At 37.7% G+C, this 121,896-nt stretch overlaps 5 protein-coding genes, 1 long non-coding RNA gene and 1 pseudogene across 14 annotated transcripts in view; 2 read left to right on the top strand and 5 right to left on the bottom strand.

The window, feature by feature from the left end:
* Window positions 1-5,990: 5,990 nt before the first annotated feature.
* On the bottom strand, window positions 5,991-6,403 carry LOC306989722. The gene is made up of 3 exons (XR_013795702.1): window positions 6,309-6,403; window positions 6,100-6,160; window positions 5,991-6,017 (listed from the first exon to the last, which is right to left on the bottom strand). It is a non-coding gene; the product is annotated as an uncharacterized lncRNA (long non-coding RNA).
* A 3,831-nt stretch (window positions 6,404-10,234) lies between these two features.
* On the bottom strand, window positions 10,235-77,139 carry LOC306989708 (uncharacterized protein). Of its 4 annotated transcripts, none has more exons than XM_079595632.1 (16): window positions 28,895-28,956; window positions 28,663-28,723; window positions 28,554-28,580; window positions 19,680-20,081; window positions 19,142-19,528; window positions 18,995-19,066; window positions 18,056-18,448; window positions 17,524-17,907; window positions 17,363-17,440; window positions 16,653-16,727; window positions 16,384-16,568; window positions 13,626-13,765; window positions 12,962-13,207; window positions 12,665-12,827; window positions 12,428-12,530; window positions 10,235-12,322 (listed from the first exon to the last, which is right to left on the bottom strand). In XM_079595632.1, the coding sequence occupies exons 2-16, from the start codon at window positions 28,706-28,708 to the stop codon at window positions 12,219-12,221; spliced, it is 2,805 nt and encodes a 934-aa protein (XP_079451758.1). In that variant the 5' UTR covers window positions 28,709-28,723; window positions 28,895-28,956; the 3' UTR covers window positions 10,235-12,218. The 4 variants fall into 4 exon arrangements, with proteins under 4 accessions (XP_079451758.1, XP_079451755.1, XP_079451757.1 ...); XM_079595629.1 differs by having other exon boundaries at window positions 17,363-17,443; window positions 28,895-28,943; XM_079595631.1 differs by lacking the exons at window positions 28,663-28,723; window positions 28,895-28,956 and adding an exon at window positions 77,082-77,139 and having other exon boundaries at window positions 17,363-17,443.
* LOC306989706 (uncharacterized protein) lies at window positions 32,029-49,045 on the bottom strand. Of its 2 annotated transcripts, XM_079595627.1 has the most exons (16): window positions 48,904-49,045; window positions 47,720-47,797; window positions 46,475-46,526; window positions 44,994-45,407; window positions 39,720-40,106; window positions 39,561-39,632; window positions 38,933-39,319; window positions 38,391-38,774; window positions 38,219-38,308; window positions 35,738-35,854; window positions 35,473-35,657; window positions 34,940-35,079; window positions 34,297-34,542; window positions 33,995-34,157; window positions 32,417-32,519; window positions 32,029-32,322 (listed from the first exon to the last, which is right to left on the bottom strand). In XM_079595627.1, the coding sequence occupies exons 3-16, from the start codon at window positions 46,509-46,511 to the stop codon at window positions 32,219-32,221; spliced, it is 2,829 nt and encodes a 942-aa protein (XP_079451753.1). In that variant the 5' UTR covers window positions 46,512-46,526; window positions 47,720-47,797; window positions 48,904-49,045; the 3' UTR covers window positions 32,029-32,218. The 2 variants fall into 2 exon arrangements, with proteins under 2 accessions (XP_079451753.1, XP_079451754.1); XM_079595628.1 differs by lacking the exon at window positions 47,720-47,797 and having other exon boundaries at window positions 48,904-49,032.
* On the bottom strand, window positions 62,059-92,761 carry LOC306989705 (uncharacterized protein). 2 transcript variants are annotated; one of them, XM_079595626.1, is made up of 24 exons: window positions 91,822-92,761; window positions 91,656-91,731; window positions 91,507-91,530; window positions 89,532-89,921; window positions 89,371-89,442; window positions 88,713-89,105; window positions 88,226-88,615; window positions 88,045-88,134; window positions 87,573-87,706; window positions 87,201-87,479; window positions 86,888-86,983; window positions 86,626-86,776; window positions 73,551-73,940; window positions 73,393-73,464; window positions 67,661-68,059; window positions 67,112-67,498; window positions 66,670-66,918; window positions 64,659-64,775; window positions 64,398-64,582; window positions 63,654-63,817; window positions 63,227-63,472; window positions 62,924-63,086; window positions 62,563-62,665; window positions 62,059-62,468 (listed from the first exon to the last, which is right to left on the bottom strand). In XM_079595626.1, the coding sequence occupies exons 2-24, from the start codon at window positions 91,729-91,731 to the stop codon at window positions 62,365-62,367; spliced, it is 4,674 nt and encodes a 1,557-aa protein (XP_079451752.1). In that variant the 5' UTR covers window positions 91,822-92,761; the 3' UTR covers window positions 62,059-62,364. The 2 variants fall into 2 exon arrangements, with proteins under 2 accessions (XP_079451752.1, XP_079451751.1); XM_079595625.1 differs by having other exon boundaries at window positions 91,656-92,761.
* A 2,936-nt stretch (window positions 92,762-95,697) lies between these two features.
* Window positions 95,698-102,904, bottom strand: LOC306989712 (annotated as a pseudogene). The gene is made up of 10 exons (XR_013800725.1): window positions 101,939-102,904; window positions 101,799-101,825; window positions 100,922-101,329; window positions 99,955-100,327; window positions 99,802-99,873; window positions 99,317-99,709; window positions 98,790-99,191; window positions 98,666-98,698; window positions 95,927-96,031; window positions 95,698-95,830 (listed from the first exon to the last, which is right to left on the bottom strand). The product of XR_013800725.1 is annotated as an uncharacterized misc_RNA (transcript).
* Window positions 102,905-105,706: 2,802 nt separating this feature from the next.
* Window positions 105,707-121,583, top strand: hid1b (HID1 domain containing b). Of its 2 annotated transcripts, none has more exons than XR_013795699.1 (19): window positions 105,707-105,907; window positions 106,697-106,846; window positions 107,730-107,900; window positions 108,332-108,445; window positions 109,285-109,391; window positions 109,793-109,906; window positions 109,981-110,233; window positions 111,540-111,596; window positions 111,743-111,883; window positions 112,260-112,350; window positions 114,316-114,467; window positions 114,725-114,803; window positions 114,887-115,051; window positions 116,672-116,914; window positions 117,791-117,939; window positions 118,028-118,108; window positions 118,264-118,355; window positions 119,360-119,553; window positions 120,709-121,180. XR_013795699.1 is itself a non-coding variant. In XM_079595633.1 (19 exons), the coding sequence occupies exons 1-19, from the start codon at window positions 105,842-105,844 to the stop codon at window positions 120,770-120,772; spliced, it is 2,448 nt and encodes an 815-aa protein (XP_079451759.1). In that variant the 5' UTR covers window positions 105,707-105,841; the 3' UTR covers window positions 120,773-121,583. The 2 variants fall into 2 exon arrangements, 1 of the variants encoding a protein (XP_079451759.1); XM_079595633.1 differs by having other exon boundaries at window positions 119,395-119,553; window positions 120,709-121,583.
* A 156-nt stretch (window positions 121,584-121,739) lies between these two features.
* The window catches only part of ush1gb (Usher syndrome 1Gb (autosomal recessive)), a 10,336-nt gene continuing 10,179 nt past the window's right edge, over window positions 121,740-121,896 (top strand). The window contains exon 1 of one of the 2 annotated variants that reach the window (XM_079595646.1): window positions 121,740-121,896. This exon is cut by the window's right edge and continues 119 nt beyond it. In XM_079595646.1, coding sequence (XP_079451772.1) covers window positions 121,852-121,896 — 45 coding nt within the window. In that variant the 5' untranslated portion in view covers window positions 121,740-121,851. The other variant, XR_013795700.1, reaches the window with a different exon arrangement.

Genomic DNA, 121,896 nt, shown 5'->3' with positions numbered 1-121,896 from the left:
TGGTTAAGCCCATAACAGAAAAAGTCTATGAGAGCACAATCTGGCAGTTTAGAAGCATTAGCAATGTCCAGAAAAATAGGAATGTGCTCTTCAAGGGTGCGGTTACCTTGGCGCATGCAGACTAGCTCAACTGCTGGATCCATATTTGGCGAAGTTTTCTGTCATGAACTGCTCCAAGACAGGAAGGTGGAGAATCCAAATGCAGTTTATTTAAGGGGTAGTCCAAATAACAGGCAAGATGTCAAACACAGGTAGGCAGTCCAAACAAAGAAACAAACAAAACAGGCAGGGGTCAGAGGCAAAAGAGTAATCCACGGAACAGGCAAGAAATCCAAAAAACCAAGAGACATGAAAACCAGGAGAAACGCTCGGAAATGCAGTGTGACAACATACAAAACTTCGCAGTGAGTGATGGGGTGAACCAGGCTTATATGGGGTGAACTAAACAAGAAGATGAGATACAGGTGAATGTGATAATGAGTGCTGATGAGTCCAGGCAGAGAATGATGGGAGATGTAGTCTGTGAGTGAACATGAAAGTCTGGTGTGGAGTGCCCTCTGGTGGCTCTCAAGGGCACTCCAGCTGGTGACCGTTACAGCAACACTGACTCTCAATCACCAATTTCTTATCTTAATTATTACTGAAACCAAATGATTATAAAACTCAGACAATAAAGCCACGTTTCTAACTCATCAAACATAATTACCTATTGGGTTATTCTTGCTGCATTTTCATGTCCCCATCATATATGATTTAATATAGACCTAATGGAAAATACTGGGAGAAAAATGCACATTCAGAAATATTCTAGGTTACTTTATTTTATTATTCTTTCATTTTTATTTTTTTTCCTGTGAATATTGTTTTAATTGTAAATCAATTTGAACCCTAACCCTAACCAGTTTGTGTCACTCTAAAACACTACATCCTGTTTAAACAAATTACTTTGGTAATATCAACAATTTGAATTATTTAAATAAACATGAAATTGTCTTTGTTTTTGTAGCACAAGATGTATATAAATAATATAATTGATTATGTTGGGGGAGGGGGGGTTGTAGACAACTAATTGTTAATTCTACATGAGATAAGAAAACAGTAAAAAAAAATGGTATGTCATCAGTGCCACATTCAATAAAATGTCATTAAACAATATACATGTAAAATGTTGTGGTACTAAACTAAAAGTGTGTCAGGACACTCATCAGAGGAACAAGTATCAGCATCAGAGAACCACACAGACAAGAAGCCTCAGATACCTTCACTTGTTCTGGGACCCACTTATCTGTGAACAGGGAATATAATGCAATGCAGTGAAATATAATGTATTCATGACAGAGATCATCAGAAATCTTTGTTTACAAATAATTAAAATAAATGAGACGTTCACCTGTGTTCCCTTCAGACAACACCAGAGGACCCATGGATATGGAAGCACTGTCATGGAAGTCCAGAGACCTGTGTTCACTGTGGTGTGGTTGTGTGTTTACTGGGGAACTTTCCCTGGGATTTCTTACTGCCTTTGACTCCTTTCTCCTCCATCGGTAAGCCTCAGCATTTATTATTACAGCGTTTGTTATTTTGTTTTGTTTTTTTTCTGTGTTCTCTTCCCCGAGAGATGGTTTTACAGTGTTTTAAATTATTGAAATAAAAGTAGTTTCTTCAAATTTGAACCCGTCTTTGGCTGTATTGTACGTTTACCTGTGTGTCCTTAATTGTATTAATTTCAATAAGGGAGTAAAATCATTCCCTGGGTGGCGTAGTCGGTGTTTTGTCTGTTCATGTTTCGAATGCCACACCTGCATATACTGTCACATGTTGATCTAAATAATAATGTTGTGTATATGACATATACACCAGAGGGTTTTCCAGAGAGCTTATGATAAAGATGAGATGGATGGCATTTTCACTGTTATTCTGATGATACTCAGCTCTATATTTCTTCACGCCCTGACGAAACTTACCAATTCACAAAATTAATGGAAAACAGATTCTAATTATTGGACAAAAAAACTTCACGTAACCTAGAATACTGTCTAACACTTGATGGCTGCTCTGTTAAATCTTCTTCGTCGGTTAGGAACCTGTGTGTGCTCTTTAAAACCAATCTTTCATTTAAAAGTCATGTGTCTAGTATCTGTAAAACCGCATTTTTCCATCTTAAGAATATATCTAAATAACATCATATGCTCTCAATGACAAATGCGGAACGATTAGTTAATGCGTTCAAGACATCAAGGCTAGATTATTGTAATGCTCTACTGGGTGGTTGCCCTGCACGCTTAACAAACAAACTACAGCTAGTTCAAAACACAGCAGCTCGAGTTCTTACCAGAACCAGGAAGTATGACCATATTAGCCCCGTTCTGTCAACACTGCATTGGCTCCCTATTAAACATTGTATACATTTTAAAATATTGCTGATTACTTACAAAGCTATAAATGGTTTAGCTCCGCAGTACTTGAGCGAGCTCTTAACGCATTATTCTGGCCAGTTGATAATACCTGGAATATCAAAATCGACTGCTGGCGGTAGATCCTTTTCCTATTTAGCACCAAAACTTTGGAACAGTCTTCCTAACATTGTCCGGGAAGCAGACACACTCTGTCAGTTCAAATCTAGACTAAAAACACATCTTTGGCCTAGCATACACATAACATATTACAGACTTCTATAATTCAATGTTAGGCTGCATAGATTAGGTCAGCCGGGACCGGGAACACTTCCCATAAATCCTGATGTACTTGTTACATCATAAGAAGGATGGCGTCTACGCTAATATTAGTCTCTCTGTTTATCCCAAGGATTACCGCAGTTCGCCGGATCCAGGCCGTATCTAGATCTGATGAAGGACCTGCGCCTGGACACGACGACAACGCAGTCCTGAAATGTCCACTAGTCTCTCCCCTGTGAAAGCCTCCTTCCCTTCACCTCTGTGCAGATAAAACATTGGCGGGATAATTCCGGTTCATGTGGCTATGCCGAAGCGATAAATACTTTTGTATTATACATTTTTAAGGCCAGACAAGTAGTTTGTTGAGGGTTGGTTAGTAAATAAGGACTACAACTGCGCACATATATATTCAAACGCTCATACCTATAGTCTATAGACTAAACACGTAATACGCATGTGCACGCAGAGTTTGCACAGAGATAACTTTTTTCCCCAATATTTTTCAAGGCTTGCATCTTGGAACCTATTTCATGGTTTGCATTCTCGAGCCATCGGGCACTATTTTGTGCAAATGAGCGGCCGGAGCGCATTAAGGGTTTTCTGTTTTCTGTTAAAATGGTGTCGTGTTAGCGGCCCCTAAGTTAATAACTAATGATTGTTGCGACAGAAGCGAATCAATCAAAACTAACTTTAGCTGGCCAAAAAAAATCTCTGTTACTTTAATTTCCTGTTATCACTGTAAAGCTGTTCTGAAACAATCTATATAGTTAAAAGCGCTATATAAATGAAGGTAACTTTAGTAAGAAGAAGATACTCAGCAATTGTGTTGACTTATGAATTTACACATGGTTTGTCTTAGTGAAGTTCACAACGTAATTTTGGGAGGAGTGAACCCATCTAATCTTTCAATTAACCACCGGAGCATATAAGCAGCCTCTCATGTTATCTAAAGAGGAACGACCAAATGTTATCTTTTGACAATGATCCTGCCTAATTTGCAAAAACAAAACAAGTGGCGGATTGAGAACAAGTCCATCAGGCAGTGCCGGCCTGTGAGGTTGTGGGGCCCTATAGGCGAGATAATTAAAATTGGCCCCATGCACTGGTGTAAAAAAAACTATCATTGTGTAAGGCAGGAAGCTTACGCTGCTATTTTGAACCAATAATTGGAACAAGATGCAGTTGAAGGATGACGTGTATATTTCAAATATGCATCTGACTCCAATATAATTAATCTAACTCTATTAAAGCTGTTGTTATTCTTTAACCTCTTATTCTTTAAAGGCAAATGACTTTCTTAGAACTGATAGGAAACGGATTTAACTTTAACGTTTAGATAACGAAAGTTATTAAAAAAAAATGTGTCCCGCATTTCATGTCACTGCCGAAACAGTGTGTGTTTTAGTCCGAGACTGTTTATAACCACAACCCTACATTTTGGATCAATGTGTCCCTCTCTCTCATAGCCTCTCTTTTTCATTATAGATAGGTACCATCATGTGAGGGAAATGTGTTCAAAAGTCTGAAAATCTGTGTGTAACTTTAAGGAACGTCACAACCAAACACCTTTTTTCTGCAATTAAGCAAACTTTTTTTGACCGAAACAGTCATGACCGAAACATGTCATCATTGTTTTGGTAGTGACAAAAGGGTACACATAATAATTTATTTGGGGGAAATAAACAACATTTTGGTACAGTTAGGCAAATCATTAGCATATAGTATATAGTATGTTTTAGTGGTGTTTTAGTATGTGAGTTAAAATTCTGTAATGTGATGTGGTCACTACCAAAACATTACTGTCACTACTGAAAATGTGATGTCACGGCCGAAACATTCATGTTTTGTCTAAAATAAAGTATATTAAATTATCAACTAATATGTTATTATAGTGTTTGGTTCAATGTTTATTCAAACTAATTAATCCTTAACTTTGAAATCAGTGTGATTAACTTTTACAAAGAATGATTGGATTCAAAATACAACTAATCTTATTTTAAATAGCAAAAATATAAAAAATATATATATGTTTATTGTTTATTTTGTTGGATTTTAGTTGGATTTGGTCAGAACTGTTTCAAAAAAAGATATCTGCATGATGTTGAATTTATATGACATGTAAAATAAAGACATGTTATGTTACATTGTGATGTAATGGTGTTTTTCTGGAAGGGACTAAATAACAATTAATTTTTATCAGCTGAAAGGCAGAATACAATTTTTATTAAGTTAGATAGACATTAGGCTATATAACAGTTTCAGGTTATGTTTAGTGTTGGTAACATGTCCCACATTGTCCCACATAAACTTATTATTGTCCCACATTTGGTTTGTTTGATGGTGGTCACTGGTCAAGGTCACCCTAGACCCAGGCGACCACAGTCTATTGGACGTGCTAACTACTATCAGGCTCAAGTATTTGCTCTGAGTCCAGATTTGAACCCTATAGCCTAGTGACTATTTGGTTTCACATTAAACTCAAACGAACTGGAAGACATTTTCAGCTGCACGTGAACTGTTTGACGTTGTTAACATTGAGGGAAACAAAAGTGACTCTTCCTGTAAAAACCTTTCTGCAAGTTGGGAAAAGCAATTCCATTCCAAGTTATTTGATCTACAGTGACCAGTGATTTGTGATTAAAAGAATCAACTTAAAACCATTAACAGATCACCAAAATTGTTATTTTATTTTTGCCCAGGAGAGTGTAATACATTTCAGCTCAAATTATTCATAATATATATTATATTATATAAACTCAAAATCAAAATGTTCTGCATGAGATTTTTTTAAATAGAATTTCTTGGTAAATAATGGCAGTGTTAACAAAGCACTTTAAAGTTTGCTCAAGTAACTAAAAATATTGCTTAATTTAGTAACTTAATTAAGCAAAAACCCACTATTGAAATCAAATAGAAATAGCATCTTAACGATAAGTTACAACTGCATGATGTAACCTTACATGTGGTTACGCTGTACAGATCTGATAAAGGATGTTTTACTCAGAAGGCCGGAATGTCCGCCCAATAGAGAAAGCTTGGTTCGACAAGCAAAAACAAAAACAAAATGGGGCGAAAAGGGATGCTTGGCACAGAACTTTAATAAAGAGTAGCCTATATTATGATTTAAAAAATTAGGCTACCTACAGAATGACATCCAAAAATGTGTAGCCTACGTTATAGACTGATAAAGTATGACAGACTCTTTCACTACATTAATTATTACTACATTTCTTTCATTTCTACATTTTTAATGGAAAACAAAGGATGGAAACAGGATAAATTAAAGATTAGATGAAGTAAAAATAATTATTGTACCTGTTGTTTGTCCAATGCTTATTTCACCTGTCAAAATACACAATATAGGCATAATTAATTATCGAGTATATATTCAGTCATTATACATGACAGATTATAAAACACTCACCATTAATCATCAGCAGCGACACACACAGTGAGATCAGAAACCTCATTGTGACGAACGGCACCTGCACACACACAACATACACACAGATGAAAAATATGTATTTCTTTTGTTACTTTTATTCTGTTTATTGTGCATATTTGTAAAAAAAAAAAAAAAAAAAAAAAAAAAAAAAAATTTATTAAAATAAATATGCAGAAAAATAACTTTACCTGCAGTAAAAGCAAACTCAGGGGGATTCGGAGATTCTCTCTTCAGAAGCATAAAACAGTGGTGATGAACTGCAGCTCTCGCAACTGTATTTTTTTATTAACAACTGGGTGGAGCGTTACTGTAAGCAGAACTGGTTTGTAATTTTTCATGTGAAGTGTGTGTGTATAAACAAATAGCCTACTTTACATATAGGGGAATGCTTTTTTACTTTCTCAGTTTGTGTAAACATACTTAGGGTTCAGAGTATTTATTTTTTCCCAAATTAATTTCACATGTCTAGTACAATTATGTGGTTTTGTTTCATTAATACGGTATATACTTTTTTCTTGATTCTTCCCGAAAAAATGGAAGTGAAATGTGACAACATGCCCCATAGGTGGGGCACATTGTAAAATGTGAGGGGCACATTTTATCATGATCATATGACAGCTTAAAATGCTATCTGATCTAATTAAAAAAATATACAAGATAAACAAAAATATTTTCTCAATAAAATACAATTATTAACCTTTTATATAAAATAATGGCATTTTTTAATAATTAAAAATAAAGTACATTTTGAGTTTGACACAAAACACAGCCATACAGGGGTGCGTTTCCCGAAAGCATCGTTAGCCAACTATGATCGCAAGTTCCGCCGTTATCAGCATAGTTCAACGATTTGGTGTTTCCCGAAACCATCGTTCCAACGAACGTTCGCAAACAGCATCGCAAACTTGTGTGGTTGCAACGACAGCTCTGGAGCTGTGGTTAGAAGCATAGTTTCTAGTTTACATGAGATATAGACTGAATAAATCCTTATCTTTAGCAAAATAAGCAAGCTGACATTCAGTACAACCCGTATTTTTTATTTAGAATACATACAAATGTAATTTACGTCTTTTAGTTTGTCAAGAGATTTAAAGCACCGTTTTTGAAGACTGCGCATGTGCGAACGTGCTCAACTATGTAAGAACGAGCCAAATATTGAGTCTGGTAATAAAGCAAAGTAACTGAGAAAAATTTGAAATGGTCTTCAGATGCCATATATGTAACTTATATGACGAAATCTAGCGTTAATTCGATCTCAAACAGATTAATTAAAAAAAGTTATTTGTCCACCACGTGCGAGACGTCATAAACCAACGTGGTTGAACGATACTTTACGACATTCGGTTTCGGGAAACACTCGTGACTAGCTAGTTGATTTCTCCAACGATGCATCGTACTATGGTAGTTAAGCAGTGAGCTATATAGAAACGCACCCCAGCATAGTTCAAAACATAATAATAATGAATCATTTCTGAATATTGACTCTCAGTCTGTATTCATCTTTTTCTCATGGTTTGTCAATAGAATTCATAAAAGTATCGAATATAATAGCATAGTTATAGGAGCATTGTAACACAGTGTAAGGCTACAACATGCCCGCCTGCGCAACTGGGATTTAAACCCGTCTTCTGCTGGTTAGATCAGCTTTAAAGAACGATCTCAACTGTTAAATAACAGATATAAGATTAAAATATAATCAGATTTGGTTATTTTTTACTTTTGATATGGTTAAATAAATGTTCAGTGATATCTTCCAAAGATGTTTTTGAATTTTGGTGCAATTGTTTTTCTATATTTGAAATGGCAACTAGTAAATACCAACACGATCTCATGAAAGTGCATATCTATACCACGAATGTTATTTCTCGTACCATTTATCTGCCAAAAATGTTTGTTTTTTGTGTGTGTGCATATGCTACGAACTGAAAACCCTTGGGTAGGATTAGGGGTGGGGAGTGCGTGCGTATTACACGCCATAAAGTGCATATCATATGCACGCAAAAACTATTTTTAGGCGTATAAATGGTACAAGAAATAACATTTGTGGTATAGATACACACTAATTTTCGCCATGCTAGCATGTGTGGAAGTATTTAAATGAAAAACAAGTGTGTTATAAGTAACCCCGCTCACCCCATCATGTAGAACCGGATTATTTCTCTCTGTGTTCTAGAAAGTGATTAATGGTGTGGAAATTTATGAAAAGGATTTATGGTGTTTGGCATTGAGCCAAACAAACAAAGAAACGCTCATGCATAGACCTGGTGGATACACATTCGTGTCCATTAAAATATGTGGAACAGTTGCATTACCACAAATTAATCATCTTTACCACAGGTGTCAAACCTTTAGCTTCAACCCCTAAGTAGGCTAACCACAGCAGATCCAGCTAGTCAAGTCCTTTAGAATTATTTGAAAACTACAGGTATGTGCGGTTTGAAGCAGAATTGAAACTGAACCGACACAGACTTAAGTTTCACCACTGCTTCAAACCACACATACCCATTGACTTCCATAGTATTTTTTTTTTCCTACTATGGAAGTCAATGGGTACAGACTACTGTTTGGTTTCTGACATTCTTCAAAATATCTTTCTTTGTGTTCAGCAGAAGAAATAAATTAATACAGGTTTGAAACAATTTGAGGGTGAGTAAATGATGACAGAATTTTAATTTTAAAGTGAACTATCCCTTTAAGTACAATTTGTTAGTACTCTTTCCACCACTGCAATTAAAGGATAATTCCGGTATTTAACACCTTGAGTCTATATTGTAGTTTGTTTTGGATGAACAAGAGTGGTGGACAACATTTTTTTGACAATGGTTCCTCTCTCGAGTTTTTGACTATAATAGAATTGGCCATGGACCCATTTAACATTGGAGTCAATGGGCATGTCCGAAAATGTCATTAAAACTGCCAATAATGTTTGTTTACAAAACTGTGCAACTCACCGAGTGATTAGTGATGTTAGTTGATGTTCCAGAAACAAAAAGTGTTGCGAAATACAGTTTCTGTCGTGTTTTATTCGTCATTTTGTAAAATCCCATTGAATTCTGTTGAAGGACTGAGTGCTCGTTAATATAAATGCGGTAACGGAAACGGAAAGGGGGCTGTTTACATGTGGTCGATGTAGTCTTTTTGCTCGCTTCCGTTTCTCATAAGGCTAGCGAGCAGAGCAACTGTGCTCCGGGAGAGTAAGCCAAATAAACAAACAAAACCTTGAAAATATTGAAAGACGTGACCACTGACCAGTGCAATATGAAGTTGAACTCGACTGTGACCGTGAGTGTCCCGCGAGACATAAACATCGGTTATCGCCATCAAGTGGTCGGGAGTGTGCTAACGCTTCAGATTCAAATATTGAGCGGAAGTTACACGGTTGTGAAGTGTCTGAAAAAACAGTTCCACTATAGCAAAATAAACGGATTGGAGTCATATATTGCGACGATATATTGTTTATAATCATCAACGAACACCACTAACCACTCAGTGAGTTTAACAGTTTTATAAACTAACATTATTGGCTTTTTAATGACATTTTCAGACATGCCCATTGACTCCAATGTTAAATGGGTCCATGGCCAATTCTATTATAGTCAAAAACTCGAGAGAGGAACCATTGTCAAAAAAATGTTGTCCACCACTCTTGTTCATCCAAAACAAACTACAATATAGACTCAAGGTGTTAAATACCGGAATTATCCTTTAAGTAATTATACGTTATAAAACACTCACCATTAATCATCAGCAGTGAGATCAGAAACCTCATTGTGACGAACGGCTCCTCCAAACACATTTACAACATATAAACACATGAAATATGTTTTTTACATTGATTCTGTTAAATTGTATATATATTTCTCTCATGATATTATCGGTGTATTTAATAACTGTGGGTGGATCATTATTGGAACTACAAGTAATTTCTCAACAATAGCTTAAGGCAGTATTTTATTTTTCATGTGACGTAAGATAGTATTTGTCATATTTGTCACAATGGACTGGTTGTTTCTTTGCATACACCTCTCATTTAAAGACATTCCACTCTGTGATTGAATGGATGAATGGAAATGGAATGACAATGAGAGCTTTTTTATTATTTCTTTTTAGCTTTATTTCCAAAACAGCTTTACAACAAAAAAACTAAAACAGTACCTTAAAACACTCGGTGAGTCATCAAATTGATGCTTAGTAATTTAGTAATTTGATTACATTTATGGATTTGGCAGGGTCACAGTCACCAGTTAAGAGTGCCCGTGATTGCCAGTAGAGGGCACTCAACCCCGGACTATTGTTATTCTTACCAGATTACATTTCCCATAACTCACTGCCCGAACTCATCATCCCTGATTACATCCACTTGTGTCCATTAACCATGTTAGCTCACCCTATAAAAGCTGGGTCAATTCGGTCACTCATTGCTAAGGGGCTGTTAACATCCTTTTCAACTAAAAACGTAAAACTGTGTATGTGCTTTGGCTGGTCGTTTACATGACAACTGCGTTTTGGGTGCCTGAAAACAAACTTTTGAAAATGTGAATCTCTTAAGACGATGACGTCATGCACATGTGTATTATGTGTTCAGTGTGTTTCATCGTCATCAAATGGTCTGGCTGCAGAATAGATGGTTTGAAGTGGGGATCGTTTTGACAATGCTGTCGTCTGTGTCCGGAAAAATCTAAGGAAAATCTTCTCTGTTTTAAGCAAATTGTTGTATCCTGGTTCTCCTGTATCTTGGTTTTCACGGTACTTTGGGATTCTCTGCCTGTTCTTCTGGATTTTTCTGTTAACCTACCTTGTTATTATTTGGACTGTTAGCTTGTGTATGACTTTTGCCTGTTTCTGGACTTCGATTGTGGATTACCCTTTCAATGAACTGTGTGCATCCTCAATCTTCGTGTCTCGGAGCAGTACGTAACTATGCTTACATGGTGACTTGCATTGCATTCAAGATACACTGCTTTCCCTGGGAATCAAATGCATGGACATGGCATAAGCTAGTGTCATGCTCTAATGTCTGAGCTATAGGAAGGATAATAATGTGTTAATTCTGTATTTTAATAAAGTGTTTGACCATTAATTAAGTATTGCATTAAAAGAGTCCATCCTAAAATCCCTGGGAGGAATGTATAGGCAGTAGTCAAGTAAGATGGAGTTTGTGAGGTGTGCAAACTTGCAAGATTACAACAGAACAAATATCAGTGCATTTTTATTGCACCTACAACTTAAACCCTAAATTAAACTCTAATGTCTTTTAAAACCACTTGGAAACAGCATGCTACAGTATAAGCAGATTAACATTAAGCAGACTAATAGGGAAACAGCAAAGAGAAATAGTGACAAATAATATTAATGGAATCTGATTTACAAAGACTGCTTAAGACCCCTTGCAATCACAATAGTATATTCTTTACTAAGTATAACCTAGTTTACATTCAGATTTACACACAGGCTGCAATATTCATGTGTTACTGACATATTTGAGAGTGTGCAACACTGACTCTCAATCACCAATTTCTTATCTTAATTATTACTGAAACCAAATGATTATAAAACTCAGACAATAAAGCCATGTTTCTAACTCATCAAACATAATTACCTATTGGGTTATTCTTGCTGCATTTTCATGTCCCCATCATATATGATTTAATATAGACCTAATGGAAAATACTGGGAGAAAAATGCACATTCAGAAATATTCTAGGTTACTTTATTTTATTTTATTATTCTTTCATTTTTATTTATTTTTCCTGTGAATATTGTTTTAATTGTAAATCAATTTGAACCCTAACCCTAACCAGTTTGTGTCACTCTAAAACACTACATCCTGTTTAAACAAATTACTTTGATAATATCAACAATTTGAATTATTTAAATAAACATGAAATTGTCTTTGTTTTTGTAGCACATCCTCTTGAGTAAAATAAGATGTATATAAATAATATAATTGATTATGTTGGGGGAGGGGGGTTGTAGACAACTAATTGTTAATTCTACATGAGATAAGAAAACAGTAAAAAAAATGGTATGTCATCAGTGCCACATTCAATAAAATGGCATTAAACAATAATATACATGTAAAAAGTTGTGGTACTAAACTAAAAGTGTGTCAGGACACTCATCAGAGGAACCAGTATCAGCATCAGAGAACCACACAGACAAGAAGCCTCAGATACCTTCACTTGTTCTGGGACCCACTTATCTGTGAACAGGGAATATAATGCAATGCAGTGAAATGTAATGTATTCATGACAGAGATCATCAGAAATCTTTGTTTACAAATAATTAAAATAAATGAGACGTTCACCTGTGTTCCCTTCAGACAACACCAGAGGACCCATGGATATGGAAGCACTGTCATGGAAGTCCAGAGACCTGCGCTCTCTCCGCTGGGGTCCAGAGTCACAGTCCTAACAGAGAAAATAGGAGAATCCAACTGTGTGAATCTCTTTAAATATCACTGAACAAACATGAAGAAAGGAATTGTATCCATTTATTATATATTGCACATAAAACGTTATCATGAGAGGTTTTGTAAACTCACCGTGGAGCAGCGATTGCTGGACAGAAGGCAAAGGTGAACAGCACAGTGCAGGTAGAGCTTGATGGAGTTTCCAGTGTAGATATTCATCCCGAAGGAGAAACGGCTGGATGTCGAGACGCCGTTCTGCAGCAGATCCACTGTGTCGTCATTTGGATTGGGACATCTGAGAATATCAATAATGACAATCAACAAATCGAATCTATGTTTCTACTCAACAAAAATGGAATCCTGTGCTTTTGTCTTTAAATCTAGACAGATAAATTATATCTGGCAATCCTAAAAAAATCCCAGCTTTACTCTGAAAGGATGAGATCCCAGCGGAGGCTGTAATCAGGATCGTTCACAGGTGTAGCCCAACACGTGTCCATCACCAGGGCAAACTGGCGGCTGTCGTCCCCCTCAACACGAACTTCCACATGCATCTGCTGGTCGAGCTCTGCATCCACACTACCAGTGAAGGGCCGGGTAAACTCATCATCCTCATATGGAATCATCCGGACCCGATATCTGCCTTCACCAGCGGGGAGAGTCTTGTGCACAATACTGATGAAATAAAAGAAAAAACATTTTGAAATACGCACTAGCTCTCTTTGGTAGTTTCATAAGAGTTGATCAGAGAAGAGGTGATGTCTGAATTGTATGTGATTTCTTTTAAATCAGATCATTTCAAGGAATATGGTTCATAAAAAAAACTGAATGATTTGTTAATGAGTCTGACTAATCTGCTTCTTAAACTCCTTACGCAAAGCTATGGCATAATTCAGATGACTTGTAAAAGAGTGCATTCTTGCATCTTTTTTGAAGCTTAAAAGTCTCCATGAGGACTAATTGCATTACAATGTTTTATTCTTCTACAAAACAAATAAAGACATTAAGGTGAGAAAATGTCCATATTTTAGTTGAACTATTGCTTTAATAAATAAGGCTGATAAAGAAGTCAAAATGTAAAATTGACTCGCACCTCTCCAGTGGGTTGATTTCCACATTCAATGAAAGTGTTGGTGTTTGAGGATAAACACAGCTGAAAGAAAGCTTCAGGATTTTATCTGACCTCGGTGTCCGCAGAATAAAGTTATCATAGATGAAGTGGGTGCCATTAGCCTGTGGACAATAAATATAACATTTTGTTATTTAGTCTAGATTAAATTCAAGGTATTTGAAAAACGTATTAAAGCAACATTATAAGCTACAAAAAGTTGCACCAGTCAAGTAAAATAATGGTAGGTGACATTAATGGTGGAGAATGTGGGCACAGGAGAAGCAGTCAAGCAACAGTGGACAACATCCGGTATGTGTATTTGTTTCTTTTCTCATTTGATTTTATTGCAGTTGTCGTTGCTAGGAAACACTGTTTTGTTTACTGTGTTTACCTTGGTGAATTTACGTGCTGAAGTCAAGTATGTTCTCTTGCCATGTTGCGTGTATTTTCAGTTTCGCTCTGTTTAATACAAAGCTGTGACCAGCTGAATTCAATAACAACATATCAGGCAAGTATATAATTGATTAGTATGCCATGGCAGCGGATGTGGCAGCCCTCCGGTGTGAAGACCGGAGTGTGTAAAGACCAGCGAGTCTGCCTGTGCGAGTCCACCAAGCAAGGACACAGACAAGGCACTTAATTATTGCTCTTTTTTCCTTCCTCTTATATACAACTTCTTTTTTTTTTCTTCTTTTTTTGTGACCTGTCTTCACTATGTGAATCTATTTCTAGTCATTCAGGTATCAACCTCTTGGCCCTGACTGAGACCTGGATCAGACCAGAGGACACTACCACACCTGCAGCCCTCTCCACTAACTTCACTTTTTCACACACCCCTTGACACACCCCTTGTCAATTGAAGCTCCAAATCCTCAGTACTCATGTTGCTGGATCTGTCTGCTGCTGTTGGCACAGATAACCACCAGATTTTCATGTCAACCCTCCTGATGAAGGGCATCTCAGGAACCACGCTTCAAAGGTTCAAGTCTTACCTCTTTAAGGTAGGTCCTTCAGGGTGTTGTGGAGGGGTGAGGTGAGGTGTCTAAGTCACAACATCTAGCTAATGGGGTGCCTCAGGGCTAAGTGCTTGGACCACTTCTCTTCTCCATCTACATGTCATAACTAGGATCTGTCATTCAGAAAAATGTTTATTCCAATGATGACACACAACTCATTCAAGCCAGATGATCCGATGGTAGTTGTTCACATCTTGGTCTGTCTGACAGACATGTCTTGCCTGATGAAGGACCAACACCTTTAACTCAACCTTGCGAAGACAGGCTACATGTGGTCTCAGCTAACTCAAAACGTCATAACAACTTCTCGATTCAGCTAGGTTAATCAACCATAACCATAATGTCCATTATTGTCCACAACCTTAGAGTTGTGATTGATAATCAGTTAAACTTCAGACCACAACTGCTCGGTCCTGCAGATTAGCCTTATACAACATCTATCGGAGCATGCAATACAACTCCTTGTCCAAGCTTTTGTTCTATCCAGACTGGACTATTGTAAAGTTGTATTGGCAGGTCTTCCAGCATGAACTGTCAAACCTCTGCAACTGATCCAGAATGCTGCAGCAAGAGTGGTTTTTAACAAGCCAAGACTAACGCATGACACACCTTTCCTCAATAAATTGAACAAAATTTCTCATTTGGAAGTCGTTTTGGACAATAGAGTCTGCTAAATCTTCTAAATGTAAATGAAAAAAAAACATTTCCAGTCTCTTTTGAGGCATGGTGTTTTTCACCCTTCCCCACTGAATCTCTCTGAGAATTTGGTAAGTTTCTAGGAAAGTCTGTTTGGGCCCTTCCTATGGTTGTTACAGATTGATTCTTCAGTACCCTTGCAGACTTCCCTACAGACTTCGCAAAGTCTCATAGACATTACCCAAATGGTCAGGTCAAGGTAAGTATGATCAAAGATGGCTGTACAAAATATTATTATTTTTTTGGTAGCAAACACTTAAGATGGGTTTGGTGCACACATGGATAAAAAAAGTACCCCATGTGTAAAATGAAATACTCTGCTGTATCTTTAATGCTGTGGGCCTAATTTTCTGCCAGATGTCCTGGACATCTTGTTCAGATACATGATATCATGGATTTGATCAAGTACCAACAGATAAAAAATCAAAACCTGACAACCTCTGCTAGAAATCTTATAATGGGCCATGTTTGAATCTTCCAACAGGACATTGATCCAAAAACAAACATCAAAACAAAAAAATAAAATGGGTCACTGAGCACAAAACCAAGCATCTGCATTGGCCATCCCAGTCCCTGACCTGAACCCTATAGAAAATGAGTGGGCTGAACTGAAGAGAAGAAGCGCCAACATGGATCTGGGAATCTGAAGGATCTGGAGAGATTCTACATGGAGGAATAGTATCTGATCTCTTGTCAGATGTTCTCCAAACTCATCAGGCATTATAGGAGAAAACTCAGAGCTGTTATCTTGGAAAAAGGAGGTTTAAAAAAAATGTATAAAAGGGTGCCAATAATTGTTCCCAACGTGTTTTGGAGAAAAACATTTATTTCATAATGTGATTTCCCCCTACTTTCAATTATTTTACTTCAATGAAATGTTAGATATTTGCAACAAAAAAAAAATATATAGTATATATATCAAAAGGATTAACAATGCAGATTTATTTTTTACAGCCATCTTTGATCATAAGGGGGCAAATAATTCTGACCAGCCTGTATTTGAATAGATCATACATAGTTAAACCTACCACAAGATTTGTACCACAGATGTGTTCATCGTTATCAAAGAGGAATTCCACTCTGCCATTCCGGACCGTTCCTTTGCAGCTGGGATCATTGAGGTGTAAGACATCAGCTGGAAAACCAGCCTCAAAGAGCTGACAGCGAGACACAGATATGGAGCCAGAGCTGCTTCCACAGGTTTCTGAGACATCTGAGAGAGAAATACAAATAAAGATTATTATTGATTGAAAAAAAAAAACGTATATTTCACATTTTGATGGGGAATGATACCAACCAAAAAAGTCAGAATTTGGTTGTGGTGTGTGATGGTCCTTTTTACACAAGAGCTCAGAATAGCGATCTCTTGCATCTAAGAGAAGCACAGATAGATGAAATTTAACACAAAGACACACTGAGTCATGTCCCAGTAGCATCTGAGAGAGATGAGATGAGATAAAACTGTATTAATCCCTAATTACAATGCTAGAAAGTTGCTTGCTTACTATTAACAGTGAAACCAAATTTATTTTACAATGAAAAAAAGAATGATAGATAGATAGATAGATAGATAGATAGATAGATAGATAGATAGATAGATAGATAGATAGATAGATAGATAGATAGATAGATAGATAGATAGATAGATAGATAGATAGATAGATAGATAGATAGATAGATAGATAGATAGATAGATAGATAGATAGATGTGCTTATTGTGTGAACCACCTATAAAAGACTCATGGGACTACCAGTTTGTTTGCCTCCTGTTTTTCTGTTTTCATCTGGGCAGACTTCAAACCCTCTAACAGATGTTACACTCTGTTACAAACTGTTACTGTACATTACCAAAGCATGTAAACCTATTATACGAGACCCCTAAAACAAACTCAGGAACATTTAAAATAGCATAATATGGGCCCTTTCAATTTTACTATGACTGTCTATACCTTTGTGTAATGGGTCAACAAAGGGAGGGTTTATAAAGGAGTCAAGACAATACTTTACCAGTGATTGGTGGAGTAATGGATTCTGTGGGTAAGATTGTTGTTGTAGACGCCAATGGGATGGACTGGTTTGTGTATTCTGCTATTAGGAACATTATATATCAACATCAATCTTTTTTTTTTATAAATTACTGAAATGCATACGAGTAAATGCTTCCCTACCTAAACAGTAAGCTCCGCAAAATATTGGCTTGACAAACTCATAAACATGGTAATTTCCTGGACAGGCTTTGACTCTTATAGGGTGGGATTTGTAAGTACAGCAGCCATTCCATGATGAGACACAGACCTGACGGGTGACCACTCCATCTTCCAGCTGTGGGTGAGGGCCGTTGAGCCACAGTGGGTCACTAGTGCCACAGGTGTACTGATTTACACATGATTCTGGCATCTGAGCTTTTTGTCCGTTGTTGAACAGCCTGTACCAGCCATTCCAGTCCACATTATTATCACACATGCCTAAGTTATGATGGTCAGTGGCTCTCCAAGGCTGATCCAGACTGGTATAGCTGTAGCAGGGGTCGACACTTGGGGTGGTGAAAGATACTATTAAGAAAAATATGAAAGAGAGCATTATATACTGAAGATTAAATGCATCCAAGTAGAAGATAAACTTTAACAGGTTTGCACGTAATCATGTGAAAATCTACAATACAATTCATGATAAACATGTCAAATAAAAAGATGTATATACCTGCACAATATACAGGATCTGGGATTGAAAGAGTTGGTCTGGTAAATTTGTAGACATAATAATTTCCAGGACAAGCTTTGACTTGGATTGGGTCGGATCTGTAGCGACTGCACTGATAATCACGGGAGCCGTAAATTTCACGAGTAACAACTCCATCTTCTAGCCGAGGATGAGAGCCACCAAGATACAGAGAACTATAACCTCCACATGACATGTAAGACACACACCACTCAGGCATCTGAGCACTTGATCCATTAATGAAGAGTCGATACCAGCCGTCCCATTCTACACGAGTGTCATCATGTCTAGTTACATATCCATTTGTATACCAGTAAATGATTGTGCCTCTCCAGTAGTTGTCGAGTATGCTGTAGTTATCGCATGGGTCATAATCTGTGTTAGTGAGAGATCAAAACAAGGACCTTTGTGAGGCCTAATTTTATAGTCAAATATATTAATAATCATAATGTATTTTTAACCATTTGTACTTTACATGACATGACTGTATGATACATAGTACAAGTTAATGCATAAAAGGTGCAATTTTAAACTGTAGAGCAGAGTCATTACAAAAAAATAAAATTATGGATATTTTTTTTATATTGTACTCATATATATTAAGTAATATTGCGCTTTATGCAATACAGATTGTTTTAAGGCAGGAAAATTATTCAATATTGCAAAAAATATATATTTTCAGACATTAATTTCAGCTGTAAAGCAGCTCTAGAAAAAAATAGTGTCATTGTTTATCTGAACTCAGTTCAGTGTCGATTCAGATCCGTTGCAAAGATCATAAATTATTAAATGTGTTCCTTTAATCTAAAGCAGTTCTGCAGAAAACAGCGATGTCATCGTCCAGCTCAGTCAGTTCTCATCCAATGGTGTCAGGGCAGTCAAATATAATATATGAAATTATATATACTATATACAACTTACTCAATGTGATGTTGGATCTAGAGATTATATCTTGACCCGTAGTGAAAAAGGCCTGTGAAATAGTGCTGACATCTATAAAGAAGGAAATTCAAACCATGAATGAAATCATTTTGAAAGCTTTTAAGGTCTCTGGGAAAATCACAGTACCTGTGCAGTATCCCGAACACCCAAATTGTGGATTCACAAGTTCATAGATATAGTAATTGCCTGGACACGCTTTCACTCGGATGGGTTTTGTCTTGTAATCACAGCAGCCTCCCAAATGATAACCACCACAGACCTCCCTGGTCACCACTCCATCCTCTATCTGAGGGTGAGGACCATTGAGCCACAGATTGACTTTTGTATTACAGGTGTATGAACTAACACAGGTCTCTGACATCCGGATGTCCATTCCATAGTAGAAAAGCCGGTACCAGCCATTCCAGGAGAAGGATTCATCACAGATGCTATCTCCGCTTTCATTGTTGGCTCTCCAGGGACGATCCAGAGACTCATAGTGGTAGCAGGGATCACTGATGCTTTGGAAAGCAACTGTCATGGACAAAAGAGATCTTTGTAAAATAATGTTAAAATGCTGACAATTTAGTTTTAGCCCTGACTACAGAGTAACTGGGATAGGCTCCAGCATCCTTGTTACCTTATATAGGACAAGCAAGCAGTTAATTTAGTTTTAAAATTGTACCTGCACAGTACATCGGCCCTGGAGCTGATATGATGGGTTTGACAAATTCATAGATGTAATAATCTCCTGGACAGGCTTTGACTCGGATGGAATTAGATCTGAAGCTGCCACAATCACCGTTCCAATAAGTTCCCACGACTTCACGGGTCACCACTCCATCCTCAAGTGTTGGATGAGAACCGTTGAGATGCAGTCCAGTTTCTCCACCACATCCCACATTACTCACACACCACTCAGACATCTGGGCACTTTCTCCATTCAGATACAGCCGATACCAGCCACTCCATTCAACAAGAGTGTCATCATATCCATAGTACTGATATCGCTTTTGCCGTATATCTCTCCAGGATTCATCAAGAGTGTTATAATCATAGCATGGATCAGAGCTGGAAGTTGTAGGTTCTGAGAGAATTAAGACACACAGACAGACAAGACTCATTCTCTGCACTACAAAAAGTGATTTTTTTTTCCTCTGTATTTTCCTTTTTCTTGCTGGTTTGTACAGTACCTGCATTTTGTGCAGTACAGCATTTAAAAAAAAAAACAATTGTAGAGCAAGTATATACTAAATATTAAAATCTCTAAAGTGTTTGAATACACCTTAAAAGAAAATGCTTATGATAAAGCGAAAGTAAGGAATTATTTTAGTTATTGTGTGTTTGCTGGAAAAACGTGATTATAGCCATCACATCTACTATCATCTTTAGATGTTTTTTAGGTTTTGCTGTTCCTGCTCTGACCAGCAGGTGAAGTCTGGTGTTACTGTTCTGCTGTCAATCATGTATCATACCACCTGTCATTCCGCCTATTTTACCTGTTGATCATTACCATTTCATTATCCTGCATATACACCAGAGGGTTTTCCAGAGAACTTATGATAAAGATGAGATGAATGGCATTCGTTTTCTCAGCTCTATATTTCTTCACGCCCTGACGAAACTTACCAATTCACAAAATTAACGGAATGCATAGCTGATATAAAAAACTGGATGACTAGATGCCTACTACTTAATTCTGAAAAAACTGAGATTCTAATTATTGGACAAAAAAACTTCCTCACGTAATAAGCTAGAGTACTGTCTAACACTTGATGGCTGCTCTGTTAAAGGAGAACTCCAGCGCAAAATGAACCTTTGGTCTAATTACACATTGTTACTTTGAAAAACAGACTCGATCAGTCGATCAACGAAACGCCGATCCAAATGCGCTGAACTGTGTAGAATCTCATATGGTTCAGCGCATTTAGATCGGCGTTTCGTTGATCGACTGATCGAGTCTGTTTTTCAAAGATGGCTTCTGCTTGCATACGTGAAGTTGACTGTATGTATAAAATATCTTCTTATTAAACTGTCTGGACACTGTCAAAGTTCTCAATGCTTCGGTTTGAAGGTAGGGACCCTCATTATGCTACCGTGTTAGTGTGGGGCTATTTTGAGCCTTGTTAGTGGTATTAACAAGCGATTTGTATTTGTCATTACTCTATGCCCCATATACTAGCGTTATACTAGCGTTATAGGCTAAACTGTTTTTAGAGATAAAACTATTTACATTCGATAATCATGAAAACAAATCTCAGATAACGGTTGAGTAGGTAACAATGTGTAATTAGACCAAAGGTTCATTTTGCGCTGGAGTTCTCCTTTAAGTCTTCGTCTTCGGGTGGAACCTGGGTGAGCTCTTTGAAACCGTCCTTCGGATGAGACGTTAAACCGAGGTCCAGACTCTCTGTGGTCATTAAAAATCCCAGGATGTCTTTCGAAAGAGTAGGGGTGTAACCCCGGCATCCTGGCCAAATTTGCCCCTTGGCCTCTGTCCATCATGGCCTCCTAATCATCCTCCTATATATACTAATTGGCTTCATCACTGTCTCCTCTCCACCAGTAAAGCTGGTGTGTGGTGGGCGTTCTGGCGCAATATGGCTGCCGTCGCATCATCCAGGTGATGCAGCACATTGGTGGTGGTTGAAGAGATTCCCCCCTTCTATGTAAAGCGCTTTGAGTGTCCAGAAAAGCGCTATATAAATGTAATGAATTATTATTATTATTAATCTTTCATTTGAAAGTCACGTGTCTAGTATCTGTAAAACCGCATTTTTCCATCTTGAAAAATATATCTAAATAACATCATATGCTCTCAATGAACAATTAGTTAATGCGTTCATGACCTCAAGGCTAGATTATTGTAATGCTCTACTGGGTGGTTGCCCTGCACGCTTAACAAACAAACTACAGCTGGTCCAAAACGCAGCAGCTCGAGTTCTTACCAGAACCAGGAAGTATGACCATATTAGCCCCGGTCTGTCAACACTGCATTGGCTGCCTATTAAACATCGTATACATTTTAAAATATTTCTGATTACTTACAAAGCACTAAATGGTTTAGCTCCGCAGTACTTGAGCGAGCTCTTAACGCATTATAGTCCTTCACGTCTATTGCGATCTCAAAATTATGGCCAGTTGATAATACCTGGAATATCAAAATCGACTGCTGGCGGTAGATCCTTTTCCTATTTAGCACCAAAACTTTGGAACAGTCTTCCTAACATTGTCCGGGAAGCAGACACACTCTGTCAGTTCAAATCTAGACTAAAAATACATCTCTTTGATCTAGCATACACATAACACATTATAGACTTCTATAATTCAATGTTCCCTCCACCTTCCCAACTCCACCAACATAATTTAGGCATATTGCTACCATACTCATCATCCAAGCACTAATAGTCCCACTGGGGGTACATCTAAGCTCGAGTTTAAGCTGCTTCCTTGAGCCCCTCCATTGCGGACAACAAGCCAAATATGATTAACCTTATTGCGGTATCTTATAGATTATATGGGATCGTGAAAAGCATATTAAAAACACCACAAAGACATATAAACAACATTAAAAAAAATGTAATGCTTTGGAGTAGATGAAAATATGCAGATTGTCTTGCTTCCCACAAATGAAAATTTGCTATCTAAAGAGGAACGACCAAATCTTATATTTTGACTATGCTTCTGCCTAATTTGCAAAAAAACAAAAGAACAAGTCCATCAGGCAGTGTCGGCCCGTGGGGTTGTAGGGGCCCTAGCCAAGATCATTAAAATTGGCCCCATGCACTGGTGTAAAAACTATCATAGTAACTTGACAAGAAAACGCATAAAATGACTGTCAAGAATTTGAACACAAGAACACATCAAATAATTTCAATATTATGTGTATTAAGTGTAAAACATTCAACATACATATTTATTTTAAATACGTAACAATCATTACACGCTATTTCATGGTTTGCATTCTCTAGCCACCAGGCACTGTTTTGTGCAAATGAGCGGCCAGAGAGCATTAAGGGTTTTCTGTTTTCTGTTAGAACGGTGTCGTGTTAGCGGCCCCTAAGTTAATAACTAATGATCTTTATGACGGGGGTGAATCAATAACTGTGGATAATAACTTTATTCTAGAGCTGCTGTAAAGCCAAAACAATCTCTGTTACTTTCATTTCCTATTAGCACTGTAAAGCTGCTTTGAAACAATCTATATTGTTAAAAGCGCTATGTAAATGAAGGTGACTTGACTAAGAAGAAAATACTCAGCAATGAATTTACACATGGTTTGTCTTGTGAAGTTCACAACGTAATTTTGGGAGGAGTGAACCCATCTAATCTTTCAATTAACCACCGGAGCATGTAAGCAGCCGCTCACCTTGTTCTGGCATCCGCTGTTTTAACATCCCTTCACCTCCCCAATTCCACCAACATCATTTAGGCATATTGCTGCCATTCTCATCATCAAAGCACCAGTAGTCCAGTAACACTTTATTTTGATGGTCCCTTTTGAACATTCTGCTAACTTGTGATGCTCCTCCAACAGACACTCTACTGACTATAAGTAACTTTGCAACTACATGCCAACTTATTCTAACCCTACCAGTCTACTAATGCTCTACTAACACTCTAATGATAGTTAGTAGACATGAAGGGGCAATGTTACTTATAGACAACAAACTGTGTTAAAGGGACCATCCAAATAAAGTGAAACCAGTAGTCCCACTCCATTGCGGACAGCAAGCCAAATATGATTAACCTTATTATCTTATAGATTATATGGGCACAGGAACTCGTGAAAAGCATATTAAAAACACCAAAGACATATAAACAACAACAACAACAACAACAACAAAAAAAAATTCACCACAAGGGGTCTTTAATGCTTTGGAGTAGATGAAAATACGCAGAATGTCTTGCTTCCCACAAATGAAAAGTTGTTATCTAAAGAGGAACGACCAAATCTTATCTTTTGACTATGCTCCTGCCTAATTTGCAAAAACACAAAAGAACAAGTCCATCAGGCAGGGCCGGCCCGTGGGGTTGTAGGGCCCCTAGGCAAGATCATTGCACTGTGCTCCATGCACTGGTGTAAAAACTATCATAGCAACTTGACAAGAAAACACTAGGGCTGTCAAAAGATTAATCGCATCCAAAATAAAAGTTTGTGTTTATATAATATATGTGTGTGTACTGTGTATAATTATTTATATATATAAAAACACACACAATCATGTATATATTTAAGAAAAATTGGTTATATTTATATGTAAAATATTTAAACACACTCTAAAAAACACTTGTTAAAGGAGAACCTGATTTGGGTTGTTCTGGGTGAATATACAGAACACATGCTGTGCTAACTTTACCCAGTAAATTGGGTTGTTTATTTAACCCCTGATTTTTTTTTTGTCGTTTAATTCCTTTTTAATGTTAATACTCTCATATTAATATTATAAGCAAATATATAGAGAGAGTGCAAGTGAGTTCTTTTTTCCCCCGACTAAATAGATAACGTACATACAACACAAATAAATAAAATACAAATAATATATGAAAAATACATGGCTAGAATTTTATTTTAAATTTCAGCAGTCAGAACACATATTTACTTTTATGGCTCTCGAAATATACCGTTTGGATGTCATTTCTACCACAACTTTACTTTAATCTCTGTATTATTATTTTGTTTCATCTAATTTAAAAAACATTGATGTGTTACGAGACGACTTGTTATTATGAGCGACTGCTGAGAACTCGAGGCAAAATCCAAATCCACAGTCAAGTTGCTATTACCGTAGAGATTAGAATAATTGTGATTTTCATATTTTTTACCACCTTTTCTGTCATGCAAAATGCATTAATACATTAAAGAGTGTAAGAATTGAGAAATTGGGCAGTCTGGTTGAGAAGCAACCACTCCCTGAGAAGACAAAGGACCTTTCTGGAAATGAACATTTGAACCTCAGAATACTTCTATTTCCCTCTTCCCCCACCCCCCCCTCTCTCTCTCTCTCTCTCTCTCTCTCTCTCTCTCTCTCTCTCTCCCTCTCTCTCTCTCTCCCTCTCTCCCCCCCCTCTCTCTCTCTCTCTCCCTCTCTCTCTCTCTCTCTCTCTCTCTCTCAAACATTTATGCAACTCTCTCTCTCTCTCCCTCTCTCTCCCTCTCTCCCTCTCTCCCTCTCTCCCTCTCTCTCTCTCTCTCTCTCTCTCCCCCCCTCTCTCTCTCTCTCTCTCTCTCTCTCCCCCCCCCTCTCTCTCTCTCTCCCTCTCTCCCTCTCTCTCTCTCTCTCTCCCTCTCAAACATTTATGCAACTCTCTCTCTCTCTCTCTCTCTCTCCCCCCCCCCCTCTCTCTCTCTCTCTCCCTCTCTCCCTCTCTCTCTCTCTCCCTCTCTCTCTCTCTCTCTCAAACATTTATGCAACTCTCTCTCTCTCTCTCTCTCATGCTGAGATCACCTGAAATTTACATAACATCTATATGTTTAAATGTGAACAATTATCATACAGTTTCATAAATGTTTGGTTTCATTTGAAATGTCTCAGTGCGACAAATGTCTAATTTCCAAAGAAGTAAACAAAAGGTACTGTAAGAGTTTAGAAATACCTTGCACACAGAAGGGTGTGACTGGAGGGCAAATGGTCTTCTGCTCTCAAAAGGTGTAACCTTTGTTTGTTTGTAAAAGAGAGTTCTGTCTATATAATGAAATGTAGCAAAAGGCTTGGGGGCGATTCTGTAACCCAGACCAACCTGTGATGCGAAGTGTAAGCAAAGCACTTCACATCATGTATTTTATAATGCCAAAGGATTTGCATCCTCTCTCTTTATGCCAGAGCATTTGATGTTTGTATCTATTATCTTTGAACTGATTATGCAATTGGCGTGCGTGATACATTAAATGCACCATATGAGATTCTACACAGTTCAGCGCACTTGGATCGGCGTTCGTAGATCGACTGATAGAGTCTGTTTTTCAAAGATGGCTTCTGCCTGTATACGCGAAGTTGACTGTATGTATAAAATATCTTCTTATTAAACTGTCTGGACACTGACAAAGTTCTCAATGCTTCGGTTTGCATGTAGGGACCCTCATTATGCTACCGTGTTAGTGTGGGGCTATTTTGAGCCTTGTTAGTGGTATTAACAAGCGATTTGTATTTGTCATTACTCTATGCCCAATATACTAGCGTTATGCTAGCGTTATAGGCTAAACTGTTTTTAGAGATACAACTATTTACATTTGATAATCATGAAAACAAATCTCAGATAACGGTTGACTAGGTAACAATGTGTAATTAGACCAAAGGTTCATTTTGCGCCGGAGTTCTCCTTTAATTTACTCAGCCACACGGAAAGACAGTAACATGCAGAGACCTGGCAGGAGTCAGGTCATCTTCTCTTTGCTTCCCACTATCCTGTTGCGCACACACATTCACACACACACCTCTTCTTACGCTCATTTGAGCACTTTCAAATTTAGTTTTAGCGTTTGTAGAACTTTTCAGAACTGCGCTAGTTAATCATGTGCTGGTTAGTATCTTTGAGTTAAGCTATCTCCGAAACAATCATGACCGAAACATGTCATCATTGTTTTGCCAGTGACAAAAGGGAACACATAATCATTTGTTTGGAGGAAATTTATGCAAATCATTAGTCTCAGTGCTTTTGAGTGTTTTAGTATGCGAGTTAAAATTCTGTAATGTGATCGCTACAAAAACATTACTGTCACTACTGAAAATGTGGCGTCACGACCGAAACATGCATGTTTTGTCGACTAAGATGTTATTATAGTGTTTGGTTCAATGTATATTCATAATGAATCCTTAACTTTGAAATTAGTATGATTAACTTAATGCCTTTTACAAAGAAAGATTGGATTCAAAATACAACAAATCATAAATTACACTTGAAATATTGTTAAAATTTTAATTGTTATTGATTTACCATGTAAACTTTTTTTTTTTAAATAGCAAAAAATATATTTACAAGGTAGGTGTAAACAAAATATTAATAGGTCAATATAAGCCTTCTTAAATTATTTATGATTGTGTTTCGGTAGTGACAAATTTGGGGAGAGAAATTGTATTACTGAAAATGCAATATGATAATTAACTACACAAATACTAGAAATGTGTGTCTTGGATATTACTTGGATATTATACAATTTGCATACATACAAAATGTGTGCAAAAATACACCTTTTTTGGTCCCACTTTATATTAAGTGGCCCTAATACCTGTGAACTTACATGGTAACTACATGTGTACATAGTATGTAACTACAGTGTAAGTACACATTGGTACATAGTATCTACAACTGTATTATTAGTGTAACTACACGTATGTAACAACCCACTTAATGGTATGTGTAAGTACAAATGTGTAACAGGACATTGGTAACAACACTTTTTTTACATTAGTAAGTACACATGTGTAACAGGAATTATGTAACTACATTTTGTAACAACAATATGTAGCCTATTACATGTAGCCTATCCACAGTCTTAGATACTGCAGTTACCAGTTTGGGTATAAATGTATTTAATTTCCAACAAGTGGACAGTTCCTATGGAATTATCATGTAACGACACTGATGTACACAACAATTACCTTAACAATTACACTTTATATTAAGTGGACAGTTCCTGAGGAGTTACCATGTAACACTAGTATGACAAGGTGAAACTTTAGTTGTAATTCAACATTAGTCCTGCCAGTCATAAATACATGTATTCCAACTGGTAACTGCAGTATCTAAAACTGCATGTGGAAGTGGAACAACAAATAGGCTACATATTGTTGTTACAAAATGTAGTTACACAATTACTGTTACACATGTGTACTTACTGAAGTGAAAAAATGTTGTTACCAATGTCCTGTTACACATTTGTACTTACACATACCATTCTGAGGGTTGTTACATATGTGTAGTTACGCAAATGTTACAGCTGTAGATACTATGTACCAATGTGTACTTACACTGTAGTTACATACTATGTACACATGTAGTTACCATGTAAGTTCACAGGTATTAGGGCCACTTAATATAAAGGACAAGGACAAATCGAAATGTTCTGCATGAGTTTTTTTCTATAGAGTTTCATGGTAAAGAATGGCAGTGTTAACATAGCATTTTAATGTTTGCTCAAATAACTGAAACATTGGCTTGTATGCAAAACATTACGTGTACTGTACAGATCTGATATAGGATGTTTTGCTCAGGTGGTCGAAATGTCTGCCCAATAGAGAAAGCTTGGTTTGCTCAGCAAAAACAAATGAAATATAGAGAACATTCGCCATGTAATGTCTGACATCACTCACAGAAAGTGTGAGAAGGGATGATTGGCACATATACATAACTTTAATTAAGAGTATATTATGATTAAAAAAATGAAGGCTACAGAATGACATCCAAAAATGTGTACGTTCTAGACAGATAAAGTATGACAGACTCTTTCACTACAACAATTATTCATACTACATTTCTTTAATTTCTACATTTTTAATGGAAAACAAAGGATGGAAAAAGGATGAATTGAAGATTAGATGACGTGAAAGAATTATTGTACCTGTTGTTTGTCCAATGCTTATTTCACCTGTCAAAATACACAATATAGGCATTATTAATTATTGAGTAAATATTCAGTCATTATACATGACAGATTATACAACACTCACCATTAATCAGCAGCAGCGACACACACAGTGAGATCAGAAACCTCATTGTGACGAACGGCTCCTGCACACACACAACAAAAAATATGTATTTCTTTTGTTACTGTTACTCTGTTTATTGTGCATATTTGTAAAAAATTCAATAAAAATTAATATCAATTTAGATCGATCAAATGCCAATGGCATTCAGGGGGATTCGATCAAATGAGGAGAAAATGCAGAGAAATAACCTTACCTGCAGCCAAACTCAACCAGAAGCACAAAACAGTAGTGCTGAACTACAGCTCTCGCAGCTGTATTTTTTATTAACAACTGGGTGGAGCGTTGTAAGCAGAACTGGTTTGTCATTTTTCATGTGAAGTGTGTAAACAAATAGCCTACTTTGCATATAGGGGCATATAGGCTTTTTTTACTTTCTCAGTTTGTGTAAACATACTTAGGGTTCAGGGTATTTATTTTTTCCCGCATTAATTTCATACGTCTAGTACAATTATGCGGTTTTGTTTCATTAATACGGTGTATACTTTTTTCTTGATTTGCCCCGAAAGAATGGAAGTGAAATGTGACAACATGACCCATAGTTGGGGTACATTGTAACATGACCATATGATAGCTTAAAATCTGATCTAATAAAAAATATACAAGATAAACGAAAATATTTTCTCAATAAAATACAATTATTAACATTTTTATATAAAATAATTGCATTTTTTAATAATTAAAAATAAACTAAATTTTGAGTTTGACAAACATGTTCAAAACATAATAATAATAAATCATTTCTGAACATTGACTGTCTTTATTCACCTTTTTCTCATGGTTTTGTTAGACTGGAAAACTGGAAGAACTGGAAGAGAGGGCTACAAAAATGCCGTTTTGACGCTCTTAAAGGGATAGTTCACTTTGAAATTAAATGTTGGTATGTTTTAGCTTACCTGAAGTGCATCCAAGATGTAGGTGTCACCTACGCAAGCGCCGTAGCGCGCCGGAAGGCTCCGGAAGTGGTCTCTCGGATGAGTTTGCGCGAGCTTACGTAAAATTTTTTTTTACACCGGTTTAAACATCCCGGATAAGCACAAACTAGTACCATTTCTATTAGCCGTCCTACAATCTCTGTTCTGTGCATAGGCTCTGGTGTAAACAATGAGTGACGTACATGCGCGAGAGAGATCACTTCCGGCGCTCTAAGGTCGCTTGCGCAGACTAAGTAAACAGATCAGATGGACGTTGTTGTGTAAAAGAGATAAAAACGATTTAAATACTGTTCGTTTTATCACACAAACCGCTTGTTTCGTGTCTTAGGCCATCAATGTGCACTTACGATGGGGAATTTTTTTATTTGGACTTTTCTCTGCATGCTTTTGGAGACAGTGCCTATATACCTGCATTATATGACTGACAGACAAGAACGGTTTGACCTAAAAATATCAAAATTGAAACTACTGCGGAGACAAAGACACCGACATCTTGGATGCACTTCAGGTAAGATAAAACACACCAAAATTTTATTTCAAAGTGAACTATCCCTTTAAATGTGACGTGACAGATCGCTGTAGCGCCTCAATCTTTTCTTCCATTTTAATAGAAATTATATCGAGAAAAACATGAATATCAGAAGGTATGTTGATAGATACAATTGACCTAAATCTGTATCATGACCATAGACTGTAAAAAGATCATGACTCATGTAATCTCTCAATCTGTTTCATCCGCGGAAAGACGTCAATAAACAGCAAGTGAACAATATCACTTTTGAATTTACCAGAGGAAAGTTATCCAGTGTTCACAATTCGCTTGTTAGGTAATAAAACGCTAGAGAAGAGCCTATTTGTTGTTAATTGTATGTTTTAATATATTTGCTGTGATTATGAAAACTACAAACATTTCAGCTTTAAATTGAGTGTAAATGTTGTATCTGTAAATAAATAGCAGTTGAATATAATATATCTATTATTAATTTGAACCTCTAATATTATAGTGTAGCCTACCAAATGAGAGGGTTCCCTGTATATGTCAGGGTTCTGCCCTGGCACTCTGTTTTGTCTTGGTTCATGTTTCTATGTTTGTCTTGTGTTTGAGCACATGGCTCTGTCTTGGTCCGTGTTTGCCATGTGCTCCTCTTCTTCCTGTTACCACGCTCCCTTGTTTAGTCCATGTCTCAAAACGTTTCAAAAATTCTGAATTAGAATTGGTAACTTCTTCTCTTAGCTGAGAGCAAATGATTATAAAAAGCAGACAATAAAGACCCTTAATCAGTTGTCAAACTTAATTACCTATTGGGTTATTCTTACTGCATTTTCATGTACCCATCATATAGGATTTAATTAGCCTGGCTAACGTCAGACCTCGTCTGATTGAGACGTGGTCTGGGAACCACGTTCATTTTCTCGTATTTGAGGAGTGGTTTACGAATGCCCAGAGCCGTTTATTGGGCGCTACGAATGTCTATCAAATGCGGCTATACGTAGCTCATAGCCAATCGTTTCCATTACACCAGATGCCGTATAGACCGCCAGAAATTCGACGAGGAAGACGACGATGGGAATACAGTTATTTGTTTTATTAGGAAAATACCATATACATAAAATGGTGGCTCAAGGTAAACCAAATTTTACACATTTTATAAATGACTTTACACTATGTACATCTTTTGGAACAAACAAAACAAAAACAAAAAAGCAATGAAAACATGTAATGCTTTGAAAGCACTGGAGTTTATGTAAAACATTTTATTTTATTTCTCTTCCTTACAGCTGATATTGTGAATATGTAATACCTCTTGTTCTTGTGGCATTTAATTTAAATAATTCAATTAAATAATTAAATATAAATTATATAAAAATATATATGCATTATATAAATGCAAATATTTCTCAAATATATACATGCATGTGTGTGTATTTATATATACAAAATGATTATACACAATACACACAAACATATATTATGTAAACACAAACTTTTATTTTGGCGATTAATCGCTTACAGCCCTACTTATAATTATAATCAAATTACTTTAATAATATCAACAATTCAAGAGATGGTTAGAAATATCCAAATGGACTTCAAGTTGATGTCTTCATGTAAGTGACATGCCCATCTCCAGCTGAAGTAGCCTATGACTAGTTTACTAGCTATTTTGTACCTTGTTCACTTTCTTCTGTTTTAGGTATATTATCTTGAGCTGCAACATAAGCATATTCATTTTAAAAAGATGAAGAACTGAGAGGAACCAGAGAACAGGAATTACCCTTTTTCATTATTTGAATAAACATGAATCTGATTGTCTTTGTTATTGTATTATTTGGGTATACAGTAGTACATATAAAAGCACAATATAAATGCCTCATTCATTGCAGCACAGAGTAAAATATGATGTATAATAAAAACTCATGTACATGATTCAATTATTTATTTTGTATGATTGTAGACAAAGGCTACATGAGATGAGAAAACAATAAGAAACCCAAAACCAGCGTGTCGTCACAATTCACAAATATTCAAATGTAATCAGATAATATCACATTTTTATTTATATACTAATTACTTATATACTAAACTAAAAGTGTGTGAGGACACTCATCAGAGGAACAAGTATCAGCATCAGAGAACCACACAGACAAGAAGCCTCAGATACCTTCACTTGTTCTGGGACCCACTTATCTGTGAAAAGGGGATATAATGCAATGCAGTGAAATGTAATGTATTTACATAGAAACCTTTATTTACAAATGATTAAAATAAATGAGATGTTCACCTGTGTTCCCCGCAGACAACACCAGAGGACCCATGGATATGGAAGCACTGTCATGGAAGTCCAGAGACCTGCGCTCTCTCCGCTGGTGTCCAGAGTCACAGTCCTAATAGAGAAAAGGGCAAAATCCAGCTGTGAATCTCTGTTAAATGTAGCTAAACAAACATGAAACAAAGGAAAGTCTCCAGCAGAGGGCAGAAAAAACAGGCAGCCTTACATACCAGTCTGATCTCATGAAATGTGTATCTATAGCACACATTGAGCCCTATCTTGCACCCAGCGCAATTGACTTTGTACACCGACGCATGTATCATTCCTATTTTGCACCCGCGCACAGCGGACTTTTCCCTCCACAGACGCACGTCGGTAAATTAGTGAATGAACTTGCGCTCGCGGGGGGCGGTTCAGCGCAAAGAGGAGGCGTTTTCCGGCGCAAAACTTCCATGGTGCTATTTTCCAGTTTTAGAAAGCAATTCCGCCACTGACCAGGAAAAAAACAGTCTAAAGACAGTCGCGTTGCGCGTTAGTCATATGGTATTTTAAGGGCGCGTGCTTGGCCATAATGTAGCGTGTTAACGCGCATCCACTTTGATTCTCTAATATAAACAGACGCAGCAGTTTTCATTTTTGCAAATCATACATTATTACAAGGAAAAATATTAACACACGAGGGAAATCATTGTTGTGTCCGTGAAGATGTGAAAAAAATCGATCTAGATAAAAAAAATAAAAAAAATAGATTAGGCCACACATTTACCCAAATTATTCGCCTGTTTAACCGAAGCTAATTTGGGTGGGTTTCTCCCATCATCCCCAATGTCACTTCTCTGAGTTTTACGGCCCTGACGAGAACGTCGGTCTCCTCGGCTGTGAACCGCTCCTGGCGTGCGCCGGCAAATCCGCCGTTATAATAGCAATGCGCCGTGGAACAATTCTCAATTCTTCTTAAAGGGAATGTGAGAGGACGCTCTGATTGGTTTATTTCACGTTACGCCCAAACCACACCTATGAATAATGAAGCGACTTCAGACCAACCCCTTTTAGATTTGCGCCGGGCACAAGAGGCATTTATCCCGCCGGGAAAATAGCAACAGCGCCGGGATCCGCCCACAAAGTTACTTGCGATTTGCGCTTTGACACTTGCGTTTCAGATCATTAAAATAGGGCTAGGGGTCTTTATCGTGCAATTTATACGCGAAAATTCGTTTTTACGTGCATATGATAGACAGTTTTCACATGCATATGATACACACTTTATTGCGTGTATACCCACGTACCCCACCCCACTAATCCTACCCAAACGTATAATACGCACATACCCTGATCATACCCAAGGGGTTTACAGTGCATACCGTATGAACGTAAAAACTATTTTTTGCGTATAAATTGCACGATAAACACAATGCGTGCTATAGATGCATTTAATGAGATCAGACACTGAAGAATTTGATCTTCAAATCTAATATAGAGCATTTGACGTTCCAAAATTTAACAGTCATTTTTATATATTAAAGTGATAAATTGCATTTATTTTCAATTACTCATAAAACATTATCATTATGCAAGGTTTTGTAAACTGACCATTGAGCAGCGATTGCTTGACAGAAGGCAAAGGTGAACAGCACAGTGCAGGTAAAGATTGACAGAGTTTGCAGTGTAGATATTCATCCCGAAGGAGAAATGGCTGGATGTCGAGACGCCGTTCTGCAGCAGATCCACTGTGTCGTCATTTGGATTGGGACACCTGAGAATATCAATAATGACAATCAACAAATCATATTATTTTCTTTGTTTCTACTCAACAAAAATGGAATCCTGTGCTTTTGTCTTGAAATCATGAGAGATAAAGTCTCTCAGGCAATCCTATAAAATCCCTGCTTTACTCTGAAAGGATGAGATCCCAGCGGAGGCTGTAATCAGGATCATTCACAGGTGTAGCCCAACACGTGTCCATCACCAGGGCAAACTGGCGGCTGTCGACCCCCTCAACACGAACTTCCACATGCATCTCCTGGTCGAGCTCTGCATCCACACTACCAGTGAAGGGCCGGGTAAACTCATCATCCTCATATGGAATCATCCGCACCTGATATCTGCCTTCACCAGCGGGAAGAGTCTTGTGCACAATACTGATCAAATATAAGAAGAAAAAAATATATATACAGCTCTGGAAAAAATTAAGAGACCACTGCAAAATGATCAGTTTCTCTTGTTTTGCTATTTAAAGATATGTGTTTGGGTAAAATTAACATTTTTGTTTTATTCTATAAACTACTGACAACATTTCTCCCAAATTTCAAAGAGCAATATTGTAATTTAGAGCATTTATTTGCAGAAAACGACAACTGGTCAAAATAACAAAAAAGATGCAGTGTTGTCAGACCTCGAATAATGGAAAGAAAATAAGTTCATATTTATTTTTAAACAACACAATACTAATGTACTAAAAACACAATACTAAAAAAAATCATATTTTAGTTGAACTACTCTTTTGAGCTGAAGTCAGAATTTGTATTTGACTCGCACCTCTCCAGTGGATTGATTTCCACATTCATGGAAAGTGTTTGTGTTTGAGGATAAACACAGCTGAAAGAAAGCTTCAGGATTTTCTCTGACTTCGTTGTCCCCAGAATAAAGTTATCATAGATGAAGTGGGTGCCATTGGCCTGTGGACAACAAATATAGCATTTTGTAATTTAGCATAAAAATAGATATTAAAGTAACATTAGACACAACTAAATACAAAAAGTTAAGTGAAATAATTACACATTAATGGTGGAGAATGTGGGCAAATGTTCCAGTGACTTTTGTGGCACGGTGTTGTGCATCCTTCCCCACTGAATCTCTTTCAGACTTTGAGAAGTCTTTAGCGAGGTTTGTTTGGGACCTTCCCTTGGTTGTTACAGATTGATACATACTTAATAATTGATACATTGCTACATACTTCTCAAAGTCTCATAGAGATTCGCCAGGAGGTCAAATAAAACTCTGATAGTTCTATCAGGCACTACAAATATTTGGATGATGTATTTGAAAAGATTATTCATAGTTAAACCTACCACAAGATTTGTACCACATATGTGTTCATCGTTATCAAAATGGAATTCCACTCTGCCATTCCGGACCGTTCCTTTGCAGCTGGGATCATTGAGGTGTAAGACATCAGCTGGAAAACCAGCCTCAAAGAGCTGACAGCGAGACACAGATATGGAGCCAGAGCTGCTTTCACAGGTTTCTGAGAAATCTGAGAGGGAAAAAAAGAGAGATTTAATGATTTTAAAAAAGACCTGTATATTTCACATTTAATTATGGAATGACACCAACCAAAAGAGTCAGAATGTGGTGTGTGATGGTCCTTTTTACACAAACAGCCATAAACGCCATTTTTTCCCCCAAACCATTCATCCTCAGAGCAGTTGACTTTAGAGTGATTTTTCACATCTAAGAGGAAAAGAACAGATAGATTAAATACAATGCAAATAATATTGTCTATCACATTAATCTGACATCACTAGCTTTAATCCAATTCGCTAACACAAACCGTTAGCATTTCACTAGCGCGTTAACCTGCCATCCGGGCTCACCGTCTTTTTTTCTCCCTCGCGCTAAGCAAGACTGAACTATGAAAACCTTTTCACAATATTCTAATTTTGAATTTGGGGTTTTCATAAGCTGTAAACCATAATCAAAATTATAACAAATAAAGGCTTGAAATATTTCACTTTGCATGTACTGAGTCTATATAATATATTAGTTTCATTTTTTAAGTTGAGTTAAAAATAAATGAACTTTTGCACGATATTCTAATTTTTTGAGTTTCACCTGTACTTAAAATGTGAATTCTTGATATTAAGAATGGATTGTAGTGGGAGCACTGGGGTGTGTCAGGTGTTACTGTGTGGCAATGGCAAATGGTTTACATGGCTCATGAGTCAGGTAGGAGGGCCCCTTAACAGAATTTTGCTTAGGGCCCCAGGGAGGTCAGGATCGGCTCTGCTGAGACTGCTCTCATTAGAGTTACAAATGATTTGCTCTTATCATCATATCGTGGTTGTATCTCTCTATTAGTGTTACTGGGTCTTAGTGCTACATTTGATTCTATCGACCACAACATTCTTTTGAATAGAAAATAATTTGAAAATGTTGGCATTAGTGAAATTGTATTGGCATGGTTCAAATCTTACTTATCTGATCGTTATCTGATCATTTGTAGCAGTAAACAAAGAGATGTGTTACTGATCACAAGTTCAGTATGGAGTACTGCAATGATCAGTACTAGGACCGTTGCTTTTTACCGTTGCAATACTTTAGTGAGCTCTTAACACATTGTAATTCTTTACGTTTATTGTGATCTCAAAATTATGGCGAGTTGATAATACTGCAGGCGGTAAATCCTTTTCCTATTTAGCACCTAAACTCTGGAACAGTCTTCCTAGCATTGTTCGAGAAGCAGACACACTCTGTATAAAAACACACCTCTTTATAACTGGCCTACACATAACACAATATAATTTTCTATAAGTTAAATGATTATTAGCCTGCATAAACTAGGTCAGCCGGAATCAGGAACACTTCCTATAACACTTGATGTACTTGTTACATCGTTTGAAGAATGTTATCTACACTAATATTAGTTTCTCTGTTTATCCCGAGGTTATCGTAGTCAGTTGGGTCCGGGCCATATCCAGATCAGATGGAGGACCTGCGCCTTGCCATGACCACAACTCAGCCCATGAACATCAGCAGATATTGTGCCAACTAGACTATCCCCTGTGAAGGCCTCATCGACATGACAGCCAGTGGCACAGATCCTCAACAAAACCCATCTCCATATCGGCGTGATGAATCCGGTCTTGAACCAGACGTAAATGGATTAAATATTTGGGATATTTAGGATCGGAATTTTGTTCCGATCCCAATCTGACTTCTTACCTGTAATGCTGCCTGAATCATAATTATACACTGTTTGTTGGTCAGCGGAGAACTGCCCCCTTGACTGAGCCTGGTTTCTCCCCCCCCCCCCCCCCCCCAAAAAAAGACTCCATTCTGTCACCTGATGGGATTTGGATTCCTTGTCATTGTCGCTTCTGGCTTGCTTAGTTGGAGACACTTAATATTCAAAATTGACATCATTTTATGAGAACTGAACTGGATGATGACATCACTGTTTTCTCTAGAGCGGCTGTATAGATAAATTAACTAAATTAATAACTAATGACTTTTACAACCGAAATTAATCAACACTGAACTTACAATGCTAGACAATGACACTATTTTCTTCTAGAGCTGCTGTACAGCTAAACAAACTTTGTTGCATATTTTTTTATTACTGTAAAGCTGCTTTGAAACAATCTGTATTGTAAAAAGCACTATATAAATAAATATAACTTGACTTGGCGTGGCCAATCAAAACGGACCGTCTAACCAACCAGAGCAGAGTACAGTAGATCCGCGAGTGGTTTAGAGAGACAGAATCTTCAAACAAACCATTTTCAGACTCTTTGAGAAATGAGGTGATGTGCGATGTATATTATGAGAAAATGAAAGGGTTGGTTTTGTTTTTTGCTTTTACTTTGGACGCATGTAAACTTGGTGATGGAGACTCCAAAACAGGAATCTTTAAATAAGCATAATAGGGGCACTTTAAGTAAATTGTGTGCTTTCTTTGAGCCTATTCAAAGCATTTTATCAGTGTACATACATGCTATTAAGAATGTTTTGTTATGTTTTGTTGACTTTTTCTACACCATTGTGTAATGGGTCAACAAAAGCAGGGTTTATAAAGAAGTCAAGACAATACTTTACCAGTGGTTGTGATTGGTGGAGTAATGGATTCTGTGGGTAAGATTGTCTCTGTTGTTGTAGATGCCAATGAGATGGACCGGTTTGAGGCATCTGGTAATAGGACCGTTTCATATCAACATCAATAATTTTCAAAAAAAATTACTTAAATGCATATGAGTAAATGCTCTCCTACCTAAACAGTAAGCTCCGCAAAACATTGGCTTGACAAACTCATACACATGGTAATTTCCTGGACAGGCTTTGACTCTTATAGGGTGGGATGTGTAGTTACAGCAGCCATTCCATGAGGAGACACAGACCTGACGGGTGACCACTCCATCTTCCAGCTGTGGGTGAGGGCCGTTGAGCCACAGTGGGTCACTAGTGCCACAGGTGTACTGATTTACACATGATTCTGGCATCTGAGCTTTTTGTCCGTTGTTGAACATCCTGTACCAGCCATTCCAGTCCACATTATAATCACACATGCCTAAGTTATTATGGTCAGTGGCTCTCCAAGGCTGATCCAGACTGGTATAGGTGTAGCAGGGGTCGACACTTGGGGTGGTGAAAGATACTATTATGAAAAAATTTGAAAGAGAGCATTGCATACTGAAGATTAAATGCATCCAAGTAGAAGATAAACTTTAACAGGTCTGCACAGGTAATTATCATATGAAAATCTACAAAATAATTAATGATAATTATGACAAATACAAAGATGAATGAATATACCTGCACAGTATACAGGAGATGGTATTGACAGAGTCGGTCTGGTAAATTTGTAGACATAATAATTTCCAGGACAAGCTTTGACTTGGATTGGGTTTGATTTGTAGCGACTGCACTGATCATGATAAGAGCTGTAAATTTCACGAGTAACAACTCCATCTTCTAGTCGAGGATGAGAGCCACCAAGATACAGAGAACTATAACCTCCACATGACATATAATAAAAACACCACTCAGGCATCTGAGCACTTGATCCATTAATGAAGAGTCGATACCAGCCGTCCCATTCTACACGAGTGTCATCGTGTCTATTTACATATCCATTTGTATACCAGTAAATGGGAGGGCTTCTCCAGGAGTTGTCGAGTATGTTGTAGTTATTGCAAGAGTCTGTGTTAGTGAGAGATCAAAACAAGGAACTTGAGGCCTAATTTCATCGTCAAATATGGTGATAAAAATATAGTAAGGTAGTTTAGCCATTTGTACTGTGCATGGCATGCCTGCGTAATATGATGAGATGCTACAAGTTCATGCATAAAAGGCTCCATTTTAAACTGTAATGCACAACCATTACAAAAAAAGTTAATGTTACTATTCATATATGTTATTATATTTACTGCATACAACTTACTCAAGGTGATGTTGGATCCAGTGATTATATCTGGACTCACAGTGAAAACAACCTGTGAAATAGTGCTGACATCTAAAAAGAAGGAAATTCAAAACATGATTGAAATAATTTTTAAAAGGTTTTAAATTCTTTGTTAATAGGTGGGGAAAAGCACAGTACCTGTACAGTATCCTGAACACCCAAATTGTGGATTCACAAGTTCATAGATATAGTAATTGCCTGGACACGCTTTCACTCTGATGGGGATTGTCTTGTAATCACAGCAGCCTCTCAAATAACCACCACAGACCTCCCTGGTCACCACTCCATCCTCTATCTGAGGGTGAGGACCATTGAGCCACAGATTGATATTTGTATTACAGGAGTATTCACTAACACAGGTCTCTGACATCCGGATGTCCATTCCATAGTAGAAAAGCCGGTACCAGCCATTCCAGGAGAAAGAGTCGTCACAAATGTTATCTCCACTTTCATTGTTGGCTCTCCAGGGACGATCCAGAGACTCATAGTTGTAGCAAGGATCACTGCTGATGCTTTGGAAAGCAACTGTCATGGACAAAAGGGATCTTTGTAAAAATACTGTTAAAATGCTGTATTTATATGGAAGACAATTTAGTTTTAGCCCTGACTATAGAGACACTGGGATAGGCTCCAGCATCCCCGTGGCCTTATATAGGACAAGAGGTTTGGAGAATTTAGTGTTATATCCTAAAACTACAATGATATTATTCTACAATTATATTACAATTATATTATGGCCTCTGTTACGCATGCAATTGTAAGACTGAAAATAATTCAAGACATTTCAAATGAACTGAGAAATGAAATACTGTTTTTGACCCCTTCTCCTCCAATGACCATTTGCCCAAAGACACAGTGGGGGTTCCCTGCTGTTTCTGATAACGATCAAGACCTGTAGGCCAAGATGTTTGTGTATGCACGGGGGAAGTGTAAATACCTGATAGGTCAGTTTTGTCTCACAATTTGGATTTTAGTCACATGGTCAAGAAGGATAAATTAGGTTGAAACTGTTGTTCTGCCCTTTTGCCTTTTCTGGAGCTCTGGCTCTCACCTTCTCTTGGGCTCTCTTCCTTCATCTCTCTCTCTCTCTCTCTTTATCTCTCTATTCTATCTCTAAGGTAACATTTACATGCTGGTTAAGATTATTTGGTTTAAGTTACCATCAATTCATTAATCTACTTTGTAACTATTTTAAGTGTAACCATCAACATATTTTGTCATTAAATCTTTCGATTACAGCTAGTGTGCTAGTTTTGATTTGGTCTTAACTTTTGTGCTACATAGTGCAATACAATACTATCACTCTCTTTAGTCTATAGCAACGCTCTCCCACGTATGAAGCTATTGTAACTGTACTTATTTTCCGTCATTGGTATAAGTGGCAGTGAGTGGAACAGACAAGAAATGTACAGCTTTAAACCATCTTGCTAATAACGTTTCTTTAGTCGCTCGGCAGTCTTGCAGTCTGAACCCCTGAAAGATTTCCACTCTTACAGATGGTGCCGAAACCCGGGATCCCTTGCAGTGTGTTTTCTGAAATTCACTTTGATCAGAATGAGAATAACTCATTTTTATAGTTGATTTTGTGATTGGATTATAGCTGATCTTCTGACAATGGGTAAGTCTGTTTTCCTTGTTTAATGGTATGATAAGAAGTCTCCATTTGCATGAATTGAATGAAACAGTATTTTGAATAGCTTTAATAGTCACATTACGGTATAATTTGTGAATATTCAGATCTCCTCGGGGATGGAAGGGAAAAATTCTGATAATAGTGATGTATTGTTTGCTTTATGGAGCAAAAAAGTTGAGCCTAGCATATGTAAACTCTCTAAAGAGTACATTGACGTTAAATGTCCAGAAGAAGAATTGCTCCGATGGTGGGACAATGTTGGAAAACATCAAAAGAAATCTAAACATGATGAAATTATTGAGGCTTTAAACTTCATTCGTTATACAAAGCTACACGAGTTAGCAACATGTGTAGTTCCTGCATTTAATAACATGGAATCTAAAAATGCAGAAAATGCACAAAAGTCTGAGGCAAAGATTCAAGATCTTAAAACACAGATAGATAAATTGCTATCTGAGCTGTTAGCCCTAAATAAAAAGTATAAAAATCACAAAGAGACCATTGCAGATCTCAAGGCTGAGCTAAATGCTAAAGAGCACATGTCTTTCAAAATGCTTAAAAGCGTTGAGACTAAAAAGAACGTTCACTTCTTGGAGGAGGTGACTTCTAGTGAATCTGAAACATTTAGTTCAGAAAATGCAAATGCCCAAGAAAGTGTTCATATTTCAGTTCTTAGGGTGATGGCACATGGTCATGAAAATCCTCAAACTCCAGGTGAACATAGCAAACTTCAAAATGGTAAAGAAACCAGGCTTTGCAGTTCCTGTCATAAAATAGGCCATCTAGAGGAAAAATGCTGGTCACTGGGTAGGGGAAGGCCTCCACCTTATATTCTGAAAAATAGCAAAACACTTTCTAAGAGCAAAAATCCGCAATCTGCACATACAGGTAAAACTCTTAGCGAGTTAACTGCTTTGTTCATGCAAGGCCTTCAGCTATTAACTTCACTTGCTAGTGGGTTGGTAGCCCAATAAGCAACAAGTTTTACATCCAAATTCCAACGATCCTGATTGTATTTTCAAATTTGTAATTGTGCAAAACACATAATGATCATAGAACACACTTTATAGTTGTTTGTGTACACTCTGCACATAGGCTAATTGATTTTATTATTTTAAAACACATAAATGCTTTACTGTAAGTGTTGTAAAAACACTTAGGTTTTAAATGTTGTAGATGCTAAGTGCAATCTAGACAATGTATTTTTGTGTTAAGTGGAATAATTGTTGCACTGAAATTGTAGAGCAATTTCATTTTGCATGTGTGACTATGTTGAGTTTGTTTGTCTCCTTATTGGAAACTCGGTTATCTTCCATATAACTGTAGTAAAACCATGTAAAGGAGCATAGAATTGCCATATGTGGCTACACAATTTGCATTAACCATGAAAATCCTTTCATAACAGGATTTAACTCTGAACTTTGCACTTTAGCATGCTCCTAACAAAGAACTTTAAGGGAAGGAGATGAGCCATGATCACACTTCACTCACAATTCTCATGCTGGCTCCCTGTTACAACAGGACCAAATTTGCATCACAATTGTAAAAACCCTCACCTTTGTTTTGAAGCATGATAAATTTACACATAGCTGCAGATAAATGCAGCCACATTTGATCTTCATACAAAGTCAAATCTGCATCTATATGATTCTGCCTCACAAACTTAATCCATACAAAATTATTTAAGTCTTTACATCTAGACTGAATTATAACTGTGAATTGCATTCAGCAATTGTTTGTTTTGTTTTTCTTTGGATTTATTTGATCACTTAAATAATATTTTGCCTCACCAGGTGAAATTCAAAATTTTATGTCATCATTCTTATTTTTACCCAAGTACAAATATTTGTAATGTATTAATGTAATGTTAATGTATTTGAAATATCTCTGAAACGTTTTTGATTGCTTATTTGTATTTTGTCCAATTGACTTGCAACAATGCTTGTGGACATTAGTTCAATTGAATCTCTGTGAATGGTTACACTGAATATTTTGCTGATAACTCTTCATGAAATGTTGTTTTAAACCAGCATTAGTTGTTTTGTTTTGATGCAATTTATTTACATGTTTCCAGAAACAGTGTAATAACTTGAAAAATCTTATTTTATCCTTCCTTGACCATCTTTTTAATTAAGTACACTTAAGGGCTTTTTTCCAGTGAGAAATTTTAATCTGACCATATCAATCATCTGACCAATGACAAATGCCATGTGTCTGCTTTTGCTGTTTTGTTGTGCTGTGTACTCTTTTAAATCACAGGATACCTGCAACCAAGTTCATATCCTGTGAATTCATCCTCAGAAAGAGGAATCAACGTTTGCTTCCAGATCCAGTGCCTGTTCTTGTGAAATTGTGAGGTGTTCGATGGATGATTTGCATATCTATGAAAGGTGCAACACCGTGTGATGGAACCTCCCTACTCATGCAGGGCCGAAATGAGAACAACAACTAAAGACTGACCAACCGCAACAAGCCTGGACGAAATGTCTGAAGATACAACTACACCCAACAGCAAAACATGTCTTTATGAACTGTGTCACCTTTGGACTCCAGGTGTGTGGCCAATGGTGCCAAGGGCCGATTTGTAAGACTGAAAATAATTCAAGACATTTCAAATGAACTGAGAAATTAAATACTGTTTTTGACCCCTTCTCCTCCAATGACCATTTGCCCAAAGACACAGTGGGGTTCCCTGCTGTTTCTGATAACGATCAAGACCTGTAGGCCAAGATGTTTGTGTATGCACGGGGGAAGTGTAAATACCTGATAGGTCAGTTTTGTCTCACAATTTGGATTTTAGTCACATGGTCAAGAAGGATAAATTAGGTTGAAACTGTTGTTCTGCCCTTTTGCCTTTTCTGGAGCTCTGGCTCTCACCTTCTCTTGGGCTCTCTTCCTTCATCTCTCTCTCTCTCTCTCTTTATCTCTCTATTCTATCTCTAAGGTAACATTTACATGCTGGTTAAGATTATTTGGTTTAAGTTACCATCAATTCATTAATCTACTTTGTAACTATTTTAAGTGTAACCATCAACATATTTTGTCATTAAATCTTTCGATTACAGCTAGTGTGCTAGTTTTGATTTGGTCTTAACTTTTGTGCTACATAGTGCAATACAATACTATCACTCTCTTTAGTCTATAGCAACGCTCTCCCACGTATGAAGCTATTGTAACTGTACTTATTTTCCGTCATTGGTATAAGTGGCAGTGAGTGGAACAGACAAGAAATGTACAGCTTTAAACCATCTTGCTAATAACGTTTCTTTAGTCGCTCGGCAGTCTTGCAGTCTGAACCCCTGAAAGATTTCCACTCTTACACAATCCAAGAGGCGATGTTTGTTTATCATAGCAGAAGCGTAACAAAATAATGCTTCATTAAAAATAAAGCGCAGATGATGAACGAATGAGAATGACAAGGAAGCACAAAAAATTTACGTACAGTACACAATAGTAGTTACAAACAAGAGTTTGTTGTTAGTTGCCAACGGCACTGCAGCTTCAGACACACAATGACACTCGAAGCCACTCAAAGCCAGCGAATCTAAGCAACATCCGCGTATGTTTTGTTTCTCACATTTGTTGTTGTGCCGGTCCGACTATCTTCCAAACAGAATTTTTCAAATACCGGTTACCCCACCTTTAAAGAGCTCAAGAATTTAAAGCGGCAGATGACATAACTGCTTCGCTTATAATAAACAAAGATATTGTGCATTGGTGTGGATGCTAAAATGGTTTTAGTTATAGCTATTGTGTGAACAGGCCTTTAAAAATCTCACCTGCACAGTACATAGGCCGGGGAGCTGATATGATGGGTTTGACAAATTCATAGACGTAATAATCTCCTGGACAGGCTTTGACTCGGATGGATGTGGATCTGTAGTCTCCACACTCACGGGAATACCCCCACAGCCACCTTGAATGAGTTCCCATGACTCCACGGGTCACCACTCCATCCTCAAGTGTTGGAAGAGAACCGTTGAGATGCAGTGCAGTTTCTCCACCACATCCAGCATTACTCACACACCACTCAGACATCTGGGCACTTTCTCCATTCAGATACAGCCGATACCAGCCACTCCATTCAACAAGAGTGTCATCATATTCATGGTAATGGCTTTGCCGTATGTCTCTCCAGGATTCATCAAGAGTGTTATAATCATAGCATGGATCAGAGCTGGAAGTTGTAGGTTCTGAGAGAATTAAGACAAAACAACAGACAGATGTGATGATACATTCTCATTCACTGCACTCCAAAAAGTGATTTTCTTCCTCAGTATTTTCCTTTTTCCCGCTGGGTTGTGCAAAAGCACCTCTACAGACGAGCGAGAGTATTCACACTGGAAGCGTTTGTGCAGCGTCACAGCAGCAGCTCAAAAGCGTGTTTTCTCTAAACGCCGACAGAAGAACCATTTCAAACAATGAAATATAAAAATAAATAATTCAGTATCAAAAAAAGATTTAAATTGTCGTTTGCGTTGCGGGTTATTAATTAATGTTAATTTTTTTTATTTTGCTTTATTAATAAAGTCACAAAAATAGGTGATTTTATTAATTAGAAATGTCCACCTTTTATGCATTTAAAATGTCTAAAATCAGCTACACAAGAGTGTGTCGTTCGTATCCAGGAGCTCCGAAGGATGAGTGTTGACAGTGCAGTGGAAGACGAGTGAAGACCAGGCCTGGGACATTTGCGTTTTGTCTATATGCGCCAGTCGGCTATGATGCACCACCCGCCGTTTGCTTTAGTTTTATTTATTTTAAAACTCCCGTTTACCAGTCCCCAATTCTTCCCTGCGCCTTGAACTTTGATACATTTATATTCAAACGCATTCTAAATAGCATATTCATAGCCGTATCTTTTTTTTATTTGACCTCAGATGCGTATTCTTCGTGTGAGTCACTGAAATGACTGCTCAAAACAACGAGGTGTGGGAGTATTTTGTGCCATTTCTAACTGGATAATTAGAATTCAGGACGTTCACGTAAGTGTGATAGCCGAAGCAAGCAAATGCCCATCAGGTTATTCACTTAAATTCACATGAATGAGCTTCAGAATCGGAATCAGAATGAGCTTTTTCAAAGGGATTATTTATTATTATTATTATGGGATTTGACTGTTTGATTTATAGATGCTAGTATGGATCATATATATATAGCCTACATGTCTTTACAGGGTGTCTTACTGTTAGACTAGTCGGTTACAAAACTTCCGTTTAAACGACTGTCAAATGCGCACATCCCTAATTAAAACACTCACCATTAATCAGCAGCAGTAATGATACACACAGTATCATTGTGACGAACGGCACCTGCATACACACGTACAACATACAGACACATGAAATGTTTCGGTAACACTTTACAGGTTCATTAGTTAATGTATCAACTAACATTAACTAAACATGAGAAATACATTTGTTACTGTATTTGTTAATGTTTGTTAACAGAAAGACAGCTGTTCAGTGTTTGTTCATGTTAGTTGAACTAATGTTAACAAGATTTTAATAAAGTATTAGTAAATGTTGAAATTAATATGAACAAATATTAATAAATGCTGTATACGTGCAGTTCATTATTAGTTCACGACTTGAGCTATAAAGTAAGTTTGGAACAAACATGGTTTTAATCTCATAAATGCCGTGTATTGATGGTGTGCTAAGCTAACATGCTAACGTTAGCTAGCTCAGGTGCACCTGCCATCTAACGTTAGCTGTTATTTTTATGAATTTTTCTAAATAGGAATGCTTACTGAACTGTTTCTTTATTCAAGAAAGGCATTTGATACAGTTTCAATGTGAAGTGAGAACTTTGATACAACAAATTAGGGGGTGAAACAGCGTGAATAGCCAGTCGTTAGCCATTATAATGCAAACAAAAGAAATGCATATTACCAGGGCCATAACCAGGCTGGAGATGTGTGAATGTGAGCAGGAGAGACTGACACTGAATGGGGCTCGTTTGCACCACAAAACAACAGAGACAATAGACTGAATAGATGCTTATAGATGACAATAAACACAAGTTTGCATTTTAAATTCTAATCAAATTAAAGTCATATGACATGATCTTGAAAAACATTTAACTAAATGCAGAGTTTTAGACTTATCACCTTCAAATTTTAAATATAACATGGTCAGACATGTGGCTTTAGCTGGAGTGCAATTCTAGATTGCTCCAGTGCCAACTTCAATTTAATTTTCATGAAGATGTTTCATAACTTACACAACTTTGAAGCTATTCATACAATTTTTTTTTCATTATGACAATAATTAATTCTACATTTCCAATAAAGTGCCAGGTGTCAGCTTTCAAATGAGACCATACTTGTGCTTTTAGTACAAAGGGTCCATGAACTGTATCTGTTTTAGTTTGGGTATGCCATTTCTGGGGATTTTTCAAAAGTGGCGTTGCAAGCTAACAGGTTAACTAATGTAGTTAAACTACATTAAAGCCACTAGCATTGTAAGTGATTTGATGGAGTGAAAAATACTCTGAAAATTACCTGAGTTCAGATCTGCAGTTTAAGATTCTGTCTTCAGCAGCTCAACACTCTCAATCTTACCAACTGCGTGGATCATTACTGGAAACAGAACCAGTTTTCATTTTTAAGGTGATTGTGAAATTGCTACTTTGCATTTAGAAAGGCAGTCTTTCTCTCTGTGTTTGAATATATCAAAGGTGGATCTAGATAATCATTTACAGTGTAACATTGAGGAGGCATGAGAACTATGGGTGTGGCTACAAAAGCAAAAGATTGTTTTATACCAATTCAATGTATATTTAACACATCTAGCAGATTGCAATAATTTACATTGTTACCATTATAAATACTCAGTTATGCAGGTGTTTTATTGTAGATGTTGAGGAATCGTGTGAGGTGATGAACAAGGGCAAGGATATCAAAACATCAGATGCTTTCAAATTTCCTTGTATTAGTCATTAAGAATTAAACTAAGAATTGAATGTCACTGCAACCCAGTTTTATCATAAACAGGGGTCAAATATCAAAGCTGGAGTCTTTAATCTTTCCAATGATACTCAGTTTGTCCAGATCAAGTAAGAGTGTGGTGTTTTAATGTGAGGTAAATGTTGAACAACAATAATAAAGTACAATACAAGTACAATAATAAAAAACAACGTAAAGGGGTTAAAGGGATAGTTCACTTTAAAATTAAAATTCTGTCATCATTTACTCACCCTCAAGTTGTTTCAAACCTGTATTAATTTATTTATTCTGCTGAACACAAAGAAAGATATTTTGAAGAATGTCAGTAACCAAACAGTAGTCTGTACCCATTGACTTCCATAGTAGGAAAAAAAAATACTATGGAAGTCAATGGGTACAGACTACCGTTTGGTTACTGACATTCTTCAAAATATCTTTCTTTGTGTTCAGCAGAATAAATAAATTAATACAGGTTTGAAACAACTTGAGGGTGAGTAAATGATGACAGAATTTTAATTTTAAAGTGAACTATCCCTTTAATAATGCAGATGCATCTTACTGCACAAAAGTCTGTAATGTTTGTTTATTCAAGCATGTTTGAAATAACAAACATCTAAATGCAAACACAGTCACGAAGATCATGATAACTGATCATATCTTCCTCTTTACTATATAAAGTTAATAGTAAATAAAGACAAATTAACATTAGAAGGTATGTTGAAAGATACAGTACAACTTACCGTAATCGAATAAGATGTGCCAAGACAACCTGTCTCACTTTCCTACTCTCACTTTTCCTTCTCACTCAGTCAGTTACACAGTCACCATCCCGTTCCCGACTGAAGTGTCATGTGTCCTCTATCAAACGTGTTCTTCTGAATCTGAGTACTGTTTTTTTAACTGACAGTTGGCATTGTGCTAGGGAATGTGTCTTTTCAAGTTAGCGTTGTCTTTTCAAAGTATGAGCTACCAAAATAAGCCAAAGAATACCATATCAGATATCATTTGTTGTTTAACATCTATATCTATCATTTGTTTACTTGTTTTGCTTTATCAAACCGTTTTTATGAAATTGAAATTGTTGTTTTTAAAATATAGTTTTGAGCAGTTACGCTGGTCAGAGTCCTTATTTCTTGTTTTTATAAAGATAAAAAAGCCTGCTGTGACACAAATGTGTTATTAAAATGAAATCCTCATTGGTTTGGTTTAATGAATTGTGAGTTTTCTTATAGGCCTATAGTTACAAATACACGTATAAAAAGGTTAAATGCCAGGTTAAAGAGATGTGCAGAGTGTGTCTGCTTCCCGGACAATGGTAGGAAGACTGTTCCAGAGTTTTGGTGCTAAATAGGAAAAGGATCTACCGCCAGCAGTCAATTTTGATATTCCAGGTATTATCAACTGGCCAGAATTTTGAGATCGCAGTAGACGTGAAGGACTATAATGCGTTAAGAGCTCGCTCAAGTACTGCGGAGCTAAACCATTCCGTGCTTTGTAAGTAATCAGAAATATTTTAAAATGTATACGATGTTTAATAGGCAGCCAATGCAGTGTTGACAGAACGGGGCTAATATGGTCATACTTCCTGGTTCTGGTTAGCCTGGGAAAACCCAGTTGTAACTGAGTAAGGGTCTGGCAAAGCTCCATAGACAATTCATTTCCACAGGGGCGTCACCAATGGACGTCGGATAGATCTAAAACCAATCAGAGCGATGAATGACATGACGTATGCAGAGCGACGGAGAAACATCTCGAGACTCTCAGCAATTTTCTGTTTGTGTTAACGAAAATGACTATTTTAAATCGCTTGAAACAGACGCAATAGCTGATTCGAACGAGTGATGTTGTGATGTTCCATGGCGGCATCCATCTCTGTAATGTACAAAATCTGCGTAACCGTCTCTGCTCTGTCGTCATCGTGTAAAGCCCGCCCCAACGTTTCTGATTGGTGCCGCGATTTCGACGGACTGGAAATGGGTTTCAATGGGCTCTTTGCCAGACCCACTTGCAGAGCAAATCTAAATTTGCCGGAAGTGGTCTGGGTTTTCCCAGGCTAGGTTCTGGTAAGAACTCGAGCTGCTGCGTTTTGGACCAGCTGTAGTTTGTTTGTTAAGCGTCCAGGGCCGAACCCAGGGTGTGCTCTTTGATAACAATCTTTCATTTGAAAGCCACGTTTCTACTATCTGTAAAACCGCATTCTTCCATCTTAAAAATATATCTAATTTACGACATATGCTTTCACTGAAAAATGTGGAGCAGTTAGTTAATGCATTCATGACATCAAGGCTAGATTATTGTAATGCTGCAGGTTCCGATGACAGAACATCCATGAAGTGTTAGGTTATTACGTGCAGAGGTTTTTGGTACAATAATTAAAACCTCTCTTGGTCAGAATTTTAGTAATAGGAAATTTCTAGCCATCCAATTTTTCAAATTTCCTATTTTTCCAATGCATTATTAGTTTTGTTAATTGGTATGTTTCGTCAGGTGAGTATCTTCAGTGAAAACTAACACCATGCTTCCTAACAGCACGATCATGCAGGAGTGCACGGCACAACATCGGGAAGATCAGGCACTTCGGCAGCACAACTTCTCATTTCTAGGCTGGACTTCCATCATGTGCATTTAAAACTCTACAAATGATCTAGAAAAAGAGAGGAACTTTACAGAACTTTCTCGTTCACTGTTCTTTGCTGGTGGGATGATATTCATAACCGTATCCAGACAGCCGATTCCCTGTGTCAGGGTTCTGCCCTGGCAGCTTTGTCTTTGTTTCATGCATCTATGTTTGTGTTGTGCTTAAACATGTGGTTTTGTCTTTGTTTGTGTCGGCCATGTGCTCCTCTGTCCCTGCCTCCTTGTTTCCCTGTACCACACCCCCTTGTCTAGTTGTGTCCTCGTTTGTCTGAGTATTGTCACCTGTTCCTCATGTTCTCTGCTCCCTTGTTTGGATTCTCGTTTAGCTGAGTGTGTTCACCTGTCCCTTGTCTGAGTGTGCTCTCCTGTTCCTCTTGTTCTCTGCTCCCTTTGTGTTTTGTGTTTTCTGTCTTGTGCTGCAACTTACTCAGCTAGTGTCTCTTTAGTTGCATGTTCATGTCATGTGCTTGTGTGTTATTTTCATGTTTGATGTGAGCACATGGCTTGTCTCGTTATGCTGCCATGTGCTAATCTAATGTCTGACCCCGCCCATCTTGTTATCTTATTATTGGTTCAGTTTCCCCACCTGTCCTCCCTCGTTACCTGCCTTGTTTGCTGTCCCATTTATTCCCCTTGTGTTTGCTGTCCTTTGCCAGATCGTTATCGCACATCGTCGCATGCTGTTGTTACCCTGCCTGTCTGATGAGTCCTGTCGTATGTGTCCAACCAAGTCTAGTCTATAGTGTTTTCCCCCACGGGGTTGTTTCTGTTTTGTTTTACTTTACTTTAATAAAGCTCATATTTCTCTGCATCCTTGAGTCCTCCCTTCAACCCTACCTCATCCGTGACACCCTGACAATATTCAATTCATCTGAAATCTTATCTCTTCCGTTAGCACTTGCCTGCTTCCTTCTGACAAAAAAAAATCTGTGTCTATGCTTTCACTATTTCCTATATACCTCCCAGTTTTAGCTTCTTCTACTGTTCTTAACAATGTTTAAAAACTGTTTTATTACTAGCACTTAACCCTGCCTCTTTGATATTAATCGCTTGTTATATTCCTCATTTGTAAGTCACTTTTGGTAAAAGCATTTGATAAATAATTTAGTTTAGTTTACAACTTTATTAATCCCACAATTACAATTGGGCTTAGAACAACACACAACAGACACGTCATGAACACATCCCATGTTAAAACATTAAAAACATAAATTTGATTTTTCAAGATACCAAAATCTGCAATCAAATGAGTTCAAACTGTATGTTCAATAAATTCAAATTGACGATATTAACTCAAGTACATCTTTGTGCCTTTTCAACCTAAGGGACATTGTTTTAATGTACTCAAATGCACCGTTATTGTACTATTCAATACAATTCACATTCATTTGAATAGCGCTTTTCACAATACACATGGTTTTAAAGCAGCTCTACAGGAAATGCACCCTTTAGAGAAGGCACAGGTGTACCATTGAAAGTACAGTGACATTATGCTGTTCCCTGCTGCAGTTTGCAATTTAGCGACCCCTAGAGGCAAGGTGCCTCTATTTAAGTAGAGCATGTGCTGTTCAGCCATTTTGTTATCAGGAATTTGCAAGAGCACACTAATTAATTCCATCTCCATTTATGTTTTACCCTTGAAAAGGCATTGTCTGTAAGTGTTTTCTAAAATCAATGTTATGAAAGTTCTTTGGTGTTTTGTCATATAACGTAGTGTTGTATTTGAATATAGCCGCGTTTCCATTACAGATTTGCGCAAATGTTTTGCGCTATTATCTAAATATCGATTAAAAACTATTGCGAAATGACGGCGTTTCCATTAACCGATGTTATGCAACTAAAACGTCCTTTTTTCTCTCGCAATAAGTCATTCCAAAAATCACGGCAACGGACGTTGGTTTATATAATCTCACAACCACCGCATTAGACATTATTATTATTATTAATGGAAGGAGACGTACGTGTTATCCAAGCATTAATGGCAGGGAAAGACCCTTATACTCCGAACGATATATAAGGAGTTTCTGGGTTTTTCGCCCTCATTTCTGCTCTGAGTTTTTATTGTGGCATTTCTTTGAAGTTTAGAATCCAGTATTCCTATAGGCTAATTATTGTTTATTTTATGAATTTAATAAAGAACTCTGTCTCCTATTCCAAACGATCCATGTAGGCTACTTTTGTGTCCATTCGTTTTTTCCTTTTTAAACCCGTAATTGAAAAATTAATGGTTGTCTTTTTAAAACGCAAAGTTGAACACCAAAATTTGAATTTAAAATGGCTACACCAACTGCTGCGCAAAAAATGTAAATATCGACGAATTTTCAGATGTTTGTTTAATGACTTTTTTCCCCCTTTATTAAATGTAAAATATTCACAAATTAATATGGAAAACATGTTGATTTTACTGGTTTTCGAAGGCCAAATTAGAACCTGGAATTGACATTTTTCCGCAGTGCTGAATAAGAAGAGCCATTAATATTATTAAACTATTGTTTTCTAACTCGGATAAAAACATTACCATCTCCGCTGTAAATCAGATGCGCTTTTAGAGAGAAATGCACCTTTCATACGGATTACTTAATCAGAACAAAATGTATTCGCTTTAGATTCGAATTTGTTCGTTTTGAAGTGGACATTTCAAGCTTTAGCCTATAGGCTATATTTTTGGCGCTTTTCCACTGCATGGTACGGCTCGGTTCGGCTCGGTTCGGCTCGGTTCGACTCGGCGCGGAACGGTTCGGCTCTCTTCGCTTTTCCACTGCGTGGTGCGACTCGACTCGGTACGGCATGGTTCGGTTCGCTTTAGCTCGGTTGCTTTTCCACTGCAGTTAGTACCGATTCAAAGTGGGTGGGACTGATCGTTAATAGTTGTAGGTCCGGTGGTAGCCGTGTGCGGCTAAGAGCTGTACTACTTCCGCTCCTCGGCAACCAACGAGAGGAACGTCTGCACCTCGTCCACTGACCACGATTCAGCCATTTCTTGTTTGATTTTTTGTAACTTTTTTTGTCAAGTGAATACTCTAAAAACAGGTGCTACCGCGTTGGCTGTTGTCTGGCTATTTAAATCTATCGGGGTTTAGTGTCTCGTGTCGCAAATACAATGACGCTGAAGTCTGACCAATCAGTGATCTGCAGTGTTTTCACGTCACATTATAGTATCGGTACGGTACGCTTGGAACCTCAACAGAGGTGGTACCATTTAAAGCGAGCCGAAGCGAGCCGTACCATACCATGCAGTGGAAAAGTGCCAAAGCGTGCTGTGCCGTACCGAACCGAGCCGTACCGTACCATGCAGTGGAAAAGCGCCAAAGCGTGCTGTGCCGTACCGAACCGTACCGTACCATGCAGTGGAAAAGCGCCATTTGTTTCAGTTCTCGCGCTCCAGTTCACGGAGATCATGAAAACTCGCCTGATTGTTTTATTTTATTTTACAAAAGCACAACGTTTTCTTGTTATTGTTTACACAAATAAAAGTAGTTACAAATAATGTATTATTATTTTCTGTATGACCAGAAATTATAGAGTAGGCTATATTAAGTTGTTTCACTGTTAATAGGAAAATGCAAGTGTTCGCGCCCGCGCCTCCGTGCCATGTAGTGCGCGCTCCACACTCCACACAAACCCTTGGATATGCATCAAAATATTGTGTTTATTTGTGATCATCTCAGCCCTGTATTATTATTGTCTAACCCGTATTATGAATGACATTTGACGAATTGCTTTGTTCCTTTTTTGGATAAAAGCGTCTTCTAAATATGTAGCCTATAAATGTTATAATAATGATGATAATTATTATTATTTGCGTACACGGACCCCAAACACACTGCGTCTTCTAAGTCAGGTGACTGTAAATGCGCAAAAACAGTTTCCATTGCAGTTTTGCGAAATATTCCTTTTTCGAATTGCCTGAAAAACCACCTCATGTGGGCGTGTAAACTTTTTGCGATAAACGAGAGTTTTCGCGAAATTGACATGTTTCCATTGTGCGTATTTTCAATTCGCAATTTCAATTTGCGCAATTTGAAGGGTAATGGAAACGCGGCTTATGTTAGATGTGTGTACAAATTTAACTATGAATGTATGCCATGCTATCCATGTTTAGAAGGGATGTTTTAGAAGATGTTTGTGCTCAAAGTGTCTTGTAAAGTTAATGTATTTCTGTTGTTGTTTTTTGCAGTTTTACACCGCTTTCAATTAAATTAAATTCAAGTCAACTCTGTCTTGGGTACTTTTTGGAGGAGTGTTAAGCTCGCTGCATAGCTATGTATCAGTACACATAGTGAGGACAGAAGAGACATGTTGTTTTACACCCAAAAGCAATACTTCTGCACCCGTATCAAATCAAATTTGATCTAAAGCACATTTAAAATAAGTAAGAGAGAAGAGAAAAGTACGAGAAAAGACAAATGACTCATTAGAGACGCTCAGATTTGCAGGACAGTATATGACTCAAAGCAGGCCTTCATACTTTGCAAACTAGCATGTGTATAATACAGTAGTTTCACAGCCCTTTAGCCTCAAGGAAATGCTTGAGTTAACAGACCAGTTCACCTACAGTACAGCCAGAGGGGTTTGGGACACACTGATGTTAAAAATGTTACTAAACAACTAATCAGTTACAGTTTAACTTCACATTCCTGTCCGCCTCTGCAAACAAACAGTGTGCTGTGCTTCCTCTGCACTACACGTTCAAAGACCCATCAAACTTTTTAGAGGAACTGCTCTCTTTAAAAAAATATCTATCCTACATTCGTTTTGTCATGTGGAAAAACATACAACAAACTTTACCTACAACAGCCACCATTACATCATGCTTTTGCAGACACTTTTATCCAAATACAAACGTATATGATTTAAAGGAGTCATGAACTGAGAAATCAAATTTTCCTTGAGCTTATCCTGTAAGTTTTAGCACTAAAAAAAAATCCTTGTTATTCCAAAAACAACTTTTATTGTTACTGAGAAATTAGCATATGCCGGGCAGGCTGGTTGAGAAGTGACCACTCCCTGAGAAGACAAAGGACGTTTCTGGAAATGAACATTTGAACACCATTTGAAACAAAAGTCTCACCTCAGAATACTTCTCTTCTTCTCTTCTTCTCTTCCCCTCTTCTCTCTCTCTCTCTCTCTCTCTCTCTCTCTCTCTCTCTCTCTCTCTCATGCTGAGATCACCTGAAATCTACACAAAATCTATACGGTTTAAATGTGAACAATTATACAGTTTCATGTTTGGTATAATTTGAAATGTCTCAGTGCGACTGGTACAAATGATTAAAATAAATGAGACGTTCACCTGTGTTCCCTTCAGACAACACCAGAGGACCCATGGATATGGAAGCACTGTCATGGAAGTCCAGAGATCTGCGCTCTCTCCGCTGGTGTCCAGAGTCACAGTCCTAAGAGAGAAAAGAGCAAAATCCAGCTGTGTCAATCAATCAATCATTTTATTTCTAAAACACGTTTAAAAACAACACGAGTTGACCAAAGTGCTTTACAGACCCAACCTACAGAACACGACGAACACACCATAAAACAAAACAAAGCACTAAATAAACCACATGTGGAACAGTTAAAAGCAGCAGAGAAGAGATGGGTCTTCAACCTAGATTTAAAACACTCAATGGAATCACAGGATTTAATAAAGGGAGACTATTCCAGACGCAGTGCTGCGACCGCAAAGGCACGATCTCCCTTAGTTTTAAACTGAGATTTTGGAACATTTTAAAGAAAGCTTTGAGAGGATTGTAATGGCAAATTAGATTTTTCATTAATCTTTAGTAGATATTACATTGGAATGAGTCGGGTGTGTATATTGTTTGTTGTGGTATGGGAACAGGGAATATACGTATGTGAACGGGAAATGTATGTATGTTTGTACACCTGTATTCATGCAGAGTGAGGCAGAATGGAGATAGCTGAAGAGGGACCTTCTGACCTCAGAGGTCAGGATGCATTGTGTTGGTCCCAGTGTCGGAAGTAGTGATGAATATAGGAGCATGTGCAAAAGTGTGCCCAAGACAGTGGAAAACTACTAGGAAAAGCAACAGCTGAAGGAGATCTTGGTAAAGAATATAAAAGGTGTCGCACAGCTCCTCCTCATCTTACACTCTGCAGGCAGACAGGCTCTGAATGTCCGTATGACTGCCTTCTCTTGCAAGGGAATAAATTACTTACGCAGTGATGACGGGTCGATAGAAACTTTTGCCACAACAGGATCTTGGTGGTCTAGCAGCAACATGATACTGTAACAAACTAGAGATATAATGTATACAGGGGCAAGCCCATGTAAACCTTTAAAAACCATTGATGATAATAATAATAATCTCCTCAACCACCACCAATGTGCAGCATCACCTGATGATGCGACGGCAGCCATATTGCGCCAGAACGCCCACCACACACCAGCTTACTGGTGGAGAGGACACAAAAAAACTGCACAAAAATGTTCACAAGCTCTCTCTGAATTATCAAAAACAATAGGGCATGCAAGATTTAAAATTGAATTAATCACACAAAATAATATTTTAGGACTGTACTGATTCTTAGAGATTGAATCTGAGAAATGCCATGCCTTAGCCGCTGGGTTGGTTGATAAGACACCATACACTCTCTAAGTATCTCATATGAGACCTGGGCTGCGTCCGAATCCACATACTCACTAAGTAGGTACTTCATTTCAATAAGTACTTACTTAACAAGCACTAAAAGAGTATCGCCTGATCTCGTTAAGTATGAATGCAATCCGTACATCATCCGCCATGTTGACGTTATCACAAGCGCAACAACTTAAAAGATATAATATGAGCGACAGGTTTAACTCATCTATCTGTAAATATCTTTTGATGAAACTTACTCATTGTGGTCTTGTTGAAGAAATAGCTGCCCATTTATTTTATGATTGTAGTATAACCAATAAATTAAGGGTTTATTTAAGTTATTTTGAACCCACTGTTTTATCCTTAAATATATTATTTATTACGAAACCCCCAAATTTCGTTCCTGAATATGTTAATTTCTTCATTTTATATGTCACCCACAAGCAAAAGTCGCTTAAATCTCCATTGTTTTCCTCTTTTTCTTGTTGGATTTCACCCTCGTTTTATCCCTCAGGCTTATAAATAGTAAACAAAAAATGCATTTTCTTTATGTATTATGATGAATTATTCAAAGATATTTAACCTTGTCATTGTGCTTTTTTCCCCTGTGTATATGATCTTATATTATGATGTACACAAACCAGATGTTTGTGTTTTCTGTTTAAAAAAAAAAAATTCTCGTTTTGATTGTTCGTTGTTGAAAGATGCAACCATCAGGTATCTTTCCCTGATCTTTATGGAACTATATGCAATAACAAAATGATATGAGCGCCAGGTGCACTAACATCGGTAACTCGACAGCCCTAGAACAGTTTTCCTCAGCGTTTGTCTGTACAAAGGAGACGGACAGCTGTGCGAAGATCTCGCCTTTGGAGAAAACTTGATTCAAACATCACTCCGTAAAAATTAAGATTACCCCAAAATGAATTGCATTGCTAGCCCACCCCAACACCTATGCACAATAATAATTATAAATGCTGACCAATACTTAATTATATGACTTTTTTTTCTTTTTTTTCTGAAAATGATTTATAATGACGTGGTCAAGGGGAAGGCGAAGGGTTGGGGTAGACGAAGAGGAAAGGGGTTTCTCAATAGCAGATTCTTAAAACTTTAATTACATTAATGATCACATTCAGATCACACCCATGAAAACTTTATGAACATGTCGTGTGTTTTGCAAAATTGTCATTTGTCTGGTTTCTGCAATTGTTATTCTTACTGTACCTTCAAGAACCTGAAAAGCTTGCTTGGTGAGATTGTGTGACTACAGTGGATGTGATGTGCTTCCTACTCTGAACTGCTCTTTTACTGACAGGCGTGGAAAAGTCAATGTCTGGCTGGTCTTGGATCAAATCTAAGACAAAGTGGGATTATACTAATCTGACTGCACATATATACTTTTATCTAAAAGCACCAACACATCCCTTATGAAAATTAACCATGGTTATTTACCAAATTAAAGTTTAGTAACCATGTTTTTTTTTGGCAGATTGATTACCATTTGTATAACCACAGTTGAATGAAGTATACTACAAATACCATGGTTAATAGTTCAGCAAAACGGTTACAATGTGATTACATGGTTTAACTTCAATAACCTTTTTTGTAGAAAAACCATGGCTAATTTTGGTTAAGGGATGTGATGAATAAGAATTTAATATGAATCCGAGTTTTAAAAAATTAGACATGTTAGCCAGCAATGAATTGCATCATGCACCTTCTTGTTTACACCTTGTTCAGTTAGCAATGTGATTTATGGTTGCATAGACAGATATACAGACTTATCCGCCCATGCAAGTGCAATGCCCAATAACCTCACTTTAGCACTGAACCACACAGAGCATGTTTTTGACAACGTTTGACTTGCTCCAACTTCCCTAAACAAGACAAACATGCACATGCCAAGTCATGTCACCTTCATTTATATAGCACTTTTTACAATGCAGATTGTTTCAAAGCAGCTTTACAGTGATAATAGGAAATTATCCTATTATACCATACACTCTGGTGAATGCAACAAAGATAGGTTTGGCTGTACAGCAGCTCAAAAAAAAAGTCATTGTCTAGCTTAAGTTAGTTTTTAATTGATTCATTTCCGTTGTAAAAATCATTAGTTATTAACTTTGGAGCCGCTTACATGAAAACGAGTTATCCTTTATCATCTCTGTGTAAACTTAAAAAATGTGAATCAACCACCATTACAATAATCTAGCCTTGAAGTCAGGAACTCATGAACTAACTTTTTCCACATTTGTCATTGAGAGCATATGTCATACTGTAGTTTAGATATATATTTTTAAGAATGCAGTTTTACAGTTGCAAGAAATTTGGCTTTCAAATGAAACATTGGTGTAAGAGCACAGCACATGCAGTTCCTAACCGATGACGAAGACTTGACAACACATCCATCAAGTGTTAGACAGTATTCTAGGTTATTACTGTGCATCTGGAGGTTTTTTGGTCCATTAATTAGAATCTCTGTTTTTTCAGAATTAAGTAGTAGGAAATTACTAGTCATACAGTTTTTTATATCATGCATGCATTCCGTTAATTTTGTGAATTGGTAAGTTTCGTCGGGGTGCGAAGAAATAAACAGCTGAGTACCATCAGTATAGCAGTCAAAACTAATGCCATGCTTCCTTATGATATCTCCCATGGCTAGCATGTACAGGATGAAAAGCAAGGGTCCTAGTACTGAGCCTTGAGGTACTCCATATTGAACATGTGATCAGTAAGACATCTCTTCATTTACTGCTACAAAACTGATAACGATCAGCTAGGATTTAAACCATGCCAGTGTAATTCCACAAATGCCAAAATAATTTTCAAGTCTATTCAAAACAATGTTGTGGTCGATAGAATCAAATACAGCACTAAGATCGAGTAACATAGAGAGATATACAACCACGATCGGATGATACGATCAAATAATTTGTCTCAGTACTGTGATAATGTCTAAATCCTGACTGGAAATCCTCGCAGCTACCATATCTTTCTAAAAAGGAACATCTTTTTTAAATCAAGTTGCGTTTCTTTTTTTCTTTTTTACAGTACAGCTGTAGCTGCAGGGCCAACGCAAAGGTATGCCTTCTAAAATTTCAGCAAAATGATAATCAGTCATTCTGATAAACCTGATAAACCAAACTAGTAAAGTAGAAGAACAAGTAAAAGAGGAGAGCAGTTTGTCCAGGGTGATATGAGGGCTCCTCCTCAGCCAATGATCTGAAGTTTTTTTACATGCTTTGAGAAGCCTGTTTTTAGCCCTGTTCTCGAGGCTTTGAAACAAACACAGACACAGAGTCCTTCTGCCTCTCTGTATCTTCCTAATGTAAGTAAACAGCTGAAAGCTACACCTTTTAACAAAGCTCCTGGATCAGATGGCATGTGTAGTTGAACCCTTAATCACTGCGCGGATCAGCTCTGTGTGGTGTCACTCATTGTTTCAAGCTTCATTGGATGAAGGTCTAGTTCCTCAGCGATGGAAAACCTCTCCCCATCCCTAAATGTGAGAAATCCTTCTATAACAACTTTATTAGGAGTATTTTGTGTTTATCTTTAATTTATGTTGGTTTTTATCACGTTTTAAGAGTAAGAGAAAATGACTGGTGCGCCTCTGCGGACTTTAACTGTGTATTACGAGCAGCAAGTTAAGTATGAGGAAGGCCTTGGTAGGCGGTTTCGGAGTATTGAATGTATGACCAACTGCTAGAAGTTCACTTTTGTGCCAGAAGGAAGAACAATAGCATAATGTTTTGGCTCATAGTGTATATTTTATTATAATGAATGGCCTTTAATCTCATGACAATTCCACATTATTTGGAAGGAGTATAAGTAAAAAATAATCAAACTAATGAGAAGGAACTTCTTTATCTTCTTTTTGTGCAAGAAAAAACAATAACATGCCCAGTATTTACCAACTAAAATGATCAATCTGATTGTAATATCTTGAATAGACCAAATCCATAAAAGGCCTTAAGATGATTTACATTTAATTGAATTGATGTTCAACCCAGTGACAAGGGGAGGTACAAGTTTTGCCTTGTATAAAACAAACACAAACACAGTGGTGCAAACGTTAGCAAACCAAACAATCCCTCTCTGGAAGAACCTTATTTACAACATTATTACCTGTAATCCACAGTCTCGGCAGACGTCCCGAGCGCGTTCACGGCAGTCTGGAGTACGAGCTTCCGGTCGCATAATGACGTGTGTGCAGGAGCAAACTCATACGTGTTTGTTTCACTTTTACATTTCACATTACCTTTTGGGCAATTCCTAATGCATGTTCATGTTTCTATCATGACTCATAATAACTGCCTAAATAAAACATTAAAGTCAAGTCAAGTCACCTTTATTTATGTAGCGCTTTTTACAGTAGGCCTACACATTGTTTTAAAGCAGCTTTACAGTGATAACAGGAAAATAATGCAACAAAGTTTGTTTCTAGAAGAAAAAGCATCACAGTCCAGTTTAAGTAAAGTCAGTGATGGTTCATTTTTGTTGTAAAAAAGTTATTAATTTAGTTCATTTATATATACCGCTAAACCGTTCATTCATTTATATATATATAATATTATATATTTTACCATCCCAATCACATATTTTAGTTTCACTATTTCTGAAAGTCAGACTTTGATTAAATACTTAGTTGAACTACACAAGCACATTAATTTTTAAAAAGTTAAAAAAGGGAAAAGAAACCAGAAATTACCTTATTAATGTGCTTCTTTGATTTGAATAAGCATTCATCTGATTATTGTAGCACATCTTCTTAAGTAAATAAGCTTGGTGTATACAATTAAAGTAAATTATCAAATAAATATTCATTAATTATGCCATTTAAAGTAATGGCTATGAAATAAAGAAACTGTTAGAAACCCACAAGCAGTAAGGCATCAGTTCCACAATTATTAAAATGGCATTAGACAATATGTAAAATGTTGCACATTTTGTTGTGGTACTGAACTAAAAGTGTGTGAGGACACTCATCAGAGGAACCAGTATCAGCATCAGAGAACCACACAGACAAGAAGCCTCAGATACCTTCACTTGTTCTGGGACCCACTTATCTGTGAACAGGGAATATAATGCAATGCAGTGAAATATAATGTATTTACATAGAAACCTTTATTTACAAATGATTAAAATAAATGAGATGTTCACCTGTGTTCCCCGCAGACAGCACCAGAGGACCCATGGATATGGAAGCACTGTCATGGAAGTCCAGAGACCTGCGCTCTCTCCGCTGGTGTCCAGAGTCACAGTCCTAATAGAGAAAAGAGCAAAATCCAGCTGTGTGAATCTCTGTTAAATATCACTGAACAAACATGAAACATAAAGGTGCAGAAAGTCTCCAGCAGAGGGCAGAAAAAACATGCATTTTAGCAGCCTTGAATATTAAACCTCAGCACCATGGACATTAAGAGTGATATTTCTCTGATCGACAGTAATTTATCAATAGCAAATTCCTAAAACTTTAATTACATTAATTATCATGGATGGATGTCAATTATTCAATACTCACCGTTGAGCAGCGATTGCTGGACAGAAGGCAAAGGTGAACAGCACAGTGCAGGTAAAGCTTAGTGGAGTTTGCAGTGAAGATAAACATCCTGAAGGAGAAACGGCTGGATGTCGAGACGCCGTTCTGCAGCAGATCCACTGTGTCGTCATTTGGATTGGGACACCTGAGAATATCAATAATGGCAATCAACAAATCAAATTATTTTCTCTCTTTCACTGTATAAAAGTGGAATCCTGTGCTTTAGTCTTGAAATACTGAGATGCAAAGTTCCTCAGGCAATCCTAAAAAGAATCCCAGCTTTACTCTGAAAGGATGAGATCCCAGCGGAGGCTGTAATCAGGATCATTCACAGGTGTAGCCCAACACGTGTCCATCACCAGGGCAAACTGGCGGCTGTCGACCCCCTCAACACGAACTTCCACATGCATCTCCTGGTCGAGCTCTGCATCCACACTACCAGTGAAGGGCCGGGTAAACTCATCATTCTCATATGGAATCATCCGGACCCGATATCTGCCTTCACCAGCGGGAAGAGTCTTGTGCACAATACTGTCGAAATGTTCAACAACAAAAAAAGTTCTATGTACAGTTTTGTATTTGCCGCAACTCAATCTATATTTAGAAATGTAGATATTTAAAGAACACACCATGTTTATTATTGGAGTATATTTGCATATGTTTGCTAATTTGTATACTGTACAATAGTTTTTCCTGTGTAAAAGATTCCCACCTCTCCAGTGGGTTGATTTCCACATTCATGGAAAGAGTTTGTGATTGAGGATACACACAGCTGAAAGGAAGCTTCAGGATTTTCTCTCTGCTGATGAGACCTTCACCTTCTGACTTCGGTGTCCCCAGAATAAAGTTATCATAGATGAAGTGGGTGCCGTTAGCCTGATGAAACATGGATATAATATATGAACATGTCAAATATTTTACTCATTAACATTTTACCCAGAATCTAATTAATGGGGGTTCCAACTCTCCCGCAACGAACACTGTTCTCAGGCCACGCTCTCCCTCTCATCTCAATTATTTTACATAATCTTATGATAAAAACACAGTGCCAGTCATTGTAACATGTTGTCAGTAAACCTAATGAAATTATGTTCTGTTAACAAATGCTTTGACAATCATAAAAAAAACTTCTTGTGATGCAAGGAAATGGTCCACAGAAATAATTCTCAGTCCAAGCTGAACTTATAAGCTGGCATGCCCTTCATTATGTATAATAATTAATAATAATTTGCCTAAATCACTGATCATGACTGGAGTCTCTTGGTGAACATTATCCTAAAAGTTGTCAAAAAGAACTATTGTTTTCTTCATTTCTAAACATAAAACTTTATTGAATCCAACTGGCATCACACATAATTATGATAAAAAGGATATCCTTTCAGCATTTTTTTTAAATCAAAACATTTAGTGACAATTTGAGATGACATGGAATAGCATTATATGTAATATATCCTACCAGAAGATTTGTACCACAGATGTGTTCATCATTATCAAAGAGGAATTCCACTCTGCCATTCCGGACCGTTCCTTTGCAGCTGGGATCATTGAGGTGTAAGACATCAGCTGGAAAACCAGCCTCAAAGAGCTGACAGCGAGACACAGATATGGAGCCAGAGCTGCTTTCACAGGTTTCTGAGACATCTGAGAGAGAGAAACCTAGAATTACCGACAGCAAAAAATAAAAAAATATTTTTTTGTATATTTCACATTTACAAACCAAAAGAGTTAGGTTGTGGTCTGGGATGGTCTTCGTTACATAAACAGCCATAAACACCATTTTTCTCCCCACACCATTCATCTTCTGAGCAGAGTTCAGAACAGCGATCTCTCACATCTAAGAGGAAAAACACAGATAGATGAAATACAACACAACACATTGCATGTTCCAGTAGCTTCTGAGTTAAAGATTTAAAAAGCAGGACTTGATCCACTCGATCAATTAAAGTGTGAATGTCAGGTTAAATTTTTTTTTTTAGATATATTAAATAAGGTTTAGATGTCTGAGTGAAAATGTAATTATCATTAAAATTATTACTGTAACTGCCCTACAATAAGCTTTATAGCCATTTCTGTCAAGATCATATTTTTAAAACGCAGCTGAGCTGTGACGTCATATGAGGGAGACGTGCCAACAAAGTTCTATTCAAGTATGGAGAGTTTTGAGTCTGAGGAGATGCAAAATCCCCCTCAAACCTATACGATGGCCCACAGCCATACAATTTTGAGCCTCCCAGGCGGAAGACAGATGAGGAGCCAAACAGAAATGTAAATAATTCATATCGAAGAAACATAAATATCTGTTGTGAAGAAGAACCAGTGGAGAGTTGGTCAGGTGTCTGGTAAGTATAGGCATAACGGTATGTATTCGTATTGAACCGAAACGGTTCGGGTGTCACGGTTCAGTGCATGAATATACACGGAGAATACACAGTATAAAAATAAATTAAACTCGCGTGCAAATTAGTTAATGCGGAACTACTGTTAGATACGCGGGTTATTTAGGGACACCTAATCTGTAGCTCCGCCTTAGCTCTGAAGCTCCGTGGCTATAATGAACAGGCTGCGATCGATGTCAATATTGCAATGCTGGAATATGTTGGTTGGTTGGTGTGTGTGTGTGTGTGTGTGTGTGTGTGTGTGTGTGTGTGTGTGTGTGTGTGTGTGTGTGTGTGTGTGTGTGTGTGTGTGTGTGTGTGTGTGTGTGTGTGTGTGTGTGTGTGTGTGTGTGTGAGTGTGAGTGTGAGTGTGTGTGTGAGTGTGAGTGTGAGTGTGAGTGTGAGTGTGAGAGAGAGGGAGAGGGAGAGGGAGAGGGAGAGGGAGGGGCGCGGGCGCGATCGACGTGCTTCTACTACAGTAGCATACACCGTAGGCACCGCATCAGCTACCAGTCTCACTCGGGTTTTAAATCCCATTTTATAACTCATGAGATCTCCAACCGCGTAGTCCTTCTCAGTGAAATGGGCGCTGCAAATGACCGAAGTCTTGGATACCGAAGCAGCACTGAAGTCGGCGCGTTTGGTCCGAACAAAGTTGACCCAGGCACGGAACACAGTGGACTCTGTGACCGGTTTTAACGGTGTTTTTGCACCCAGCACAAACGCAGTAATTCACCATCGTGAAAATACGCCTGCGTATACTAACGACCTAACTTAAATAACTAACTAAATAACTAAATAAATGTCCTAATCACTAATTCTCTCGCTCTATCACTCGTGCAATTATCAACACAGCTCAGCGAGCTGGGGAAACGTCTCCCTCATATGACGTCAAACGATTTGTTTGGAATGAGGAGCAGTTTTAGGGACTGAAAATAACGAACTTTTTCATCTTATATTCTGCCTTTAGGAATCGAAAAACATACAAAACAATACATCAACTTGTGAAACGTGTATTTCCCCTCACTATTTTGTGTTAATCAAAATTAAAAATTTAACCTGACATACACACTTTAACATCCAACTTATACTTAAATAACTTGAACTTTGTCTCTTCTCTTCTCCCAGACACAAATAATCATTCACAGCGCCATTCAATAAAGCACAGGGACTCAATAACATCTCAGAAACAGCCAAAACTGTCACTAGCTTTTTTAGCATGACATGGTGGTCTGCAAAGGAACTACAGCTATAGATTTAACATGCTATATTACATGCATCCCAGACATGTAACATTGATCTGATGTGCTCATATAAACCAATAATCCAACACATAACAGCACATTATATTACCGGCTGTAGTGTCCGTGGTTGTAGTTTCTGTGGCTGTGCTTTCGGATGTAGGGTCTGTGGCAGTACTTATAATTGTAGTTTGAGTGGCTGTAGTTTCAGTTGTAGTTTCTGGGGTTGTAGTTTCAATTGTAGTTTCTGGGGCTGTAGTTTCAGTTGTAGTTTCTGGGGTTGTAGTTTCAGTTGTAGTTTCTGGGGTTGTAGTTTCAGTTGTAGTTTCTGGGGTTGTTGTATAGGTAGTGTTTATCTGTACTGGAAACAAAGATAAATATTACATTTAGTGATTAGTGAGTAATGAAGTCTATAGATGGGATTGTCTCTACTGTTGTAGACGCTGAAGAGATGAACTGGTATTAGGAAAATGTTATATCAATTATCATTTTAAAACAAAATTCAGAGTAAAAGAATAGCTAAATGACTAAAGCACAAATAGGTAAATATTCACCTGCACAGTAAGCTCCACAAATCATCGGCTTGACAAACTCATAAACATAGTAATTTCCTGGACAGGCTTTGACTCTTATAGGGTGGGATGTGTACGTACAGCAGCCTTCCCATGTGGAAGCACAGACCTGACGGGTGACCACTCCATCTTCCAGCTGTGGGTGAGGGCCGTTGAGCCACAGTGAGTAATAAGTGCCACACAGGCCTGGATATACACATGATTCTGGCATCTGAGCTTTTTCACCATTGCTAAACATCCTGTACCAGCCATTCCAGTCCACATTATAATCACATGTGTTACCGTTGTAATACTTGTCTGTGACTCTCCAAGGCTGATCCAGACTGGTATAGTTGTAGCAGGGGTCGACACTTGGAGTGGTGAAAGATACTATTATGTAAAAGTAGAGCATTAGAGCATTATATACTAAATAATAAATGTATTCAAAATAATTATACATGATCTTTTACAGGATTGCATTAGTAGTTGTCAAATGTGAGCCTATATACACCTCATGATAAGCATGTCAAAAATAAACAAGAATAAATGTACCTGCACAATATACAGGAGCTGGGATTGAAAGAGTTGGTCTGGTAAATTTGTAGACATAATAATTTCCAGGACAAGCTTTGACTTGGATTGGGTCGGATCTGTAGCGACTGCACTGATCATAACGGGAGCCGTAAACTTCACGAGTAACAACTCCATCTTCTAGCCGAGGATGAGAGTCACCAAGCCACAGAGAACTATAACTTCCACATGACATGTAAGTCACACACCACTCAGGCATCTGAGCACTTGATCCATTAATGAAGAGTCGATACCAGCCGTCCCATTCTACACGAGAGTCATCATGATCAGACTTATAGTAGTAAAAAAGCATATACCAGTCCTTGACTGTGCTTCTCCAGGAGTCGTCGAGTATGTTGTAGTTATTGCATGGGTCATAATCTGTTAAAAGAAACCAAAACAGACAAAGTTATACTGTAATGAGTGTGTATCTGAAACAGTCAAACACAGCAATCATGATGAGATTCTTAAATCACTCATACACAACATGACTGTGTCATAGTGATGCAACACATTCATGCAAACAAACTTTTTACTGAAACATAACTTTTGAATTTAAATAATTGTCGTCTGAGGTTTGTTTGGTATTTTGTATGTTCTTTAAGTAAAAAAAAAACAATCATCAGAGATGAAAAACTTCAAACCTGTATAATATAATATAAAACTGTATAATATATATATACAGGTTCCGGCACCTCAAGATAAATAAATAAATTGATTAATTAATAATTAATATCAATGATAGCACGATGGTATTGATGGTAGGCAAACACGATTCCCAACGTTATGTTCTCAGTCACGGTTCTCCTGTCTGATTTGAGTGCATCTACGCCGGTTCACGCATGCAGACAAAGTCCTTCCTCCTCCCAGCTGAACGACAGCGATTACAAATGCGTGAATGCACTCACGGTGGTTCATATCAGTGTAGATGGACCAAAATAAAACCCTTAAAATATCAAGTAAATAAGTATTGTGATAGTGCCACAGTGACACTCTTGTCCCAAAAAGTATTGCTACACCATGATACTCAATATGTTGTCCCACGGTGAGTAATTTTCCCCTGTTGCTCCTAAACAAAATTTGAGGGTTCCCCCACCTGCCAAATCCCACTTTAACCACTGTATATATATACTAGAATGTACATTTCCAGAAGAAAATGTGAATGGTGCTTGCAGTGGCAAAAAACACGACCCGGTTGCTAGGGTGTTCTGGGTGGTTGCTATGAAGATGCTAAGGTGTTCTGGATGGTTGCTAGGTGGTTGCTAGGGTGTATTGGGTGGTTGCTAGGCGGTTGCTAGGGTGTTCTAGGTGGTTGCTAGGCGGTTGCTAAGTGGTTGCTAGGGTGTTCTGGGTGTTTGCTAGGTGGTTGCTAGGGTGTTCTGGGTGGTTGCTATGCGGTTGCTAGGGTGTTCTGGGTGGTTGCTAGGGTGTTCTGGGTGGTTGCTAGGCGGTTGCTAGGCAGTTGCTAGGGTGTTCTGGGTGGTTGCTAGGCAGTTGCTAGGGTGATCTGGGTGGTTGCTAGGCGGTTGCTAGGGTGTTCTGGGTGGTTGCTAGGCGGTTGCTAGGTGGTTGCTAGGCGGTTGCTAGGGTGTTCTGAATGGTTGCTAGGCGGTTGCTAGGCGGTTGCTAGGGTGTTCTGGGTGGTTGCTAGGCGGTTGCTAGGGTGTTCTGGGTGGTTGCTAGGTGGTTGCTAGGGTGTTCTGGGTGGTTGCTAGGCGGTTGCTAGGTGGTTGCTAGGCGGTTGCTAGGGTGTTCTGGATGGTTGCTAGGCGGTCGCTAGGCGGTTGCTAGGGTGTTCTGGGTGGTTGCTAGGCGGTTGCTAGGGTGTTCTGGGTGGTTGCTAGGTGGTTGCTAGGGTGTTATGGGTGGTTGCTAGGCAGTTGCTAGGGTGTTCTGAGTGTTTGCTAGGGCGTTGCTAGGGTATTTTTGTGGTTGCTAGGGTGTTGCTAGGCAGTTGCTAGGGTATTCTGGGTAGTTGCTATGGTGTTACTAGGTGGTTGGTAGTTGTCACAGATGGTTACTATGGAGTTTGTAGCATTTTCTTGGCATGATTTAGCACTTAGCTAATAAAAATTAGCATGTAGCTATTCACTGCTAGCATGTGTAGCATGTAGCAAGTCCTGTTTGCTAGCATGAGTCAAAAGAGCCAACCCCCATCTCTATACGATGTTCTGATGCAGAGATATACGTCTTGCAAAACGGTTGCTAGGGTAATCTGTTTGGTTGCTAGGGAGTGGCTTGGCAGCTGCCAATCATGAAGCTCCAAAGTCAGTGTGAATGTATAAACCAACCCCCATCTCTATGCGATGTTTTGATGCAGAGATATAGGTCTTGCAAAATGGTTGCTAGGGTACTCTGTTTTGTTGCTAGGGAGTGGCTTGGCAGCTGCCAATCATAAAAACTCCAACGGCTGCTTGTCAGTATGAATGATATAAACCAACTCCCATGCCTCTGTGACATTCAGAATGGAAGATATCCCTGTCTGGATTTTGGTTGCTAAGGGGCTCAACAATGGTTGCTAGGGAGGGGCTAGGAAGTGTTGAGGCTATTCAGGATTGGCTGTTTGCTGCCCCGAGTCAAACGAGCCCACCCTCATGTTTCTATGACACTTATATCCTGAGATATCCCTTTGATGTCTTTCAATGGAAGTCTATGGAGCTTGTTGCTAAGGAGCTCTAAATGGTTGCTAGGGCGTGGCTTGAAAGCTTCACAATGATCCTGAGAGACTGATTGGTCGTCTGAGTAAAATGAGCCCGCCCCCTTGTCTCTATGACACTGTGATCCAGAGTTATGTTCAATACAAATGCGGTTTCTATGGTGTAGGACAGCCCATTTCATGGGCTGTCCTACACCATAGTACGTGAATGGGGCAACTTTGGGCCGGTCCTGCCCCCCAGGGGTGCAACTTTTACCCCATTGTGTGGTATGTTGTTACAGAGCCTACCAGCCTCTTCAAATGTGATCCAGAGTTATGTTCAATAGAATATCGCTTACTATGGTGTAGGACAGCCCATTTCATGGGCTGTCCTACACCATAGTACTTCATTGGGGCAACTTTGGGCCCCTCCTGCCCCCCAGGGGTGCAACTTTTACCCCATTGTGTGGTATGTTGTTACAGAGCCTACCAGCCTCTTCAAATGTGATCCAGAGTTATGTTCAATAGAATATCGCTTACTATGGTGTAGGACAGCCCATTTCATGGGCTGTCCTACACCATAGTACTTCATTGGGGCAACTTTGGGCCCCTCCTGCCCCCCAGGGGTGCAACTTTTACCCCATTGTGTGCTATGTTGTTACAGAGCCTACCAGCCTCTTCAAAGGTGATCCAGAGTTATGTTCAATAGAATATCGCTTACTATGGTGTAGGACAGCCCATTTCATGGGCTGTCCTACACCATAGTACTTCATTGGGGCAACTTTGGGCCACTCCTGCCCCCCAGGGGTGCAACTTTTACCCCATTGTGTGGTATGTTCTTACAGAGCCTGCCAGTCTCTTTAAATGTGCCAAATTACACGTTTCTGCGACATCCTTGCTCTGAGCTATGAGTCTGTGAATTTTGGTTGCTAAGGTGCTCGACAATGGTTGCTAGGGAGGGGCTAGGAAGTGTTGATGTGATTCATGATTGGCTGTTTGCTGCCCCGAGTCAAACGAGACCACCCTCATGTTTCTATGACTCTTCTATCCAGAGATATCCATTTGATCTCTTTCAATGGAAGTCTATGGAACTTGTTGCTAAGGTGCTCTAAATGGTTGCTAGGGGCGTGGCCTGATAGCTTCACAATGATCCGGAGAGACTGATTGGTCGTCTGAGTAAAATGAGCCCGCCCCCTTGTCTCTATGACACTGTGATCCAGAGTTATGTTCAATACAAAATCGCTTACTCTCTCTCTCTCTCCATTTCATGGGACGTCCTACACCATGTTAAGTCAATAGGAAAAGTTTGGGCCGCTCCTGCCCCCCAGGGGTGCAACTTTTACCCCATTGTGAGGTATGTTCTTACAGAGCCTGCCAGCGTCTCCAAATGTGGTAAATTTCACATTTCTACGAAATCCCAACTCTGAGCTATGACTCGTCAAAGTTTGACGTAATGTTAAGTCTATGCGTTTTTTCGTCGACTTTTTCGCCCCTGGGGCGACCACCGCACCCCCGATCGCTTATAAAAGTCATAGCACACCATTCCCGAATAGGCCGCACGATTTGACACCTCATTCAGGGGTCTGTGACAAAAGCTGCGGGAGGAGTAGCGCGTCAAAAAAGCGGCGGAATAAAAAGAATAAAAAGAACTAGAACGTACATTTCCAGAAGAAAATGTGAATGGTGCTTGCAGTGGCAAAACTCACCACTCGGTTGCTAGAGTGTGGTACATGATTGCATACGAGCCAACAACCATGTCTGTACGATGTTCTGCTGCTGAGATATGGCTTATTCATGTTGTTCGGGTCGTTGCTAGGGTGTTCTGAGTGGTTGCTAGGGTGTATTGGGTGGTTGCTAGGGTGTTATGGGTGGTTTCTAGGCGGTATTGGGTGGTTGCTAGGCGGTTGCTAGGGTGTTCTGGGTGGTTGCTAGGCGGTTGCTAGGGTGTTCTGGGTGGTTGCTAGGGTATTTTGGGTGGTTGCTAGGTTGTTATGGATGGTTGCTATGTTGTTGCTAGGGAGTTCTTAGGTATTTTGGGTGGTTGCTATGGTGTTGCTAGGGAGTTCTAAGGTGTTTTGGGTGGTTGCTAGGGTGTTGCTAGGGAGTTCTAAGGTATTTTGAGTGGTTGCTATGGTGTTGCTAGGGAGTTCTGTGGTATTTTGGGTGGTTGTTAGGGTGTTATGGGTGGTTGCTAGGGTGTTCTAAGGTGTTTTGGGTGGTTGCTATGGTGTTGCTAGGGAGTTCTAAGGTATTTTGGGTGTTTGCTAGGGTGTTGCTAGGGAGTTCTAAGGTATTTTGGGTGTTTGCTAGGGTGTTGCTAGGGAGTTCTAAGGTATTTTGGGTGGTTGCTAGGGTGTTCCGGGTGGTTTCTAGGCAATTGCTAAGGTTTTCTGGGTGGTTGTTAGGGTATTTGGGTGATTACTAGTGCATTATAATGAGTGCACGAGGCCTGCGGCCTCGTGCCTATGAGTGAGTTTTTATAGAGTATTTAAAATCTCTATTAAACGAGTGCATTATAATGAGTGCACGAGGCCTGCGGCCTCGTGCCTATAGCTTATGGTTGCTAGGGTGCTGTAACTGGTTGCTATGGTGTGGCTATGAAGATTTTAGGCCATTACTTATTGGCTGCTGGATAATATAAATCCTCTGAGGGAGAGAGAGGGGGAGACATGCAGGGGTGTCAGGCCCTTTGTGTCTGTGTGTGTGAAAAATGACAGTTGGGATTTGAATTTCTGAAAATTCCGCAATGTTAAGTCAATGGGACTTTTTTGGCCGCTTTTTCGTCCGCTCTGCGAACATCGTACACCCGATCGCTTAGAAAAGATATAGCACACCTCTCCTCAATGAGCCGGTCGATTTGACACCTCACCCAGGGGTCTGTGACAAACGGTGCGGGGCGAGTTACGCGCCGAACTTTGTGTGGAAGAATAATAATAATAAAAAAAAAAATAATAAGTATGAGCAATAACACTAATGTTGCTTTGCCTATAGGCAAGCACCATTAATAATAAGTATGAGCAATAACACTAATGTTGCTTTGCCTATAGGCAAGCACCATTAATAATAATTTACAACTTACTTGAGGTGATGATGAATCCAGTGGTTAAATCTGGACTTACAGTGGAAACCATCTGTGAAATGGTGCTGACATCTAAAAATAAGGAAATTCAAGACATGACTGAAATCATTTTAAAAGGTTTAAAAGAATGTATTCAAAAGTAAGAAAAACACCTGTACCTGTGCAGTATCCTGAACACCAAAATGCTTGATTCACAAGTTCATAGACATAGTAATTGCCTGGACACGCTTTCACTCGGATGGGGATTGACTTGAAGTCACAGCTGCAGGCCCAAGAGGTCCCTGCACAGACGTCCCTGGTCACCACTCCATCCTCTATCTGAGGGTGAGGATCATTGAGCCACAGATTGAGGTATGCGTTACAGGAGTATGAACTAACACAGGTCTCTGACATCCGGATGTCCATTCCATAGTAGAAAAGCCGGTACCAGCCATTCCAGGAGAAATATTCATCACAAATGTTATCTCCACTTTCATTGTTGGCTCTCCAGGGACGATCCAGAGACTCATAGTTGTAGCAGGGATCACTGCTGATGCTTTGGAAAGCAACTGTCATGGATCGAAGGAAAAATATATATATTTTAGTAGAAGTTTGTATTCATGTAACAAAAAATAATTTTGAAAAAAGAGCCTGGAACTTCACCTGCACAGTACGAAGGAATGGGGATCGACACATTTGGCTTGACAAGTTCATAGACATAATAATCTCCTGGACAGGCTTTGACTCGGATGGACGTGGATCTGTAGTCGCCGCACTGTTGGTTGTACCCATATGTTCCCAGTACTTCACGGGTCTCCACTCCATCCTCAAGTGTTGGATGAGAACCCTTGAGATGCAGTGCAGTTTTACCACCACATTTGGCATTACTCACACACCACTCAGACATCTGGGCACTTTCTCCATTCAGATACAGCCGATACCAACCACTCCATTCAACAAGACTGTCATTTTGTCCAGTGTACTGATTTTTCCGTATGTCTCTCCAGGATTCATCAAGAGTGTTATATTCATAGCATGGATCAGAGCTGGAAGTTGTTGATTCTGAGAGAATGAAGAAAAAGGGACAGTCTATAAACCTCTAAAATGTTAGCATCGCTGTCATAAATAAAAAATTACTAAATCAAACACAAATTGTACATTTCATTAAGACTTGTCCAATAAAATCAAGACTGTTGTGCTAATATATTGGGTCAGATTGAAATAAGACAAATGTAAGAATAATTAATAATCCTACATCACAACTCAATATGTATTTGCAGTAGCCCACCACATGTATTGATAACGATTAATTGATAATTAAGTTAGATGTATATTGAAGGTACAAAATAATAAGTGAAGCAAAGTTGTAAGCTTTTATACATTTCACAATTTTTTTAAGCCAAAATGTATTATTTGTGCAGGAGTTTTTCATGCTGATGGTTGGGGGAATACGTCCACAATTTGACAAATCACTAAATTTGTAACAAAAGAGTACACAAAAAAAACATTCATATTAAATATACATTGACATGTTAGCCATCTTTGAAGATATTTGTCGATTGGCCAAACTCAACTCATGTAATTTCTCTGAAGAACAAATAGGAACAACCCAATTCAAAAAATGATATTCCAAACACAGAGATATGGAGGAGTGGAGCTTCGTGGTGTCCAAAACTGTTGTTTTTAACTCCTCTATTACTATATTAGCTAGGTCTTCAACCCTGCGCCTGGGGTCCCACTATACTGCAGAGTTTAGCTACAACCTGTCACGAACGCCAGTGAAGATTCCCCTCTCAGCCACCGGAGATCTCACTCACCTGAATACTAGGCTGGTCCCAATTCGCCTACTTCTACTACGACCTAAAAGTATGTACTCTTTTTGTGAAGAAAAAGTATATACTTTTGAGTGTGTAGCAAAAAAAATAGGCAAGCTTTGAGACTACTTCGTCATCTTTAATGGACAGATCTGTCGCGTGCGTCCTGTCACCGTAAACTGCCCTGTCAATCATCTTGTCACAGTTAAAATCCTGCATTCAATCTAATTTAATTTCCTACCGTTTCAGATCGCACGTTCATCTGCCAGTCGCGAGTCTTTCATGCGGAGACTCTCCTCATGTGTTTAGAATTTGAATATAATGATGCATTTAAAAGGTAATGGCTTAACGGGTCTTTACAAAAGTTCACAATGCTGCTGCAGATGCAATATAATGTAGACAACATTGAATAAATACATATTCGTCAGGTTAGATACTGATAATTAATCCCTCAAACCCCTTTATCTAAACCTCTCTACATAGCGCCGGACTCGCGCATCCTCCATGTCTGTAGTTTTTTTTTTTTTTTTTTTACACTTTTCACTCGTGTTTGTTCTAACCGAATCCTCGCCCAACGTGCGATGGGTTGTGGGCAATATTAGCCGTTAAAGTGTGCATCTATCTGCACTTCGAATTCTGACCGGAAATAGTAGACCATTCGGGTATCTTTGGAACACTTATTTCAACATACTATGATTTGGGACGTACTAATTCTACTTTCGAATAGGCTACTATTTAGGACGGATAGTATGCGAATTGGGACACAGCCCTAGTGTTAGTTTCATACTCCATTTCCCAAGAACCCACATACAGGGACAGATGACTGCACACCTGATCTTTATCACCAGACTATTTAAACCCTGCTTGTTCAGTCACACATTGCGAAGTCTTGTTTGCCCCGGCTGCATTTCTGATCTGTTACACAATCACACCTGAACCACAAATGAGCTCTTCAGGATTGCTTGGGGGGGGGGAACCTTTTTTTTTGGTAACACTTTATTTCGATAGTCCACTTTAGACATTCTTCTACTAACTATAAGTAACTTTTCAGCATGTCAACTAACTGTCATTAGAGGATTAGTAGACTATCTGCTTAATATCTGTTACACTTTATTTTGTTGGTCCCTCAAGTAACTAGTTGCCAAGTTACTTATGTGACTTGGCAACTACAAGTTAACTTATTCTACTAACCCGAACCCTGATACCTAATCATAATAACCTACCAGTCTACTAATACTCTAATGACAGTTAGTTGACATGTAGTTGAAAAGTTACTTATTGTTAGTAGAATGTCTAAAGTGGACTATCGAAATAAAGTGTAACCAATTTTTTTTTTTTTTTTATAATAATCCCAGGCAAGGTGAACTGAAGCAGATTGGAAATAAACTTTGCAGGACAATGGGTCCCCAGGAGCAGAGTTGAAGACCTGTGCTACAGAATAAGTGGAAGACTGCTCTCTCGAGAATGTTCTGGAATAGCGACACTAAAAGCCAAAATGAATCGCTTCAGTTCAGAGTTCAAAAGTATATAATTAGTCACTATAATTTTGGTAATTATTACAGGGATATATCACTTTTTATGAATAACAATTATGTGGGGGTGGGTTTTCCCAATAAAACAAACAGTTATTTTAAAAAGAAAATGCAGGGTCAATCACTGGCAGTTGAGTGCATGTGTAATGTGCTTGGGTCATTATAAAAAATGATATTATAGTTTAGGATTTGAACTTGGCTCCCTTACTTTAAACAAATTACACCACTAGACTATCATGTCTTATTGTTGATGCAACTTAAATGACCATGAGGACCCTGATTTTACGTTTAATAGAATTGTTAAGCATGATTTAATATTGGGGAATTACTCTGTCAGTTCACCGACAGATTATAAAACGCTCACCATTAATCATCAGCAGCGACACACACAGTGAGATCAGAAACCTCATTGTGACGAACGGCACCTGTACACACATTTACAACATTCAGTTTTATTTATTTTTCTTTTTGTTTATTGTGTTTGTAAAACCAAATTAAAATTATAGGTAACAGATATTTATAAAGCATAATTTTGCTAAATTATTTAGATCGATCAAAACACTAGTCACTTGAGCAAAACAGGATAAAATGAAGAGAAGTTACTTTACCTGAGATCAGAGCAAACTCAGGGAGATCCTCAATACAGTGATGCTGAACTGCAGCGCTCACAATCCTATCAGTGCCTTTAATAACCGTGGGTGGAACTTTACTGGAAACGGGAGTAATCTCTAAACAATACCATCAAGAAGTGTTTTGTTTCTTATTGTTTTGTTAGAGATTGTATCGATGCTTGCCATTTAATTGTTTGACTTCATTGTCAGCTCTGTTGTGTACTGGCAGCTCTGATATTACAGTGAACACAATAGTTAATGTATATGTTGACCTAAAAGCAGATCATGTTCCTCTTCATCTGGATCAGAAGGATTCCCAGCAACAATATATAAATATATAATACAATCATAACACGAGAAGGATGCAACATTTTGGAAATTTCTAAATGAAGGTGTGACCATCGGACAATGAAATGCTTTGTTAATAATTGTCAGCATAGAGTTGCAAGAACAGGTTGTAACGGACGGACTTAATCCAAATGCTCTAGGTATCATAAAACCTTCCCCCTCTCCCCTGTTGTCATTGGCCCTAAAACCAGTTCTCTTCAAAGGCCGGTATCGCCTCGGCTCCACTGAACTCCACTGAGTCTACAAGCCTCAAAGACAGCACAGGAGACACTGTGTATTGGAGTTTGTCTCTATAGTCTTTTACCAAACGACCAAAGGACATTTACTCCATTCTTACCCACAAACTTTCCCAATTGTTTATAGTATTTCTCCTGTGTTTTATGCATGTCTCTATGTTTTATTAGTTATGATTCTTTAGTTATGTTAGAGTAACTTCCAATGTTGATATCCAAAGATGATGCATCACTGCTTTAAAGGAACACTCCGACTTTTTGGGACTTTAACCTATTCACCTTATCCCCCAGAGTTAGATAAGTCCATACATACCTTTTTCATCTCCGTGCGTGCTATAAGTCTGTTTGACGCACCCACCGCTAGCCTAGCTTAGCACAAAGACTGGATGTAAATGGTTGCAGCTAGCATACTAATCCAAATAAGTGACAAAATAACGCAAACATTTTCCTATTTATATGTTGTGATTTGTATAGTCACAGAGTGTACAAAAAACAAAGTCACATGAGACACAGACGTATTTTAACCGTATAAATACTGGGAACTATATTCTCTGAAGGCGAAGCACTGCTACTTGGGCGGAGTGATAACCGCAGCACCTGAGACGCGCCGTGGTGAGGAGCAGAGAGTTCGTTCAGAGCGCGTCTCAGGTGCTGCGGTTATCACTCCGCCCAAGTAGCAGTGCTTCGCCTTCAGAGAATATAGTTCCCAGTATTTATACGGTTAAAATATGTCTGTGTCTCATGTGACTTTGTTTTTTGTACACTCTGTGACTATACAAATCACAACATGTAAATAGGAAAATGTTTGCGTTATTTTGTCACTTATTTGGATTAGTATGCTAGCTGCAACCATTTACATCCAGTCTTTGTGCTAAGCTAGGCTAGCGGTGGGTGCGTCAAACAGACTTATAGCACGCACGGAGATGAAAAAGGTATGTATGGACTTATCTAACTCTGGGGGATAAGGTGAATAGGCTAAAGTCCCAAAAAGTTGGAGTGTTCCTTTAATGTCTTCAAATCCCCTCTTTCTTGGTATCAAAATAATCCTCTTTTGATTTTATAATCAATGGTGTACAATATGTTATGATAAATTGCATCATGATATTTTTACCATACTTCTGTGTAAAAACTGCACAAATTCTCCATGTCACCATGAACATGCAAATGGAGATAAGATGGAACAAAGACTTCCTCCAGGTCATCTTAGATTGGTCACCTCACTAAATGGGTGTGAACGGAGAGGACCTTTAAGAGTATCTGATTAGGTCAGATCTTTGCTCAATCTCTTTGAGACAACATCCTCCTGTCTTCTTCCGGCAATTTCATCTTCAAGTTAACTTCTTTGGATTCAACGTGGACCACACCAAGAACCCAAACGAACGCTTCAGCGCACTCCTGGCGAAATCATCAAGAATCTCCTGCATCTGGACTTGTTCAGCAACCGAAGTCAATGCAAGTACCCGTTCGCAGCCCGATGCGTTTCGAAGTTATTGTGCCCCTTTAAGGTGACCCTAATTCTCTGATGTTTCTCGTAGGTTGTGGTTAACTGATTGTAATCTTGCCATTCTCTTTTCTTCTTTGCCAGCAGCCATATCACCCTGTAGCCCAAGACTGGGTTCCCACTGAAGCGAAGAAGGGCTGAGCCTGGTTAGTACTTGGATGGGAGACCTCCTGAGAAAACCAGGTTGCTGCTGGAAGAGGTGTTAGTAAAGGCCAGCAGGGGGCGCTCACCCTGTGGTCTGTGTGGGTCCTAACACCCCAGTATAGTGACAGGACACTATACTGACAAAGAGCACCGTCCTTCGGATGAGACGTTAAACCGAGGTCCTGACTCTCTGTGGTCACAAAAAAATCCCAGGATGTCTTTCAAAAGAGTAGGGGTGTAACCCCGGCATCCTGGCCAAATTTGCCCAGTGGCCTTTGTCCATCATGGCCTCCTAATCATCCTCCTATATATACACACTAATTGGCTTCATCACTGTCTCCTCTCCACCAGTAAGCTGGTGTGTGGTGGGCGTTCTGGCGCAATATGGCTGCCGTCGCATCATCCAGGTGATGCTGCACAGGTGTTGAGGTGTTGAGGAGATTCCCCCTTATGTGTAAAGCGCTTTGAATGCCAAGAAAAGCGCTATATAAATGTACTGATTATTATTCTATCTCTCTTTCTTCACTTTTTTGATTTGTATACAATCTTTTCTTAGTTTAGTTGTGCGTGTACCCTACCCTAGTTTAATTTATTAAACCATCATATCGACGCTTTGTCTCTGTGTTTGCCACATATCGAAGTCATTTAAACATCTTGATCTAGCGATACCTATCTCTTACCCTGCTAGTACTTGATTTACTTTAGCTGGAAAAGGTTATTCTTTCTTTGCCAGGAAGATAATATATTTCCTGGAATTAATCATTTATTATGCTTTCTGTTCATTGGATGAACTGATTAAATAATTGTACTATTAATTCTGCTACAGTCAATTCTAAAAATGATTATATATATATATTAAACTGTAACTCGTTAAAATGTTAAGAAGAAAAGACTGCAAAACACTAAGAATGAAGGCAAATAATTAAGTGTAAAACCACCAGGAACCCTTTAGTCTCCAGTGTCACCATTTTCCAGAACTACAAGGTGTCAGTTTCTCAGAGAACTGCCTAATTATTATACACAACTGAATAACATCAACAATTACATATAGACTATAAATGATAATATATATTCTTAATAGTAATTCAGATTGATGTGGTTTGGAATTGGTAAAATGTGCTTCGAATATATAGACCTGGGTTCACTGTACGATTTTGGCCACAATTTAGCCGTCTGAGACAAATTTTGAGAAGAAGTCTTTAATGTGAGACTTTACGTCAGTATTAGCGATCAATGATAACTGGGATCCCACAGAGTGATCATATTCATATACTGTCTGACAAGCTACAGTCGTAAAGGACTATTATAAATCATACAGGGTGCACTCGGATTTAATTATGCAAGCACTGAATATATCAGTACCATAACATCCTTGCTCAAGTTGTTATAGTGATTAAATATAATTCTAAATTATGATATAACAGGCCAAAAGGTCTTGCATCAGTAGTTTAACCCGTTAGGAAGCACTAGTAGAATAATCACGACATGTGTTTGAAACAATTACACCAGAATGGAACATTTACATTAAAAGTACAGTATAAATCTTACAGCGAACATCACACAACATGACCATAGCAGAGTTTATTGATAAATTTAGCAATCTTCCAAATATGTAATTGAAAAAAATTTCACCAATAAAAAGGTATAACATGAGTCTTACTGGAAAGACTCTTTCAAAAGTCAATGCAGCAGCACTGCAGGCCTCTGAACATGCATTTCCAGGCACTTTATAGGCTTTAGTAAAATGTAGGAATATCCCAAAAGAGTGTCCACGGACTGCTTGCACATGAACTTATTGAATGCAGCCTTACAACTTCAGTTTTTCTTCACTTTATTTAATTATTAAACTAAAACTAGAACAAAACGAAGAATTTGGGTTATAGTATTTGAGCATTGACTGAACTTCATTGTATCTTACCTTATCAGAAAGAACAATTGAGTGCGGTAACATTCTTCAAAGCATTACAATTTTTAACCAATTTAAAGAACTGAAAGGAATCGTAGAACAGGAATGATACTTTTATTGTTTTTGCATGATTTGAATAAACACGAATTAGATAAAAATGTAATGACTAACATAGTGTCTAGCAATAGTGAATGATTAATTCATTGAATAATTCATTAATAATTAAATCATTGTTGGTGCTTGTAAGAAAACAAACAGAGGCTACACAGCATCAATGACAAAGAAACAATTAGAAACCCAAAATCACTGCCACATTCATTAAAATGGCTTTAGACAATGTGCATGTAAATTCTGTGGTACTAAACTAAAAGTGTGTCAGGACACTCATCAGAGGAACAAGTATCAGCATCAGAGAACCACACAGACAAGAAGCCTCAGATACCTTCACTTGTTCTGGGACCCACTTATCTGTGAACAGAGAATATAATGCAATGCAGTGAAATGTAATGTATTTACATAGAAACCTTTATTTACAAATGATTAAAATAAATGAGATGTTCACCTGTGTTCCCTTCAGACAACACCAGAGGACCCATGGATATGGAAGCACTGTCATGGAAGTCCAGAGACCTGCGCTCTCTCCGCTGGTGTCCAGAGTCACAGTCCTAATAGAGAAAAAAAAATTAGGATTTAATTCTCTGTACATCATTTTTTTCTTTGAAAGGAGTGCACAAGAACATCCTGCAGTGGACAGCCAAAACAAGTATTTTAGCAGCCTTTTAGTGACACTGAAGCATTCGATTCATTTAAAGCTTCACTAACTTTTTTGTTCTAAATTAACAACATTTTTAATAATTACATTTTTAATAATTACAGAGCACATTGTGCATCCATCTTCCAAACAGTTTTTCCGACTTACTCTGAATCACTACAGTAAACCCATAATAATTATCGGGATGCATTTCACAGGAATCTGCATGCTCTATCATTCTTCTATGCGCGTTTACTTCATATCCGTAAATAAAGGAAAGAAGGTTAGGCTACTTCTATATGCGGTGGAAGGTTTCGTAGTAGCTTGAAGCCACAACAAATTAACCTTGAACTGAAGCGTTTGCAAGCAAAAAGTGAAAGCAATAGAAATACCGTAATAAAAACACAAATAAGCATCGGCTTGGCTTTTCAGAAATACATTTAGTTTGCATAGAATCACATTTGCTGTGCATTTAGGGCAGATCACCTAACCCGTCCACACCACTAACCCTAAATCCTCTGCAACTACAATGCCTAACACCAACTCTCCACTACAGGCCCCCATTTACATCAAGCAAAATCGAAGAACAAATTAGTGTGACGTTATTTCGGACAAAAGCGGGCCAAAACAAAGTTGTTTTTTGAGTTCGTTTCAGGAGTTCAAAACAGCTTGCCAAAGCAAACTTTCAGGAAAAGTCCGTTTCGGCTGGTAAACACCTTCGTAATACCATTGGTCCGTGGCAATTACATCATAGGTATTTGCGTCTTCTGTGGCTCTGCCTTTGACGTGGAAATCTTCTCCGGGTTCACGCAGCACATACACAGATGAGCCAAAACATTATGACCACCTGAAAAGTATGCTGTTGGTCATCCGCTGGCTGCCAAAACCGAACTGACCAACCGAGGCATGGAGTCTACAAAACCCATGAATGTCCTCTGGTATCTGGCACCAAGACGTTAGCAGCAGATCCTTTGACAACTAATTTGCTTCATGTTGTAAAAGGAAACAGGACTCATCGGACCAGGCGACATTCTTCCACTGCTTCAAGGTCCAGTTCTGACGCTCTGACGTGTTGTGACAGGTTCCTCCGATAACCATTGTTCACAATTTGTGTTTGTAATGATCACGCTAATTATGAGACCTGATTGTTTGCTTAGCATCTAATCTACCAATATTTGACCTTGTTAGCAGATGATCAACGATATTACCTGTGACTGTTCATAATGTAATCAGAGTATAAAGGGACACAAAACTGCCAGCACAGTGTGTTTCGATATTCATTTAGATATTCATCTAAACACCATTCCCAGCGTAGAGATGTTCGTTAACAGTATATTGCTGACAAGGTATTACCAACGAAAAATACTGGGGCCTTAACCATAACCACCAGAAGTAACTTTTTTTATGCTTCAAACACTATAGTACATAGTGTACCTCTAACTATCATTTTTATATATTTAAATTGATCTGTTACTTTAACATCACCACATTGATATTAAAGCAGTGGTTCTCAACCTCTCCATGTTTCTGTTTTAACCCTGAAATGGCACACCTGATTCAATTAATTAAAGGCTTAATGAGTAGTTGACTTGATTGACTAATTCCTACTCTAATAACTACTCATTAATCCTTTAATTAATTGAATCAAGTGTGCCATTTCAGGGTTAAAACAGAAATATGGCCCGTCAGGGGGTCCCTGCAGGAGAGGTTGAGAGCCACTGTGTTAAAGTAACAGCAATAGATTTGTTACAATACATTTTACAAAAATATAATTCAGTGCCATTATGAGAGGTTTTGTAAACTGACCGTTGAGCAGCGATTGCTGGACAGAAGGCAAAGGTGAACAGCACAGTGCAGGTAAAGCTTAGTGGAGTTTGTAGTGAATATAAACATCCCAAAGGAGAAACGGCTGGATGTCGAGACGCCGTTCTGCAGCAGATCCACTGTGTCGTCATTTTGATTTGGACACCTGAGAATATTAATAATGACAAATTCATCCTTTTTTAAACAGTTAATACAAAGTGAACTCCTGTAAATCATCAAACATTTGCATTCCATGTACCAAAAAATTTAATCTTGTGATTTAATTCTGAAATACTGAAAGACAAAGTATCTATGACAATGCTAAAACTGATTTGATTATTATTTTTTCAGTAAATAAGGTTACATTGAGTTAAGACTAAATGAGTAGAAAGAAGCCCTGCTTTACTCTGAAAGGATGAGATCCCAGCGGAGGCTGTAATCAGGATCATTCACAGGTGTAGCCCAACACGTGTCCATCACCAGGGCAAACTGGCCGCTGTCGACCCCCTCAACACGAACTTCCACATGCATCTCCTGGTCGAGCTCTGCAGCCACACTACCAGTGAAGGGCCGGGTAAACTCATCATCCTCATATGGAATCATCCGGACCCGATATCTGCCTTCACCAGCGGGAAGAGTCTTGTGCACAATACTGATGAAATGTTCAAGATCCATTTAAAAAGAAAAAAATGCTATATTTAGATATAGTATATAATATAATATATTTTCTCATTTTTATACTGTGCATTAGCTTTTCCTGCTTAAAAGATTCCCACCTGTCCAGTGGGTTTATCTCCAAATTCATGGAAAGAGTTTGTGATTGAGGATACACACAGCTGAAAGGAAGCTTCAGGATTTTCTCTCTGCTGATGATGAGACCTTCACCTTCTGACCTCGGTGTCCCCAGAATAAAGTTATCATAGATGAAGTGGGTGCTGTTAGCCTGTGGACAACAAATTAAAAAAAATGTAATTTAGCCTAAAATTAATTAAATGTATTGCAACAGCAGAAACTAAGCCCAAATTTTCCTCAGTTAAGAGAAATATTGATGGGTTACATATTAATGCTGGAGAATGTGGGCAAATGTTCCAAACTCTTTCATAGCAGGGTGTTGTGCATCCTTCCCCACTGAATCTCTCTTTAGGGAAGTCTGTTTGGACCCATCCCTTGGCTTGTTACAGATTCCTCAGTACCCTTACAAGCCTCCATACAGACTCCTCAAAGTCTCATAGAGATTCCCCAAGTGGACAAACTCTGTTGGTTCCATCAGGCAATACAAATAATTGGATGGTATATTTGAATAAATGATGACCTACCAGAAGATTTGTACCACAGATGTGTTCATCGTTATCAAAGAGGAATTCCACTCTGCCATTCCGGACCGTTCCTTTGCAGCTGGGATCATTGAGGTGTAAGACATCAGCTGAAAAACCAGCCTCAAAGAGCTGACAGCGAGACACAGATATGGAGCCAGAGCTGCTTTCACAGGTTTCGGAGACATCTGAGAGAAAAAGCAAAGCTAATTAATGACTGAATATTGCATTATATTTTAAATTTAGTTGTGGAATGATACCAACCAAAAGAGTCAGAATGTGATTGTGGTGTGAGATGGTCCTTTTTACATAAACAGCCGTAAACACCATTTTTCATCCCACAACTTTCGTTCTCAGAACAGTTGAGTTCAGAACAAGGATTTCCATCAACTAGAAGGAGAAGCACAGATAGATAAAATACTAATTTTTATTTCCTGCAATTAAGCTCTGTTCTAGCTTGCTTCCTAAACAAGTGTTCAAATAAACCTGGAATTGTACATTACATATTATATACATGTACATATTGCTAGCTCTGTGACAAGCTGTTTATTTTACATTATTTGAAATGTTACACTTTGGAAAACAGTATCATCTAAATGCACCTCACTAACGTAAAGAAAACTTCCACTTTTACCATAGATAAGCGTTGTGTGTACAAAATCTTACACCCTGACCCATTACTGCTCTTGGTCTCAAGTAAAAAAAAAAAAAAAAAAAAAAACTCTAGTGAATTAAATGGATCTTTTTAACATTTAAAATAAATTTCCCTCTTGAGGTCCACTGAATGAGTTTTTCAACAACATTTGCAACCACCTGAATGTTTGAATTAAATGGGGGTTTTTTTGTATTGTTTTTGTTTGTTTTTTTTGCAGAAGATGAGACTTTATTAAAATAAATATTATCTTTTATGTATACACTAGATCACGGATGGGCAACTCCGGTCCTGGAGGGCCACTGTCCTGCAGAGTTTAGCTTCAGCCCCGATAACAACTCACCTGCCTGTATCTACGTATCTAGTAATCCTGAAAACATTGATTGCCTTGTTCGGGTGTGTTTAATTAGGGTTGGAGCTAAACTCTGCAGGACAGTGGCCCTCCAGGACCGAAGTTGCCCATCCCTGCACTAGATGAACTTTGTGGGCACATGATGAAGCCACACACATAAAATATTTCTTTAATAACATGTTTAAACAGAAGCATTCAAAACATTGCATTGAGTTATATTAAACGTATCAGAAAAATTGGCTATTAAAACAAAACCTTATTGTCTATCTATTTCTAGAAAGATAAAACTCTTACCTTTAGAGAGGTTGTGTCCACTGTCCACCCTGAAGGCCCAACGGCCTGTAACATTGACATTACTGGACCTCTTGAGGTTTGGAATAAAGCTCCCGTTGACTGATCCAGGAATCACAAAGTAGTGTGTGGAGTGTACAGTGTCATAACCAGCCTGTATAATATATGTAAAAAATGCAAATTATGTATTTAAACAGTACACATACATAAACTTTTCTGTATCAGAACAAAATGTTACTATTCAATACTATATAGTGTATTTTACCTCCACCTGACGTTCTGTTACAGAAATGTCACCATAATTCATCAGAATAAATGAAACATTACTCCCTGAAATTAAAACCACTTGAAACGATGTTTCCTGCAAAGATTGGGGGGGGGGGGAAACAATCACTCTTAGTGTTCATTGTTCATTATTTTTATACAAAATGTTAATATTATTTAATGTTAGTATCAGTCATATTATTGCTCTTATTTGTATGAACATTACGGTGTGATCTCATTGTTATAATTGTTTTCTTTGAAAGGAATTGAATTTAGTAAAAACAGACACATTTCAGAAGCATAATCAAACTTACTGTGCCAGACATGGATAAGTAAGGGACTTTATCCCACGTTGCAACAAAGACCCAAGAAGCGTTGAAGGTCAGATTTGGGAAATGATTGTTTATATCCTGAGTGGCGCGTGTGAGAACACTTCCATTAGTGTACTGATGATATGAAACCACTCCTCTCACACTGTTGTCCAGGTCGGTCCACAGACCAGCAATTATATCTTGGTCTCCATTAGCAGGAATGGAGTATGGAATATATTGTGATGAAGACTGGTTGAATGTAAGGTGTCCATTATTATTCACCTGAAACATGAGATATATTGTCAAAATCACAGCCACAGATGAGCTTATAAAGCAATCACTCACATTAAGACTTCAAATCAAGATGATTCTTACATAAATCTGCTGGTATGTTCGGCCAAAGAACAGAAAAGGCCTCAACAGCTGAATTTTAGAGGAGCTTCCATCATTACCAGGAGCATTTCTTGTGTCTCCCGATGAGCCGTAAGGATAGAATATTTCTGGTACTGCTGTGAGAATGAACAAAAAATACAGAAGATTTGACATTTACATTTCACAGTGATTTGTGAGGCTCATTTTGAGTTTATGTCATGTGAGAGGAATCATAACTCAGCAATAATGTGTACCAAAAGGTTTGGAAGTTGCTATTAGAAAATAATTACTGAAAATGGCCACAATCAAGGAAATAATTATTCTGTGAGCTGTTTTACAATCTGCATAATGTTATTTATATTCAGAAGATATTAGTTTAGCTATGAATTGTTCTACACTCTTGTGTAATGGGTCAAACAAAAAAAAGTCTAAGATGCTCATGAGAGTTTATAAAGGAAGCAAGACAATGCTTTACCAGTGGTTGTGATTGGTGGAGTGATGGATTCCTCAGATGGGATTGTCTCTGTTGTTGTAGACGCTGATGAGATGGACAGGTCTGTGGATTCTGGTATTAGGAACAATTTTGTGTCAACAGCAATCATTTTCAAACAAAATTCAGAAAAGTTAATGGCTGAAGATCATGAGTAAGTGCTCACCAACACAGTAAGCTGCACAAAATACTGGCTTGACAAACTCATAAACATGGTAATTTCCTGGACAGACTTTGACTCTTATAGGCTGGGATGTGAAGTTACAGCAGCCATTCCATGAGGAGACACAGACCTGACGGATGACCACTCCATCTTCCAGCTGTGGGTGCGAGCCGTTGAGCCACAGTGGGTAATAAGTGCCACACATGATTCGATTTACACATGATTCTGGCATCTGAGCATTTTCACCATTGTAGAACATCCTGTACCAGCCATTCCATTCCACATTATAATCACACATATAGTTACTATAGTAAGAGTTGTCAGTGGATCTCCAAGGCTCATCCAAACTGGTATAGTTGTAGCAGGGGTCGACACTTGGAGTGGAGTAAGATACTATTATGAAAACGCAGAAAGTATGCATTATAATAACGAAAAAACCATCAATAAAATTCATGATAATCATGACAAAAACAAAGATGAATGAATATACCTGCACAATATACAGGGATTGGGAGTGAAAGAGTTGGTCTGGTAAATTTGTAGACATAATAATTTCCAGGACAAGCTTTGACTTGGATTGGGTCGGATCTGTAGCGACTGCACTGATAATCACGGGAGCCGTAAATTTCACGAGTAACAACTCCATCTTCTAGCCGAGGATGAGAGTCACCAAGATACAGAGAACTATAACCTCCACATGACATGTAAGACACACACCACTCAGGCATCTGAGCACTTGATCCATTCATGAAGAGTCGATACCAGCCGTCCCATTCTACACGAGAGTCATCGTGATCAGATATGTATCCATACATAGACAAGTAATTGAGTGTGCTTCTCCAGTAGTTGTCGAGTATGTTGTAGTTATTACACTGGTCATAATCTGTGTTAGTGAGAGATGATGAGAACAAAACATATTATATTTCAATGATGAACTTCACAAGTGCAAATCTAAACCAGTCAAACTACAAATAATAATGAGATTCATAAACCATTTATACATAACATGACTGTGTAATAGTGATGGTTCAAGTTAATGTATAAAAATTGCCATTTAAACTTTAATGCAGAACTTTCATTAGAAAAAAAACAGAGCAAATTTTGCTGTTGAGATAATCATTCACTCATATATATAATATACAACTTACTCAAGGTGACGCTGGATTCAGTGAATATATCTGGACTTACAGTGGAAACCGCCTGTGAAATAGTGTTGACATCTAAAAAGTGGGAAATTCATGTCATGAGAGAAATAATTTAAAAAAGGTTTGAAAGACTTAAAAAAAAAAAAAATACAAAAGCACAGTACCTGTACAGTATCCTGAACACCATAATTCTTGATTCACGAGCTCATAGACATAGTAATTGCCTGGACACGCTTTCACTCGGATGGGTTTTGTCTTGTATTCACAGCAGCCGGCCCAAGAGGTCCCTGCACACACCTCCCTGGTCACCACTCCATCCTCTATCTGAGGGTGAGTACCATTGAGCCACAGACTGATGTATGTGTTACAGCTGTATGAACTAACACAGGTCTCTGACATCCGGATGTTCATTCCATAGTAGAAAAGCCGGTACCAGCCATTCCAGGAGAAAGAGTAATCACAAATGTTATCTCCACTTTCATTGTTGGCTCTCCAGGGACGATCCAGAGACTCATAGTTGTAGCAGGGATCACTGCTGATGTTTTGGAAAGAATCTGTCATGGACAAAAGAGATCTTTGTATTATACACTTTGTATTATCTACCTGCATATACACTAGGGGCCTCATGTATAAAACTTTACGTAGATTTCATCCTAAATGTGTGCGCACTCACAAAAGATTTTGCATACGGACAGAAGTTTTCAGATTTATAAAACCCACACCAAATCCTTCCAAACTTCCCTTTAGAAAAGCCAGTCAGTGGAAGATTGTGTACGTGCATCTCCACCCGTCGCCTCCCCAAATTATCCATATATGGATCTTACGACGCCTAGCCTTACTATACACAACCTTATCTGCTTATTTTATGGGATTAGAATTGTTGCATTGTTCCCAATAAATAGATTGAGATTCACAAATAAATGTAAAGATTTTCACAAATTAAATCAAATTCACAAATAAATAAAAATGAGATTTGCAAATAAAAATTTGTTTAGGTCACAAACACAACTCTGCCTAGAATTCATTTGTGCATCGCTTCTTGTGCATTTGTGGATTTTGAAATACTTTTAGCTTCAAGACATGCAGACAAATCCACAAATAAGTGGACTCCACGCACCGTCTATTTAAGCAAATCAGATAACAGCCATATTGCGTTGACCAATCATAGCAAGCTCTCACTCCAACCAATCACAATTTGCTTTACAATAAATGCGAAAGAAACAGCGCACATCTTTGTTATGAGAACAACACGTTATTTAAGGTAGAACAGAAAAGCATCAATAAGCAGCTGACTAATGAATAACTAGATTAAACCTAGAGATAAACATGCGAGTTTGTGTAATAGGAGAAATGACTGTCACACAACAGCGTTTCACAGTTCTTCAGTCAAGCAGTTTTAATGACGCATATGAGCAGCTCCGTTATAAATAGTAGCATTATAAATTGTATTTTAAACATTAAATAAACGTATTATGATTCCTATTGTTTGTAGAAAGAAATATGTGGGTTCTTTTTAAATGTGTGACAGGTTGTTGCAATCCAATAGAGAAAGCTTGGTTTGCTCAGCAAGAACAAAAAGAAACATTAGAGGGAACATTGGCCATGTAATGTCTGACATATTTCACAAAAAGTGATTGGCACAAAGAATTTTATTTAAGGGTATTTAATCGTTCATCGGCACTTTAAAACATTTAGGCTACCTACAGAACGACCCCTCAGGTGTGCAAGGTCTAGACTTCTCAAGTATGACAGGCTCATTTACTATATGAACGATTCCTACTACACTTATTTCATTTCTACATTTGGTAACACTACTTAAACATTACTTAATGTATTAGCTAACCATGAGCAATACATGTGTTGCTGTTTTTGTTCATCTCTGTTAACATTAGTTAATACAATTAAAGCTGTTCATTGTTTGTTCATGCTAGTTCACAGTGCATTAACTAATGTTAACAAGATTTCAATAAAGTATTAGTAAATGTTGAAATTATAATCAACAAAGATTAACAAATGCTGTATAAGTGCAGTTCATTATTAGTTCATGTTAACTAATGTTAACTAATGAACCTTATTAATGTTAACTAATGAAGATAGAAAGAGGAATGGAAGGTTATAAAGTGAAATAAGTGACTGTACCTGTTAGTCCATTGGTTGTTTCACCTGTTAAAACGAAATTCATAAAGATTTAAATTTAGGAGTATCTTATCAGTTCACATATTTGAAAGTGTCAATCCAATGAGACATATTTGGTCAGTTATAGATTTTAAGATGTGTAAAACACTCACCATCAACCAGCAGGATCAGTGACGCACACAGTGAAATTAAAAACCTCATTGTGACAAACAGATTATACACATACATCTGCAAAAGGAATAACAACATCATTTCAACTTGTTACCCATTAAAATCCAAACAAGTAATTTAAATATAATACACATGAAATAACTTTACCTGAGATCAGAGCAAACTCATGGAGATTCTCTCTTCAGTCGTTCAATACAGTGATGCTGAACTGCAGCTCTCACAGTCTTATCAGTGTCTTTAATAACTGTGGGTGGACCTTTACTGGAACTCTTAACAATACCATAAAGCAGTGTTTCATTTATTTTTATTTTGTTAGAGATTGTATCAATGCTTGCCATTTAATCGGGTCACTCCATTGTGCAGCTCTGTTGTGTACTGGCTGCTCTGATATTACAATGGCAACAATCGTTAAGAATCCCAGCAACTATACATATACTGTACGTATACACACACACACACACACACACACACACTTTAACTCTTTAGGAAGCACAAGTTTGTGGGCTAGTACGTGACACTATTCAGAAATATTCTAGCCGTTTCTTCCTTTTTTTTCCATCCTCTAATTGAAATGGTTAAAGCTAAACACGATTTATTGGGAATATTGTTTAAACTGGAAGTTAATTTTAAAAAATTCTTTCTAAATTGAACCTGTTACTCTAAAACTTTCCATCCTGTATGATCCAGTTACACAAATCAGTTTGCTATTGTCAACAATGAAAGGGAGGTTTTTGATGCATTCATGTATTCCTCTTGTTCATGAACCAGATCATCTTTCTATTACTGAAAGCCTGTTATAGAAATTATTTCTTGAGCTGCAACAAACACGCATTTTTTTTTAAACAATAGAAATGAAAGGAAGCGGAAAACAGAAATTATCCTTTTAATGCTTTTGAATAACATGAATCTGATTGTCTTTGTTACTGTAGTAAAAGATGTAGTATATAACAATTCATGTAAATTATTAAATAATTATTATTATTTTATTCTAGACAAAGACTACATGAGATAAGAACAAAATTAGAAACCCAAAACCAGTATGACATCAATGCCACATTCATTAAAATGGCATTAGACAATGTTAAAAGTTGTGGTACTAAACTAAAAGTGTGTCAGGACACTCATCAGAGGAACAAGTATCAGCATCAGAGAACCACACAGACAAGAAGCCTCAGATACCTTCACTTGTTCTGGGACCCACTTATCTGTGAACAGGGAATATAATGCAATGCAGTGAAATATAATGTATTAATGACAGAAATCATCAGAAACCTTTATTTACGAATGATTCAAATAAATGAGATGTTCACCTGTGTTCCCTGCAGACAACACCAGAGGACCCATGGATATGGAAGCACTGTCATGGAAGTCCAGAGACCTGCGCTCTCTCCGCTGGTGTCCAGAGTCACAGTCCTAATAGAGAAAAGAGCAAAATCCAGCTGTGAATCTCTTTAAATATCATTGATATGTAATCACTGTTCATCACAATTGTTTTTGTGAAAGGAGTGTTAAGCAGTGGACAGCCAAAACAAGTATTTTAGCAGCCTTACATACTGACACTGAAGCATTTCATTAAGTTCTAACACTGAATTTAAAGCTATACTTAATTATTTTTTTGGTCCACAATTAACATTTTAATAATGAGAGAGCACATCATGAATCCATCTTTCAAACCATATTTTGACTTGCCCATTTATATTTAAATTGATCAGTTAGATTTAATATCAACGTGTATAATTCAGTGCCATTATGAGAGGTTTTGTAAACTGACCGTTGAGCAGCGATTGCTGGACAGAAGGCAAAGGTGAACAGCACAGTGCAGGTAAAGCTTAGTGGCGTTTGCAGTGAAGATAAACATCCTGAAGGAGAAACGGCTGGATGTCGAGACGCCGTTCAGCAGCAGATCCACTGTGTTGTCATTGGATTGGGACACCTGAGAATATCGATAATAGCAATCAACAAATCAAATTATTTTCTTTCTTTCCACTGTATAAAAATAGAATCCTGCGCTTTAGTCTTGAAATACTGAGATACAAAGTTCCTCAGGCAATCCTAAAAAAAATCCCAGCTTTACTCTGAAAGGATGAGATCCCAGCGGAGGCTGTAATCAGGATCATTCACAGGTGTAGCCCAACACGTGTCCATCACCAGGGCAAACTGGCGGCTGTCGACCCCCTCAACACGAACTTCCACATGCATCTCCTGGTCGAGCTCTGCATCCACACTACCAGTGAAGGGCCGGGTAAACTCATCATTCTCATATGGAATCATCCGGACCCGATATCTGCCTTCACCAGCGGGAAGAGTCTTGTGCACAATGCTGTCGAAATGTTCAACAACAAAAAAAGTACAATTAAGTAAAATCAATTAAGTAAAATCGGTAACACTTTATAATAACTGCACGCTATTAATCATTAGTTAAGCATTAGTAAACAGTTAATTCATCATTTATAAAGCATTAATATACATTAAAAAGCAGTTTATAAATACAGCTACAAATGCTTTATTCTTGATTTATAAGCATATCTATTTGTAATTTCTAAATGAAGTATAGCATTATTTACAAACCAGTTATTTAAGAGTTGTCAGTGATTTATAAGATCACTTAGAAAGTGTAAGTAAATGTAGTAAATGCAGGTAGTTATAAAGAATTTAGTAGTGGTGAGTTAACTTTTTTTGTGAGCTCATCTAAAGTGAGGACTATTCATGCCTTGTAAAGCATTTACAAAGGAGATTTAAAGGCTCATTTATCTTCTAAACAGAAAAAAAGACACAAACACAACACAGTGATACAGAACATAGAAATATTAACAGCCTTTAAATCTCCTTTGTAAATGCTTTACAGTTCATGAATAGTCCTCACTTTAGATGAGCTCACAAAAATAGTTAACTCACCACTACTAAATGCTTTATAACTACCTGAATTAACCATGAATTACAGTAGAAATACATGTTAATAAAGCATTTACTAACACACTAAGTAACTATTACTATATGTCTGAATAATAAGATGTATGAATGTACATTTAAATAGTTTATTAATCATTTACATACACTTTCTAAGTAATATTATGAACCACTGACAACTCTTAAATAACTGGTTTGTAAATAATGCAGTACTTAATTTAGAAATGATAAATTGATCATTAATAACATATGAAAATATAATTATTAAACACATTATAGATATGCTTTTAAATCAAGAATAAAGCATTTTTAACTGTATTTATAAACTGCTTATTATTGTCTATGAATGCTTTATAAATGACGAATTAACTGTTTACTAATGCTTAACTAATGATTACTAGTGTGCAGTTATTATAAAGTGTTACCGTAAAATCATATATATATATAGTATATTTGCATGAGTTTACTCATTTTTATACTGTGCATTCATTTTTCCTGCTTAAAAGATTCCCACCTCTCCAGTGGGTTGATTTCCACATTCATGGAAAGAGTTTGTGATTGAGGATACACACAGCTGAAAGGAAGCTTCAGGATTTTCTCTCTGCTGATGAGACTTTCACCTTCTAACCTCGGTGTCCCCAGAATAAAGTTATCATAGATGAAGTGGGTGCTGTTAGCCTGATGGAACATGGATATAATATTTGAACATGTCAACCTGTTTATTTTACTCATTAACATTTTAACCACAGTCTAAAGAGTGTGTTAGTGGGGGCTCCCTGTTTATATAAGATAATAGCTTTGCCTATATTACTGATCATGAGTCTCGTGAGTGAACACTATATTAAAAAGTTATCAATAAGAACTACTGCTCTCAACATCTTTACATGTAAATCTTTAGAGCAAGAGCAGCATTATTACAATCAAGAAAACATTAGAAATTGCAACATCAAATTTGTCTACATCAAACCAACTGGCATCACATAAGATATTTTTGTTTGATTGATTTTTCAGTGACAACCTGAGATGATAGTACATGGAATAGCATTGTATATAACATATCCTACCACAAGATTTGTACCACAGATGTGTTCATCGTTATCAAAATGGAATTCCACTCTGCCATTCCGGACCGTTCCTTTGCAGCTGGGATCATTGAGGTGTAAGACATCAGCTGGAAAACCAGCCTCAAAGAGCTGACAGCGAGACACAGACATGGAGCCAGAGCTGCTTTCACAGGTTTCTGAGACATCTGAGAGAGAAAATAGCCAAAAGATGGTCAGAATTATTATTAATAATAACTAATTAATTGCAGAACTTTTTTTTTTTTTTGTAGAATGACTTTTACCAAAAGAGTCTGGACTGGTCTGGTTTTAGTAACACAAACATCCATAGACGCCGTTTTTCTCTCCACACCATTCATCCTCAGTGCAGTTGAGTTGGGCACAGGGGTCTAAATGAGGAAAATACAGAATGTACAAAACAAAAGAAAAAAACAGGGGCCATCAACTAAACATTCTGTATTATGTACAAATATGGCCTGTAAACACTCTTGACGTTGGTTTATTCCTTACAAATATCAATGAAAGAGTCAAAGAACGCCAATTCGTGTTTATAACTGAACAGAAAACATGTATGCTAATATGATTTTGCAGGTCTGATTCTTACTCATCTTTATTAAATTAATTCATTAATTCATTTACTACACTCTTGTGCAAGTGTGATGAACTGGGTAGAAAAATTAAGAATTACTTTGTGTAATGAAAATACATGTCAAAAAATTATACACTACTTGTCAAAAGTATGTTTTTACATGTAATATTTTCATGATTTGTTATCACAACTTTTTATCTTTTGTCAAATCAACTTCGATAACTAATGTGTGAAGATAACATACTATTTGAGTTTGTTTATTAAACCATTCTTCATTGTATTAACTCAAAATTTTGAATTACAACAAACTCAATTTTAAGGCAACACAGTAACTTGCTTTTTTAAGTTAAACCAACATATTTTTTTTACAGTGTATAGGGACGTCCCGCGTGATATGCCACAGCCATCTTGACGGAATAGAAAATGCTAAACCGCCTGTAGCTGCCAGCAGAGACTGTTGCATAATTTAAGTTCCATAAAAGAATAGTTTTAATTTAATAAGTAACCACGTTTAAATACATCATAATATATTTATATTTATCTGCATTTCTTTTACTTTGAAATATGTGTACACGCTGACTTGTTTATGTAGGCTTATATAGCGGAACTATTGTTCTGAGGTTTGGTTGGTTCAGACGTTTATTGATGTTACACCAGCATCGGAGCATGTAGCCTGCCGAGCTAACTGCGGCTCGTAAAGTTTTTGGTATTGGTAATATCATTACATTTGTAAGTTCACCGAGAGACAAACGGAAGAGAAGTTGCTTTTGTTACCTGTTTTACACTCCCTGGAGTTAACGCGGCAAATGAGGTATGCATAGTTCTTTTAATGTGTGATTATCAATGTAAAGCATAACTGTGTGACAGTTTATTAACGGTCAATCTAACGTTGAGTTTATTTATTAATGTGCTATTCTCTGTGAGAATATTCTTATTTCTGTAACTTATGTGAGTTTTTTTTTTTTTTTTAGTTCTCATGGCATGTTTGATGGCATCGAGGATGTTTGACTAATAAATGCCCGTAAACAAGAACGCCTTGTGTCTGTTGACTGGAGGGAGCAACACCGCCGGTGATACTACAGCTCGTCGCGAAATATTCCTATCATGCCCGAGCGATGCTGTGCAGTTGGATGCGATCAGATAAGTGATCATACAAAAGGAATATCTTTGTACCGTATCCCAAAAGAAATAAAACTGAGAAAGTGGTCGGTGGCAATAAACAGGTGATTTTGTTTTGTGTTTACCCCTGTAACGTTAAACTCAGTTTAAAGATTATTACAGGTAACGTCACTATAATTTGGTGATAAAAATACATTGACCAACTTTTGCGGTGATGATTGAAAAATCCTTCCCCGCTGGCGTCCAAATAAAAGAGTTGCTGACCCATCCGGACTCGTGATACCGATAGCCTGCTAACGTTAAGCTTCTGTATGCTTTTAATGAAGCTCCGGTGAAGCGTGATGGGAAGTGAATAAGGTAGCTGTAAATGTCACCGAACTCAATGTCAGGAAGTTTTTCTACACATTTAATGCCTGTAAAAAGAACTTGTGGTGCTTCATATGGATCTATGATTCCTAATTCCTTTATCTTCCTTTGTATCTTTTTGTGATGCTAATAAGTGCGATGACATGACGTGAGTTAGCTGACGGCCGCTGCGCTAATAATAGTGGTGGGGGGGAAAATTGATTGTTCAATATTGAGATATTTTGCGCACGCAATTATATCAATACTGTACTGCAAAGTATTGCAATATTTAGGCTAATTATAAAATAATTATATTATTAGTATAATAATAATAATATATATTACACACCCCTATTAATAGATCCATTGCCACTGAGTAGCTGAAGGATGTATTCTGTCAAAATGGCTGACACGCGGCTAGGGGTCAAGTGACTGGGAGATCCCTATAGGTAGAATTTTTTTTTTTTGCATAAAAGACTACTTCCAAAAAGCATTTAAAAAGAAATCCAACTAATATTTTATTTTGTACAGTAGTGTACACAAGGACTCTCTTAGCATATTATATAGGATATAGGATATATTATACAATGCTATTTTTGTCACTCGAGTCACTGTATGAACAACCCGTTATGAGAGAAGCACATAAAAACGCAGCTGATCCATTGCATGTTCATTATACAGAGTATGAATTGTTACCTTCTCAAAGACAATACAGATTTCCTATGCGTAGGTATAACCGTTTTAAGAAGTATTTTATTCCTTTTTCAATTAAAATGTTAAGTGATGAATGAGTTTTTTTTTAAGGGTGTGTATATTAATTATTTTTATTTTTTCTCTATGTATTCTAGAATTTTCTGTTTATGTTTCCAATGATTTTGTCAATGTAAACACCTTGAGTCCAACACAAATTTCCCCTTTAGGGACAATAAAGTGCATTTCATTTCATTAGGGAAACAGTACAGTACTTTACCAGTGGATGATGTCTCATTAAGGCCTCTGACATCTGATATGAGAAAGATTTGTTATTGTCACCCATTTCCAAAAATAATTGCAAAAAGCTAATGAACAAAGCCTACACGGCTGAATCTATTTACCTGCACAGTAAGCTCCGCAAAATATTGGCTTGACAAACTCATAAACATAGTAATCTCCTGGACAGGCTTTGACTCTTATAGGGTGGGATGTGAAGTTACAGCAGCCACTCCATGTGGAGACACAGACCTGACGGGTGACCACTCCATCTTCCAGCTGTGGGTGAGGGCCGTTGAGCCACAGTGGGTCATAAGTCCCACACATGCCTTGATTTACACATGATTCTGGCATCTGAGTATTTTCACCATTGAAGAACATCCTGTACCAGCCATTCCAGTCCACATTATAATCACACATGCCATAGTAGTAATAGTTACTATAGTAAGGGTTGTCAGTGGCTCTCCAAGGCTGATCCAGACTGGTATAGTTGAGGCAGGGGTCGACAGTTAGGGTGCTAAAAGATACTATTACAACGAAGTAAAATTCAGAATTAATGAATTTATGATGCATTAATAATTAAAAGGTCTGCCATATGAAAGCCAACAACAGAATTCATAATCAGGTCAAATATAAAGATAAATGAATGTACCTGCACAATATACAGGAGCTGGGATTGAAAGAGTTGGTCTGGTAAATTTGTAGACATAATAATTTCCAGGACAAGCTTTGACTTGGATTGGGTCGGATCTGTAGCGATAGCACTGATCATAACGGGAGCCATAAACTTCACGATTAACAACTCCATCTTCTAGCCGAGGATGAGAGCCATCAAGCCACAGAGAACTATAACCTCCACATGACATGTAAGACACACACCACTCAGGCATCTGAGCACTCAAGTCATTCATGAAGAGTCGATACCAGCCGTCCCATTCTACACGAGTGTCATCATGTCCAGATATGATTCCATACATAGACCAGTAATTGAGTGTGCTTCTCCAGTAGTTGTCAAGTATGTTGTAGTTATTACACGGGTCATAATCTGTTAGTGAGAGATGATGAGACCAAAACAAACAAGTTATATCTCAATAAGGAACTTCATAAATGTAAATCTGAACTGGTCAAACAACTTACTCAAGGTGATGCTGAATCCAGTAAATATATCTGGACTCACAGTGGAAACCACCTGTGAAACAGTGCTGACATCTAAAAAGAAGGAAATTCAAGACATGACTGAAATCATTTTAAAAGGTTAGAAAGACTTAAAAAGGGAAAATAACATGTTACCTGTACAGTATCCTGAGCACCACCATTCTTGATTCACGAGCTCATAGACATAGTAATTGCCTGGACACGCTTTCACTCTGATGGGTCTTGACTTGTAATCACAGCAGCCTCCCAAATAATAATTACCACAGACCTCCCTGATCACCACTCCATCCTCTATCTGAGGGTGAGGACCATTGAGCCACAGACTGATGTATGCGTTACAGCTGTATGAACGAACACAGGTTCATTCCATAGTAGAAAAGTCGGTACCAGCCATTCCAGGAGAAAGAGTTGTCACAAATATAATCTCCACTTTCATTGTTGGCTCTCCAGGGACGATCCAGAGACTCATAGTTGTAGCAGGGATCACTGCTGATGCTTTGGAAAGCAACTGTCATGGACAAAAGAGAAATATTGAGTTAAGCATTCAAATACCTTTTGTGTAAGTGAAAAATACAATGTCTACAGTTGAAATGTGTATTTTTTCAAACACTTTCTTCTATCCTATTTAAAAGTTAAAATCAGACATTTGTATAGGTTGAGATCCCCAAAGAGTGCAAACATTTCTTTAGTTTAGATAATTTATCTTTTTGTTTTAGAAGTACAACACAACTACTGTTTCCATGTAACAGGGATCAGTCTATTTTGTCTGAACAATGAGAGTATAAGGATGGTTTAGGGAACATTTTTTTACCAAATCTGCTCGGAATAGAAATTACCAAATTGACCATTAAGTTTTGTTTTGTTACGTATAGTAGTCAATATTTGAAGTGGATCAAAACCTTTCATCAAAGTTCTACATTAATTTTGAACAATGCCTGTTCTTGTCTTAGGACAACTTTGATTAACTTTTTTGATCCACCTTAAATGTTGACTACTGCAATTTAAAGACATTTGTAGGTAGACATTTGCTTTAACATAATATAAACAGCAAGATTGTAATCTACAAAAATGTATTTTTGTAAAAAAGAGCCCAGAACTGCACCTGCACAGTATGTTGGTCTGGGGATTGATATGGTGGGTTTAACCAATTCATAGACGTAATAATCTCCTGGACAAGCTTTAACTTGGACAGAAGTGGATTTGTGATCGCCACACTGAGAGGAATACCAAAAATAAGATCCCAGGACTTCACGGGTCACCACTCCATCCTCAAGTGTTGGATGAGAATCGTTGAGATAGAGTCCAGATTGACCGCCACATCCCATATAACTCACACACCACTCAGACACCTGGGCACTTTCTCCATTCAAGAACAGCCGATACCAGCCACTCCATTCAACAAGGCTGTCATTATATCCAGAGTCCTGATATGAGCTTTGCCGTATATCTCTCCAGGATTCATTAAGAGCGTTATAATCATAGCATGGATCAAAGATGGAAGTTGTAGGTTCTGAATGAAGAGAATGAAAGACAATAGAAAAATCACAACCAACTAGCACTCTAGCTCACTCAGGATCACTGGCATCAGAGAACAATACAACAGGAGACACAGGACATACAGATACATGAATATTATGCATATAAATAACTATATGGATGATAGGATGGGTAAACAGAGGATGGATCTGACAGACTGACATCATCTATAAATCTCTATACATTGACATTCCGTAAAATTAATCAACATAAGTAACAAATTATGTTACATTGTTACTTCTCAAGGAAGGTCACTTCATCTGACTCCCAATCTTGACCCCAAAAATTAAATTTTCAGTGCAGGCGGAGAAAAAGTATATTTTATCCAGTCTGTTGAAAAACTTGCATCCCATAATCTGGTAGTTGTTATATTTCTGGGATGAAAGTTAGGGATTATAATTCATGATGAAGTAAACCATTAACCTGAAGAGTGATTGTTTTACCTGTTGTTTGTCCATTGATTAGTTCACCTGTTAAAAACAAATTCCCAGGATATTGAGTTAATATTATGGCATCTAGTCAGCTGTTATTTAAATCCGTCATTCTGAGAGAGTTATGTGATCACTTTTGAATTTACACTCACCATTAATCAGCAGTGACACACACAGTGAGATCAGAAAACTCATTGTGATGAACTGACCTGTAAAATCAAAACTTGTTTCTGAATAGTCAATTGCGGCATTCTGTAATGAAAACCGTTCTGTATAATCTGCACTAAACTGTATAATTAAGTCCTATACTGGCATCCGATGTCCTGCACTGCTAACTTGATGTCTCTCGTATCACTTCTCGCTCACCAAAATACGTTTTTCATATCAATTTATTTAATTTTTTTAGACATGTAAATGTAATTATGTAAAATAAACATGTAATTATCACAAAACTAGACCTATGAGAGGGATCTTTTTCACATTGGGGTAATCAAACTGACTGAATATTATACCTTAAGCATGGAGAATGAAGTCAGCAACATCACTTTTGTTATACATTTTGACTTACAAAATGTCAAATGTTATACTGTCCGTCTTGATCTCAAGACTGACAGTATAACATGGGATCTTAATTTGTTGTTTTTACTTGATCATATTAAGTTATGCATTGTTATGTAAAATACACCTTCACTACAACTAACTAAATACACCTTCACTACAACTTATTTCATAAGTCAACAACATATAATTAAAATAGAAGATTCATGGATATAATAAATAATCAGATCCATCTAAAGCAAATGACTGAAAGAGTGATCAGAATACACTGGGATAAAATGGAGAGACATACTGTTACCTGAGGAAAAATGCGAAGCAAACTCAGCAGCTGAACATAGTGATGCTGAACTGCCTTATTTATAACTGTGGGTGGACCTTTACTGGAACCAAGAGCAATCTCTAAACAATCACTTAAACCAGTTTTTCCATTTCTTTTTAAGGTGTGTGAGTGCAACTATGGTTAGCGTGCCATTTAATCGGTTTACTTCATTGTGCAGCTCTGTCGGGTACTGGTTGCTCTCATATTAAAATGCAATGAAAACAATAGGTAATGTATATGTCAGCATAAAATCAGACCATGTTCCTGAGATTCCCAGCAATATATATATATAAACAAAATCCTACTTAAAGGTAGGGTAGGTCAGAATTGTCTAAAAAAAACTTTTATTCAAATATGTTTAAACTTTCTTTATATACCAATACATAATTAAAATGCAAGTACTCTGAAATGGAGAGTATAAAAAACTGAGTGACTCTAGTGTATTTAATCTTCAATAAACACAGCTCATTAAATCCATTCACTCCCACCTAAAAACGGGTGCGCGACTGCGCGCATGTGGGCAGAGCCAGTAATAGCGGCGGTAGTCATGGCGACGGAGAGTGACAGTCGCGCAAGCCAATCACTTGTTTCGTCCCGGTAGGAATTAATGAGCGGTGTTTTTTGAAGATTAAATACACTATAGTCACTCAATTTTTATACTCTCTTTTTCAAAGTACTTACATTTTAATTATGTATTGGTATATAAAGACAGTTTAAGCCAATTTGAAAAAAAGTTCTTTAGACAATTCTTACCTACACAACCTTTAAGTGCAATTAATTACCAATAAAGTTTGTCTAAATATCTTATTTGTCTAATGTGTCCTATGTTGTTTGAATTTTATTGTAGTCATACTGACATGTTCTTAACTACCTTAATCAATTTTCATATCCGTCATGCATATAATTATGTCTTGTCAGCCATTTTCACATCACATCAAAAATATGTCAATGCATTATAACAAAATAGATGTATAGTATTACGAACATGCAAGATAACAAAATAAGTCTTGATATCTTATGCACTTCTTTATGCCAAAACTTAGATATTTTAACTGATAAACAAGTTTAAACAGAAAATGCATTTTTGCAGTGTAGAAGAAACATTTGTGTAGATGTGGATAGGAGGCTTGTTGTGAGCAACGGTTCCTAAGAGCAGCAGAGATGTCACTGGTGAATCAACCAGATTACAATTCAGTCATGTTCAGTGTACAATATTAAAATACATACCTCTCCATTTTAAATCCAGACATGAGGATGTCAGTAAAGACTTAAATGGCAGTGCAACTTCATCTGTGGGTAGAAGATAAATAAAGCTATTAACATGACAAAAGGTATATAGATACTATTTAAGAATGTAAGAATTTATGTTTGCAGTGTTCTAATTACCTCTTCTTTATGCCAGTCAGAAAAAAGGTTGTCCTTGGTTCAAAGTTGGTTTTGTATTCATTTCATTGACTACACTGGACATTGAAAGTCAAGTAAAGCATTTTGCATTGTGGGATACAATATTCAATGCAAGTTAATGTAGTTTCAAAACTGTAGTTATCAAGATATTCCATCTATACATAAAAAAAACAAAAAAACATACTTTGCCCATGCAGTATTTATTGTGCATATTGAAGAAATAGTAAGAGTAGTATAATTGTCCAAACATAGCCCAGGACTTTAAATGCTGCCTTATAAACATAATAAAATTAGCACTTACCTTTGCAGAGGACATGAAAGCAAGATGACGGATTCAGTGTCTCTCTCTTAATACGCTGACTGCTTTTGTTTGGTTCATTTTCCCTTATTTAGTGATGGTTGTAACAAGTTACAGTAATCAGATGTTTTTTCTTGTAATGAAGCAAAGTAAAATATTTCAATTTGTTCCCAGTATTGTTACAAGCTATGTTGTCAACACCTAATCCTTTTTGGACCCCACTATGAAAATAGTTTTAAAATGAAAGCAACAAACCTATGTTCAAATGCTCATTAAAGTTCAACAATTCCACTTTTAAAATAAATAAAAATAGGTGCACGGAGTTATGTAATATTTTTCAAAATGTATAAATCAATTTGAGAGGCGGGGCAAAACCTAACGCTTTTTGACTTTCTCCGTTTTTGTAAACCTACTTTGGGTTCAGAATATTATTATTTTTTCCCACATTCATTTCACATGTCTAATACAATTATGTGGTTTTGTTTCATTAATACAGTGTATACTTTTTTTCTTGATATACCCTGAAAGAATGGGAGTGAAATGTGACAACATACCCCTTGTAACATGTGAGGGGTACATTGTAACATGACAGCATAAAATGATATCTGATCTAATCAAAAAAATTGACACGACAAATTAAAATACTTTCAATTATTACGGTTTTCATATAACATAATCACATTTTTGAAAAATTTTAAATAAACACATTTTTGAGTTTGACAACAAACACACTGCAAATCACCAACGGCTCTGCAAAGCATAGTTAAAAACATAATTAATCAATTCTGCACATTGACTTCGTTGAGCAAATAATGGTGCAGTAATTAAACAATGTCCACAAATACAACAGGTGGCCTTTCATGCTAAACACCTTCCAGAAAAACATATACTTACACTGGGGAGAGATAATATATTCATTGTGTGTATATGATTGTATTTAAAGCACAACATGTCTAATGTCGGCTAGTGCAGGCTAAAGGAATCAACAACCTGTATCATTCTGAGCATACCTACCGTCCATTGCATTTAATGTTAGCTACGCCTCTAAAGTAACAACTTAATATGAATTCACACTATACTTAAGCCACACGACTTTTAAAGAGTAATCTTTGAGCAAATATGTACTTTACACACCCGGAAACTAACCATGCTCGCATCCTGGTCAGAAACAAACGAGTCCTACTATGGGTTAAACGTGCCTCATGTATATTCATGACATGGCGGCGAAAGTTACCTCAGATGATCAAACTGATTGGATAAGGGATGAAACGGGCGCCAGGCAGCTGGCGAATCACAGAATCCTACTTGGCGCTCAAATATGAATACATTATGTGATTGGATGCGCCAGCCAGATTAACGTCAACGTCAGCATTGCGTAATCAATATTCATGAGCTAAACCTTTGCTGTAGTAGGATTGGTAATTTGGCGTCGTGTTCACCTGCGCCACAGGTGCGCGGTGGACAGATCGGAGAGAGATGGGTAATTCAGACTCCAAACTGCACTTCAGAAAAGCGGTGATTCAACTTACTACCAAAACACAGGTCAGGTTTACTTTTTATTTGGCATTTGTGACTTTTATAAATGTTTGTGTAGAGGTCAAAATGTTCCAAAACGCTGTTAAAGTGTAACAGATGGAATACTGTCGCTTGATCTCTTTTTCTTATAATCTCATATTGTTAAACTTTATACACCCGTTTGGAAATTTAAGATTTATTTTCATTTTAAATGTTAGTTTTTAAAATCCTAATTCTATAATTTTATGTCAAATTATTCACAATATGCTCAGAAACGAAACGAGAGGGAATCAGAAAATGTATACAGATATGACAGCTGTGTGCAGTCATGCTGTTTGTGTTTTTATTACATTCAGTTCTGTTGTTCTCGTTTCTAAGTGACCATCACCTTTTTTACAGGTGATGGTCATTTAAGGTAAAGCTGAGCTGCTTTGTTTACATTTTCCCAGTTTAAGAAAACGCCTTGTTTGTAAAGGATTTAAAATAAGAATCTACATTGTCCTGTAACAAAGACTGGTGAGAAAAGTAGTATTATATTATATAAACAAATAAAAGATAATATATTTTGAATATTGAGTGAATTGAATGAAGAATTCAGGGCCATTAACATGCTTTGCATTTAATTAACTTTTTTATGATTTTAATGATAATTAAAGGGCAAGATGCACTTACTGTAATGGGAAAAAGGTATAAGGGAAGATGTCCACAGACAATGTCACTAAATCCCATCTCAAAAGTTTTATTGAATGGTTGTGCTTTTATTCATTTTAACTTATGAAAATTGCCCCGTGTGTGATTTATTTTTTATTTTTACAGCCCGTAGAGGCCTCTGATGATGTGTTCTGGGACCAATTCTGGACTGACGTCGACTTGACGGCGCAGGATATTTTTGCTCTAGTTCCTGCCGCTGAGATCCGTGCTGTGAGAGAGGAGTCTCCGTCCAATCTGGCAACCCTCTGTTTCAAGGTAAATTATGGCTGCGTTCGAAATTGCATACTCTCTTGAGTAGGTACTTATTTTTAACAACCACTAAAAAAAAGAATGTTCTATATAGTATGCATGTGTGTAGTATGAATGTAATGCGGACGTACTACATTCGCCATGCTGAGATTATCATGTGACCTACCAGCATTAGTTCCCTGCCATTCACAAATCCTCTCCCGTGGCCTCATGGGATATTAAAGAGTCTATCGTATGCACAATCTCGCCGAATGTAGTAGGTCATCCGTGTACTTTTAGCCTCCTTTCTTATGAGTTCTGTGAATTTGGACATACTACTCTACTTTAGTCGCATACTGTTCTTCTCCACTTTTTGCATTCGGGTCCATTTTGACCCAGGTATCAACTGAGGCTTAACACATAATGTTATGCATGACTCTTGTGGGTTTTTTCATATCTCACACTTTGTGGATTTTGTTGATAAACATGACTATGCATGCATATTAATGAACCACTGTAGCATGAAAAATTGTGTTTCTTATTCATCTAAAAGTTAAAGTTTATGCAAGTAAAATAAATATATTCCTGAATTATATTAATGATGGTTTCTTAATATGTAGGTTTCTCAAATTTGGACTATTTTTGAGCGGTCATGAGGTAAAATTTAAATGAATAAATAATCAACTAATTAGTACTTAACTGTGTGTGTGTGTGTGTGTGTGTGTGTGTGTGTGTGTGTGTGTGTGTGTGTGTGTGTGTGTGTGTGTGTGTGTGTGTGTGTGTGTGTGTGTGTGTGTGTGTGTGTGTGTGTGTGTGTGTGTGTGTGTGTGTGTGTGTGTGTGTGTGTGTGTGTGTGTGTGTGTGTGTCTGTGTGTGTGTGTGTGTGTGTGTGTGTGTGTGTGTGTTGCAGGCAGTGGAAAGGCTGGTGTTGAACGCAGACTCGGGCTGTGTGTGTGAGAGAGACAGACAGACCGTACTGAGCTGCACTCGTCTGTTGACTCGGATTCTGCCGTACATCTTTGAGGATCCAGACTGGCGTGGTTTCTTCTGGTCCACCGTGCCAAAAGTGGGCAAGTCTGTTGTGAGTATTTCACTCAGGGATTTCTCATCATTGCTTTTAGTGTGATTAAAGTTCTCCAAATGGTTGATTATGCAGTGCATAAGTATTCACACCCTCCCAGAGCGTGCAAGCAGGTTTTAAGAAGCAGTACTAAAAGTGTGTGTGTTCTCCAGTGTATTTTAACGGTCTCCTGTTACCAGCCTGAACACTGCTCTGATTGTGTGCGTCTCACAGAATGACGGCATATTAAATATCCTGTGATTAAAGAGATGAAGGGAGCAGAATGAGTGTATTGATGATGTGACTGTGTGTATGAAACTCTTCAGAAAGCTAATAGCTCCTGGTCAGACACGCTCGTTTCCAAGTACTGTTTGGAAAAAAACGTTTGTGATTAAATTCCTGCGTTTGTGATTAAAAGCGTGAGTTGTAGACTGACAGATTGTGTTGCGCAGGATGAAGGCGATGACGAGTCCAGCCGGCCGTTGGCGGAGTCTCTCCTCACCGCTGTTTCCGATCTGCTCTTCTGTCCAGACTTCACTGTCGAGAGCCACTGCAGGACCACTGCGGTATATCTCCATCCATCATTACTTATTCTGGCCAAGAGCCTCTTGCTAAGACAGAAAGAGACACTCCGAATGATGTAGAAGTGACCAGCAACAGTTTTTGTTTTAATAATGATACTGTAAGCCGCCATTCAACAAAATGGTTACCGGTACTCTTTTAAAATAATAATGGCACGGCAGTCTCTTGCACTAACACTAAAGAAATCTGCAGAAAATGTGTTGACATTTAAAAAAAATTATGCATTTGGCAAATTTGCTTTTATCCAAAGCAACTTGCACTGCATTTAGTGTAAAGATTTGATCAGTATGTTTGTTTTCTGCGTTATTCACAAACACTTTTTCGCATTAAATATTAACATGAAGTACCCTTGAGATTTTAAGTTAGTAGGTCAATAATTTGACCATACATTTGCATGTTAACGGTTCTCTAATGTCACATGATTTGCAAATTAAAAAATTCAATATTTAGTACTTGTTTTTACAAAATTTTAGTAATATTTACTATTTTAGTATTTTTACTATTTTTGTTTTTTTATTATTATATATACATATGAATAGATTTTAAATATCTCTTAATGACAGACAACAATAGCTCTGCTTTTTGATGTGTAGTTTACTGGAAGATCAATTACATCAATGGTATTGGACTTTGTCAAACCCAAAAATTAGATTTCCTCAGAAGTGCTCATTGTTTCAGAGTAAATCCTACACCTATTTGTTTCAATGTATAATCTCGCAGTCTCTCTCTCTCTATAATATATATGTTTATAAATAGTGTGTGCGTGCGTGCATGCGTGCGTGCGTGCGTGCGTGCGTGCGTGCGTGTGTGTGTGTGTGTGTAGGATGGTGCTCCTGATATCCAGTCTATAGACAGCTGTGAGTTCATCTGGGAAGCTGGCGTTGGCTTCGCTCAGACTCCGCCTCTCAATCACACTTATGATTCCAACAGGTCAGAGATCTGACCACTTCATACTGCACACCAAGTCTGTAAAATTACAGTAAAAACAATAATATTATGAACTATTATTTCAATTTGAAACTGTAATTTATTCCTGTGATCAAAGCTGAATTTTCAGCATCATTACTCCAGTCTTCAGTGTCACATGATCCTTCAGAAATCAGTATAATATGATGATTTGCTGCTTATTATCAATGCTGAAAACATTTGTGCTGGTTTATATTTTTGTGGAAACAGTGATGCATTTTTTTCTTTCTTTGATGAATAGAACGTTCAAAAGAACAAAATCTTTTTTAATATTATAAATCTTAACTGTCATTAATGATCAATTAAATGCATCCTTGCTAAATAAATTCTCTCTCTCTCTTTCTCTCTCTCTCTCTCTCTCCCAGGGCAGAGTTGTTGAAGCTTTTATTGACATGTTTCTCAGAAGAAATGTATCAGTCTCCATCTGACACGCACGCGCTCAACCCATGGGTCTCGTTCTTTTGCTCTAGAGAAAACCGGTAACCACATGCGCGCTCCTTTATTCTCATTGGTTGTGCTACATCACAATTAAAGCGTGCTCTCTCTGTCTCAGACATGCCCTGCCGCTCTTCACCTCTCTTCTTAACGTGGTGTGTGCGTATGATCCTGTCGGGTACGGTATCCCGTACAATCACCTGATGTTCTCTGACCAGCGGGGGGCGCTAGCTGAGCTGGCCCTGCAGACTCTGATCGTCTCACTGGAGCAAGAGCCTGTCGACGGCACTAACGCGAACGCCAGCCTGAACCCGAGCACTGACACCGGCTCTGCCGATTACAACAAGAACACAACGACTGAAGGATGCAAGGTAACGACACACATGTGTACTATGGCTGTGTTCAGAACAGTGTGATGTATGAAATATCCATGTTTGTTGTGGATAGTATGTGAATTTTCTGTATGTGTGGATAATGACCTACTACATTAGTACCATTAGGCCTCTAACGATCATGAATTTTGTCATGATGAGTAATTGTCATACAAATAATTGCAATTAATAAAAAAAATTTTTTTAAGTTTTGTTCATGTCCCTTACAGTTGAAGCCGCATACATTTCCTTTTTTTTTTACTTTTAAATGTGATAATAATAAAAAATTATAATAAAATAGGCACTTTAATGCTCTGAAAATTCATATTTTTAGAATTAATTATAATATCCTACATTATAATATAAAATGCAGTCTGATTATTAAATAAACCCACAAACCTTAATTTCGTATGAAGGAAGACTTCTGACTATCTTTATGTATTTTAGAACCGTGATTTATTTGTTTATTCTTTGGAAAAATGTGATTTAGACTGCACAATTATTGCAGTTATCTCAAATTATTGTGATTAGATCGTATCGAATAACCACAATCAAATGAGTAATCAATAATTGCGACAGGGCTACATGCCATGTCAAATCACATTTATTTATATAGCGTTTTTCACAATGCACATTTTCAAAGCAGCTTTACTGAACATCATTGTGTTCAGTAACACTGAACATCATGATGTTTGTGATATCTTAATATCTTCATGCCTTAGTTGCATTTTAATAAGAATTGGGTGATAATAGTTACTTTTTGGGATGATATAAGATTGGATATAAAGTACACAGTACATCACTTTATATGAGTATTTTGTATGTATGCGGATACATTTGGATTGAATTGATCCAACTTTACTGCAATAATGATCTGCAATAAATACAATATAATCACACAATGCTAAGTAATGTCAACTTTGATGACTTCCCTGAAGTTAAGATAAAAATAAGTGAAATGCAATGCAAAATAACTATTTATTTGTTAGATGATAACTGAATGCCACTCGATGAGCTAAACATGCAGTGATACTGCAATGAAACATGCGGTAAACCGTAAGCACAAGCTTAAAATAGTGGCTTTTTTTTATTCAGTGCTGAATAGAACAATTATTGTTGGCATGGAAGTGGGAACTTAAGACTGTATAATTTTCTGTACATTTGAGCCCGAAACAAGGCATGTCTGTGATTCCCAAGAATGCTGTCCAAGCGGGTTCTGAAAGAGAGCATGTGTCTGGTATTATGATAGTTGAGTATCTCAAACGCTCTGCTTGAGGATCAGATTTAACTTAATGACATGTTTCAGGCTTCAAGAGGCGAAAACCTGTTTGTAAACTACCTGTCTCGAATCCATAGAGAAGAGGTGAGACGCACGTGAACACTTCACAACCCCATCCTACCTTACAAATGATCAGTGTTCTCACACATTACCAGTGTAATAATGATAATAATGCTTCATTGTAAGAATAATACTAGATTTATAAATGCATATCTTTTTTTTGCCTGTAGGATTTTCATTTAATCTTGCGAGGAATCAGCCGGCTGCTCAATAACCCCCTGATGCAGACGTACCTGCCCCACTCCTGCAAGAAGATCCAGTTTGATCAGGAGCTGCTGGTGCTTTTCTGGAAACTCTGTGACCTCAACAAGGTGCCGTTATTTTATTATTATTTTTTTATTTTATTTTTTTATTTTTATTTTTTTATATTTATTTAATTCAAATAATATAAAAAAAAATGAAATAAAAAATGTTTTTATTCAAAATAAAACAAAGTAAAATACATTATTTAAAATAAAAATAAAATATGAAATAAAATACATTTCAATTTATTTAACTCTTATGTAATTGGTATAAAAATGCAAGACTACTGACACGGCTTTGCTCTGTTCTTCAGATGTTTTTTCTTTACAAGTTCTTTTACATTTAATTGTGTTTTAAATGCAGTTTCTGGAAGCACAGAGCTGAAGAAGTATTTATATACCTGTACAGTTCAGACCGTGGCGTTTCTTCATCTCTGTGTTTCAGAAGTTCCTGTTCTACGTGTTGAAGAGCAGTGACGTGCTGGATATTCTGGTGCCAATTCTGTTCTATCTGAACGACGCTCGTGCCAATCAGTGTGAGTATCTGACGCATCCGGTGTACACGCACAACATAAATTCACCCATATATTTTACCCTTCTACTGTACATTCAGAGACACTTTTTTTGTTAAATAATATGATGGTTTGAATTGGTATGAGTACTTTCTTTAAAAAAAAAATCATATTTCTGATCTAATAAAATGTATTGGTTACACTTTATTTCGATAGTCAACTTTAGACATTCTACTAACTATAAGTAACTTTTCAACTACATGTCAACTAACTCTCATTAGAGTATTAGTAGACTGTAGTAGACTGTAGTAGACTGTTAGGTTAGGGTTCTGGTTAGGAGAATAAGTTGACTTGTAGTTGCCAAGTTACTTATAGTCAGTAGAATATCTGTTGGGGGACCATCAAAATAAAGTGTTAGCAGATATTAAGTAGATAGTCTACTAATCCTCTAATGACAGTTAGTTGACATGTAGCTGCAAAGTTACTTTTAGTTAGTAGAATGTCTAAATGGACTATCGAAATAAAGTGTTACCAATGTATTGCCCATTTTAAGAGGTGCATTATTTTATAAAGTGTGCATGTGTAAAATCTATGCGTGTGTGTGAGTGTTCATATGCATGTGTGTGTGAGTGTTCATATGCATGTGTGTGTGAGTGTTCATATGCATGTGTGTGTGAGTGTTCATATGCATGTATGTGTGAGTGTTCATATGCATGTGTGTGTGAGTGTTCATATGCATGTGTGTGTGAGTGTTCATATGCATGTGTGTGTGAGTGTTCATATGCATGTGTGTGTGAGTGTTCATATGCATGTGTGTGTGTGAGTGTTCATATGCATGTGTGTGTGAGTGTTCATATGCATGTGTGTGTGAGTGTGAGTGTTCATATGCGTGTGTGTGTGTGAGTGTTCATATGCATGTGTGTGTGAGTGTTCATATGCATGTGTGTGTGAGTGTTCATATGCATGTGTGTGTGAGTGTTCATATGCGTGTGTGTGTGTGAGTGTTCATATGCATGTGTGTGTGAGTGTTCATATGCATGTGTGTGTGAGTGTTCATATGCATGTGTGTGTGAGTGTTCATATGCATGTGTGTGTGAGTGTGAGTGTTCATATGCGCGTGTGTGTGTGTGAGTGTTCATATGCATGTGTGTGTGAGTGTTCATATGCATGTGTGTGTGAGTGTTCATATGCATGTGTGTGTGAGTGTTCATATGTGTGTGTGTGTGTGTGTGTGTGAGTGTTCATATGCATGTGTGTGTGAGTGTTCATATGCATGTGTGTGTGAGTGTTCATGTGTGTGTGTGTGTGAGTGTTCATATGCATGTGTGTGTGAGTGTTCATATGCATGTTTGTGTGAGTGTTCATATGCATGTGTGTGTGAGTGTTCATATGCATGTGTGTGTGAGTGTTCATATGCATGTGTGTGTGAGTGTTCATATGCATGTGTGTGTGAGTGTTCATATGCATGCGTGTGTGAGTGTTCATATGCATGCGTGTGTGAGTGTTCATATGCATGCGTGTGTGAGTGTTCATATGCATGCGTGTGTGAGTGTTCATGTGCGTGTGTGTGAGTGTTCATATGCATGTGTGTGTGAGTGTTCATATGCATGTGTGTGTGAGTGTTCATATGCATGTGTGTGTGAGTGTTCATATGCATGTGTGTGTGAGTGTTCATATGCATGTGTGTGTGAGTGTTCATATGCATGTGTGTGTGAGTGTTCATATGCATGTGTGTGTGAGTGTTCATATGCATGTGTGTGTGAGTGTTCATATGCATGTGTGTGTGAGTGTTCATATGCATGTGTGTGTGAGTGTTCATATGTGTGTGTGAGTGTTCATATGCATGTGTGTGTGAGTGTTCATGTGTGTGTGTGTGTGTGTGTGAGTGTTCATATGCATGTGTGTGTGTGTTCATATGCGTGTGAGTGTTCATATGCGTGTGTGAGTGTTCATATGTGTGTGTGAGTGTTCATATGCATGTGTTCGCAGCACGTGTCGGTCTGGTGCACATCGGCGTGTTCATCTTGTTGCTGTTGAGCGGAGAGAGGAACTTTGGGGTGCGTCTGAATAAGCCGTACTGTGTGCGAGTGCCGATGGATATTTCAGTGTTCGCTGGGACTCACGCCGATCTGCTGATAGTGGTGAGATAACCGGATACATGCGTCTGCCTTTGCTGTTGAAGATGGTTTAAAAGCCACAAAGCAATTCAATAAAAGCATAATAACTGTCGGCCAAATGATTTGTGCACTTTTTTCACTATTTGTGTGTTATTCACAGATTTAACTTGTCCTCCCATGCATTTCAAATGCATTGCACATGCATTTTAAAACTTAGTGCATCATGATTATTTCTAAGAAGTGCATCATTGATTTAAGAACTGATTTGAATTGAAATATAGGTTTTCCATAAGATCATCACCAGTGGCCACCAGCGTTTGCAGCCGCTGTATGATTGTCTTCTCACTGTTATAGTGAATGGTAAGTGCATCTGCTCAGAGAAAAGCATATGTTTTGAGAGATTGTTTTCATTTCCTGATGGATCGCCTGTGTTGTTGTTCCAGTGTCTCCGTACCTGAAGAGTCTGTCTATGGTAGCGGCCAACAAACTACTCCACCTGCTGGAGGTTTTCTCCAACACCTGCTTCCTGTTCTTCTCACCTGCCAACCACCACCTGGTCTTCTTCTTGCTAGAAGTTTTTAACAACGTCATCCAGTACCAGTTCGATGGTGAGTGTTTTCAAGCGGCATCGCTGTTGTGAATACAGTCTGCACAGTTCTGCATTTAAATGACTAATAACATAAAAAAGTGGAAGGGACTAAAGTTTAATTATTGAATGCAAATCATTTTAGCATATAGCATGCTTTCTACAGCAAGCCTTGGTACACAATTTTTTCTTTGCAACCCTGATTTTGTTTTTATCCACCTTATTTTTAATGTTGAGCAGATGCATTTCTAACTTGAATGTGCAAGGCTTCCGGTGTCTCTTTTGCTTCTTCATACTGCAAACTGATATTTGTTATCATATTAGTTTAATTTATTATAGGGCTGCATAACAATTAATCGCAACTAATCGTTTGCAGAATAAAAGTTTTTGTTTACATCATATACAGTATGTGTGTGTACTGTGTATAATACTTATGTATATATAAATACACAAACATGCATGTATAATTTTAAGAAAAAAAAAAATTATACATTAAGTATTTATAATTATATATAATATAAAGTATATTTAAATATAAAAATGTATATAAACATGTAAATATTTTTTAAATATATACATGCATGTGTGTGTATTTATAAATACATAATTATTTTACACATATATGATGTAAACATCAACTTTTATTCTGCAAACAATTAGTTGCGATTAATCGTTATGCAGCCCTACTTTATAACATAATCATAAACACACTGGTTTGTAGCGCAAATAGTTTTACCATTTACTTCACTATTCTTCTAGATAGCACTAATAAACCTGAAACATCTCTTAAAGGATAATTCCGGTATTTAACACCTTGAGTCTATATAGTAGTTTGTTTTGGATGAACAAGAGTGATGGACAACATTTTTTTGACAATGGTTCCTCTCTCGAGTTTTTGACTATAAAAGAATTGGCCATGGACCCATTTAACATTGGAGTCAATGTGCATGTCCGAAAATGTCATTAAAACAGCCAATAATGTTCGTTTACAAAACTGTGCAACTCACCGAGTGATTAGTGATGTTAGGTGATGTTCCAGAAACAAAAAGTGTTGCGAAATACAGTTTCTGTCGTGTTTTATTCGTCATTTTGTAAAATCCCATTGAATTCTGTTGAAGGACTGAGTGCTCGAAAATGACGAATAAAACACGACAGAAACTGTATTTCGCAACACTTTTTGTTTCTGGAACATCAACTAACACCACTAACCACTCGGTGAGTTTAACAGTTTTGTAAATGAACATTATTGGCTGTTTTAATGACATTTTCGGACATGCCCATTGACTCCAATGTTAAATGGGTCCATGGCCAATTCTTTTATTGTCAAAAACTCGAGAGAGGAACCATTGTCAAAAAAATGTTGTCCACCACTCTTGTTCATCCAAAACAAACTACTATATAGACTCAAGGTGTTAAATACCGGAATTATCCTTTAAAGACAAAAGTGTCATTATTCAGCTCAAGTCAGTTCAATGTTGATTAAGTTCAGTTCAGAAACTAAATTTAATCGATTTTCAAAGTAAATCTTCCTTCCATGTTGCAAAATAGGTGGATAGAATGACATATTTAAGGAGAATGTGTTCAAAAACATGACGATTTTAATCTTCGTCACATGCATTTGTGTATTCATCTGTATAATCAGGGAACTTTAACCTGGTGTACGGCATCATCCGCAAGCGCAACCTCTTCCACCAGCTGGCTAACCTGCCTACAGACGTCAGCTCAATCCAGAAAGCTCTGCAGAGGAGAAGCAGGAGCAACAGCACCCATAATGCCGTCTTCATGGAGACCAGCAACCCCTACAGCGCCACCTGCAGTGAGAAACCATATAAAACCACACCGGTTCAAACGGGCACTCTGAACGCAAGCTTGAAGGCCATGCCACGTATGTAACACACTTTCTCTATACCTATACACACAGTTGCACCATTTACCCTCGGGGTGTCAAACCCCTGGACGGCCACAGTCCTATACAGCGTTTAGTCCCAACCCTGCTACAACACACATACTCCTGAAGGACTTGATCAGCTGGATCTGGTGTGTTTAAATAGGGTTGAAGCTAAACTCTGCTGGGAAGTGCAGTTTTACACCCCTGACTATTATGTTGTTGTTTCCATCCACATGTTTTTAAGAGAATTTAGGGATATTGCATAAAAATGTGATGGATGCAAACTGCTAAATGCACATCAAATCTTGCAGGTAACAAGACATGTATATACAGTAAACTATGATGGAAACACATTTACTGAATAAATTCCTTAATGCTCATCAAAACACTCATGTGATTGGCCCACCGGTTAGTCCAGTTATCCAATCTCATCTCACACCATCTTAAATTTTGTCATTATGAAATGCATGAGCAAAAGCCTGTCACAGTAATAAACTCTTATAATAAAAAATAAAAAAACATTTCAAATATAGGTATGATCATATTGTTATTACTAGCTGCTGTTCGGGTCATTCAATATTCATATTTATTCATATTCATATTTATTGAAAGGTGAAGAACCATCTTCCTTGTGGAACTCGAATGACCGTTAAACATATTAAAATGCATTGATTTCAAAAGTAAAGAGAAGTGATTTTTTTTTTTTTAGAGAGAGATGTTTAACTGATGTATTAAAAAATTTATCTAAATATATTTTCGAAATTGTCAATTTACACATTTTTGTGATTTTGTATGACTTTTTTTTGTTGTTAACTGAACATATCCTTACTGATGACATGGCATCAAAAAAAGAGTTGGTTCATTATGTTGCAGGCATCGATAAACTAACAGAAGCGTCCCAGGTTTCTGAGGACGGATCTACACTGTTACTGCAGAACACTGACTCTCCTCTCAGCCAATCAGATCGCAGCTCTGAGACGCCAGTCAGAGACGCTGAAGCGACCTCAGGTGAAGATGACAAGGTACAGCATTACTTCATGACCTCTGGCATTTAATATTTGTTTATTTGTTCTATTTATATCAATAAAATGTTCTTTTTTAATGGTTCAGAATTCGTTAAGTGAGGATTGTGATGTGAAAAGTCAGAAACGCGCGTCGTGTTCGTCAGACTGGACTCCTGCTCCGGACTGGGTGAGTCATGAAGCCTCAGGTGTAGACCAATGCTTGTGAGGACCTCGTGAGCACCACAATATTTGTGAACATTTTCAGAAAGTATAGCTATGCATATTCCTCTCCAAAACACTCACATCCAATGAGTTTATCAATCTGTTCATGCTTTCTGTCAGGTCCTCTCCTGGAAGAGTAAACTTCCTCTGCAGACTATAATGAGACTCCTGCAGGTGCTGGTGCCTCAGGTGGAGAAAATCTGCATAGACAGGTGAGATACACACACACACACACACGCACTCACACACACACACAAACACACACACACTCACTCACTCACACATACGCACTCTCACACTCTCACTCACTCACACACACACTCACTCACTCACTCACACACATACATGCACACACTCACACACACACATACACTCACTCACTCACACACACACACTCACACATACACACTCTCACTCACTCACACACACACACACACATACACACTCTCTCTCTCTCACACACACACACACACACACACACACTCACTCACACACATACATGCACACACACATACATGCACGCACTCACATACACTCACTCACACACATACATGCACGCACTCACATACACTCAGACTCACACACACAGACACTCATTGACTCACTCACGCACACACACACACACACACACGTTCTCACTCTCACACACTCTCTCTCTCACTCACACACATACATGCACACGCTCACACACATGCACACACACACACACACTTACTCACACACATACATGCATGCACTCACATACACTCAGACTCGCAAAAACTCACACACATGCGCGCACACACACACACTCACTCACTCACTCACTCACTCACTCACACATACACTCAGACTCGCACGCACACACACACACACACACACACACACACACACAGGCACACATACATGCACACACTCACACACAGGCACACATACATGCACACACTCTCACTCACTCACACACACACACATGCACACACACATCATGAAGTTCCAAAAATCATCATACAATATATAGAAATAGTGCAGAATCTGATGTATTGCTTCAATTTACATCATGACATTTTTAAAATTTCTCAGTCCTATAATCAGGTTTAAAGAACACATTTCAATGTGATCTCATAGTTTATAGTGCCATTGAACCAAAAACCCATTGATTCGGTACGATGGAAACAGAAGTGTTAAAATGCTGACTTGATTCTGGGTTTTGGCCTTCAAAAATGCATCCTCCCCGCAGCAGTCTTGACTGAGGGACTCTTGTTGTTCTCGTAGAGGTTTGACGGATGAGTCTGAGATCCTGAAGTTCCTGCAGCACGGGACTCTGGTGGGTCTGCTGCCGATCCCTCATCCCATCCTCATCCGCAAGTACCAGGCCAACGAGGGCACGGCTCTGTGGTTCCGCACGTACATGTGGGGCATCATCTACTTACGGTGAGTTCTGCTCACTGTCTCCCTCTACAGGACAAAGAAGGAATACAAACAGTCCATTTCATTTTACTATAATCTAGTATCATATATTTGTTAGTGCTGTGTAACGATTAATCACATCCAAAATAAAAGTTTGTGTTTACATAATATATGTGTGTGTACTGTGTATAATTATTTTTTGCATATATAAATACACACATGCATGTATATACTGTATGTTATATAATAATTATATTTATATATAATATAAATTATGTATAATTGTACGGGTTAAAATTTGGCATTTTATGCCAAAAATCATTAGGATATTAAGTAAAGATCATGTTCCATGTTCCAAAATATGTATGTGAGTGAATGCAGCACAATCGTGAACTATACAGGTGAAACTCAAACAATTTGAATATGGTGCAAAAGTTCATTTATTTCAGTAATTCAACTTAAAAGGTGAAACTAATATATTATATAGACTCATTACATGCAAAGTGAGATATTTCAAGCCTTTGTTTGTTATAATTTTGATGATCATGGCTTACAGTTTATGAAAACCCCAAATTCAAAATTAGAATATTGTGAAAAGGTTTTCATAAGCTATAAGCCATAATCATCTAAATTATAACAAATAAAGGCTTGAAATATCTCACTTTGCATGTAATGAGTCTATATAATATATTAGTTTCACCTTTTAAGTTGAATTACTGAAATAAATGAACTTTTGCACCATATTCTAATTATTCGAGTTTCACCTGTAAATGCACAACTTTAAAGGAGATTTTCTCAATGTTTCGATTTTTTTTTTTTGCTCCCTCAGATTCCAGATTTTCAAATAGTTGTATCTCGGCCAAATATTGTCCTATTATTTATTTAGCTTTCATATGATATATAAATCTCAATGTCAAAAAATTGACCCTTATGACTGGTTTTGTGGTCCAGGGTCACATATGCACATGCAAATATTTCTTATATTCATGCATGTGTGTGTGTATTTATATATACAAAATAATTAAACACAGTACACACACATATATTATGTAAACACAAACTTTTATTTTGGATGCGATTAATCGTTGCCCAGCACTAATTGTTGTTATGTTTTGAATGTATTCACATGTTGCTAACGTCTCATAAAATATAATAAAAGTTGCTTTTCTTCTTGTTTAGTAACGTGGATCCTCCCGTCTGGTACGACACTGATGTCAAGCTGTTCGAGATCCAGAGAATTTAATGACATCAAGATAACCGGTTGATTCAGCTTCTCCAAACTAAACACTAAAAGAATTGAACTTCACATTATCTCTCCAAAATATAATTCAATGCAGTCTAAGATTTCGTTTTCCTTGCCTTGTGTTTGTGTTGTACAGTATATACGAATGAACTGATGCTCAGTCCAACTCTTCTGTTATTTTTGACACGGTTTCATTTTCCGCTGTGAGTCGATACACACAACCCTCCGGTCTCTGACCTCGTGCACAGCGAGAGGAGTGTGTGTGTTTATACTGGGGGTTTATGTTATTTTTACTGTAATAGTGTTCTGTGTGTAAATGAACTCTGTATATAAACTGAAGCAAAAACTTAATGTTGGAAAACCTGAATGCTGCATATATAGAAATACTATAAAAACTTTCTTTAAGTCATTTGGTCCCGTTTATTGTTTGCAAATCGAATGTCAGAAACCTGTTCAAATTAGTATGGAACAGAATATTATATAATCTCTGAATATGCAATATTATATCACTGAATGATGCAGATGTAGGATGAGACTTTCATTAATCCAACAGAAATTGGTTGAACATTAAAAGGTTTCTCTATCTGACACGTGCTACATAATTTCAGAGGCAGCTAGAGCAAACTTAATACAGTCGCTTACAAGATTTTATAAAATGTCATATGTACATTGATCTTTTTGATTAAAATTTCAGAAAGAAGATTTCCAACTTTGCAAAGTGTCCTTTTGCTCTGGGTGTGCAGGTTATTTACTCATGTTTGATTTTATCTAAATTGGCATTCGTGTCAAATCATTGTATTATATATCGTGCATCAATATTGATTATTCTCCTAATGTGCATTTAGCAGAGTGTGATTTTCCTGAATGTGTCACCGCAGGTGTGACTTCTCGTCTCTCAGGTGTGCGCTTAGAGGAAGTGGGCGTGGCCTTTCCGGAGGTCTCCCATAGCAACCGCTCGAGCGTGAATGCAGTTGCTCGAGTGGAGACGCCTGAAGCGCACGTGAAATCTCGCCAGCACACACACACACACACACGCCAGATGCCCGTCCGTGAGCCGGGGTAGAGGTTCATTCGCCGCCATGAACGATAAATACCACCGGGCGGCTCGCGACGGGCACCTGCAC

Source organism: Phoxinus phoxinus, assembly GCF_949152265.1.
Source record: "Phoxinus phoxinus genome assembly, chromosome: 21".
Taxonomy (NCBI): Eukaryota; Metazoa; Chordata; class Actinopteri; order Cypriniformes; family Leuciscidae; genus Phoxinus; species Phoxinus phoxinus.
This window is presented reverse-complemented; position numbering and strand designations above follow the sequence as displayed.

Coding starts and splice junctions, on each gene's coding strand:
- LOC306989706 (XM_079595627.1), bottom strand. CDS start 46,511: ATGATACTGTGTGTATCATTACTGCTGCTGATTAATG. Junction 38,309..38,390: donor TTGCGGAGCTTACTGTTTAG/GTAGGAGAGCAT, acceptor TCCTATTACCAG/ATGCCTCAAACCGGTCCATC. Junction 35,080..35,472: donor TATGTGGTACAAATCTTGTG/GTAGGTTTAACT, acceptor TGTTGTCCACAG/GCCAATGGCACCCACTTCAT.
- LOC306989708 (XM_079595631.1), bottom strand. CDS start 77,127: ATGAGGTTTCTGATCTCACTGTGTGTGTCGCTGCTGATGATTAATG. Junction 16,569..16,652: donor ACCAAATTCTGACTTTTTTG/GTTGGTATCATT, acceptor TTTCTCTCTCAG/ATGTCTCAGAAACCTGTGGA. Junction 13,208..13,625: donor GAAATCAACCCACTGGAGAG/GTGCGAGTCAAT, acceptor TTATTTCATCAG/TATTGTGCACAAGACTCTCC.
- LOC306989705 (XM_079595625.1), bottom strand. CDS start 91,755: ATGATGTTGTTATTCCTTTTGCAGATGTATGTGTATAATCTGTTTGTC. Junction 91,531..91,655: donor ACTGATCCTGCTGGTTGATG/GTGAGTGTTTTA, acceptor TCGTTTTAACAG/GTGAAACAACCAATGGACTA. Junction 89,106..89,370: donor TGAATCCAGCGTCACCTTGA/GTAAGTTGTATA, acceptor TCACTAACACAG/ATTATGACCAGTGTAATAAC.
- hid1b (XM_079595633.1), top strand. CDS start 105,842: ATGGGTAATTCAGACTCCAAACTGCACTTCAGAAAAGCGGTGATTCAA. Junction 109,907..109,980: donor TTTTGCTCTAGAGAAAACCG/GTAACCACATGC, acceptor TCTCTGTCTCAG/ACATGCCCTGCCGCTCTTCA. Junction 118,356..119,394: donor GAGAAAATCTGCATAGACAG/GTGAGATACACA, acceptor TTGTTCTCGTAG/AGGTTTGACGGATGAGTCTG.